At 47.4% G+C, this 107,847-nt stretch overlaps 1 protein-coding gene across 3 annotated transcripts; it reads left to right on the top strand.

Moving 5' to 3' along the window:
- Positions 1-5,223: 5,223 nt before the first annotated feature.
- On the top strand, positions 5,224-95,694 carry TTL (tubulin tyrosine ligase). Of its 3 annotated transcripts, none has more exons than XM_038751327.1 (7): positions 5,224-5,400; positions 29,420-29,498; positions 35,363-35,595; positions 43,409-43,520; positions 64,446-64,715; positions 84,196-84,339; positions 93,559-95,694. In XM_038751327.1, exons 1-7 carry the CDS (start codon positions 5,244-5,246, stop codon positions 93,671-93,673), a joined length of 1,110 nt encoding a protein of 369 aa, XP_038607255.1. In that variant the 5' UTR covers positions 5,224-5,243; the 3' UTR covers positions 93,674-95,694. The 3 variants fall into 3 exon arrangements, with proteins under 3 accessions (XP_038607255.1, XP_038607254.1, XP_038607256.1); XM_038751326.1 differs by having other exon boundaries at positions 43,385-43,520; XM_038751328.1 differs by lacking the exon at positions 64,446-64,715 and having other exon boundaries at positions 43,385-43,520.
- Positions 95,695-107,847: the final 12,153 nt, after the last annotated feature.

Genomic DNA, 107,847 nt, shown 5'->3' with positions numbered 1-107,847 from the left:
TTCCCAAGCGCTTAGAACAGCGCTCTACGCGTTCAGCTTTGCTCTCCCCAGAGGAAATGCTTCCTCACATCCAGAGACTCTTGCAGGCTGAAGACTCTGTAACCAGGAAAAGGGCCCCAGGAGGAGCTCGTGGTTGTAAAATTCCATCAGAATCAATCAATCATATTTATTGAGCACTTACTGTGTGCAGAGCACTGTACTAAGCGCTTGGGAAGTACAAGTTGGCAACATATAGTGGCCAATATATAGAATAGTTCGGGGGAAATCCCCCCATGGTGTACAAGTAAGGATGACCCCAGGACCACCACTAACCCCTCCTCCCTATCAGTCTCTTGGCTCCAATCCTCCGGTCCCCAAGGTGGCCGCTTTCCCAGCTCCAGGCTCTCTATCGACCGGATCTCAGGAGCCGGGCCAGACAGCCACTCCACCAAAGCTAAACTTGAATCCTGGGCCACGGGAGGGCAACTGAATTCCAGAAAATCCATCAGGCCTGCCTGGGGCTTCAACTGCCCTTGGTCGGAGAGCAGAGCGGCCTACTGGAGACGGCACAGGCCTGGGTGTCAGAAGGCCCTGGGTTCTAATTCCTACTTTTCCACTTGTCTGCTGTGTGACCCTAGGCAAGTCACTTAACTTCCCTGGGCCTCAGTTACCTCATCTTTACTAGGTAACTATCAGTTACTATGATAATAATAATAATGATGATGATCAATCAATCAATCAATCAATCGTATTTATTGAGCGCTTACTGTGTGCAGAGCACTGTACTAAGCACTTGGGAAGTACAAGTTGGCAACATATAGAGACAGTCCCTACCCAACAGTGGGCTCACAGTCTAAAAGGGGGAGACAGAGAACAAAACCAAACATACTAACAAAATAAAATAAATAGAATAGATATGTACAAGTAAAATAAATAAATAGAGTAATAAATATGTACCAACATATATGCAGGTGCTGTGGGGAAGGGAAGGAGGTAAGATGGGGGGGATGGAGAGGGGGACGAGGGGGAGAGGAAGGAAGGGGCTCAGTCTGGGAAGGCCTCCTGGAGGAGGTGAGCTCTCAGTAGGGCCTTGAAGGGAGGAAGAGAGCTAGCTTGGCGGATGGGCAGAGGGAGGGCATTCCAGGCCCGGGGGATGACGTGGATTGGGGTCGATGGCGGGACAGGCGAGAGCGAGGTACGGTGAGGAGATTAGTGGCAGAGGAGCAGAGGGTGAGGGGTGGGCTGTAGAAGGAGAGAAGGGAGGTGAGGTAGGAGGGGGCGAGGTGATGGAGAGCCTTGAAGCCCAGGGTGAGGAGTTTCTGCCTGATGCGCAGATTGATTGGTAGCCACTGGAGATTTTTGAGGAGGGGAGTAACATGCCCAGAGCGTTTCTGGACAAAGACAATCCGGGCAGCAGCATGAAGTATGGATTGAAGTGGGGAGAGACAAGAGGATGGGAGATCAGAGAGAAGGCTGGTGCAGTAGTCCAGATGGGATATGATGAGAGATTGAACGAGCAGGGTAGCGGTGTGGATGGAGAGGAAAGGGCGGATCTTGGCAATGTTGCGGAGCTGAGACCGGCAGGTTTTGGTGACGGCTAGGATGTGAGGGGTGAACGAGAGAGCGGAGTCGAGGATGACACCAAGGTTGCGGGCTTGTGAGACAGGAAGGATGGTAGTGCCGTCAACAGAGATGGGAAAGTCAGGGAGAGGGCAGGGTTTGGGAGGGAAGACAAGGAGTTCAGTCTTGGATATGTTGAGTTTTAGGTGGCGGGCAGACATCCAGATGGAGATGTCCTGAAGGCAGGAGGAGATGCGAGCCTGGAGAGAGGGGGAGAGAGCAGGGGCAGAGATGGAGATCTGGGTGTCATCAGCGTAGAGATGATAGTGGAAGCCGTGGGAGCGAATGAGGTCACCAAGGGAGTGCGTGTAGATCGAGAACAGAAGGGGACCAAGCACTGAACCTTGGGGAACCCCCACAGTAAGATGATGGGAGGGGGAGGAGGAGCCTGCAAAAGAGACTGAGAATGAACGACCGGAGAGATAAGAGGAGAACCAGGAGAGGATGGAGTCTGTGAAGCCAAGGTCGGATACTGTGTTGAGGAGAAGGGGGTGGTCCACAGTGTCGAAGGCAGCTGAGAGGTTGAGGAGGCTTAGGACAGAGTATGAGCCGTTGGATTTGGCAAGTAGGAGGTCATTGGTGACCTTTGAGAGGGCAGTTTCCATGGAATGTAGGGGACGGAAGCCAGACTGGACTGGGTCGAGGAGAGAGTTGGTGCTGAGGAATTCGAGGCAGCGCGTGTAGACAACTCGTTCAAGGAGTTTGGAAAGGAATGGTAGGAGAGATATGGGGCGATAACTAGAAGGTGAGGTGGGGTCAAGAGAGGGTTTTTTTAGGATGGGAGAGACATGGGCATGTTTGAAGGCAGAGGGGAAGGAGCGCTTACTATGTGTAAGGCACTGTTCCAAGCGCTGGGGGGGTTACAAGGTGATCAGGCTGTTCCACGGTGGGGCTCAGAGTCTTCATCCCCATTTTACAGATGAGGGAACTGAGGCCCAGAGAAGTGAAGTGACTTGCCCAAAGTCACACAGCTGACAAGTGCCGAGGCCAGGATTTGAACCCAGGACCTCTGACTCCTAAGTCCGGGCTCTTTTCCACTCAGCCACGCTGCTTCTGACAATTACACCAGGGATATAACCTTTACTCCATCTATAATGCCACCACACTGGGGATAGAACTTAATTGATTGATTGATTGATTGATTCATTCAATCGTATTTATTGAGCGCTTACTGTGTGCAGAGCACTGTACTAAGCGCTTGGGAAGTACAAGTCGGCGACATATAGAGATGGTCCTTACCCAACAACGGGCTCACCGTCTAGAAGGGGGAGACAGACGACAAATCAAAACGTGCGGACAGGCGTCAAGTCGTCAGAACAAATAGAATTAAAGCTAAATAATAATAATGATGGCATTTGTTAAGCGCTTACTATGTGCAAAACACTGTTCTAAGCGCTGGATAATGTTGGTATTTGTTAGGTGCTTACTATGCGCAAAGCACTTTTCTAAGAACTGGGGAGGATACAAGGTGATCACGTTGTCCCACTTGGGGCTCACAGTCTTAATCCCCATTGTACAGATGAGGTAACTGAGGCACAGAGAAGTTAAGTGACTTGCACATCATTAACAAAATTGATAGAATAGTAAATATGTACAAGTAAAATAGAGTAATAAATATTCCCTCCACCCACAACCAGGACAACAGATAGACAGGTCCCACCCTGCCCCCGTCTCCCCGAGAATAATACGCGGCAATCAGAAAGAAATGGATCTCAGAGACACCTCCGTCCCCAGTCTGTGTCCGATTTTCAAGAAGTCGAAAAACAACAAGGCTTAGTGGTTAGAGCCCGGAACTGGGAGTCAGAGGGACCCCAGTTCTGCTCCCGGTTCCGCCACGTTTCTGCTGTGTGACCTTGGACGAGTCACTTAACTTCCTTGGGCCTCCGCTGCGGAAAATGGGGATTCATTCATTCGATGGTATTTATTGAGCACTTTCCGAGTGCAAAACACAAACAGCGTGAGCCCAAGGACCCCAGGGACCGTGTCCAAACTGATTAACCCGATTGCCGTCTGTCTCCCTCCCCCAGACCGTGAGCCTGTTGTGGGCAGGGATTGTCTCTCTTTACTGATGTATCGTACTTTCCAAGCGCTTGGCACAGTGAGAACTCAATAAATGACTGAATGAATGAATGACCTTGTACCTACTTCAGAGCTCAGAACAGTGCTTGGCACATAGTAAGCACTTAACAAATACCACAATTATCATGAAGAGAGCCCTGGGCAGTGAGCCACGTGGCTTATTGGAAAGAGCCCGGGCTTGGGGGGCAGAGGTCGTGGGTTCTAATCTCGGCTCCGCCGCTCATCAGCAGTGTGATGCAGGGGCAAGTCATTTAACTTCTCTGTGCCTCAGTCACCTACTCTATAAAATGGGGATTAAGACCGTGAGCCCCATGTGGGAGAAGAAAGAGGAGGAGAAGCAGGAGGAAGAGGAGAAGGAGGAGGAGGAATAAGCGGAGAAGGGAGAGAAGGAGGAATAGGAGGAGGAGAAGGAAGAGGAGAAGGCAGAGGAGGAGGAGGAGAAGCAGGAAGAATAGGAGGAGGAGGAGGAGAAGAAAGAGGAGAAGGAGGAGGAAAAGGAAGAGGAGGAGGAGGGGGAAGAGGAGGAGAAGCAGGAGGAAGAGGAATAGGAAGAGGAGAAGGAGGAAGAGGATTAAGAGAAGGAAGAGGAGGAGAAGCAGGAGGAAAAGGAAGAGAAGAAGGAGGAGGAGGAATAAGAGAAGGAAGAGGAGAAGGAAGAGGAGGAGGAATAAGAGAAGGAAGAGGAGAAGGAAGAGGAGAAGGAAGAGGAGGAGGAATAAGAGAAGGAAGAGGAGAAGGAAGAGGAGGAGGAATAAGAGAAGGAAGAGGAGAGGAAGAGGAGGAGGAATAGGAGGAGGAGAAGAAGCAGGAGGAATAGGAGAAGGAGGAGAAGAAGAAAGAGGAGAAGGAAGAGGAGGAGAAGCAGGAGGAATAGGAGGGGGAGGAGGAGAAGGAAGAAGAGGAGGAGGGGGAATAGGTAGAGGAGGAGAAGGAAGAGGAGAAGGAGGAGGAGAAGGAAGAAAATGAGGAGGGGGAATAGGTAGAGGAGGAGGAGGAGGGGGAATAGGAGGAGGAGGAGGAGAAGGAAGAGGAGGAGGAGGAATGAATAGGAGGAGGAAGAGGAGAAGGAAGAGAAGGAGGAGGAAGAGGGGGAGGAGGAGGGGAAATAGGACGAGGAGGAGGAAGAAGAATGAATAGGAAGAGGAGAAGGAGGAGGGGGAAGAGAAGGAGGAATGAATAGGAGCAGGAGAAGGAAGAGGAGGAGGAGGAGAGGGAGAGGAGGAGGAGAGGGAGAGGAGGAGGGGGAACAGTAAGAGGAGGAATGGAGAGGAGAGGGAGGAGGAATGAGTAGGACGAGGGGATGTCGGGGTGGGGCTGGGGGGCGGTGATGTCAGCGTGACGGCGGGGGAGGGGAAAGAGGAGGAGAAGGAGGGGCCGGGGGAGGAAGAGGAAGGGGAGGAGAAGGAAGAGGAGGGGAAGGAGGAGGAGGAGGAGGGGGAGGAGGGGAAGGAGGAGGAGGAGGAGGAGGGGGAGGAGGAGGAGGGGTGCTGCCGGGCGGTGCGGTGCGGTGCGGTGCGGTGCGGTGCGGTTGGTTTTGTGTGGGGCGCCGGGCGCCGCCCGTGGCCATGTACACGTTCGTGGTCCGGGACGCGAGCAGCAGCGTGTACGCCGAGGTGTCCCGCCTGCTCCTCGCCACCGGCCAGTGGAAGCGGCTGAAGAGGGACAACCCCCGCTTCAACCTCATGCTCGGAGAGAGGAACCGCCTCCCCTTCGGAAGGCTCGGTAGGTAACCCCGGGGCGGGGCGGGGCGGGGCGGGGCGGGGCGGACCGGGGGACCCCCCCCGCCCCCATCCTGCCCCCATCCTGCCCCCCGGCTCTGGCCCCGCTGTCCCCTCCACCCCCTGCCCCTGCCCACCTTCCCGCCCTCCACCCCTAGTCCTGCCCCTGCCCTCCCCTCCACCCCCTTATCCTGCCCCCGCTCTCCCCTCCACCCCCCTTATCCTGCCCCCGCTCTCCCCTCCATCCTCTGATCCTGCCCCCGCTCTCCCCTCCACCCCCTTATCCTGCCCCCGCTCTCCCCTCCACCCCCTTATCCTGCCCCCGCTCTCCCCTCCACCCCCTTATCCTGCCCCCGCTCTCCCCTCCACCCCCTTATCCTGCCCCCGCTCTCCCCTCCATCCTCTGATCCTGCCCCCGCTCTCCCCTCCACCCCCCGGTCCTGCCCACCTTCCCTCTCTGACCCCTGTGATCCTGCCCCCTTCCCTCCCCTTCATCCCCTGCCCCCGCCCCCGCCCTGCCCCCCGCTCTCCCTTCCATCCCCTGCTCCTGACCCCCTTCCCTCCTTCCGCCCCCAGTCCTGCCCCCACTCTCCTCTCCACCCCCTAGTCCTGCCCCTGTTCTCCCCTCCACCCCCTAGTCCTGCCCCCACCCTCCCCTCCACCCTCTGATCCTGCTCCCACTCTCCCCTTCACCCCCTGCTCCTACCCTCACTTTCTTTTCCATCTCCTGTTCTCCCCTCCACTCCCTGCGCCTGCCCCCACTTTCCTCCCTGCACCCCTAGTCCTGCCCCTGTTCTCTTCTCCATCCCCTTATCCTGCCCCTGCTCCTCCCCACCACCCACTGATCCTGCCCCCACTCTCCCCTCCACCCTCTGATCCTGCTCCCACTCTCCCCTTCACTCCCTGCTCCTATCCCACTTTTTTCTCCATCCCCTGCTCCTGCCCCCCCTTCCCTCCCTGCACCCCTAGTCCTGCCCCCTCCCGCCATCCCTGGTCCTGCCCCTGTTCTCTTCTCCATTTCCTTATCCTGCCCCCCCCATCCCTCACTCCACCCCTTGGTCCCACCCCTGACCCCTCACTCCCTGCTCCCGCCCCCACTCTCCCCTCCACCCTCTGACCCTGCTCCCACTCTCTCCTCCACCCCCTGGGCCTGTCCCCCCTTCCCTCCCTGCACCCCTAGCCTGACACCCCCCCCCCCCCCCCAATCCCCTGGTCCTGCCCTTGTTCTCTTCTCCATCCCCTTATCCTGCCCCTGCTCTCCCACCTCTGGGCACTGGACTGCAGAGGAGGGGCCACGCCCTGCTGGGCACAGAGCAGGCCGACGCTGCCCGCCTACCCCCTTCCCCGCTGCCCACCTCCCCCTTCCCCACTCCCCTCTCTCCCCTGTCCCTATTCCAGAATGATTATCTCAGGGTCCCGCTTCACCCTCCCCAGGATCGTCTGACCACCGGCTGAGCGCAGAGCATTGCGCTGGTCACTTGTAAAAAGTAAAAGATGCTTGACGTCCTTGCAGCTCCTTGATGCTTGATGCTCAAGCTCCTTGATGCTTGAGCACCGAGTCTGTCGAACTCTCCCAAGGGCCTAGCACGCAGTAAGCCCCTGCTAATTGATACCGTCCCCTCCAGAACCTGAAAATCTGACGGAGGGGGCCAGACGAATATCTCATAGTTAAAAGATCGTGAGAATGGATCTGAGCAACTAGGCAGTGATGTATTTGTCCCTTTCTCCAAGAAGTTTTCCCCTTCTATGGACCCAAACTTGCTCGTGTTGATTTATCCCATTTTTTTTTCCATTTTGAAAAATCTCCCCCTGGACCTTTATTACCGTCAGGAGGTCAGTGAGGTCAGGTCAGATTAGAGAGAGCGTTAGCAATGTAGAGAGGAGTGCGAGATGGTTTAAGGAAGATGAAAATAATTCATTTGGGTGACTAAAGGAAACGGGTGGAGAGGAAAAAGTTAGGAATGCTGAGTGGCCCAGCCCTGACCGTGGTTTCTCTGCATGTCTTAGTGTCTAGTCTCAGAGACCGAGGCCTGGCCTTGATAGACGGTGGATTTAGCGCAGGATGCTATGACCTGTAAACATTTATACAGTCTTGGATGCAGTCATATCAATTTAAAATTTGATCCCGTCCCCGGAGTTTAATTTTGCTCGAAACAGTTTATGATTCCTTTCGAGAGGAATTAACTAAGGGCAGTGGAACTGCGGCAGAGCACACAATGACAGCAGATAAAATGATGATGTTCTTAACGTGAGCCATATTTGATGGAAGCGAAATTGGAGTTTCCCTACCGAAGCTTTTGACTTTTGCAAAAACCAAATACGAATCAGAAGACCTTCCCGTTATTCAGTATGGAACCAAACTGCTGCATGAATAGCGTTGGTTTGCCCTGTCCGGATGTGGCTTGCATTTGCTGGGCTCAGCCTTTAGTGAGCGGAATTAAGACTCATTGTGGATCGGCGAGATTTTCAGGGATGATGGAGAGGAGTGAGTCAGCAAGGCCACCGAATTGGGCAGAATGTCTTTGTTAGCGTAAAAGAATTGGAAGCGAATGGTGTCTTCTGCGGGGCTCTCTGAGCTGGGAAGAGAGTCACCGTAATGCATCATCTGTGCCAGGTTGGCTCTTCCAGAAGACTGCGTAGTGACTGGCTGACGCTGATCTATGTCCCGACTGGGAATGAGAGCCAGAATTATCCTAGCATCTTCATTTGGGAGAACCCTCCCTCCTGTACACGTGAGTTTTCGTGAGGCCGAACAGGCGTGAAGTTGCAAGTCGGCACCGAGGCCCGGGGAAGTAAGGAAATTCCTCTGCCTGGTCCGATTCAACTTTTTACTCAAAGCCCGAGCCAGGCCATTAGACAGTTTTGCTTCCAGTGGTATTTATTGAATTCATCCATTCAGTCGTATTTATTGAGCGCTTACTGTGTGCTGAGCGTGTGTCTACCAACTCCGTTTTCTCGTTCCCTCCCGAGCACTTAGTGCGGTGCTCTGCACGTAGCAAGCGCTCGATAAATATGATTGCTTATTGAGCACTGAGGTGCAGACCGCTGTATTTAGCGCTTGTGAGTGCAGCAGATTTGGCGGACATTTTCTCTGCCCACAGTGAGCTGACAGTCTAGAGGGAGAGATGGATTTAAATAAATCATTTATAGTATAATTTCGAGATCTGTATTGCGAGCACGGCAGATTCGGCGGGCATTTTCTCTGCCCACGGCAGTCTGACAGTCTAGAGGGAGAGATGGATTTAAATCAATCATTTATAGTATATAATTTCAAGATCTGTATTGCGAGCACGGCAGATTCGGCGGGCATTTTCTCTGTCCACAGTCTAGAGGGAGAGATGGATTTAAATAAATCATTTATAGTATATCATTTCAAGATCCGTATTGTGAGCTCGGCAGATTCGGCGGGCATTTTCTGTGCCCACAGCGAGCTGACAGTCTAGAGGGAGAGATGGATTTAAATCAATCAATCAATCAATCGTATTTATTGAGCGCTTACTGTGTGCAGAGGACTGTACTAAGCGCTTGGGAAGTACAAGTTGGCAACATATAGAGACGGTCCCTACCCAACAGTGGGCTCACGGTCTAGAAGATCTAGATTTGGGGACTGTATCGTTCATTCATTCGTATTTATTTCTTGAGTGCTTACAATCAATCAATCAATCAATCAATTGTATTTATTGAGTGCTTACTGTGTGCAGAGTACTGTACTAAGCGCTTGGGAAGTACAAGTTAGCAACATATACAGTCCCTACCCAACAGTGGGCTCACAGTCTAGAAGATATAAATCATTTATAGTATATAATTTCGAGATCTGTATTGGGAGCACGGTAGATTCGGTGGACATTTTCTCTGCCCACAGCAAGCTGCCAGTCTAGAGGGAGAGATGGATTTAAATAAATCATTTTTAATATATAATTTTAAGATCTGTATTGCGAACATGGCAGATTTGGCGGGGATTTTCTCTGCCCACAGTGAGCTGACAGTCTAGAGGGAGAGATGGATTTAAATAAGTCATTTATAGTATATAATTTTGAGATCTGTATTGCGAGCACGGCAGATTTGGCGGGCATTTTCTCTGCCCACAGTGAGCTGACAGTCAAGAGGGAGAGATGGATTTAAATAAATCAGTTATAGTCTATAATTTCGAGATCCGTATTGCGATTACGGCAGATTTAGATATGGAGAGGGAGGGGGTTCCAGGATGGGGGATGATATGGGGAAGGGGTTGGTGGAGGAGGAGACAAAATCAGCGTGCCGTGAGTTCAACCGATGCTAGAGGAGCAAAGCGTGGAGTCTACGGTATCAAAGGAGATCAGTGAGTTAAGATAGGACAGTGCTTTAGAGCCGACGGGAAGGAGTTTCTGTTTGACGTGGAGGTGGATGGGAAACCACTGGAGGTTCTCGAGGAGTGGGGAGATGTGGATTGATTTTATTTTTATTTTTTAGAAAAATGATACCTGCAGTAGAACGAAGGGACTGAAGTGGGGAGAGACAGGAGGCAGGGAGGTCAGCAAAGAGGCCGATGCAGGAATCGAGGTGGGACGGGATGAGTGCTAGGATCAGCGCGGTAGCAGTTGGGATGGAGAAGAAAGGGAGGATTTTCAGCAAAGGTGTGGAAATCGAAGCGATGGGATTTGGTCCCAGATTAAATATTTGGGTTGAGTGGGAGAGATGAGGTGGGGACACCAAGATTACGGTCTTGTGAGATGAGGTGGGGACACCAAGATTACGGTTTTGTGAGCTAAGGTGATGGGAAAGACGGCATTGCCGGGATTTGGATGGGAAGATAAGGAGTTCTGTTTTGAGCATCTTAAGTTTGAGGTGTCAGCTGGATGTCCAGGTAGAGAAGTCATTCATTCAGTCGTATCTGTTGAGCGCTTACTGTGTGCAGAGCACTTGGAAAGTACAATTTGGCAACAAATAGAGACAGTCCCTACCTGCAAAGGGCTCACAGACAGGAGGAACTGTGAGACAGCAGGAAAGGAGATAGGAATGAGGAGAGAGGGCTGGGGATGTAGATTTGGGAATCATCTGCGTAGAGGTGGTCATCGGAGCCATTGGGAGCAAACGAATTGTTCAAGGGAGTGGGTGTAGATGGAGAATGGAAGGGAACCTACAACTAAGCCTCCCGAGATCTCCACTGTCAGAGGGTGGGAGGCAGAGGAGGAGCCAGCTCAAGAAACCGAGAAGGAGTGGTCAGAGAGATAAGAGGAGAAAGCCAGAGAACAATGTCAGTAAATCCAAGGTTGGAGAAAGTTTCAAGGAGAAGGGAGTATTCTACAGTGTCAAAGGCAGCTGAGAGATCTAGGAAGATTAAGATAGAGTAATAATAATAATTATGGTATATAAGTGCTTACTAGGTGCCAGGCACTAAGCGCTGGAGTAGATACAGGATAATCGGGGTGGACATAATCTCTGTCCCATCTGGGGCTCACGGTCTCCATCCCCGTTGTACAGATGAGGGAACTTGAAGCCCAGAGAGGTGAAGTGACTTGCCCAAGATCACACAGCAGACAGGTGGCAGAGCCGGGATTGGAACCCATGACCTTCTGACTCCCACTGCTGTATAATAATAATAATGGTATTTAAGTGCTTACTGTGTGCCAAACACTGTTCCAAACGCTGGGATAGATACAAGGTAATCAGGTTGTCTCACGTGGGGCTCACAGTCTTCATCCCCATTTTACAGATGAGGGAACTGAGGCCCAGAGAAGTGAAGTGACTTGCCCAAAGTCACACAGCTAAGTGACGGAGCCAGGATTAGAACCCACGACCTCTGACTCCCAAGCCCGGGCTCTTTCCACTGAGCCACACCCAAGCCCGGGCTCTTTCCACTGAGCCACACTGCTTCCCAGATTGGAGTGGATGGTAGAGGTGGATGATATTCATTCATTCATTCATTCAATCGTATTTACTGAGCACTTACTGTGTGCAGAGCACTGTACTAAGCGCTTGGGAAGTACAAGTTGCCTTCAAAGGAGGGGAAAGAATATAGGGAATCGAGGGAAAGTTGGGGAGGGATTGGAGAGGAGCAGGAGAGATTTTAGGGATAGCACGTCTGAGGGTGTCAGTTGTGTTGATGGAGGTCATTATGGGTGGGGTTACCGGAGGTTTGAGGTTTTAGAACAGGTGTTGGGAGCAGTGGGTAGGGGAGTGAATTAGGAAAGAGAAGTATTGTCCTCGGGCTGTGGAGAAGACTTAATTGAAACAGATAAAAATGAATTTAACCCGGACAGGTTCAGAGAGATGTCTGGATTCCCGCCAACAGCCTCTTTCATTCATCCATTCATTCAGTCATATTTATTGAGCGCTTACGTGTGCAGAGCACTGTACTAAGCGCTTGGAAAGTACAGTTCGGCCAGAGATAGAGACTATCCCTACAACACCGGGCTCAGAGTCTAGAAGGGGGAGACAGACAATAAAGCAAAACAATTTGGCAGGCGCCAATAGCATCAAAATAGATAAATCGAATTATAAGGTATATACAGGTCATTGATGAAATAAATAGAATAATAAGTATGTACAGATATACACAAGTGCTGTGGGGCGGAGAAGGGAGTTTAGGAGCGGAAGAAGCATACTGTGGAGATAATCCGGGGTTATGGGTTAGTGTTGTGAGATCAGGGGAGGGACAGGGAGCGAAAAGAGTTGAATTCAGTGGAGAGGGTGGTTTTGAGGGCATCGATCTTTGCATCAAGAGGAGGTAACTTGGGAGCGGAAACCCAATGGGGCAAAACAGCTGCGGAATATTAGAGGGGGACGAAAGAACAGGCGTCTCCGTCTTGGAGCCGGACAGATTTGCGGGGAGTGGGTGTATGGGAAAGAGAGCAGGTGATAGGTTCTGGTCTGATAGAGGAATTGCCGAATTGTGAGTTTAGAAATGGTACAGGGACTAGAGTGTAGGAGATCAAATGTGTGCCCAGATTGGTGAGCGTGTAAAGGTGGGGTGGAGCAGAAATTCATTAGAGTAATAATGATTGTATTTATTAGCACTTACTCTGTGCAAAGCACCGTTCTAAGCGCTGGGAGGATACACGGTGATCAGGTTATCCCATACGGGGCTCACAGTCTTAATCCCCATTTTACAGCTGAGGTAACTGAGGCCCAGAGAAGTTGTGACTTGCCCAAAGTCACAAAGCTGACAATTGGCAGAGCTGGGTTTTGAACCCATGACCACTGACTCCAAATAATATAATAATAATAATGGCATTTATTAAGCATTTACTCTGTGAAAGCACTGTTCTAAGCGCTGGGCGGTTACACGGTGAGCAGGTTGTCCCACACACGGGGCTTACAGTCTTTATCCCCATTTTCCAGATGAGGTAACTGAGGCCCAGAGAAATTAAGTGACTTGCCCAAAGTCACACAGCTGACAACTGATGGAGTCGGGTTTTGTACCCATGACCTCTGACTCCAAAGCTTGGGCTCTTTCCACTGAGCCACGCTGCTTCTCTAGAGTAATAATAATAATACTAATGGTATTTGTTGAGTGCTTACTATGTGCAAAGCACTGTTCTAAGCACTGGGAGATTACATGGTGAGCAGGTTGTCCCATACGGGGCGCACAGTCTTAATCCCCATTTTACAGGTGAGGTAACTGAGGCCCAGAGAAGTTGTGACTTGCCCAGAGTCACAAAGCTTACAATTGGCAGAGCCGGGATTTGAACCCATGACCTCTGACTCCAAAGTCCGGGCTCTTTCCACTGAGCCACACTGCTTCTCGTATTTAATCACTCAATAATACGATTGAATGGATGAATTGGAGTGGATGGTAGAGGTGGATGATATGGTTTTCAAAGCTCTGCACATAGTAAGCGCTTAATAAATGCCATCATTATTATTATTATTAAAGGAAAGGCAGGGATGGGACTGGTGGGATGGAGCGAAAGAGGCATTTGGAAGTGAGAAGAAAGCCCACTCTTCCCCCTTTCCCCATGATTCTTGGGGAGTGGGATGCCCCCTCCGCCACTGCCCCTTGGAGAGAGGAGCAGAGGAGACAGGGAATTTTTCTGATAAAGGGTTGCAATCTCCATGTCGCCAATACCCTGCTGAAAGTAAGATGGTCTATGGTCAGCATGAGTTCGGCCCAGAGCAGAAAAAATATATATATATTCTCAGCTGGAGTCACGTAGCCCCCTCAGTGATTTCTGGAGGGTGGAAAAGTATGACAGGCCAGCTGGCAAAAATATTTCCCCTGAATAACTTCCTGGGGAGGAGCCAGGAACCCATTCTTTCCGGTCTGTTGGAATCAGCAGGGAATGTATCTGTTCATTGTTGGCGTGCAGCCTCCCAAGCGCTTAGTACAGTGCTCTGCACACAGTAAGCGCTCAGTAAATAGAACTGAATGAATCGCAGGATGAGGGTTGGTTAGCCTTGCCCAGGAATAAAGAGGTCCCGGGACTCCGGGTGAAACCATGGAACGGTTCTCGGAGAGACTCTCTGCTCTGTCTTACGGGTAGTTTTCAAGGTGAAAGTTGGGAGTGATTATTTTCTGTCATCCGTCTTCCCGGCTCTCATCATCATCAGTCGTATTTATTGAGCTGCCATCCTTCCTCCCTCTCCCCAACCAGGGAAGGCGGACCGGAGGGTTGACGTCTGCTTCGGTGAACTCTCGGCCGACGTGTGGCTTGGCGGGCAAGGAACTAAAAACCATGATGCAGCAGTAGGGAAAGGGTTTAATCATGGTGGAATCCGAAAGCCCATCCTGATGGTTGCCGGTTGGGCTTTTAAGCCATCGGGAAGTGCTTCTAAATTACTTTGCTCTCCGGTCCCGCCGGCACTTTACCTGGGAGTGAAACGGATGGAAACTCGGGAGTTTCCACTGTCATCTCTTTCTCCTCCCTCTCTGGGGTTAGGATTTCTTCCCCCCGCTGGGGAACTGCAGACACACAGATTATACAGTTGGCTCATTATATGATGCAGGAAAGGATTTGGCGTCTGAAGGGAAAGAAATTTAGGGGCTTAGCGAAATGATGGGTTTTCGTCTCGGTCGCAAACTCCGCAAGTGTCCGAAGCCTGAGATGAGGGCACTGGGGAAGGGAAATGCCGGTACTCAGAGATTTGCTACCTGCTGTAAATAATAATAATAATAATAATGATGGCATTTATTATTCATTCATTCATTCATTCGATCGTATTTATTGAGCCCTTACTGTGTGCAGAGCACTGTACTAAGCACTTGGGAAGTACAAATTGGCAACATATAGAGACGACGGTCCCTACCCAACAGTGAGCTCACAGTCTAGAAGCACTTACTATTAAGCCTATTAAGTCTATTAAGCACTTACTATGTGCAAATAAAAATAATAATAATAATGATAGTATTTGTTAAGCGCTTACTATGTGCAAAGTACTGTTCTAAGCGCTGGGGAGGTTACAGAGTGATCAGGTTGTCCCACAGGGGGCTCACAGTCTTAACCCCCGTTTTCCAGATGAGGGAACTGAGGCCCAGAGAAGTGAAGTGACTTGCCCGGAGTCACACAGCTGACAGTTGGCAGAGCCGGGCTTTGAGCCCATGACCTCTGACTCCAAAGCCCGGGCTCTTTCCGCTGAGCCACACTGCCAGCGTGTTCTCTGGCCCCGGGGTAATTTTAGAAATGTGATTTGTTCAATTGGTCAATCAGTGGTACGTATTGAAATGCTTACTAAGTGCAGAGCACTGTACTAAGCGCTTATGAGAAGCAGCGTGGCTCAGTGGAAAGAGCCCGGGCTTTGGAGTCAGAGGTCAGTGGTTCAAATTCCAGCTCCGCCAGTTGTCAGCTGTGTGACTTTGGCCAAGTCACTTAACTTCTCCGTGCCTCAGTTCCCTCATCTGTAAAATGGGGATTAAGATTGTGAGCCTCACATGGGACAACCTGATCACCTTGCATCCCCCACTGCTTAGAACAGTGCTTTGCACATAGTAAGTGCTTAAGAAATACCATCATTATTATGAGAAGCAGCGTGGCTCAGTGGCAAGAGCCCGGGCTTTGGAGTCAGAGGTCACGGGTTCAAATCCCAGCTCCGCCAATTGTCAGCTGTGTGACTTTGGGCAAGTCACCTCACTTCTCTGGGCCTCAGTGACCTCATCTGTAAAATGGGGATAAAGACTGTGAGCCCCATGAGGGACAACCTGGTCACCTTGCAACCTCCCCAGTGCTTAGAACAATGCTTTGCACATAGTAAGCGCTTAATAAATGCCATCATTATTATTATTGGGAAGGTACACAGGATTAGAAGACACGTTCCCTGCCCATAATGAGCTTAGAGTCTAGGGGAGAGACACACATGCGATAAATAATTTATAATATATAATTTAAATATATACTATAGCGTGGCTTAGTGGAAAGAACCTGGGCTTGGGAGTCCGAGATCGTGGGTTCTAATCTCTGCTCCGCCACTTATCAGCCGGGTGACTTTGGGCAAGTCACTTCTCTGTGCCTCAGTGACCTCCTCTGTAAAATGGGGATGAAGACCGTGAGCCCCACGTGGGACAACCTTATCACCTTGTATCTACCCCAGTGCTTGGAACAGTGCTTGGCCCAGAGTAAGCGCTTAACAAATGCCATCTTTATTATTACTGGCGCACAGCGAGTAGGCTGGCATTAGAGATGTGGAGTGTGTGGGATGGGCTGGGGGAGATCAGTGAAGTGGGAGAGGGTGAACGGATTATTAAGTGCTTTCATGCCGACGTTAAGAAGTGTCTGTTGGATGTGCTCGTAGGTGGGCAGCCACTGGAGGTTCTTGATATACGGACTGGGTTTTTTCGTTAAAAATGATCCGCATAGCAGAGTGAAGTATGGACTGGAGTGGGGAGAGACAGGAGGCGGGGACAGTGAGGAGGCAGAAACAGTAGTCAAGGTGGGTAGGATAATAATAATAATGATGTCATTTGTTAAGCACTTATTCATTCATTCATTCAACCGCATTTATTGAGCGGTTACTGTGTGCAGAGCACTGTACTAAGCGCTTGGGAAGTACAAGTTGGCAACATATAGAGACGGTACCTACCCAACAGCGGGCTCACATTCTAGAAGGGGGAGACACAGCAAAACAAAACATGTAGACGTGTGTTTAGATGTTTGAAAACATCATCATCACTGGGTTTTTGTTCAGCTCTTCCCATGGACCAAGCACTGTATTACGTTCTGGGACAGACACGGGATAATAATAATAATAATGATGGCATTTCTTAAGCGCTTACTATGTGCCAAGCACTGTTCCAAGCGCTGCGGGGGGGATACCAGGTGATCAGGTTGTCCCACGTGGGGCTCACAGTCTTCATCCCCGTTTTACAGATGAGGTAACTGAGGCACAGAGGAGTGAAGTGACTGGCCCCAAATCACACAGCTGACAAGTGGCGGAGCCGGGACCTCTGACTCCCAAGCCCGGGCTCTTTCCACTGAGCCACGCTGCTTCTCTGGCTCATAGTGCATTGCAGCAGAAACACAGGTTTAGACTCCTTCCCTGTTAGTTTTTTTTCCCCTCCTCATGCTAACCATTTTGTTGTTGGCCCCACACTGGGAGAAGTTGTTATAAACACTTTGCCGCTGTTTTGAAGTTGGGTCCCAGCTTCTTTCTGTCTCCAAACATGACCCGAGCTGTTACATACACTCCGTTCTTTCCCCCAGTGATCTCCGTGTATTTCAGAGCTTGCCTAGTCTTTCGTATCTTGTTGTTCTAAATACATTTTGAGTAGACATTTTAGTTAAAGCGGTTTGACTTTTTCTGGTTCCCTGATCTAGGCTTCTTTAGTTCACCTCTTTGTCCCATGCACATGAAAGATCCACTTAAGAATAGCATCATCACAGTCTTCAGGAAGCTTTCTGGAAACATCAGCGATTATCTGGATTCTGCGGAGCGTGGGCCTGAAAACAATTTGCTTCACCGTCAGGGCAGACTAAATTATTTCTACAGTCCTATTCTTCCTTCCCCCACCAGTTTCCTATTGAATGTTCTGTTCTCTTGAGGAAATATCTGCTGTGCGTTTGAGAGAAAGAGCCGAGTGGATGCAGGCGGAGAACTGCCCAAGTAAGAAAGGGCAAGCCAGGGTGAATTTAATTTGACGGAGAAGTTGGCCTTGTGTCTGGATTTCCTCCAACGAAGTGGAGTGTTAGGAGTAAGGGAAGCGTATTGTGGGGGTGTCGCAGGGTGAATTGTGATTTATTGGGGAGAGATGGAGGAGAAGTTTGAATTTGTTGTAGAGAGCGGTGTTGGAGGCTACCTCGGTTACCTCATCTGTAAAATGGGGATTAAGGCTGCGAGCCCCATGTTAGACGTGGATTTTGTCCAACCTGATTAGTTTGTGGGTACCCCATTGTAGTTGTGATATTACCGTACTCTCCCAAGCGCTTAGTAAAGTGTTCTGCACACAGTAAAAGCGCTCAGTAAATACGATTGAATGAATGAGTGAACAAATTCAATTACTATCCCCCATGTGGGACAGGAACTGTAGCCAACCTGATTGGCATGTATCTACCCCAGCGCTTTGAACAGTGCTTGACACATAGTAATCACTTTACAAACGCCATCGTCGTCATTAATTTGGAAGGCGTTGGGAGGTAGTTAGTCCAGAAAGGAAATGCTAGCCAGGAGTTCATGGATCAGAGGGCTTTAGAGACAGAGAACCGTTTTGTGGCGAGGGGGAACGTGGGAGAGGGGACAGGTCAGTTAATAATAATAATGATGATGATGGTATTTGTTAAGCGCTTACTATGTGCAAAGCACTGTTCTAAGCACTGGGGGGAAACAAGGTGATCAGGTTGTCCCGTGTGGGGCTCACAGTCTTCATCCCCATTTTCCAGATGAGGTAACTGAGGCACAGAGAAGTGAAGTGACTTGCCCAAAGTCACGCAGCTGACAATTGGCAGAGCCAGGATTTGAATCCGTGACCTCTGACTCCAAAGCCTGGGCTCTTTCCACTGAGCCGCGCTGCTCCTCTAGTAATAATAATAATAATTTTCTAGTTAATAATAATTGTAGTATTTTTAAGGACTTTTATGTGCCAAGCACATTATTCATTCATTCATTCAATCGTATTTATTGAGCGCTTACTGCGTGCAGAGCACTGTACTAAGCTCTTAGGAAGCACAAGTCGGCAACATATAGAGACGGTCCGTACCCAGCCACCGGCTCACGGTCTAGAAGGGGGAGACAGACAACAAAACAAAACATGAAGACGGGTGTCAAAACCCTCAGAACAAATAGAAATAAAGCTATGTGAACATCATTAACAAAATAAATAGAATAGTAAATATGTACAAGTAAAATAGAGTAATAAATCTGTACAAACGTATATACAAGTGCTGTGGGAGGGGAAGGAGGTAGGGCCGGGGCGATGGGGAGGAGGAGAGGAAAAAGGGGGCTCAGTCTGGGAAGGCCTCCTGGAGGAGGTGAGCTCTCGTAGGGCTTTGAAGGGAGGAAGAGAGCTATTTCTTTTACTTGTAAATATTTACTATTCTATTTATTTTCTTAATGACATGCATCTAGCTTTATTTCTGTTTATTCTGATGACTTGACACCCGTCTCTATGTTTTGTTTTGTTGTCTGTCTCCCCCTTCTAGACTGCGAGCCTGTCGTTGGGTAGGGACCGTCTCTATCTGTTGCCGACTTGTACTTCCTAAGCGCTTAGTACAGTGCTCTGCACACAGTAAGCACTCAATAAATACGATTGAATGAATGAATGGGGTCGACACAAGTAAATCGGGTTGGACACAGTCCCAGTCCCAAATGGGGCTCACAGTGTCCATCCCCATTTTACAGATGCGGTAAGTAGAGCCCAGAGGATTTAAGCGACGTGCCCACCATCACACAGCAGACGAGTGGCGGGGTCGGGATTTAAACCCGTGACCTTCCGAATCCCAGGCCCGGGCTCTCTCCGCTACGCCGTGCTGCTAAACTTAGTGGAAATTCATTATGATTTATTATATTCCCGTTCTGACAGAGAAGCAGCGTGGCTTCGCGGAGAGAGCGCGGGCTTGGGGGTCATAGGTCGTTGGTTCTAATCCCGACTCCGCCACTGTGGGACTTTGGGCAAGTCACTTCACTTCTCTGGGCCTCAGTTACCTCATCTGGAAAATGGGGCTTAAATCTGTGAGCCACACGTGGGACAACCTGATAGCCCTGTATCTACCCCCGCACTTAGAACAGTGCTTGGCACATAGTAAGCGCTTAACAGATACCGTCATTATTATTATTATTTTATTTTTGAGGTACTCCAAACAACCCATAAAAATTAACTCAGGGGTCTCCAGTCTGCAAAATTAAAAAAAAAAATGTCTTCACCCTGAAACAGCACACCGTCTCAGGTACGAGTGAAACTATACTAGTTGGACATGTGAAGAATAATAATTATAGCATTTATTAAGCACTTACTATGTGCAAAGCACTGTTCTAAGCGCTGGGGAGGTTACAAGGTGATCAGGATGCCCCACCAGGGGCTCACAGTCTTCATCCCCATTTTGCATTTTACATTTTAGGTAACTGAGGCCTAGAGAAGTTAAGTAGCCCTGTATCTACCCCAGTGCTTAGAACAGTGCTTGGCACATAGTAAGCGCTTAACAAACACCATCATAATTATTATTATTATTTTATTTTTGAGATACTCCAAAGAACCCATAAAAATTAACTTAGGGGTGTCCAGTCAAAAAAAAAAAAAAAAGGCTTCACCCTGAAACAGCACACCAGCTCAGCTATGAGTGAAACAATACTAGTTGGACATGTGAAGAATAATAATGATAGCATTTATTAAGTGCTTACTGTGTGCAAAGCACTATTCTAAGCGCTGGGGAGGTTACAAGGTGATCAGGATGTCCCACCGGGAGTTCACGGTCTTCATCCCCATTTTACTGGTGAGGTAACTGAGGCACAGAGAAGTTAAGTGACTTGCCCAAAGTCACACAGCTGACAGTTGGCGGAGCCAGGATTTGAACCCATGGTCTCTGACTCCAGAGCCCACGCTCTTTCCAATGAGCCACACTGCTTCTCTGCAAGAAGTGTTTGCTTTTTAGCAAAACTCCTTTATATTGATAATTCCGTAGGGTGTGATAGTAAAATATTTAATTCCTTCTGTGCTCAGTTCTTCAGCCCGGGGTTTTTTTTTCCCTTTTCTTTTTTCTACTTCTTTCTTTTCTTCCTTTGTGCCTTATTTCGCATTCCCATCTACCCATCTGCTTCCTCTCCCTCATTCATTCATTCATTCATTCAATCGTATTTATTGAGCGCTTACTGTGTGCAGAGCACTGTACTAAGTTCTTGGGAAGTACAAGTGGGCAACATATAGAGATGGTCCCTCTCTCTCTCTCTAAGCAGCGTGGCTCAGTAGAAAGAGGTCCGCGCTTTGGAGTCAGAGGTCAGGGGTTCAAATCCCGGCTCCGCCAACTGTCAGCTGTGTGACTTTGGGCAAGTCGCTTCACTTCTCTGGGCCTCAGTTACCTCATCTGGAAAATGGGCATTAAGACTGTGAGCCCCCTGTGGGACAACCTGATCACCTTGTAGCCTCCCCAGCACTTAGAACAGTGCTTTGCACATAGTAAGCACTTTATAAATGCCATCGTTATCATTATTATATATATATATGTGTATACGTACATACGTATATATATTCATTCATTCATTCAATCGTATTTATTGAGCGCTTACTATGTGCAGAGCACTGTACTAAGCGCTTGGGAAGTACAAGTTGGCAACGTGTAGAGGCGGTCCCTACCCAACAGCGGGCTCACAGTCTAGAAGGGGGAGACAGACAACAAAACAAAACATATTAACAAAATAAAATAAATAGAATAAATATGTACAAGTAAAATAGAGTAATAAATATGTACAAACATATATACATATATACAGGTGCGGTGGGGAGGGGAAGGAGGTAAGGCGAGGGGGATGAGGAGGGGGAGAGGAAGGAAGGGGCTCAGTCTGGGATAAAGAGGTGAGAGAGGTGAAAGATGAGAGAAGACAGATGAGAGATAGAGAGCAGAGAGATGGAGAGAGACAGAGGGAAGAGAGAGATGAAACAGAAGAGAGAAGAGATACAGAGAGAGGAAAGATGGAGGGGGAAGAGATGGAGGTGAGAGAGAGCATGACTTTTGTATTTGATTTACTTTTACCTTTTACTAATATAGCGAAATTTAAGGTAGCATTTCAGAAATAATGATTAAATCACCAGCCCTTCAGTTGTTCCTAGACTGGGCGAACATATATGTGTGTATATATATATATATATATACACACATATATATCTGTGTGTATATATATATGTATATATATATGTGTATACACACACACACACACACACACACACACACACACACAGCCAAGCAGAGGGCTAGAAATGTTGAATCCCAAATAGAGGGTCACATTCAGAAACAAATGTGTCCCATCAGCTGCTCCTAGAGACCAGGCGGTTCCCCGGAGCCCTTCAGGGTGAATAGCTTTCAGAGCCTCTTGGCAGTTGCTTCATTTATCCCTCATTAGCAGCTGTTGGGAAGAAGAGCTTTGTGTTCTGTCCGGAACCTTTTCCTCGTAGTCTGCTGCTCTTAACATGTTGGTGGGAAGAGTCAGAATCTTGTGTAAGTGTCCTTATGTGGTCTTTTCCCTAATGGGGTATTCATCTCACTGTAAATTTAAAAACAATCTATCATGTTTACTGAGCGCTTGCTGTGTGCAGAGCACTGAACTTAATGCTTGGGAGACTACAATATAACAGAGTTTATTCATTCAATCGTATTTATTGAGCACTTACTGTGAGCAGAGCACTGTACCAAGCGCTTGGAAAATACAGTTCAGCTGTAGAGACAATCTTACAGTCTAGCGGGGGGAGACAGATGTCAAAATAAGTAAACTGGCATCGATATAAATAAATAGAATTATACATATATACGCAAGTGCTGTGGGGTGGGAAGAGCAAAGAGAATGATTTGGGGTGACACAGAAGGGAGAATAGTCAGGGAAGGCTTCTTGGAGGAGATGTGATTTTAATAGGGCTTTGAAGATGGGAAGTGTGGTGGGCTGATGGATATGAAGGAAGGGGTGACATGGAGGGATTGATGTTAGAGAGACACCGTTAAGTATACTGGGGTTAGAGAAGCAAAACGGGTGGACTGGGTTGTAGCGGGAGAGGAGTTAGGATAATAGGTAATAGAGAGTTAGCTGACTCAGTCCCGTGAAAATGATGGTGAGGAACGTCAAGTCGATGCAGAGACGGACGGGCAATCGTCGGAGTTTGGTTGAGGAGCGGGGAGACTTCTGTGGAACTGTTTTTCCCAAAAATGATCCTGGTAGTAGAGTGAAGTGTGAACTGAAGAGGCTGGAGGCGGGGAGGTCAGTGGAGAAGCAGCCAGGAGAGAGAGGAGAAGAACCAGGAGAGGACTGTGTCAGCGGAAGGTTAGATAATGTTTCCAGGAGAAGGGGGAGGTCAACAGTGTTTTGGTTTTTTGGGGGGGGTTTTTGATGGCATTTATTAAGCGCTTATTATGTGCAAAGCACTGCTCAAAGTGCTGGAGTTGAATGCAGCTGAGAGGTTGAGGAGGATTAGGACGGCATAGAATAATAATAACAATAATAATGATTGCATTTATAAAGCACTTACTGTGTGCAAAACACTGTTCTAAGCGCTGGAGAGGTTACAAGGTGATCAGGTTGTCCCACAGGGGGCTCACAGTCTTAATCCCCATTTTCCAGATGAGGGAGCTGAGGCCCAGAGAAGTGAAGTGACTTGCCCAAAGTCACATGAACCCCTGACCTCTAACTCCAAAGCCTGGGCTCTTTCCAGATTTGGCAGGAAGGAGGTCATTGGCGACCTTTGAGAGGGCAGTTTCGGTGGAGTGAAGGGGATGGAAGCCAGATTGGAGGGGAGTCAAGGAGACAATTGGAGGAAAGGAAGTAAAGGCAGTCAGTACAGTAGACAGTTCATTCAATTGTATTAGTTGAGCGCTTACTGTGTGCAGAGCACTGGACTAAGCGCTTGGGAAGTACAAGTTGGCAACATATAGAGACGGTCCCCACCCAACAACGGGCTCACGGTCTAGAAGGGGGAGACAGCCAACAAAACCAAACCTGTGGACAGGTGTCAAGTCATCAGAACAAAACACCTGCTAACCTCCCTCCCTCCTGTCTTCCCCACTCCAGTCCGTACTTCACCCTGCTGCTTGGATCATTTTCGAACAGAATCGTTCAGCCCATGTTTCTCCCCACCTCCAGTGGTTACCCATCCACGTCCACATCACAGACCTTGTTAAGGCAGTTGGCCCCCTCAAACATCAGCCGGGCTCTAGCTATTGCTAAGCAAATTCACGTGTCCTGAGAAAATCACCAAGATCCACAGATTTCTCCCCAGCGGTCTGGTTATTGAAGCCCGTATTGTGACGCTTTTCCCGTCACGGGGTTGAAATGTGGGATGGGCCTGGTTCCGTTCGACGTATTCCGAGCTGCCCTGCTTGAGGATTAGGGAGCTGAAGCCTGAATATGCTTTCTGGGCTCCTGGCTGAGCCCACTGTTGGGTAGGGACTGTCTCTCTATGTTGCCAACTTGTGCTTCCCAAGCGCTTAGTACAGTGCTGTGCACACAGTAAACGCTCAATAAATACGATTGATTGATTATGAACATCATCAAAAATCGATGAGAAGCAGGGTAGCCTAGTGGAGAGAGCACCGGCCTTTGAGCCGAAAGGACCTGGGTTCCGATTCCGATTCCACCACTTGTCTGCCGGGTGGCCTGGGGCAAGTTACTTCACTTCTGGGTTTCCTCATCAGTAACATGGAGAACCCATGTAGGACATGGGTTCGAATCCTGGCTCCGCCACTTAGCTGTGTGACTTTGGACAAGTCACTTCTCTTCTCTGGGCCTCAGTTACCTCATCTGTAAAATGGGGATGGAGACTGTGAGCCCCCCGTGGGACAACCTGATCACCTTGTAACCTGCCCAGCGCTTAGAACAGTGCTTTGCACATAGTAAGCGCTTAATAAATGCCATTAATAAAGCAGTGTTCTAAGCGCTGGCGTAGATGCAAGGTCGTCAGGTTGCCCCCCATGAGGCTCATAGTTGTAATCCTCATTTTGCAGATGAGGGAACTGAGGCCCAGAGAAGTTAAGTGGCTTGCCCGAGGTCACACAGCAGACAAGTGGCGGAGCCGGGATCAGAACCCACGTCCTCTGACTCCCAAATCCGTGCTCCTTCCACTAAACCACACTGCTTGAGTGTCTTCCTCATTGTTACCTATGAACCACACTTGACTTTCAAGGACGGAACCGAATATTACAATAGAGTTCTGGAAAGCAGCGAACCAGTATATACGATATTTCAGTGCAAGACGTGTGTGGAAAATGGGACGACCGCAGTATGCCCAAGAAACCGCCGCGTGGAGAACTGAAAGGCCATATAAGCACGACACGGGAGCAGAATACATGATTTAAAGACGTAGTGATTTCCTAATTTGAGTTATGGGGTAGCAGCAGACGGATCTGTAGTCTGGAGAGGGCTTGCTCTACTCGAGCAGATACTTCACGATGGTCAGGACACCAATTGACAGGCTCAAAAACACAGACCGGCCTTATGTGGGACAAACCGGGATCTATCTTTACGGGCAAGTGAGGTGGAGGGGAGTGTCTGCCTCGCCTTGGTCTCTTCAGCATCCCTGGCATAAATGATCTCACAGCGTTTTTGAAAGTGATAGCTATTTGAAGGTGACACTTCTTGATAGTACACAATTATCCTTGTGTCTACCCCAGTGCTTAGAACAGTGCTTGGCACATAGTAAGCGCTTAACAAATACAATTATTATTATCCAGGTGTGAAAATGCTGCTGAAAAGGCCAATGCCTGGATAGCCCTCCAACCCCTACTGTGTGTAAGTAGAGACAGATTCTTATGCTAAGGAGTTCACCCGCCATGGGGCCTTGTCTCTGTTTTATAACCTGATTCGTGGTATCGCCATATGCCCAGTACAGTCTTCTGCAGCCAGTAGCAGCATGGCTCAGTGGAAAGAGCCCGGGCTTTGGAGTCAGAGGTCGTGGGTTCAAATCCCGGCTCTGCCAATTGTCAGCTGTGTGACTTTGGGGAAGTCACTTCACTTCTCTGCGCCTCAGTTAATTACCTCGTCTGTAAAATGGGGATTAAGACTGTGAGCCCCCCGTGGGACAACCTGATCACCTTGTAACCTCCCCAGAGCTTAGAACAGTGCTTTGCACATAGTAAGTGCTTAATAAATGCCATTATTATTATTACTAATGAACCAGGGTGACTTTCTGCAAACTCTAACCATGGGTGCTCGCTACGGTTCTTGGTCAAAGCTGGGGATGTGGTCCCTGATTTTCAAGGACCCACAGGCTCAAGGGGAAGGAGAGGAGACAGAAAACGTTTAATGAACAAAAGCTTATGAAAAAACTTCCTTTTTTCTTTTCCCTCCTCCCCTTTAGAGATTGCAGAGGGCCACTACCGACCCAGAAAACCATTCAGTGATCAGTAGGATCCAGTGAATGAATAATAATAATAATAATAATGGCATTTATTAAGCGCTTAGTATGTGCAAAGCACTGTTCTAAGCGCTGTGGAGGTTACAAGGTGATCAGGTTGTCCCACGGGGGGCTCACAGTCTTAATCCCCATTTTCCAGATGAGGTAACTGAGGCCCAGAGGAGGGAAGTGACTTGCCCAAAGTCACACAGCTGACATTTCTCGAAATGTGTTTTGTCTGAGGAAGAGCGAGTGGCAGAGCAATACCGAGGACCCTTTGGGGACAGACATTCCTTGATCCGCTCCTTCTTTTCCTTATCCAGCCTCCGATCTCCCTCAGCAGAACCCAAGTTGCCAACTTGCACTTCCCAAGTGCTTAGTACAGTGCTCTGCACACAGAAACACTCAATAAAAATGATTGAATGAATGAGTGAATGAACCCAAATAAAGGGAAGAAAAGAGGTATTGATTAAATCATGATCATCCTGGACACCTCACATGTTTCTACCCTTGGTTTTTTTTTTAATGGATTTGCTAAGCCTGTACTATGTGGCAGGCACTGTGCTAAGCGCTAGGTTAGATACAACTTAATCAGGTTGGACACAGTCCCTGTCCCTCATTTTACAGATGAGGGAACCGAGGCGTGAAGATTCATTGATTCATTGTCAGTCGTATCTATTGAGTGCTTACTGTGTGCAGAGCACTGTACGGAGCACTTGGAAAGTACAATTGGGCAAGAGATAGAGACAGTCCCTACCCAACAACGGGCTCACAGTCTAGAAGGGGGAGACAGACAACAAAACAAGTAGACAGGCGTCAGTAACGTCAAAATAGATAAATAGACTTATAGGTGTGTACACATTATTAGTGAAATAGAGTACAAATAGAGTACAAACATCTATACAGGTGCTGTGGGGAGGGGAAGGAGGTAGGGCGGGGGGGATGGGGAGGGGGAGAGGAAAAAGGGGGCTCGGACTGGGAAGGCCTCCTGGAGGAGGTGAGCTCTCAGTAGGGCTTTGAAGGGAGGAAGAGAGCTAGCTTGGCGGATGGGCAGAGGGAGGGCAGGACTTGGGCTGGGGGTCGATGGCGGGACGGGTGAGAACGAGGCTTGGTGAGGAGATTAACGGCGGCAGAGGAGCGGAGGGTGCGGGATGGGCTGGAGAAGGAGAGAAGATGTTAACTGACTTCCCCAAGGTCACTCAGCAGACTAGTGGCAGAGGCGGCATTAGAACCCAGGTCCTTTGACTCCCGGGACCATGTTCTTCCTACTGCGCTATGTTGCTTCGACTTAATAATAGTAGTAATAATAATGATGGCATTTATTAAGTGCTCACTATGTGCAAAGCACTGTTCTAAGCATTGGGGAGGTTACAAAGTGATCAGGTTACCCTCAGGGGGCTCACAGTCTTAATCCCCATTTTACAGATGAGGGAATTGAGGCCCAGAGAAGTGAAGTGACTTGCCCAAAGTCACACAGCTGACAGTTGGTGGAGCCGGGGTTTGAACCCATAATCTCTGACTCCAAAGCCCGGGCTCTTTCCACAGAGCCACGCGGCATCCCCTTCTCCAGGCTTCCCAGAGCCCCTGGAAGCCATCCACCTAGGCTCCTCGCCTTTCTCTATCCTCCTGCACCCTCAAGGATGTAGAAAGGTGTTGGATTGGGAGTAGAGTGCTCTGCACATAGTAAGCGCTTAATAAATAGGATTGAATAAATGAATCGGGAGCCACGGGGGTTTGTGGGGGAAACGTAAGCTCGGCAGATATGAGAGGGTGAAGGCGAGGTGCCCTTCCTGTATTCTGCTCCCCTGCGCTCGTGGCTGGCCTTGAGATGAGCGGAGGAGGTTGTCTTCAACAGTTTACAAAACCTGAAATGCAAATCCATACACACAGCCCTGCTGCAGTTGAGGTGGACCTGATGCTCCTAAAATCCTTTATGCGGGAGTTTTTGTGTGTCTTCATCTCTGTCTCTCCCTTTCTAGACTGTGAGCTTGTTGTGGGCAGGGAATGTGTCTGTTGTCATACTCTTCCAAGTGCTTAGTACAGTTCTCTGCGCACAGATGAATGTGATAATAATAATAATAATAATAATGGCATTTATTAAGCGCTTACTATGTGCAAAGCACATAGGATACAAGGTGATCAGGTTGTCCCACTTGGGGCTCAGAGTCTTCATCCCCATTTTTCAGATGAGGGAACTGAGGCCCAGGGAAGTGAAGTGACTTGCCCAAAGTCACCCAGCTGACAGGTGGTGGAGTCGGAATTCGAACCCATGACCTCTGATTCCAAAGCCCGGGCTCTTTCCACTGAGCCACGCTGCTTCTCTGTGCTATGTGCAAAGCACTGTTCTAAGCATTGGGGAGGTTACAAGGTGATCAGGTTGTCCCTCGGGGGGCTCACAGTCTTAATCCCCATTTTACAGATGAGGGAGCTGAGGCCCAGAGAAGTGAAGTGACTTGCCCGAAGTCACCCAGTCAGCCAGCCAGCTATGTGCTGGGCAAGGTGGGAAAATGGGGGCGTGGAAACATCACCATATTTAGGGGAAAGAGGGGATGGACTTGGTGATGCCAAAGAGAAAGTCATCTGCCCCGTATCAGTGTTCTAGCCTGTGGGCGAATTGATTGGACCAAGAAATAATTGTGTCTCTTTCATTCATTCATTCAGTCGTATTTACTGAGCACTTACTGTGTGCGGAGCACTGTACTAAGCGCTTGGGAAGTACAGTTTCTTGCCTCCTGCAGCGTGGCTCAGTGGAAAGAGCGCGAGCTTGGGCGTCAGAGGTCGTGGGTTCATTCATTCATTCAATTGTATTTATTGAGCACTTACTGTGTGCAGAGCACTGTACTAAGCACTTGGGAAGTACAAGTTGGCAACATATTCTAATATTCTAATCCTGGCTCCGCCGCTTGTCAGCTATGCGACTTTGGGCAAGTCACTTCACATCTGTGGGCCTCAGTTCCCTCATCTGTAAAATGGGGATGAAGACCGTGAGTCCCCCATGGGACAGCCTGATCACCTTGTATCCTCCCCAGTGCTTAGATCAATGCTTGGCACAGAGTAAGCGCTTAACAAATGCCATCATCATCATCATCATCTCATCCGGAAGCTCCTGCTAGGCAGGGAATGAGTCTACCATTCATTCATTCATTCATTCATTCATTCATTCAATCGTATTTATTGAGCACTTACTGTGTCAGAGCACTGTACTAAGCGCTTATAATGATGGTATTTGTTAAGCGCTTACTATGTGCAAAGCACTGTTCTAAGCTCTGGGGGGATACAAGGTGATCAGGTTGTCCCATGGGGGGCTCACAGTGTTAATCCACATTTTACAGATGAGGGAACAGGCCCAGAGAAGTGAAGTGACTTGCCCAACGTCACACAGCTGACTGTTGGCGGAGTCGGGATTTGAACCCATGACCTCTGACTCCAAAGCCCGGGCTCTTTCCACTGAGCCACACTGCTTCTCTACTGTGTCCTGTTGTAGTCTCCCAAGTGTGGCAATTAAGTGCTCTGCACAAAGTAAGCGCTCAATAAATACCATGGATTGATTGCTCTTGCCCCTGTTAAGAAGTCTTACATGCTTTGTTTTTTTTCCTAGGTCATGAACCAGGTTTGGTTCAATTGGTGAATTACTACCGAGGTGCCGATAAACTTTGCCGCAAAGCGTCTTTGGTGAAGTAAGATGTGCTCCAGTCCTGCTTGAAAAAATGCTCATGAATACATTGCTTTCATATTGCAGACCTTTTAAGAGGAGAAGACCCCAAACGGTGGCTTCTTCCATCATTTTGTACTCTCCCAAGCTCTTACCACAGTGCTCTGCACACAGTAAGCGCTTGGTTCATTCAGTCATATTTATTAAGGGGAGAAAACCCCAAACGGTGGCTTCTTCCATCATTTTGTACTCTCCCAAGCTCTTACCACAGTGCTCTGCACACAGTAAGCGCTTGGTTCATTCAGTCGTATTTATTAAGAGGAGGAAACCCCAAATGGTGGCTTCTTCCATCATTCTGTACTCTCCCAAGCTCTTAGCACAGTGCTCTGCACACAGTAAGCACTTGGTTCATTCAATCGTATTTACTAAGAGGAAACCCCAAACAGTGGCTTCTTCCATCATTCTGTACTCTCCCAAGCTCTTACCACAGTGCTGTGCACACAGTAAGTGCTTGGTTCATTGTCGTATTTATTGAGGAGAAAACCCCAAACCGTGGCTTCTTCCATCATTTTGTACTCTCCCAAGCTCTTACCACAGTGCTCTGCACACAGTAAGCGCTTGGTTCATTCAGTCGTATTTATTAAGAGGAGGAAACCCCAAACGGTGGCTTCTTCCATCATTCTGTACTCTCCCAAGCTCTTACCACAGTGCTCTGCACACAGTAAGCGCTTGGTTCATTCAATCGTATTTATTAAGAGGAGAAAACCCCAAATGGTGGCTTCTTCCATCATTCTGTACTCTCCCAAGCTCTTACCACAGTGTTCTGCACATATTTATTAAGAGGAGGAAACCCCAAACGGTGGTTTCTTCCATCATTCTGTACTTTCCCAAGCTTTTACCACAGTGCTCTGCACACAGTAAGCGCTTGATTCATTCATTCATTCAATTGTATTTATTAAGAGGAGAAAACCCCAAACTGTGGCTTCTTCCATCATTCTGTACTCTCCCAAGCTCTTACCACAGTGCTCTGCACACCGTAAGCGCTTGGTTCATTCAATCATGTTTATTAAGAGGCGAAAACCCCAAATGGTGGCTTCTTCCATCATTCTGTACTCTCCCAAGCTCTTACCACAGTGTTCTGCACACTTGCACACAGTAAGTGCTTGATTCATTCGTTCATTCAGTCATATTTATTAAGAGGAGAAAACCCCAAACGGTGGCTTCTTCCATCATTCTGTACTCTCCGAAGCTCTTAGCACAGTGCTCTGCACACAGTAAGCGCTTGATTCATTCATTGTTGTATTTATTGCGCTCTTACTGTGTGCAGAACACTGTACAAAGCACTTGAGAATAATGCTAGTATTTGTAAAGCACTTACTATGTGCAAAGCACTGTTCTAAGCACTGGGGAGGATACAAGGTGATCAGGTTGTCCCACGGGGGACTCACAGTCTTAATCCCCAATTTACAGATGAGGTAACTGAGGCCCAGAGAAGTGAAGTGGCTTGCCCAAAGTCACACAGCCGACAAGTGGCAGACAAAGCCCGTGCCCGTTCCACTGAGCCACGCTGCTTGATAAATACGACTGAGTGATTGATAAAATACGATCGAGTGATTCCACTGAGAATCACGAATGAGCCTCAGTCCTGAAACTTCGGGATGGAAAATCTGCATGGAGGAATAGATTCCAATGATCGCAGTTTGCTCTCTGCTAGTGGTACGTGCCCCGTGGTCCACAAAGTGAGGTGAAAGTAAACCAGAACCGTGTTGCCAATTTGTACTTCCCAAGCGCTTAGTACAGTGCTCTGCACATAGTAAGCGCTCAATAAATACGATTGATGATGATGATGATGATGATGATGATGATGATGATGGAAAGCCACGGCGTTGCGACCACTCCCAGCTGTGCTCTTCCCAAGTCTCTAACAAGACTTGAAGGTTTCCGGTCAGCGCTGAGAAGGCTCCAAATGGTGGCTGTCTGGCCCATCAGCCATCCCGGTCCTCCTTCCAAACTGAAACCCTTGCTCCCTTTCCCCCGCTTAAATTCACGAGAAAAGTGTGCATTCCGGTATGAATTATTTCAAAGTAGAGGCCAAACCTCCCCCACCTGGAGGGGGGCCGGCACGTCAGATCCAAGAGTTGTTGGAATGAGGTCTCTGGGATGGAGTCTGTGCCGCAGGGGTCCGGGGTTGGAGAGCCGCTCCCGGGTATTTGTTAAGCACTTATTATGTGCCAAGCACTGTTCATTCAGTTGTATTTACTGGGCGCTTACTGTGGGCAGAGCACTGTATTAAGCGCTGGGAAAATACAATTCACCGTTATAAGCGACGGGGTAGATACAAAGTTTGGGGGTTCCGGTGGTTCTGGGTGCCAAGGAGTGAACTTGCCCCCCACCTGACTTGTCCAATTGGGAGTCTTGGCGTGCCCAGAGTCCGTGCCAGCCAGCCAGGGGGTCAGCAAAGGTAACTTCTGCTGGCAGGGCAAGTCAGCCGGGGGCCTGGTGGCCCACAGTGGCCCCAGCCGAAGGGCAGGGAGAAGAATGAGGCCCGCCTCTCCTGCTGATCCGGCCTTTTCGGCTACCACGGTTTCCGGCCGTACCCAGGGATCCTCGGGGTTCCCATCCGCTCCCGTGTGTCCCCCTCGCCCCCTTCACCCAGCACAGTATCTCTTTGCCCCCTCAGGGGCAGCCGTGGGGTCATTTCCATATGAACGGCGTTATACTTTCAATCCTGGTCATAACCAAGTGGGGTCCAGTCCATAGAGAAGCAACGCGGCTCAGTGGAAAGAGCCCGGGCCTTGGAGTCGGAGGTCGTGGGTTCAAATCCCGGCTCTACCACGTCTGCTGTGTGACACTGGGCAAGTCACTAAACTTCTCTGACCCTCAATTACCCTATCTGTAAAATGGGGATTAAGACTGTGAGCCCCACGTGGGCCAACCTGATCACCTTGTATTCCCCCAGCGCTTAGAACAGTGCTTTGCACATAGTAAGCGCTTAACAAATGCCATTCTTCTTCTTCTTCTTCTTATTATTATTCTCTGGGCTTCAGTTCCCTCATCTGCAAAATGGGGATGAAGACTGTGAGCTCCCCCGTGGGACAACCTTATCACCTTGTAACCTCTCCAGCGCTTAGAACAGTGCTTTGCACATAGTAAACGCTTAACAAATGCCATCACTATTATTATTATTATTATTGTTCTCTGGGCTTCAGTTCCCTCATCTGCAAAATGGGGATGAAGACTGTGAGCATCCCCGTGGGACAACCTCATCACCTTGTAACCTCTCCAGCGCTTCGAACAGTGCTTTGCACATAGTAAGCGCTTAATAAATGCTATCATTACTATTATTATTATTGCCGAATGCACACAAAGATTTTTTATTTTTATTTGCAGAAACCACTGTAGCTATAGTGTTTTAAGGACAGTGCCGAGGCTCTTCTGTAGTGGCAGAAGAAGCAGACGGCTGTCTGGGAGCCCCTCTGGTCCTTGCTGCCCATATCGAGCAGCTATATTTTGTAATTCCTTGTGATGATGATGATGATGGCATTTATTAAGCGCTTACTATGTGCAAAGCACTGTTCTAAGCGCTGGGGGGATACGAGGTGATCGGGTTGTCCCACAGGGGGGCTCACGGTCAATCCCCATTTTACAGATGAGGTAACTGAGGCCCGGAGAAGTGAAATGACTTGCCCAAAGTCACCCAGCTGACAGTTGGCGGAGCCGGGATTTGAACCCGCGACCACCGACTCCAAAGCCCGGGCTCTTTCCACTGAGCCATCGCAGCTTCTCGTGGGCCCGGCCACCTCAAGGAATCCTCTAAGTGGTTCTTTAGTCATAAATCTTCACCACCAAGCAGACGGTCCCCTTCTTGCAGAGCCCGGGACCCAGAACCTCAGCTCATCGTTTAGAATGGCGCTCGGCACAGAGTAAGCACTCAGCAAACGCCATCATTATCATTATTTCCAGAGCCGTGCTATTTCCGCTGCACCCCCGGCAGAGTTGAAATAAATCTCTTTCGAGTCTGAAAAGGACTTTCAGTGACGTACAGAAAAATCTGAGACTATCCACCCTGCCTCCTTATCCTGCCTGAAGGGCCGATTATGCTTTGTAGTGCTATTTGCGTGACTACATTTCAAGAGATGACAGGATCTGCATTCTTCTCCTCTCCCTTTGGGCTTAGCCACGGTAGGGATGCACCCCCAACCAGGATTGTTCCCAAATTGGGCTGTCCACCAGTAGAAATTGACGTGTCTGAAAGACCTGGGCCAGGATAAAAGCCTTTATTGGGCGGGGAGAGCCCGGGCCGTAAGGTGAATTGTGAAAGTCTGGGCATCCTGATCCACAGGGCTCAGGATGAGGAGCGATTCCCTGCTGGAAGCTTCACTAAGCTTTTCCTATCTTGCCTAGTGCTGTTTGGGTCCCGTCCCCCCCCGTCTTGGGTGAGGTGACTGGAAGCTCGATTTTCCCCCACAGCTCCCTGCTCCGGATGAGGGGGCACGGAGATAGGGCACGCAACCCAGAGAAGGAGAAATTTAGATCATTAGCTGGACAGAAATTCAGATCAACATCCCACTCTGCTTGATCTGATCAGGTACTTGAGACAAAACTCTTTTGGGGTTTGTTTGTGTTTTGGCTTCTCTGGGTAATTCCCTGGTTGCTGTACTTACCTGGGTTACTGTAGTAATGAGCAGGAACTTTCATGCCCATCGTATGTCTAATAATAATAGTAATAATGGCGGAGTTTAAGTGCTTATTGTGTGCCAAGTTCTGTAGGCTAAGCACTGGAGTGGATACAAGATAATCAGATCGAACACAGACCCTGTCGCTCATTGGAATCGCAGTCTAAGAAGGAGGAGAACAGGTATTGAATCCCCATTTTACAGATGAGGAAACCGAGGCCCAGAGAAGTAAAGTGAATTCCCAAGGTCACACGGGGGCAGAACTAGGATTAGAACCAAGATCCTCTGAATAATAATAATAATAATAATAATAATAATAATAATAATAATAGTATTTGTTAAGCGCTTACTATGTGCAAAGCACTGTTCTAAGCACTGGGGAGGTTACAAGGTGATCAGGTCCCCGGCCTGTGCTCCTATAATAATAATGATGGCATTTATTAAGCACTTACTCTGTGCAAAGCACTATTCTAAGCGCAGGGGAAGTTACAAGGTGATCAGGTTGTCCCACGGGGGGCCCACAGTCTTCATCCCCATTTTACAGATGAGGTAACTGAGGCCCAGAGAAGTGAAGTGACTTGCCCAAAGTCACACATCTTACAGTTGGCAGAGCCGGGATTTGAACCCATGACCTCCGACTCCAAAGCCCGGGCTCTTTCCACTGAGCCACGCTGCTCTTTCCACTAGCACATACTGGCTACCATGAAGCAGGACTTGTACTTCCCAAGCGCTTAGTACAGTGCTCTGCCCACAGTAAGCGCTCAATAAATACGATTGAATGAACGAAGGGATGAGCTAAATTATATTAAATTACACTTTTTCCTATTTTCTACTGCCTCCAAGCCATATTTTACCAATCAGACTGTTCTTTAGCTCTCTGCTTTACTGATGTTCATGGGCCGAAGGAGGTCCTGGGATTCCTCTGCTCTACGTGAGCGCCCAGGGGTTTGTGTGCAGAGGAGATCTGGAGCACAAACTGTAGTGCAGGTGAATAAGTCGACTTAGTTCCGCAGTGGGGGAAACCAGGGCGCGTTCAGCAGGTGATATCGATTCATCCGTTCACTCGTATGTATCGAACGCTTACTTTGTGCAGAGCACTGTACTAAGCGTATGGGAGAGTACACTCTAACGTCAGTTTCCAGCCACTGCTCCTGAACACAGAACGTATTTTGGAATTTTCCAAGACATTCAGCCATCTGCTCTTATCTTTCAGGTTAATCAAAACCAGTCCCGAACTGACGGAGTCGTGCACGTGGTTCCCAGAGTCCTATGTGATCTATCCAACCGATCTGAAGACCCCTGTGGCTCCCGCAGAAAACGGCATTCGCCATTTGATAAACAACTCCAGGACGGATGAACGGGAAGTCTTCCTGGTTTCCTATAACCGCAGGAAGGAGAGCAGGGAAGGCAACGTGTGGATCGCCAAATCCTCAGCTGGAGCCAAAGGTTGGTTTGGTCGGCGAACGCCGTCTTCTTGGTTTTGGTTTTGCCCGTCACCGCGTTTGGTTTCCTCTCCGACTCTAAACAATTGGGTTAAATCTCTCTTCCTGAGGCCAGTCGTTGACTGAAGAAGAGTGTTCTTGGACAAGTAAACTAGCTTGAGATTTACAGTTAAAGATGTTTGGAAATTCTTTTCCTTGAGGTGAATGTCTCTGGCTCTTATAGACCTAGTTGGGTGAGAGCCCTTTGGAACAGGGCAATATATGTACTACATATATGTGTTCGTACTATAGATTTATTTCCATATATATAAGGAAACAGACAGTTGGAGGGGAAAACCAGTGGATAAAGATGTTGTTTCCTACCTATAGAATCGTATTTAGGGACCAAAATCTCCTTACCCCACTGCTTACACTCTCTGCAGTTATACTTTGAGGAAGAGAAAGGGAATAATGTAAGTAAAAATAGTTTTAATAATAAGGATATAATAATAATAAGGTTTAATAATAACTCCTCACTCTGGGCTTCAAGGCTCTCCATCACCTCGCCCCCTCCTACCTCACCTCTCTTCTCTCCTTCTCCAGCCCAGCCCGCACCCTCCGCTCCTCTGCCGCTTAACTCCTCACTGAACCTCGTTCTCGCCCGTCCCGCCGTCGACCCCCGGCCCACGTCCTTCCCCTGGCCTGGAATGCCCTCCCTCCGCACATCCGCCAAGCTAGCTCTCTTCTTCCCTCCAAAGCCCTACTGAGAGCTCACCTCCTCCAGGAGGCCTTCCCAGACTGAGCCCCCTTTTTCCTCTCCTCCTCCCCATCGCCCCGCCCTTCCTCCTTCCCCTCCCCACAGCACCTGTATATATGTTTGTAGAGATTTATGACTCTATTTATTTTACTTGTCCGTATTTACTGTTCTATTTATTTTGTTAATGATGTGCATCTAGCTTTAATTCTATCTGTTCTGACGACTTGACACCCGTCCACATGTTTTGTTTTGTCGTCTGTCTCCCCCTTCGAGACTGTGAGCCCGTTGTTGGGTAGGGACCGCCTCTACATGTTGCTGACTTGTACTTCCCAAGCGCTTAGTCCAGTTGCTCTGCACACAGTAAGCGCTCAACAAATACAACTGAATGAATGAATCAGGAATGTTATTATTTGGGCTGTACCTTGGAATCTCAGCGTAATTGCCCCTCTGTCACCTGTCCTGAGTGCCTTCTTGCCGATTCTCCCTGATTCTTCCACCACTCACTCTCTCATGGCTCTGTTCCCTCTGCTTTCAAACATATCCGTGTAACTCCCACCCTAAAAATCTCCCTGAATCCCATTGCAGCATCCCACTATCACCTCTCTCCTTTACACATCATTCCTGTCCTATCTCCTCAAATTTTTTTAATGACACTTGAGTGCTTATTATGTGCCGGGCACTGTACTAAGCCCTGGGGTAGAGTCAAGATAATCAGGTTGAACCCAGTCCCTGTCCCACGTAGGCCTCAGAGTCTTAATCCCCATTTTACAGATGAGGTAACGGAGGCACAGAGAAAGTAAATGACTTGACCAAGGTCTCCCCGCAGACAAGTATTGGAAGTGGCATCAGAACCCAGTTCTTTTCATTCATTCATTCATTCAATCATATTTATTGAGCGCTTACTGTGTGCAGAGCACTGTACTAAGCACTTGGGAAGTACAAGTTGGCAACATATAGAGATAGTCCCTACCCAACAGCGGGCTCACAGTCTAGAAGGGGGAGACAGACTGGGCCACACTGCTTCTCATGGTCACATCTCCTCGCCTCCGACTCCTTCCTTGACCCCGAAAATCCTGTTCCCTACCCCCACCTACTCCAATTCACTGAAATTTCTCTCTCAAAGATCTTCAATTTTCTCCTCCTTTCCAAATCGAATGGATCTGACTCCATTGTAATCCACTTGGATCTCTCAGCAGGCTCTTCCTCCATGGATCACCCTCTCCTCCTGCAAACACTAGCTATCCCTTTGATTTCTCTGACAAAATCCTTTCCTGGTATTTCTCCTACCTTGCTGGCTGTTCCCTCCCCAGTCTTTTCACCGGTTCTTCCTCTGCCTCCCACTCCCAAACTGGGTGTGTTCCCCCCCGACTCAATTCTGGATCACCTTCTAATCTCAGTCCCCTGGGAAACTCACGTGCTTTCTTAATTTCAACTACCGCTCTACAAGGATGGCTCCCAAATCTGCCTCACCAGCTCCTTACTTTCTCTTTCTCTTCCAACCTTCATGGTCTCTCTACGTGAATGTCCTCATGGCACTTCAAGCGTAACAGTCCCAAACTGACTGCGTCCGTCCTCCCAAATCTGCTACTTTTCCCCATCACTTTTGATGACTCATTTTCGTATCTCAGCCTCACTACTCTGGGATTATCCCTACCTTCTCTTTCTTTGAGCTCCAGAGTCAGTCATCCACCAAACCCTGCCAGTTCTTTCCTCACACTGGTCCAAGCACTTATCGTATTCCATCTTGATTACTTCATCGGCCTTCTTGCAGATGCTTCCTTGCTTCCAGTCTCTCCCTTTTTCCTTCTTTGCGGCACTCTACCGCCCAGATCATTTTGCTAAAACAAAGCTTTGCACTCATTTCCCCACTCCTCAAAATCCTCCGGTGGTTGCCCGTTCCTCACCTCATAGAACATCGAGCGGAAACTCCTTGCTGTCGGATTTACAGTGATCTGTAATCGGATCTCTTTCCCACCCATTTATCCTTGCTTTTCTCCCGCTGCACTCCTCTAAGGCTAATGTACTCATCAATCCTCACTTCGGTCACTTTTGCCAGAAACCTCTTGCTCACTCCGCTACGTCATCCTGGAACTCCCTTTTCCATTCAGATCAAATTCTCAACTTTAAACATCCTCCCTCTACCAAACAGTCAATTGATGGTATTTATTGAGCGCTTACCGTGTGCAGGACACTGTGCTAAGTACACAGGAGAGTACAGTACGACAGAGTCGGTACATTCCCTGCCCACGAGGAGCTTACAGTCTAGAAGGGGAAGACAGACATCGATACAAATAAGTAAATTGTGGATAGGTGCTTATGCGCTCTTGGGGCTGAGGATGGGGAGACTAGCAAGCACTGATTCGAGTGCTTAGGGAATAAAGGTGAGAGAAGAATTAGGGGAAATGAGGGCTTATTTGGGGCAGGCTGAGTGAAAGAGATGTGATTTTATTAATAAGTCTTCCAAGGTAGGGAGAGTGGTGATCTGCTCATTGAGGAGGAGGGAGTCCGGGTATGTGGGTATGGGGATGGTGGTTGGTTTTAGAGGAGCGAAGAGTGTGGATTGGATTGTCGGAAATCAAAGAAGTAAGGTAGGTAATATGAACTGAGTGGGGAGGAACGAGAGGCAGGGGGCTCAGTGAAGAGCTGATAGAGTAATCAAGTCAGGAGGACAGGGTGTGGGTGGGAAGATAAGGAGTTCCGTTTGGACATGTAAAACTTGAGATGACGCGAGGACATCGAAGTAGAGATGTCTTGAAGGCAGGAGGAAATGCGATACTGCAGAGTGGGAGAGAGATCAGGGCTGAAGATGTAGATTTGTGTATAATAATAATAATAATAATAGCATTTATTCAGCGCTTACTACATACAAAGCACTGTTCTAAGCACTGGGAAGGTTACAAGGTGATCAGGTTGTCCCACGAGGGGCTCCCAGTCTTAATCCCCATTTTACAGATGAGTTAACTGAGGCTCGGAGAAGTGAAGCTTCTAGACTGTGAGCCCACTATTGGGTAGGGACTGTCTCTATATGTTGCCAACTTGCACTTCCCAAGCGCTTAGTACAGTGCTCTGCACACAGTAAGCGCTCAATAAATACGATTGATTGATTGAAGTGACTTCCCCAAAGTCACGCAGCTGACAATTGGCGGAGCCGGGATTTGAACCCATGACCTCTGACTCCAAAGCCTGGGCTCTTTCCACTGAGCCACGCTGCTTCTCATCTCCATAGAGATGGAAGTTGAAGCCAAGAGAGCAGGTGAATTCTCCGGAGGGATTTGGGAGTGGATGGAGACTAGAAGGGGAGCCAGAACCTCGACGGACTCCCGCTGTTAGAGGGTGGGAGAGAGAGGAGAAGCCTGCGAAAGAGACTGAGAAGGAGCGGTCAGAAAAACAGGAGGAAAACCAGGAGAGGACAGTGTCAGTGCAGCCAAGGTTGAACTTTCCAGGAGAAAGGTCCCGTGCGCAGGAATTAGATCTACCAAATCTGTTATATTGTATGCTCCCTAGCACTTAGTGTTCAATAAATACTATGATTGGAGAAATTTTGGGGTGTGTTTGAGAAAATCAGTTCTGACACTACAAGAAAGGCATTGATAAAGGTAAAGGGTGGTGTGTTTGGACTCACACCCATTTAAAGAGTTTAGAGCTCACTTTAGAGGCGGGCTTGAGGTGACAAGTATGAGACAGCGGTTCAGACCTGAAACAGACGCCCCTGGAATGGAAAGATCTTTTTACAAACAAATAACTCAAAAGCACCCGACTTTGACGTGTCATGGACCGTTTTCCCACTTGCTGGGCCGTTGCGGCCGGGTGAGCGGTGCCAGTGACTGAAAATTCCTTAGGGATCTGTGACCCACTGGGTGGATCAAGGGTTGGAAGGTTGGGGGGAGCAAATTCTCCTTTCCCCACCCTCTGTTCTTTGTGAAGAATAGAAGTTCCATATTCCTTCCTCCCGTAGTCTTGGTCCTCCTTTTAAATAAAATTGTATTTGCTATGTGCATTCATCCATTCATTAAAAATGGTATTGTTAAACACTATGTTCATTCATTCACTCATTCAATCATATTTATTGAGCGCTTACTGTGTGCAGAGCACCGTACTAAGCACTTGGGAGGTACAGGTGGGCAACATATAGAGACGGTCCCTACCCAGTGACGGGCTCACAGTCTGTAAGGGGAAGACAGACAGTGAAACAAAACAAGTAGACAGGTGTCAGTACCATCAGAATAAATAGAATTTATATTTATATCTATAGAGTTTATATATATTTATATATATACTTATCCATATATCTATATATATAATTTATATTCATATTTATATATAGATATATATTATAACTATGTGCATGTCATTAATAAAACAGTAAAAAATCTATAGAGCTTATATATATTTATCTATATATTTATATATATAATTCATATCTATAGTTATATATATATATTATATCTATGTGCACATCATTAATACAGTGCTCTGCACATAGTAAGCGCTCAATAAATACGATTGATGATTAATAAAAGAGTAAAAATATCTATAGAGTTTATATATATTTATCTGTATATCCATATATTTATATATAGAATTCATATCTATAGTTATATATAGATATATATTATATCTATGCACATGTCATTAATATGATAGAGTAATAAATCTGTAGAAACATATATACAGGTGCTATGGGGAGGGGAAGGAGGAAGGGCAGGGGGAATGGGGAGGAGAAGAGGAAAAAGGGGGCTCAGTCTGGGAAGGCCTCCTGGAGAGGGTGAGCTCTCAGTAGGGCTTTGAAGGGAGGAAGAGAGCTACTGTGTGCCAGACACTGTACTGAGCACTTGAGTAGACACAAGATTATCACAATCCCTGCTCCACGGGGGGTTCACAGTCTTAATCCCCATTTTACAGATGAGGGAACCGAGGCACAGAGAAGTTGAGTGACTTACCCAAGGACCCACAGCCGGCACGTGGTGGAAGTGGGATTAGAACCCAGGTCCACATCCCAGGCCCGAGCTCTTTCCACTAGGCCACGCTCTTTCTCTGGTCTTGGCCAGAAGAGCATCAGTGGCTCAGTGAAGAAGCAGCGTGGCTCAGTGGAAAGAGCCCGGGCTTTGGAGTCAGAGGTCCTGGGTTCAAATCCTGGCTCCGCCAACTGTCAGCTGGGTGACTTTGGGCAAGACACTTCACTTCTTTGTGCCTCAGTTACCTCATCTGGAAAACGGGGATTAACACTGTGAACCCCCCGTGGGACAACCTGATCACCTCGTAACCTCCCCAGCGCTTAGAATAGCGCTTTGCACGTAGTAAGCGCTTAACAAATGCCATCGTTATTATTATTATTATCATGGCCCAGAACCAGGCATCTCTCCTGCAGTGACTCAAATGAGGCGTTGTTGGAGACGGGCAATTCTGCCCATAAGCATGCCCCATCAGCAGACAAATCTTCCAGGGTCCGTTGGGAGGGGAAGCAGGGAATTGGGATGCCAACTTTTCATTTACAGCCTGATGATGAAGCTTTTGAAGGAGGAGTTCACTGAGGGCGGGGCTCTGAGGGATCGGGGGTGGAAGAAGCGGAAAGGAGAAAAGGAGGGAGGGCATGAAAGAGGGAGAAAAAAGGGAAAGAGGGAAAGGAAGAGGAATCAAAAGGTACCTTCACCCTGGCTTCCTGGGGTGACGGGAAGAGAACTGGCTCCGTTGTTTTGTCTCACCTAATCCTGAAAGGTTCCATTAATCCCATTCCTAACATCGATCAACTTGTATCCCCCCAGCGCTTAGAACAGTGCTTTGCACATGGTAAGCGCTTAACAAATACCATTATTATTATTATCGATACTCTTCGGAGGGAGGGCATGAAAGAGGGAGAGAAAAGGGAAAGAGGGAAAGGAAGAGGAATCAAAAGGCACCTTCACCCTGGCTTCCTGGGGTGACAGGAAGAGAACTGGCTCTCTTGTTTTGTCCCCCCAATCCTGAAAGGCTCCATTAATCCCATTCCTAGCATCGATCAACTTGTATCCCCCCAGCGCTTAGAACAGTGCTTTGTACATGCTAAGCGCTTAACAAATACCATTATTATTATTATTATTATTATTGGTACTCTGCAGTCTTCTCAGTAGCAGGGCCAGCAACCCAGGACAGGGCAAGAGATTCAGTCCTCTAGACTGTAAGCTCGTTGTAGGGAGGAATAGGTCCATTTATTGTTGTATTGTACTCTCCTGAGTGTAATTGTAATTATAATTGTAATCTCCTAAGCACACAGTAAATGCCCAATAAATACGATTGAATGAAAGTGCATCCGTCATACATGACACATATTTGGTGCTTAATAGCAGAGAAGCAGCGTGGTTCAGTGGAAAGAGCACAGGCTTTGGAGTCAGGGGTTATGGGTTCAAATCCTGGCCCCGCCACTTGTCAGCTGTGTGACTTTGGGCAAGTCACTTCACTTCTCTGGGCCTCAGTGACCTCATTTGGAAAATGGGGATGAAGACTGTGAGCCCCAGGTGGGACAACCTGATCACCTTGTATCCTCCCCAGCGCTTACAACAGTACTTGGCACATAGTAAGCACTTAACAAATGCCATTATTAGTAGTAGTAGTAGCAAATACTATAATGATTCATTCTGGGATTTTTTTTTTTTTTGCTTTTCACTTCTGTCTCTGTTTTTCATGTTCCTTTCGTTTTGTCCGTCTTTTCCCCTTTAGATTGTAAGCTCCTTGAATACAGTGATTGTGTGGTCTTCTGCCTTAGTTTTCTACATAATTAGACCAAGGTTTTCAGTACATTGTTTTCAGCAAACGCTAAGCGATCCGGTTGAGCTTGATTAAAAAAAAAAAAACCCTTAGGAATCCTTTCAGGTCGAAACAGAGTCAGAAATTTTAATTTGGAGTGGGGAAGAAGAAAGGGGGGATAAAGGAGGTAAAGAATGAGATGGGGAGGAGAATGAGAGACTAAGATAAATCAGTGGGAATTCATACTTGTTCGAGTCAGATCTCTGATCACTCACTTTGGGTTTGTGGGGAGTCTCTCCTTTTTCTTTGAATTATAATTTGATTTCTTTTCTGTCAGGTGAAGGTATTCTTATTTCTTCAGAGGCTACAGAACTTCTGGACTTCATAGATAAACAAGGGCAGGTGCACGTGATTCAGAAATACCTTGAAACGCCAATGCTTCTGGAGCCAGGTCACCGCAAGTTTGATATTAGGTAATGCGTTTTGTTAATATTTCTTTTTTCTTCAATACTTAGCCAAAAAAAAGTTATGGAAATTAAGGGTAACGAATTAATTGATCAGGTGGCTATTATTAAATGAGTTTATATAATTTTCTCCATATATCAGTCCTCTAGCAAAAAAGCCTGTTCTTTGCAAAGGTGAAACACCTGTGACACACACGCACATGTGGATATACACGTAGCCACAGTCAACCTTTTAAAAATTGTAACTTTCATCCAAGTGAGAACAGAAAAATCCCCCCAAAAGGGGACAGGAATCAGGAACAGACAGAATTTTCAGCCGACCAAAAAGGAAAAAAGCAGCGTGGCCCTTTCGTCACTGTGGCCTTATAGGAAGACCACTGGACTGGAAATCAGGAGACCTGGGTTCTAATTCTGGCTCCATAGTTTGTCTGCTGTGAGACCGTGGATAAGTCACTTAGCTTCTCGGGGTTTCAGTCTCCTCATTGGTAAAATGAGAATTAAATGCCTGTTCTTCCTCCCCTTTAGACTCAGTCCCATATGAGGCAGAGGTTGTGTATGATCTGATTTACCTGCTCCAGCGCCTATCACGTTGCTTGCCGCATAGTAAGTGCTTAACAAATGCCCCTATTATTATTATTATGTACACTTAATAAGGAATGCCATAGGTTTTTCAAATTTATCAAAAGAAGGAAACTGCCCAGGATTTCAGTGAATTTTTTTGACCAGTGCTATAAGCGCCTTATGGGCAGAGATCGTGTCTACCGACTCTGTTGTGTTAATAATCGTGGTATGTGTTGAGCAGCTTACTATGTGCCAGGCACTGTACGAAGCGCTGGGGTAGAGACAAGCAAATCGGGTTGATCACAGTCTCTGTCTCGCATGATGCTCGCAGTCTTAATCCCCGTTTTACGGATGAGGAAATGAGGCGCAGAGGAAGTGAAGTGACTTAACCAAGGTCACCCAGCAGAGAAGTGGCAGAGCTGGGATTAGAACCCAGGACTCTTGTCCAATATCCGCTACGCCATGCTGCTTCCCCAAGCGTGGACGCTGTATCGTACCCTCCCGAGCACTTAATCCAGTTCTCTGTACAGAGCTCAATAAATGCCACTGATTGTTAAAAAGGTGCACTCAGGGATGAGAAGAAGAGAGCCAAAAGGCTCAATGGGTTGTTTAGCCTCGTCTTTGCCGAGCAAGATGTTAGAGAGATTCCCTCTTCTAAATTGTTTTTTCGTAGAAGACAGGTCAGAAGAACTGGCCCAAAGCGGGACTGCCTCGTAGGAAGTCTTATGAAATAAACAAGTCTCGGGGACCCAAATGGCGTTACCGAAAAATGACGGAGAGGAAATCGTAGCACTCCTGGTCAAAGTGGGTAACATAACCACTATTCCCGAGGACTGTTGGACTGCCATTGTGCCTCTCACCTATACAAAGAGCTCTTCGATGTGTGACACACACTTCTGTACAGAGTGAGAGCACGTATAGTGGTTAGATCAGTTGGTACTTACAAAACTTGCCTGTTGAGGGAAAGCCAACGTGTTTTCTGTAAGGCACAATCAGAGCCACGCTAATCAGCTAGAATTCCTCAAATAAGTCAGTCGGCATTTGAGTAAATGGAAACAGGGAACCGAATCCTATTCAGATGTTTCCAAAGGCCTTTAGCAAAGTCCTTCATCGCAGACTTTGGAAAAAGCTGACTTAAGAACTAACTGGTTTGTGAAAACTGTGTTCTGAATTCAAAAGTTGTAAATTGGAGTCCGTTTTCCCACAAAGAGCGCTGTCTGAAATGGGGGATCTCATCTACGTCGCCACCGATCTTTTGCCCATCCATGTCTTCCCTCTAGCTTGGATCTCTCTTCCCCCTTCACGACAGAACGTCACTCTCCCCCCCTTCAAAGCCTTATTAAAATCACATCTCCTCCAAGAGGCCTTTCCTGACCAGCTCCTTATTTTCCCATCTCCCTCTCCCTTCTGCATTGCCTACGCACTTGGATGATGATGATGATGATGGCATTTATTAAGCGCTCAATATGTGCAAAGCACTGTTCTAAGCGCTGGGGAGATTACAAGGTGATCAGGTTGTCCCCTGGGGGGCTCACAGTCTTCATCCCCATTTTCCAGATGAGGTAACTGAGGCCCAGAGAAGTGAAGTGACTTGCTCAAAGTCACACAGCTGACAATATTGGCGGAGCCGGGATTTGAACCCATGACCTCTGGCTCCAAAGCCTGTGCTCTTTCCACTGAGCCACACTGCTTCTCTACCTGTGCCCTTTAAGCACTTGATGTTCGCCCATCCCAGTTGCCCGCAATTACATACCGATTCGTAATTTATTTTAATGTCCGTCTTCCTGTCAACTCAGTTGTCTTGTACTCTCCCAAGTGCTTATTACAGTGCCCTGCGCACAGTAAGTGCCCTCTAAATGCCATTGATTGCTTGATTCATATTGGTTTCTGAACCATGGCTAGATCCTCTAATTTTTAACAAAATTACCCAGATTTGTGTATTCTGTCAACTGAAGCGGAATAATCTAGTTACATTATTTATATTGCAAATAGCAATAATATTGACATAATTGTCCTGAAATTCAAAAACATAGAGAAATTTAGTTCATACAGCACTGTAAAGCGTACATCACCTTTCTCTTCAAATTGATTGAGAAGCAGCGTGGCTCAGTGGAAAAGAGCCTGGGCTTTGGAGTCAGAGGTCATGGGTTCAAATCCTGGCTCCGCCACTTGTCAGCTGTGTGACTTTGGGCAAGTCACTTAACTTCTCTGGGCCTCAGTTCCCTCATCTGTAAAATGGGGATGAAGACTGTGAGCCCCTGTGGGACAACCCGATCACCTTCTAACCTCCCCAGCGCTTAGAACAGTGCTTTGCACATAGTAAGTGCTTAATAAATGTCATTATTATTATTATTATTATTATTATTATTATCTAAAACAGAGAAATTTAAGACTTTTTTTCCCACAAAAAATGGGCTCCTGGGGTGGGATTGATTGGTTGATCGGGTAGAGACCGTCTCTGTATGTTTCCAACTTGTACTTCCCAAACGCTTAGTACAGTGCTGTGCACACAGTAAGCACTCAATAAATACGATTGAACGAATGATCATGAGAGAGAGAGAGAAGCAGCATGGCTTAGTGGCAAGAGCCCGGGCTTGGAGTCAGAGGACATGGATTCTAATCCCAGCTCCGCCACTTTTCTGCTGTGTGACCTTGGGCAAGTCATTTAACTTCTCTGTGCCTCAGTTCCCTCATCTGGAAAATGGGGATGAAGACTGTGAGCCCCCCGTGGGACAACCTGATCACCTTGTACCCTCCCCAGCATTTAGAATAGTGCTTTGCACATAGTAAGCGCTTAATAAATGCCATCATCATTATTATTATTATCATTCTCTGTGCCTCAGTTATTAATTCATTCAGTCGTATTTATTGAGCGCTTACTGTGTGCAGAACACTGTACTAAGCGCTTGGGAAGTACAAGTTGGCAACGTATAGAGACGGTCCCTACCCAACAATGGGCTTATCGCATCTGTAAAATGGGGATCAAGACCGTGAGCCCCTCGTGGGACAACCTGATTACCTTGTATCTACCAGTGCTTAGACAAGCGCTTGGCACATAGTAAGCGCTTAATAAATACCCTGATTATTATTAGTATGGTATTTGTTAAGCGCTTACTATGCGTCAAACATTGTTCTAAGAACTTTATAATTATTATTATCATTGCAGGGCTTTGCACATAGGAAGTGCTTAATAAATGCCGTTATTATTATTATTGTATTATAAAGATAGGAGAGCAAGAGAAAGGAGAGAGAGGCAAAGGGAGAACAAGTGTGTTCCTGGTCTTTATTTAGGAAGACTTTAAGGTGCGCTAGAGTTTCAAAGCCTCATTTTTTCCCTATTAAACGGACTTGTTAAAAGCATTGTTATTTAGGTGTTACTACTCTAACATGAATTAAGACTCTTCTCTTGATTCCTCTGCGCTGGAGAAGAAGGGATTCTGCAGGCATGGGTGTTCCCGAGTGGAAGAACCCAGTCACGGGGTGGGTTTCGGCGAGGGACTGCGTAGGTAGGGAGCGGGAAGGAGCCGCCGAAGATGTAAGACATCAAAGCGGCCATCTGTAAATGGGTGGCTGAGTGGGGGAGTGTGAGAAACGACTGCTCTGAATCTCCGGCGTCCTCCCAGGAAGAGAACTGCCTTCCTCTCTCCCTCCCACCCCCAGGTCTCGGGTTGAGCTAGAAGAGGGCAAGGCGATTGAGTGCTTTAACGGTAAGGAGTTTCTGATTGATGTGGAGGTGGATGGGCAAGCTCCGAAGGCTCCTGAAGCGTGGGGAAACGTGGACTGAACGTTTTCCTAGAAAAATGACCCGGGCGGCGGCGTGAAGTCGAGTGGGGAGAGACAGGAGGCAGGGAGGTCAGCAAGGAGGCTGATGCAGTCATCAAGGTGGGATGGGATAAGTGGATTCACGTGAAAGCGGTTCGGATCAAGTGCCAGCTTGTACTTCCCAAGCGCTTAGTACAGTGCTGTGCACACAGTAAGCACTCAGTAAATACGACTGAATGCATGGATGAATGAAGAGGAAAGGGTGGATTTTAGTGATGTCGTGAAGGTTGAACTGACAGGATGTAGTGATTGGCGATATAGGTGGAGTGAGAGGGGAGTTGATATCACCATGGTTACGGGCGTGTGAGACAGGAATAATAATAATAATGATGGCATTTATTAAGCGCTTACTATGTGCAAAGCACTGTTCTAAGCGCTGGGGAGGTGACAAGGTGATCAGGTTGTCTCACGGGGGGCTCACAGTCTTCATCTCCATTTTCCAGAGGAGGGAACTGAGGCCCAGAGAAGTGAAGTGACTTGCCCAAAGCCACCCAGCTGACAAGTGGCGGAGCCGGGATTTGAACCCATGACCTCTGACTCCAAAGCCCGGGCTCTTCCCACCGAGCCACGCTGTGGTGCCGTCCGCGGTGATGGGGAAAGTCATGGGGAGGACGGGCTTTGGGTGGGAAGATGAGGAGTTCTGTTTTGGACGTCTTATATTTGAGTTCCTGGCAGGATATCCAAGGAGAGATGTCCTGAAGGCAGGAGGAAATGATAGACTTCCGAGGAGAAAGGTCAGGGCTGGAGATGGAGATGTAATTAACAAAATTATCCAGAATTGTAAATTCTGTCTACTGAAGATGAATAATCTAGCTACAATATTTTATATGGCAAAGAGCAATGGTATGGACATTGTATATTCCATCTACTGAAGATGAACAATCTAGCTACAATATTTTATAGGGCAAATAGCAATAATATGGACATAATTTCCCAGAAATTCAAGAACACAACACACAGAGAAATTTACAGAGAAATTTACACACCACACTATACAGTATACATTACCTCTATCTTCAGATTGCACTTGTGTATATATGTACGTATTTATCATTCTATTTATTGCATTAATGGTGTGTATATATCTATAAAAATTCAAAAACACAACACAAAGAAAAATTTAGTACAGTACCGCACTATACATTGTACATCTATCTCCAGATTGCACTTGTGTATATATGTACGTATTTATCATTCTATTTATTGCATTAATGATGTGTATATATCTATAAAAATTCGAAAACACAACACAAAGAAAAATTTAGTACAGTACCGCACTATACATCGTACATTACCTCTATCTTCAGATTGCACTTGTGTATATATGTGCGTATTTATTATTCTATTTATTGCATTAATGATGTATATATCTGTAATTCTATTTATTTATATTGATGCCTTTCTACTTGTTTTGTTCCGATGTCTGTCTCCCCGCTTCTAGACTGTGTTGGGTAGGGATTGTCTCTGTTGCTGAATTGTACTTCCAAGCGCTTAGTACAGAGAAGCAGTGTGGCTCAGAGGAAAGAGCCCAGGCTTGGGAGTCAGGGGTCGTGGATTCAAATCCCGGGTCCGCCACTTGTCAGCTGTGTGACTTTGGGCAAGTCACTTCACTTCTCTGGGCCTCAGTTCCCTCATCTGTAAAATGGGGATGAAGACTGTGAGCCCCATGTGGGACAACCTGATCACCTTGTATCCTCCCCAGTGCTTAAGAACAGTGCTTTGCACACAGTAAGCGCTTAATAAATGCCATCGTTATTATTATTACAGTGCTCTGCACACAATAAGCGCTCAGTAAATACGATTGAATGAGTGAATCTAAAACAAATACAGAAATTTTAAACTCATTTTTTTTATTTTTTACAAAAATTTGGCTCTTGGGGTGGGATTAATTGGATGATCGTGAGAAAAAGAGGAGATGAATCATCCGCATCGAGGTGGTAATTGAAGCTCTGTGAGCAAATGAGTTCTCCAAGGGAATGGATGGAGATGGAGAATAGACGGCGACCCAGAACTGAATCTCGAAGGATCCCCACAATTAGCGGGTGGGAGGCAGAGGAGGAGGCTGCAGAAGAGACTGAGAAATGAGTGGTCAGGGAGATTAGGAGGAGAACCAGGAGAGGGAAATGTCAGTGAAGCCGAGGTTGGATAATGTTTCCGGGAGAAGGGGATGGTCAGCAGTGTCGAAGGCAGCTTCGACGAGCGGTCCAGGAGGATTATGGTGGAGTAGAGGCCTTTGGATTTGGCAAGAAGGAGATCATTGGTGACATTTGAGAGGGCGGTTTCTATGGAACGAAGGGGACAGAAGCCAGAGGGGAGGAGGTCAGAGGGAGGAACTAGAGACAGTGGATGTAAACTACTTGCTCAAAGGGTTCATTCATTCAGTTCATTCAATCGCATTTATTGAGCGTTTACTGTGTGCAGAGCACTGTACTAAGCACTTGGGAAGTACAAGTTGGCAACATATAGAGTTGGTCCCTACCTGGCGACAGGCTCACAGTCTAGAAGGGGAAGACGGACAACAAGACAAAATATAGTAACAAAGTAAAATAAATAGAATAGTAAGTATGTACAAGAATCTGATAATCTTAAGTAAGTGGATGTAATATTATTAGTAATAATAATGATGGCATTTATTAAGTGCTTACTATGTGCCAAGCACTGTTCTAAGCGCTGGAGTAGATACAAGGTAACCAGGTTGTCCCACGTGGGGCTCACAGACGTAATCCCCACTTTCCAGATGAGGTAACTGAGGCCCAGAGAAGTGAAGTGACTTGCCCGAAGTCACACAGCTGACAAGTGGCGGAGCCGGGATCGGAACCCATGACCTCCGACTCCAAAGCCCGCGCTCTTTCCACTGAGCCACGCTGCTTTTCTGTCTAAGTCTTCAGAAGGCTGTAGACACGGGAGCTTTTCTGCTGAAAATGGGAATGGGTTTTCAACCGTATCGAAGAATTTCTTCAATTTCTTATTTGTCCAATTTAGCATACTTCTTTTCTTCATAAAGCTCCCTGTAGCAGGTGGCCTCTTACGCACACCTTTGTACTCGTCACTCTGTGAAGATCAACTTCACTTGGTTTTATTAATTCAGCCATCTGAAGAGTTTTACCGGACTTGACTTTTTAATCCTATGGTTTTAGCTGGAGGTGGAAAACGCAGAGTCAATCGGTGGTACTTATTGAGCACTTATGGCTTGTGGAACACTGTACTAAGCACTTGGAAGAGTGTAGTGCAACAGAGTTTGTAGACCTGTTCCCTGCCCACAAGGAGCTGATAGTCTAGAGGGGGAATCGTAACATTTTTTCCACCTGTTTTGGCAGCTTGCAGTTGTCCAAGGTCTTCAGCTCATTGCATATCGAGCTCACCCATATCTAAATTAAGCGATCTCACAATTCGACAGGTTTCTTTCGGTATCTGTTGATGGGTCTCTTCAGCACTTTGGAAATCGGACACAAACTGTGGTCTGAGCGTCCTCCAAGACCCATTCTTTGTTAGTTGTTTCATCTCAGTCCGGGAGCATGGAGGAAGCTGACGGTGGATGGACAGATCCTGTGAGTCAAGGCATCTCATCAATCAATCGTATTTATTGAGTGCTTACTGTGTGCAGAGCACTGTACTAAGCGCTTAGCACTGTACTAATATTATAGGTCCCATCCCCGGCGTAGCTACTGTCATTGATAGCTACTGTATGATACTCGAATGGCTCAGTAAGGGTCTGGAAGGTGTTTTCCTTGTGAAAGTCCACAGAAAAACCAAAATCATGAAGTGAAAAGTAATAATTGTGATATTTAAGTAGTTGCTCTCTGCCGAGCCCTGTACTAAGCACTGGGATAAATACATGAGAAGCAGCATTCATTCATTCATTCATTCGTATTTATTGAGCGCTTACTGTGTGCAGAGCACTGTACTAAGCGCTTGGAAAGTACAAATTGGTAAGATATTAGAGACGATCCTTACCCAACAATGGACTCACAGTCTACAAGGGGGGGACAGACAACAAAACAACATATATTAACAAAATGCAATAAATAGAATAGTAAATATGTACAAGTAAAATAAATAGAGTAATAAATCTGTACATGGCTCAGTGGAAAGAGCCCGGGCTTGGGAGTCAGAGATCATGGGTTCAAATCCCAGCTCTGCCCGGTTCCTTTCTTGAGGAACTCAAGAAAAGTTCAGTCTTATTAAATAGCGACATTCTCATTGACTTGATCGGAATTGAACATTGGCTAGCCCGTAACGTGTTACCGTCCATATTTATAATCATAAAGTCGATTAAAGTGTTTTTAAACATCTTTATTAGAGCCCCAAATTCCCTACTTTGGAATAGTTAGCTATTGTCAAAGCAGAAGCAGCACTGGGAGTCAGATGGACCTGGGTTCTAATCCTGACTCCGCCACTCTTCTGCTCTGCGACCTTCATTCATTCAATCGTATTTATTGAGCGCTTACTGTGTGCAGAGCACTGTACTAAGTGCTTGGGAAGTACAAGTTGGCAACATATAGAGATGGTCCCTACCCAACAGCGGGCTCACAGTCTAGAAGATAACTATGTAAAGTAAAATAAATAAATGGAGTAATTCAGTCATTCATTCATTCAATCATATTTATTGAAATATGATTTATTTATTCAGGCAAGTGACTTAACTTCTCTGGACCCCAGTTACTTCATCTATAAAATGGGGATTAAGATCGTGAGCCCCATGTGAGCCCGTTGTTGGGTCTCTATATGTTGCCAACTTGTGCTTCCCAAGCGCTTAGTACAGTGCTCTGCACACAGTAAGCGCTCAATAAATACAATTGAAGGAATGAATGAATGTGGGACATGAATGGCGTCCAACCTGATTAGCTGATCTCTACCCCAGCACTTTTCTGACCAATTCATTCATTAAGTTGTACTTATTGAGGGCTTACTGTGTGCACAGCACTGTACTAAGCGCTTGGGAGAGAACAGTACAACAACAGACACATTCCTAGCCACAGCGAGCTCACAAGTAAGCCCATAGTGAGCACTTAACAAATACCGTTCAAACAAAACAAAAAGGCTCATACTTGAGTTCGTGCTCATGGTGATGATGATGATGATGGCATTTAGTAAGCGCTTACTAAGCTCATGTGGCTCAGTTCTGAAAAATCATGGATATCCTGCTTTAAATCCACTCTTCCTTGTAATTTTACTGTCTCAGTGGATTACATTTCCTTCCACCCTCCGTATCCCAGAAAACGGCATTCTTGGTGTTGTCCTTGCCTCTCACCGTCTTTTAATTCTCAAACTCAATCTATGGTCAGATCCTGCCGGTAATAATAATAACAATAATAACAATAATTATAACAATAATGGCATTTGTTAAGCGCTTACTATGTGCAAAGCACTGTTCTAAGCGCTGGTACATCCCAGACCACATCTCTGAGATCTACCAGAAGATCTTGGGAGAAGCAGCGTGGCTCAGTGGAAAGAGCCCGGGCTTTGGAGTCAGAGGTCATGGGTTCAAATCCCGGCTCCGCCACTTGTCAGCTGTGTGACTTCGGGCAAGTCACTTCATTTCTCTGGGCCTCAGTTACCTCGCCTGTAAAATGGGGATGAAGACTGTGAGCCCCCCCGGGACAACCTGATCACCTTGTAACGTCCCCAGCGCTTAAAACAGTGCTTTGGACGTAGTAAGCGCTTAATACATGCCATTACTATTATTATTATTATTATTACCACTTCTTCTCTTTGCAAACAGTTACCATCTTGTCCCAAGCTCTGGTCACATTGCAGCTTTTTTCAGTTTCCTCCTTGTCCTCTCTGCTTCCAATCTCTCCCCTTTGTAGTCTGTACTACACATTGCTGCACAGATCATCTTCTTGAAGCCTCGTGGAGAAGCAGCATGGTGTATTGGGTAGAGCACAGGCCTGAGAGCAGGAGATTATGGGTTCTAATCCCGGCGGCTGTGTGACCTTGGGCAGGTCACTTCACTTCTCTGGGCCTCAGTTCCCTCATCTGGAAAATGGGGATTGAGACTGTAAGCCCCATGTGGGACTCAGCTTGTACTTCCCAAGTGCTTAGTACAGTGCTCTGCACACAGTAAGCGCTCAGTAAATATGATTGAGTTGAATTGACAGGGACTGTGTCCAACCTGATTACCTTATATCTGCCCCAGCGCTTAGAACGGTGCTTGGCACATAGTAAGCGCATAACAAATACCATAATAATAATAATAATTATTATTATACATTTCTTCTCTCCTCTCATCCCTCCACTGGCTTCCCTTAACTCTCTGCGTCAAGTAAAAACCCCTCACGGTCAACTTGCAATGCTCTCCACCTTCATGCCCCATTTTACCTATCTGTTCTCCTCGCCTGTTATTCTCCAACACTCTTGCTTCATTCCTCAAAAATCTCCAGTGGCTACCAATCAATCTGCGCATCAGGCAGAAACTCCTCACCCTGGGCTTCAAGGCTCTCCATCCCCTCGCCCCCCTCCTACCTCACCTCCCTTCTCTCCTTCTCCAGCCCAGCCCGCACCCTCCGCTCCTCCGCCGCTAATCTCCTCACCGTACCTCGTTCTCGCCTGTCCCGCCATCGACCCCCGGCCCACGTCCTCCCCCGGGCCTGGAATGCCCTCCCTCTGCCCCTCCGCCAAGCTAGCTCTCTTCCTCCCTTCAAGGCCCTGCTGAGAGCTCACCTCCTCCAGGAGGCCTTCCCAGACTGAGCCCCTTCCTTCCTCTCCCCCTCGTCCCCCTCTCCATCCCCCCCATCTTACCTCCTTCCCTTCCCCACAGCACCTGTATATATGTATATATGTTTGTACATATTTTTTACTCTATTTATTTATTTATTTTATTTGTACATATCTATTCTATTTATTTTATTTTGTTAGTATGTTTGGTTTTGTTCTCTGTCTCCCCTTTTTAGACTGTGAACCCACTGTTGGGTAGGGACTGTCTCTATATGTTGCCAATTTGTACTTCCCAAGTGCTTAGTACAGTGCTCTGCACATAGTAAGCGCTCAATAAATACGATTGATGATAACGATGATTTCTCCCCAGCTAAACTAAGTGTATCTCACTCTCAACTCTCTTCCTTCTCTTCATTTTCTCCAAATTGTAACGCTCTACGTCCCCAAATCTTGCAGACCTCAACTTTCCCCGTGTTCAAAGTTCTTCTCTGGCTAGTTTCCAGAAGCTTAGGTCATAATAATAATAATAATAATGTGTGGTATTTATTAAACTCTTAATATGTGCCAAGCACTCTTCTAAGCACTGGGGAAGATAAAAAATAGTCGGGTTAGTCAATCAGTAGTGTTTATTGAGTTCTTAGTCTGTGCAGAACACTCTACTAATTGCTTGGTGGATAATACAGTAGGATTAGTATTCCTTCCCCTCCCCACAGCATCTGTATATATGTTTATACAGATTTGTTACTGTATTTGTTTTACTCGTACATATTTACTATTCTATTTATTTTGTTAATGATGTGCATCCAGCTTTGTTCAGACGACTTAACACCTGTCCACATGCTTTGTTTTGTTGTCTGTCTCCCACTTCTAGACTGTGAGCCCATTGTTGGGGAAGGACCATCTCTATATGTTGCCAACTTGTACTTCCCAGGCGCTTAGTACAGTGCTCTGCACACAGTAAGCGCTCAATAAATACGATTGAATGAATGAATGAATGAGCAGCTGCTCTGCCTGCCTTCAAGGAGCTTTTAATCTAATCTGTGAGGCAGATACTAAAATAAGTTACAGAAAGGGGAAGCAACAGAGCTGAAAGATGTGTACAGAAATGGTATTGGGGGCCTGGTTAACAGGTGAGGACTCGAGGTGATGCCGAATTGTTGAAATGGCATTGGGGAGGATAGGGAAGGGAAACGAGAGGCTAATCAGAGAAGGCCTTGTAGAGGAAGGATGGTTTTAGAAAGGGGTTGAAGATGGAGAGAGCAGTGATCTGCTGGTTGTAAACTGCTGGGGGGAGGAAGGATAATAATAATAATGATGGCATTTATTAAGCGCTCACTATGTGCAAAGCACTATTCTAAGCGCTGGGGAGGTTACAAGGTGATCCGGTTGCCCCACGGGGGGCTCACGGTCTTCATCCCCATTTTCCAGATGAGGTCACTGAGGCCCAGAGAAGTGAAGCGACTTGCCCACAGTCACACAGCTGACAAGTGGCGGAGCCGGGATTTGAACCCATGACCCCTGACTCCCAAGCCCGGGCTCTTTCCACTGAGCCACGCAGGATGGGGTCAGTGGTGCGGCAGTGAAAGTGAGGCATAATGAATAGGTTGGTTTTAGAGGAGTAAAGTGAGCAGGCTGGGTTGTAGTGGAAGAGGAGCAAAGAGAGGAAGGAGAGAGAGAGCGCTGTTGGAATGCCTCACACCCAGTGGTGAGGAGTTTCTGCCTGATGCGGAGATAGATGGACAATCACTGGAGGTTTTTGAACAGTGGAAACACATGCAGAGAACGATGCTGTAGAAAAATGACCTGGGCAAGAGAGAGAAATGTGGACCAGAGAGGAGACTCTGGAGCTAGAGAGGTCAGTGAGAAGGCAGGTGCAGTAGTGGAGTTGAAATATGACAAATGCTTGGATCTGTGTGGTAGCATTTTGGATAATAATAATAATGATGATGGCATTTATTAAGCGCTTACTATGTGCAAAGCACTGTTCTAAGCCCCGGGGAGGTTACAAGGTGATCAGGTTGTCCCTCGGGGGGCTCACAGTCTTCATCCCCATTTTACAGAGGAGGTCACTGAGGCCCAGAGAAGTGAAGCGACTTGCCCAAAGTCACACAGCTGACAGTTGGCGGAGCCGGCATTTGAACCCTTGACCTCTGACTCCAAAGCCCGGGCTCTTTCCACTGAGCCACGCTGCTTCTCAGCGTGGATGGACAGGATGGACAGGAAGGAGCAGATTCTGGTGATGCTGTGGACAAAGAACTGGCCAGATTCGGTGACTGAACATGTGGACTAAAAGAGAGAGGAGTCAAGGATGTTATGTTGCCAACTTGTACTTCCCAAGCACTTAGTACAGTGCTCTGCACACAGTAAGCGCTCAATAAATATGATTTAATGAATGAACTGAATGAAAAGGATAGTGCCAAGGATGCAGACTTGTGAAGTGGGACGCGTGGGGATACTTACCATCCCTCTCCCCCATATCACTTAGGCACGTACCTTTGAACTCTTTGCGATCGATCAACGCGTCGATAGTATTTATTGAGTGCTTACTGTGTGCTGAACATTGCATTAAGTGCTTGGGAAAGTGCAATAACGTAAGTAGGTATGTCCCTGTCCCACAAAGACAGGCATTAAAATAAATTGCAGGTAGCGAAAGTAACAAAGTATAAGGATCTGTACATAGGTGCGTGAAGGTTGGGATTGGGGGAATACTTAAGTGCCTGGGGGTACAGAATTAAATACATGTGATGCAGTGGAGTTTGAAAATAGGGAGATGAGAGATTAGTCAGGGATGGCTTCTTGGAGAAGATGTGATTTACGTAGGGTTTTGAAGAAGCGAAGAGAAGTGGTCGGTCGGATATAAAGAGGGAGGGAATTCCCAGCAGGAAGAAGGATGTGAGCAAGTGATTGATGGTGAAAGAGATGAAAGCGAGGCTCAATAATTAGATTGGCTTTGAAGGAGTGCAGTGTTTGAGTTGAGTTGAAGTAGGAGAGGAGCGAGGATAGGTCAAGGGGAAGAGAGGAGTTTCTGCTGGCTGGATGGACAACCATCGAAGGCACTTGGGGAGTGGAGAGATGGGTACGGAATGAGGTTTTAGTCAAATACGGTCATCAGTGTGAACTGTGGACTGCAGAAGGGAGAGCTCGGAAGTAAGGTGGTCTGCAAGAAGACTGATGCAATCATTGGACAACCATCAAAGGCACTTGAGGAGTGGAGAGATGGATACGTTATGAGATTTTAGTAAAATATTGGCATCAGTGTGAACTGTGTCCTGCAGAAGGGAACGCTCGGAAGTAAGGCGGTCTGCAAGAAGGCTGATGCAATAATTGGATAACCACTGAAGGCACATGAGGAGTGGAGAGATGGGTCGGAATGAGATTTTAGTAAAATACGGGCATCAGTGTGAACTGTGGACTGCAGAAGGGAGAGCTCGGAAGTAAGGCGGTCTGCAAGAAGGCTGATGCAGTCATTGAGTTAAGGTATGGCAAGTACTTTGCCAGACTTTGCCAGTACTTTTCTAGACTGTGAGCCCACTGTTGGGTAGGGACCGTCTCTATATGTTGCCAACTTGTACTTCCCAAGCACTTAGTACAGTGCTCTGCACACAGTAAGCGCTCAATAAATATGTTTGAATGAATGAATGAATGAGTACTTGAATCAGTGAGGTGATATTTTGGATGGAAATGAAGGGGTGGATTCTGCAGATGTGAAGAAAATTTGGTGACTGAATGTGAGGGTTGAAAGAGAGAGAGAGGAGTCATGGGTTTTGCCAAGTTTACAGGCTTGCTAAGGTGGGGAGGATGGTAGTGTTGTCAGCAGCGATGGGAGAGTTGCTGGGGAAAAGAGGGTTTGAGCGGCAAAATGAGTTCGGTTTTGGAGATGTAGACTTTGAGATGTTGGCGGGACATCCGAGAAAAGATGTCCTTGAAGGTGGGAGAAATTGTGAGACTGCGGGGAAGGAGAGAGGTCGGGGCTTTAGGGGTAGATTAGGGATTCCTCCGTGTAGATATAATAGTAATAATAATAATGATTATGGTATTTGTTAAGCGCTTACTATGTGCAAAGCACTGTTGAAGTTGTGGTAGCGGATGAGTTTCCCAAGGAAGTGAGTGTAAATGAAGAATAAGAGGACCCAGTCTTGAGAGACTCGTAGTCAGGGGTTGGGAGGCAGAGGGGGAGCTGATGAAAGAGACTTAAAGGAAGCGGCCAGAGAGATAGAGGGAGAACCAGGAGACATTCAGTGTCAGCGAAGCCATGCTGAGATAATATTTCCAGGAGAAAGGGGTGGTCCTCAGTGTCTAGTGAGAGAAGCAGCCTGGCGTAGCGGATACAACACAGGCGTGGGAGTCCTAAGGTCCTGAGTTCTAATCCCAGCTCTGCCACTTGTCTGCTGTGTGACCTTGGGGAAGTCACTTCTCTTCTCTGTGCCTCAGTGACCTCATCTGTAAAATGGGGATGAAGACTGGGAGCCCCACGTGGGACAGGGATTGTGTCCGATCCAACTGTGTCCATTTAGTTCGGTGCCTGGAACAAAGTAAGCACTTAACAAATGCAGGAATGATAGCCGTAATAAATCAGCGAGGATTAGGATAACGTTGAGTTCATTGGACTTGATAAGGAAGAGATCATTGATGACCTCTGTTGTTTCTCCTTCCATTATTTTGTTTTAGTTTCTTTGTCTCCCACTCGATTGAAGCTCATTGAGGGCAGGGATCATGTCCACTAACTATTGTACTGCATGTAGTATAATGCTTTGCAAAGAATAAGTACTGATGGATTTTATTGATTTGAATGGTTGATTTTATCTGTATTTTTCTTCTTAGCCTTGCTCCCATATTCTATTAATAATAATAATAATAATGATGGTATTTGTTAAGCGCTTACTATGTGCCAGACACTGTACTAAGCACTGGGTAGTATGTGTCCATTCAGTTGGAACTTTAACATAATTTGCTAGAAAGCTCTTAGAGCTGTGCAGATATGTATTCTTGGCAAGAGGCTGTCAACCTGTCTCCTGTTATCAACCAACTGTTGTTTGAGGTTACAGTTTGGGAGACTTTGGAGACTGCAGGCTTATTTAGATACCATACTCTTCTGCTGACCTGCTTAATTTCAACAGTTTGCCATCCTAGTTATCATCATCGTGTATTCTTAACTTTCTCCTAACCCATTTTGGCCTTCTTCTCCATGAATTTATCTGAACTCCTCTTTAACCTGTGGAAATGAATTCTACCCACTGGAAAAATGATAAAAATCATAATGAAAATATCTGTTAGGCACATACTACGTACAAAGCTCTGGGATAAATACAGACGGATCAGACAGAGTCCCTGGTCCACACGGGACTCATGTCCAAGATGTTGGGATAACTGGTATTTACTTCCAGTTTTACAGATGAGGAGACAGGCGTGGAGAAAATAAAAGACTTCCTTAAGGTCACAGGGCAAACAAGTAGTGGATTAGAACTTGTCGCTTAACTTCCAAGGCTGTGCTTTTTCCACTAGGCCGTGTGGTTTCACATGAGTGACGAACCGATCCATTCCTAGATCAGTTAGATAGTACCACTCATTCATTCAATCTTGTTTATTGAGCACTTTCTGTGTGCAGAGCACTGTACTAAGCGCTTGGAAAGTTCAATTTGGCAACAAATCCCTACCCAACAACAGGCTCACAGTCTAGAACAGGGTGGGGAGATAAGACAACAAAACAAAAGAAGTAGACAGGCATCTATAGCATCAATGTAAATAAATAGGATTATAGATATATGCACATCATTAATAAAATAAATAGAATAAAATGTGTACAAGTTCTGTGGGGCGGGGAGATGGTAGAGCAGGGGGAGGGAGTCGGTGAGGGGGAGGGGAGAAGGAGCAGAGGAAAGGGGGGCTCAGTCTGGGAAGGCCTCCTGGAGGAGGTGAGCTCTCAGTAGTGCTCTGAAGGGGGGAAGAGAGCTAGTTTGGTGGATTTGAGGAGGGAGGGCATTCCAGGCCAGAGGTAGGACGTGGGCCAGGGGTTGATGGTGGGAACATCGCAAGATCCGCCCTTTCCTCTCCATCCAAACCGCTGCCTTGTTGGTTCAGTCTCTCATCCTATCCCGACTGGACTACTGCATCAGCCTCCTTTCTGATCTCCCATCCTCCTGTCTCTTCCCACTTCAGTCTATATTTCACGCTGCTGCCCTGATCATCTTTGTGCAGAAAGGCTCTGGGCATATCACTTCTCTCCTCAAAAATCTCCAGTGGCTGCCTGTCAATCTACGAATCCAGCAAAAACTCCTCACCCTCGGCTTCAAGGCTGTCCATCCCCTCGCCCTCTCCTACCTCACCTCCCTTCTCTCCTTCTCCAGCCCAGCCCGCACCCTCCCCTCCTCTGACGCCGCTAACCTCCTCACCGTGCCTCGTTCTCGCCTGTCCCGCTGTCGACCCCCGGCCCACGTCCTCCCCCTGGCCCGGAATGCCCTCCCTCCGCACATCCACCAAGCTGGCTCCCTTCCTCCCTTCAAAGCCCTACTGAGAACTCACCTTCTCCAGGATGCCTTCCCAGACTGATCCCCCTTTTTCCTCTCCTCCTCCCCATCCCCCCTGCCCTACTTCCTTCCCCTCTCCACAGCACTTGTATATATTTGTACATATTTACCACTCTATTTATTTTACTTATTACTACTCTATTTTATTAATGCTGTGCATGTAGCTACAATTCTATTTATTTGGATGGTTCTGACACCTGTCTACATGTTTTGTCTTGTTGTCTGTCTCCCCCATCTAGACTGTGACCCCATTGTTGGGTAGGGACCATCTCTCTGTGTTACCGACTTCTACTTCCCAAGCGCTTAGTACAGGGCTCTGCTCACAGTAAACGCTCAATAAATGCAATTGAATGAATGAATGACAAGCGAGAATGAGGCCCAGTGGGGCGGTTAGCACCAGAGGAGCGGAGGATGCGGGCTGGGCTGTAGAAGGAGAGAAGGGAGGTGAGGTAAGAGAGGGTGAGGTGATGGAGAGTTTTGAAGCCAATAATGAGTTTTTCCAGGGTGTCATTCCACCGAAAAGCACTCTGCCTGAATCAATCAATCAATTAATGGTATTTATTGAGTACCGCCTCTGTGCAGAACACTGTACTAAGCGTTTGGGAGAGTACAGTACAACAGAGTAGCTAGACATGTCCTCTGCCCAGGAGGAGCTTACAGTCTAGAAGGGGAGACAGACTTTTAAATAGATTCTGGACATTTACCTATGTGCTGTTGAGCCGAGGAACTTGCACTTCCCAAGCAACTTGTACTTCCCAAGCGCTTAGTACAGCGCTCTGCACACAGTAAGCGCTCAATAAATATGATGGAATGAATGACTCAGGGTGAGGTGAATATCAAGTGATTAAAAAGTACGGCTCCAAGGGCCTGGGTGACACAGAAGGGAGGGGGATTGTCAGGGAAGGCTTCTTAGGGGCAACGTGATTTTAATAAGGCTCTGAGGGTGAGGAGAATGGTGGTCTGGGGCCAGGGTTCATTGGCGAGATAGGTGACGTTGAGGTACAGTGAGTAGTTTGGCATTAGAGGATCACACATTTAGGGCGCAACGTCACAGTTCCTGACCCAGAGCTCCCATCAGCCCTGCTCCTCCAGCTGGGCTCCATCTCCAAAGAGCACCAGCGGGCTTGCCCTCGAACCCAGACCTCCAAAAATGGAGACTGGAACGAGAACCTGTGAAAAGGGAAAAGGCCTCAGAGTGATTGGAGGATCCCTTGGAGGCCATGTTGTTACCCAGGTGGATGACTAGACCCAATCTGGAGCAGTTGCCCAACTCCCCCGGGTCAGCCTGCAGGCCGACGATTTGAAAGCCAATTCTCATGGCGTGCGGAAAGAGATGTCGTGGCGATAATGGCAGAGTAGCCGTGGTTAAGGATTCAGAGAAAATTCTGGCCCAGGAACCAGAATATAATTGAGGTTGGGAGGCTGGAGGGGAGCGCTTCAGTGGGGGGCAAGATGGAGAGGAAAGAAGTGCGGGCTTTCCAACCATTGGGGAGAGCCCTAGAACGAGTTCGTTTATTCATTCAATCATATTTATTGAGTGCTTACTGTGTGCAGAGCACTGTACTAAGCATCTGGGAGAGTACAGTCAAGCAATAAACGATAAACACATTCCTTGCCACAGTGAACTTACAGTCTAGAGACAAGCTTACAGTGAGAAAGAAGGTGGAAAATCATTCATTTCATTCAATCGTATTTATTGAGCGCTTACTGTATGCAGAGCACTGTACTAAGTGCTTGGGAAGTACAAGTTGGCAACTTATAGAGACAGTCCCTACCCAACAGTGGGCTCACAGTCTAGAAGGGGGAGACAGACAACAAAACAAAACATATTAACAAAATAAAATAAATAGAATAAATATGTACAAATAAAATAAATAGAGTAATAAATACATACAAACATATATACATATATACAGGTGCTGTGGGGAGGGGAAGGAGGTAAGGCGGGGGAATGGAGAGGGGGAGGAGGGGGAGAGGAAGGAGGGGGTTCAGTCTGGGAAGGCCTCCTGGAGGAGGTGAGCTCTCAGTAGGGCCTTGAAGGGAGGAAGAGAACCATCTTGGCGGATGTGCAGAGGGAGGGCATTCCAGGCCAGGGGGATGACGTGGGCCTGGGGTCGACGGCGGGACAGGCGAGAACGAGGCCCGGTGAGATTAGCAGTAGAGGAGCAGAGGGTGCGGGGTGGGCTGTAGGAGGAGAGAAGGGAGGTGAGGTAGGAGGGGACGATGTGATGGACAGCCTTGAAGCCGAGTATGAGGAGTTTCTGCCTGATGCCTAGGTTGATTGGTAGTCACTGGAGATTTTTGAGGAGGGGAGTAACATGCCCAGAGCGTTTCTGGACAAAGACAATCCGGGCAGCGGCGTGAAGTATGGATTGAAGAGGGGAGAGACAGGAGGATGGGAGATTGGAGATGAGGCTGATACAGTAGTCCAGATGGGATAGGATGAGAGCTTGAACGAGCAGGGTAGCGGTTTGGATGGAGAGGAAAGGGCGGAACTTGGCAATGTTGCGGAGGTGAGACCGGCAGGTTTTGGTGACGGTTTGGATGTGAGGGGTGAACGAGAGAGCGAGTTGAGGATGACACCTAGGTTGCAGGCTTGTGAGACGGGAAGGATGGTAGTGCTGTCAACAGTGATGGGAAAGTCAGGGAGAGGGCAGTGTTTGGGAGGGAAGACAAGGAGTTCAGTCTCGGACATGTTGAGTTTTAGGTGGCGGGCAGACATCCAGATGGAGATGTCCTGAAGGCAGGAGGAGATGAGAGCCTGGAGGGAGGGAGAGCAGGGGCAGAGATGTAGATTTGGGTGCCATCAGCATAGAGATGATAGTTGAAGCCGTGGGAGCGAATGAGGTCACCAAGGGAGTGAGTGTAGAGTCACTGATGGTTCCCATTGAAGTTAACAAACTGACACCAAATACAGTCCCCAAATATTCTCAAAGGGGTCCCTCCTCAGTCGGCTCAGTTATCAGGGTGTCCTTCTAGGGCCTTCACTTTTTGCTCAGTTCAGTTTGGTTCCCTGCCTCTGAGTCAGAGTCTAGATTATTTTTTTCCCCCGCCATGGCTGAAGGTTTAGTTGATTTTGCAGATTGTAGATCGGTGGCTCAGCCTCAGAAACCATCCCCCCTTTTAAAAACTCTTCTCCAGTATTCCAGCTATGTCTCTCTCTGATCTGGCAAACCTTAAAATGGCCAGGCTTATTGTACATCCCTCATTCGTATGTTAGAATCTGGTTCGGCCGGTATGGGAAGTGTGGGCTGTTCAAACGATTGCAAACATATATAAATATATATATGGCTAAAAGCAAGAGCGGGGGAAATAGGTCTCCCAGATTTACTGGTGGGCCGGAGATGGACTGATTTTCTTTGCTTTGCAGGAGCTGGGTTCTAGTCGATCATCAATATAATATCTACCTCTACAGAGAAGGCGTGCTGCGAACCTCTTCAGAACCGTACAGTATCGCCAATTTTCAGGATCAGACCTGCCATTTGACTAATCACTGCATTCAGAAAGAACATTCGAAAAACTACGGAAAGTATGAAGAGGGGAATGAGATGTTCTTTGAGGAGTTCAATCAGTATCTAACAAGTGCTCTGAACATTACCTTGGAAAATAGTATCTTGTTGCAAATCAAACACATAATAAGGTAATTTTATGTCTTTCCAATGACCAGTTTCCGCAGTGGTGAGGTCAGAGATGTTTCGAGAGCCGGGACAATCTTTTGCAGGTAGCTGACCTAACTTAAAGGTCAGAAGCCATGAGTATGAGTCACGATAACCACTCGCCGCCATTGGCGTTCTTTTCGGCCGATAATTTGGTGAAATTCCGAATTCACCCATCTAACAAGTATTATGAATACATATGCTTCTTAAATGTCCTGTCCCCCTAATTTTTTCCACCTACTTTGTGTTTTCCTGGGAGAAGTGAGCAGGAATCCCAACAAGGATGTCAGGGGTGACAGGCTGCGTTCGGTCAAAGCCGAGAAAAACACCCTGGAATGCCCTGTGTTTTTTTCTTGCAGACCACCATTCTCCTCACCCTCAGAGCCTTATTAAAATCACGTTGCCTCTAAGAAGCCTTCCCTGACAATCCCTCTCCCTTGGGATTTAAATTGCTCTGGAGCGAAACTCCCCCAGTCAAGAAATGTTAAATTTGGCTAAAATCCCGAAGCACTCATAGACCGGTGGTGCATGCAGTGTGGTTCGTTCTGAAGCTACAGCAAATTGCAGTTGCTCTAATCTAGTGTATTCCTTTGTAGCCTCCTTCCTAACAGAGAGAGGCAAATCCAGACTGATTAATAAAGATATAAGCATCAGCTTCAACAGTATTGACCGGATACTGGCTTTGTGCAAAGCACTAAACTAAGAAAAATCAATACAGTCCTGACCTTTAGGACTTTGCAGTCTGAAGGAGGAGGTTATCTCCTGGGGAGAAACAGCATGATTTAGTGGAAAGAGCACAAGTCGCAGAGTCCGAGGACCTGGGTTCCAATCCGGCTCACCACTGTGTGACCTTGGGAGAGTCAGTTCTCCGTGCCTCAGTCACCTCATCTGTAAAATGGGGATTAAGACTGCGTGCCCCACGTGGGAAAAGGACTGTGTGTAACCTGATTATGTTGTATCTGCCCAGGGCTTAGTACAAAGTGTGGCACATAGTAAGCATTAACAAATAGAGAGAAAAAGAGACAGTAGACTAAGTTGATGAATGCACCATTGGCCAACGTGTGAGAATGCGTGTTTTCCCATCTTCTTTATTGACTGATTGATTCAAACCCTCCTAAAAAGCCAGCTCCTCCATCTTCCTAGTTTGGCCCACCTTATGCATTATGTATGTATTCACTTTTGTTGGGGTCCTTTCTTTAAATGTTCTCCGTCTTCTGTCCATCCTGTGTGGCAATGTGCGGCCACATTCCTGGTGTTTCTGGAAGGAGGTTACTTTGGGAGGATCAAAGCACTTAAGCTGGGCGTTGCTATGGGAGAAGACATAATAATAAAAATAATAATGGTATTTGTTAAGCGCTTACTATGTGCAAAGCACTGTTCTAAGCACTGGGGAGGTTACAGGGTGATCAGGTTGTCTCACGGGGGGCTCACAGTCTTAATCTCCATTTTGCAGATGAGGGAACTGAGGCCCAGAGAAGTGAAGTGACTTGCCCAAAATCACACAGCTGACAGTTGACGGAGCCGGGATTTGAACCTGTGACCTCCGACTCCAAAGCCCGGGCTCTTTCCACTGAGCCACGCTGCTTCCGGAGAGTCCTGAAGCCAGGAGTTTTTGTTTAATGTAAGCAGCAGTGGGTAGCCATTGGAAGTTCTTTAGGAGATAAATGTTATATTCCGGATGGCATTTTAGAAAGATGAAATATGCAACCATTTGTAAGAGACTCAAGAGGGGAATGACTTAAAGGCATGCGATGAAAGTTGTATCAAGCAGATAGTAATAAAGGTGGAGAGCACCGAGAGGATGCGTGAAACATTTAGGGGGAAAGACCAGCCGGACTTAGACTGAATTCGAGTGGTAAAAGACAGTGAGGGGGGAAAGATACAAGCGGAACCGTCACGACATATAAAATCCCGAGATAAGCCGTTCGCTAAATGCTGGCACAGCCCAAGATCTTTAGGCCCTGCCCAACGCTGTGACATCTGCATTTAGTTTCCAGGATTTTGAATGATGCTCGAAATCTGCTGAGGCGGAAAAGTTTCCCTGAGGCAAAAGTGTATTCTAACACCTGAATCCAGCATTCTTGTTCCATCCTCCAGCGTGACACCGTATGGAATAAATCGAACGGGATCAGGGCCGCTACCCGGCCCTGATTTTTCCCACTGGTGAAGGGGCATGATCTTTGGATTCCCTCTTTGTCGGTGATGAGACTGAAGCTCTCGTCATCCTTCAGAGGCATCATGAGAAGAGAAGCAGCGTGGCTCAGTGGAAAGAGCACGGGCTTGGGAGGTAGAGGTCATGGGTTCAAATGCCGGCTCCACCAATTATCAGCTGTGTGACTTTGGGCAAGTCACTTAACTTCTCTGGGCCTCAGTTCCCTCATCTGGAAAATGGGGATGAAGACTGTGAGCCCCCCGTGGGACAACCTGATCACCTTGTAACCTCCCCAGCGCTTAGAACAGTGCTTTGCACATAGTAAACGCTTAATAAATGCCATTATTAGTATTATTATTATCATGGTGGAAAGTCCTGGGCCACATAATGTAGAAGTGTATGGCTTTCTGACTGTCTGAATACCATGACTCCCTATTGCTTTCTCCATCCTCTTCCTCATGTTTAATTTGGTTTGCAAAGCCAAGGCTCGGGTTTTTGAAAGTGTTTTCGTTTTGTTTTTGGTATTTGTTAAGCATTTACTGTGGGCCAGGCACTGAACTGAGTGCTGCGTTGAGAACAACCTAATCAGGTTGGACGCAGTCCATGTCCCGTATGGGACTCGGTCTTCATCCCCATTTCACAGATAAGGTAACTGTGTCACAGAGAAGCGAAGTGACTTATCCAAGGTCACGCAGCAGACAGGTGGCAGAATGGCGATTAGAACCCAGGTCCTTCCGACTCCCATGTTCCATGGCTCAGTGGAAAGAGCCCAGGCTTTGGAGTCAGAGGTCATGGGTTCCAATCCCGGCTCCACCAACTGTCAGCAGTGTGACTTTGGGCAAGTCACTTCTCTTCTCTGTGCCTCAGTTACCTCATCTGGAAAATGGGGATTAAGACTGTGAGCCCCCCGTGGTATAACCTGATTACCTTGTACTTAACCCAGCACTTGGAGTGGTGCTTGGCACCTAGTAAGCGCTTAATAAATACTACCATTATTATTATTAAATCATTTTTCTCTCAAAATAATTTTCACAGACTTCACTCAGGCATTTGGCCCAGCCCACCACCAGCAGAGCTCTAGAGGAGTTACTCTTTTTACCCTGTTTTTAGATTGTAAACTCCTCGTAGGGGAACACGCCTACCGACTCTGCTGCACTTTCCCAAGCACTTTGCACAGCGTTCTGCACGCAATTTGGCACTCAGTAAATACCATTGATCGATCAATTGCCACAAGATGCTGCTAGTGTAGTAGACTTTTGATTTCCGAGTCATTTGCATTGAACCCATTTTGGGGTTTTCTCTTGGCGAGACCCACTGTACCTCTGTGTATAATAATGATGGCATTTATTAAGCGCCTACTATGTGCAAAGCACAGTTCTAAGCGCTGGGGAGGTTACAAGGAGATCAGGTCGTCCCCCCGGGGGGCTCCCAGTCTTCATCCCCATTTTACAGATGAGGGAACTGAGGCCCAGAGAAGTGAAGTGACTTGCCCAAAGTCACACAGCTGACCCTTGACCTCTGACTCCAAAGCCTGGGCTCTTTCCACTGAGCCACACTGTGTACGTTGGCGATTGCCGTTTGATTATCTATTGTAGGAGGGCTACTGTGATAATGCTTCAGAGTTGCTTGTGGCTGTCTCCCTCTTCCAGGAGCCAATTATTTGGGTGGTTTAATGGTTTGGCGGCCAGTTAATTTGTGTCGCCGTAGTTCTAAGGACGTTTTGATCGGGGGGCGTATGAGACGATGGGCCATGCAACATTCTGCCCCGTGCATGGCTGCTGTGATCTGAACGTCTTCGAGGTGAGGTCTTTCTGCTGCAGAAGGGTGTAATCAATAAGATGCCACTGGCTAGACTGGAGATGCACCCGGGATCTTTTCCTTCGCTTGGTAGGTGGGCTTGTAACTGTGAGGTGGCAGCAAATGAAGACCACTGTGTGTGGACATCACTTCAAACTCTGGCGTTGAAATTGACCACCATGCTTAATTTCCCTGGCCTTGGCATGCCTGCAATGTTTGTCTAAATCTCCCTAGAAGCTTTCTTTCCTTTTCGTTGCAGTTAGTCGTTTTGGAGGCAGAAGTGCTTTTATTTCAGGGGAAGGAAAAGTGCCAACATTTATACCCCTGGCCAGATCAGGGAGGCTGGATATAGTGACTGATATCTAACTCCTGAGCAGCATCATCATTATTATTATTATTATTATTTATTGAGCATTTGCTATGTACAGAGCACTGTACTAAGCACTTGAGAGAGTAAACGAGAGAAAAGTTTGTGTTTTGGGGTTCAGGAGGAGGGATCCCCTCATGTGTCCTCTTTGGAAGCCAGGCCAGTGCCCTGGCAGGGGGGGAAAATCCCGTGGCTCCCAGGGGGTTATTTATTTTATTTGTACATATTTATTCTATTTATTTTCTTTTGTTAATATGTTTTGTTTTGTTGTCTGTCTCCCCCTTCTAGACTGTGAGCCCGCTGCTGGGTAGGGAACGTCTCTATATGTTGCCAACTTGTACTTCCCAAGCGCATAGTAAGCGCTCAATAAATACGATTGAATGAATGAATGAATTCTGAAGGAGGAAGATCTCTCCAAGAGAAAGTGTCCCCAGATCCTACTTCTGGGAGCTGCCCTTCGTCGGATAGGCTAGTCTTACTCAGTGCTGCTTTATCGACTCCATATCTGGTCGGTTCTCGCTCTTATGGAGCTGTTCTTCTAATAATAACAATAATAATAATAATAATAATAATAATAACATTTATTAAGCGCTTACTATGTGCAAAGCGCCGTTCTTCTTGTAGGCCGATGCCTGCTTCTGTCATCATGGAGCATCCTGACGTTCCACAATAGTGGTTTTCTTAGTTTGAGCCTTTGTTTCCCCGCTGGTTTTGGCACCCCAGATATATACGGCTCGCCAGTTGCAGTTTCCCGGTGGGCTGGGTTTGGTTAAGACAGGCGTTTTTCAAGGTGCTTTTTCTATTCAGAGTGAGCCACGCACTCCTAAATAGAGTTAGGGAAAGCAGCGCGGCTTAGTAGAAAGGGCTTGGGAGTCAGAGGACGTGGGTTCGGATCCCGCCTCCGCCACCTGTCTGCCGTGTGACCTTGGGCAAGCCACTCAACTTCTCTGTGCCTCAGTTACCTCATCTCTAAATTAGGGGTTAAGGCCGTGAGCCCCACGCGGGACAGCCTGCTTACCTTGTATCTACCCCAGTGCGTAGATACAGAGTAAGCGCTTAACAAATATCATCATTATTATTAGGGTTGCTGAGACAACCAATATCCTGGACCACCTAGGACTTATTTGAGCGCGAGTTTGAGGCATCCTGCTGTCAGTGTGATATGGCACTTGAGTAGTCTTCATACATGGGTGATGGTTGAAAAAAAAAATCTTCAGCCTCCACATCTCTCCGTTAGCCCAGGAAATGAAGGCTTCTGGAAAGACATGATCCTTGCCTCCCTGTTTTAGCTTTCTGGCTTAAATCGAGTAAGTAGAGTGAGGAGATTTTGCTCTTTTCCATTCCGTTATAAAACCGGCTCTTTCATAGCCAATCACCTTTGATCTCCAGTACTTTTTACAGACCAGCGGGGTCTGTATCGAAGAGAGGACAGTTTCCTGGTACAGATCCCGATGATTGGTTCGGTGAATGTGGGTTTCTCACTCGATAACTGTGGATAAACTGGATGAGAACACAGCAGGGTCAGCCGCCATGATTTCCCAGCAAAGATCGCAACGATCGATAGCTATGGATACAGCAGATGTGAGTCTGTCGCTTAGCAGTGATGTGCAGTCCTTATCTCCTGTTGATATGCTGTTCCATGTCCATATTGCACCCATGCCCTAATCAACATTTCAAAATGCATGCCATTGGTTATGAAGCAAGAGAACGTGACTTACTCCATTACTGAAAGCTCCTTGTGGGCAGGGAACGTGTCTGCCAACTCTTTGGTAATATACTCTCCCAAATGCTCTCTTAGGTACTCTGCACACGGTTAGTGCTCAAAAAATAACTCTGATTACTGAAAAGGAACTCAAGGGCATGTTCTACTGCTGGTAATAATAATAATAATGGCATTTATTAAGTGCTATTAAGCGCTTACTACGTGCAAAGCACTGTTCTAAGCACAGTAGAGGTTACAAGATGATCAGGTTGTCCCCCGGGGAGCTCACAGTCTTAATCCCCATTTTGCAGATGAGGTAACTGAGGCACAGAGAAGTGAAGTGACTTGCCCAAAGTCACACAGCTGACAGTCGGCGGAGCCGGGATTTGAACCTATAATAATAGCAATGATGGCATTTATTAAGCACTTACTGTGTGCAAAGCACTGTTCTAAGTCCTGGAAAAGTTACAAGGTGATCAGGTTGTCCCCCGGGGGGCTCATAGTCTTAATCCCCATTTTCCAGATGAGGTAACTGAGGCCCAGAGAAGTGAAATGACTTGCCCAAAGTCACACAGCTGACAATCGGCGGAGCTGGGATTTGAACCTATAATAATAATAATAATGGCATTTATTAAGGGCTTACTGTGTGCAAAGCACTGTTCTAAGCGCTGGAAAGGTTACAGGGTGATCAGGTTGTCCCCCAGAGGCTCACAGTCTTAATCCCCATTTTCCAGATGAGGTAACTGAGGCCCAGAGAAGTGAATTGACTTGCCCAAAGTCACACAGCTGACAATCGGCGGAGCGGGGATTTGAACCCATGACCTCTGACACCACAGCCCGGGCTCTTTCCATGGAGCCACGCTGCTTCTCTTGGGAAATCTCACGTCTTAGAGTCGGCAACAGTAACAGTTCAGCGTCGCCCCATCCTCACTCTCTAACCCTTGTTCAGGGACTTTTCCCCGTGCTTCCCCGGTGTAGATGGATCTTCGGTTAGTCAGTCGTATTTATTGAGTGCTTACCGTGTGCAGAGCACTGTACTAAGTGATCGGGGGAGTCCACTATGACAGTAAACAGCCCCATTCCCTGCCCACAACGAGTCCTAACCAATGGGCCGATCACCGTGAATCTTGGAGTGTGGAGGCCAGGGCAGCTTCTGTTGAGCATTAAGGGGGAATGCGGATGGCAGAGGATCGCGGGAATTAGGAGAGGGTAAGTCGAGGCAGCAGATGTATTCAGGGTATTTGAGTGTGGACAAGAATGGAAGCAGCAGGATTGGGAAATAGCTGCACTGTGTGATGGAATCAAAGTCTGTTTTGTTACATTTGGCTTTTCAATAAGGAGACTTGGGTAACAGTAAGAACTGTGGTATTTATTGAGCACCTATTAAGTGCTTAGTACATAGCTGAGGTAGATTCATTTCAATCGTATCGGACACGGTCGCTGTCCCACATGAGGCTCACAGTCTAAGGGGGAGGGAGAGCAGGCATTTCATCCCCATTTTATTGGTGAGGAAACTGAGGGCCGCACAAGTTGTGGCTTTCCCCAGATCATACTACAGGCAAGTGGCGGAGCCAAGAGCTGAACCCATTTCTCACCTCCCGGTCCTGGATGGGGATTCTGGAGATTCCTCTTCCCCCCAGAATCCCTGCTCCAAACTAGCTGGCTTGGCGGAAAGAATGCGGACTTGGGAGTCAGCGGTCATGGGTTCGAATCCCGGCTCCGCCACTTGTCAGCTGTGTGACCTGGGGCAAGCCACTTAACTTCTCTGGGCCTCAGTGACCTCATCTGTAAAATGGGGATGAAGACTGTGAGCCCCCCGTGGGACAACCTGATCACCTTGTATCCCCCCAGCGCATAGAACAGTGCTTCGCACATAGTAAGCGCTTAACAAATACCATCGTTATTATTATTACTCCCAGGAGCCTATTTTGTGACCAAGAGTTAACTCCCTGCCTCCTAATGAGGACTTGCCTGTGGGATCACCTGGGCGATTCTTGATACCTCTGGCCAGTCATGGGTAGGGACCGTCTCTATATGCTGCCAACTTGTACTTCCCAAGCGCTTAGTACAGTGCTCTGCACACAGTAAGCACCCAATAAATACGATTGAATGACTGAATGAATGAAATTCTGATCCCTGGACTTTAAATATCATTTCTAAGGCTACCCACTGGATTTCGCTAGTGTCCCCTCAGCGGAACTTCGCAGGTTGGTTCCCCTCACACATCCCAGCCCCAGCGTTGTGCGGATCAGTAGCACGGTACCTATCCATCAATCAATTGTATTTATTGAACACTTACAGTACACTGTATTAAGCATCCGGGAGAGTACAATAGAACAGAGTTGGCAGACACGTTCCCTGCCCAGAATGAACCTACAGTGTAGATGGGGAGATAGATACCAATAGAAATGACTAAATTATGGATGGGTACATAAGTATTGTGGGGCTGAACGTGCAAATAAAGGGGACAAATCCAAGTTTGAGGATGATGCCGAAGGAAGAAAAGGAAATGAGGAGTTGGGGAAGGCCTCTTGAAGGGGATGAGATTTTAATCAGGCTTTCTGGCCGTGGGGAGAGTGAATGTCTGTAGTGGAAGAACAGGGAGGGAGTTTCAGGCCAGAGGCGGGACGTGGGAGAGAGGTCAGCAGCAAGATAGATGGGATCAAGGTGAAGTCTAGAGTGAAGCAGTGGGCTGGGATGTAATAGGTGATAAAAAAGGTAAGTTAGGAGAGGAGACACATATGTATCTTTCATTAGGCATGGGTATGTTTGGAATTTCCCATGCACTTAGTGAATTCTACCAAATGGGAGCTCAATAAATACTACTACTACTAATAATAATAATAATGAGGGCATTTGTTACGTGCTTAGTATGTGCAAAGCACTGTTCTAAGCACCGGGGAGGTTACAAGGTGATCAGGTTGTCCCACAGGGGGCTCACAGTCTTCATCCCCATTTTCCAGATGAGGTAACAGAGGCCCATAGAAGTGAAGTGACTTGCCCAGAGTCACACAGCTGACAATTGGCGGAGCCGAGATTTGAACCCACGGCCTCTGACTCCAAAGCCCGGGCTCTTTCCACTGAGCCGTGCTGCTTCTCTAATAATAGTGGCATTTATTAAGCGCTTACTCTGTGCAAAGCACTGTTCTAAGCGCTGGAGAGGTTACAAGGTGATCAGGTTGTCCCATGGGGGGCTCACAGTCTTCATCCCCATTTTACAGATGAGGGAACTGAGGCCCAGAGAAGTGAAGTGACTTGCCGAAAGTCACACAGCTGACACTTGGCGGAGCCGAGATTTGAACCCATGACCTGTGACTCCAAAGCCTGGGCTCTTTCCATTGAGCCATGCTGGGCATGGGTATGTTTGGAATTTCCCATGCACTTAGTGAATTCTACCAAATGGGAGCTCAATAAATACTACTACTACTACTACTACTACTACTAATAATAATAATAATGAGGGCATTTATTAAGCGCTTACTATGTGCAAAACACTGTTCTAAGCGCTGGGGAGGCTACAAGGTGATCAGGTTGTCCCCCGTGGGGCTTCCAGTCAATCCCCATTTTACAGATGAGGTAACTGAGGCACAGAGAAGTGAAGTGACTTGCCCAAAGTCACACAGCTGACAAGTGGCGGAGCTGGGATTTGAACCCACGGCCTCTGACTCCAAAGCCCGGGCCCTTTCCACTGAGCCACGCTGCTTCTCTAATAATAATGGCATTTATTAAGCGCTTACTCTGTGCAAAGCACTGTTCTAAGCGCTGGGGAGGCTACAAGGTGATCAGGTTGTCCCATGGGGGCTCCCAGTCAATCCCCGTTTTACAGATGAGGTAACTGAGGCGCAGAGAAGTGAAGTGACTCGCCCAAAGTCACACAGCTTACAATTGGCAGAGCCGGGATTTGAACCCATGGCCCCTGTTTCCAAAGCCCGGGCTCTTTCCACTGAGCCACTACTACTAATGCTATGACGTAATTATTATGGATTTGGATTTATCCCCTTTTCACCCCCACCCTCAGTCCCACAGCCCCCGTGAGCTCACAGAGAATGAGTTGGGGCGCTCAATTCCCATTTCCTCCTGATCCCCAGAGAGGCAGGGCTGAAGCCAATCCCAGACTCAGGAATCTGAACCTTAGTCTAGTAAAAGGGAAATTCAAGTTGGAGGCTCAGAGGAATCTCTGCAACACACCCCCTAGGAGATCTCTAAGCCGCCCTTTCCCCCCTCATGATGATTCTTGTCGACTCCTCCAGCACTAGATTGGACAGTCTCATTTCCGCACCCACTCCCCATCCCTCAGACTGTCACGGGCACCCAGGATTTTCACAAAGCTTGGCTGCCTGTGGACCAGACTCCGGAGACCCGTGTGGCTCCTCCAGAGATCCTCCACGCTACTACCACCAGTCCTGGCAGAGCTAGGGGCCTACTTAGACATCCGGGCTTCAATCAATCAATCAATCAATTGTATTTATTGAGCGCTTACTGTGTGCAGAGCACTGTACTAAGCGCTTGGGAAGTACAAGTTGGCAACATATAGAGACAGTCCCTACCCAACAGTGGGCTCACAGTCAGACAAAAGCCGCTGACCTCCGGGATGGATCCCTTCTGGTCTCGGTTTTCATCCTGGGCAGCGGGACAAAGAGCCCATCCTCCTGCCCAGTAGCAGATTTCGGGCATCCCAGCTCAGAAGCAAGTCTTGTCCTTTGAACTATTTTGTTACCTCAGACTTCCAACCATCCGAACTTTCTCAAGTCTTCCCCGTGCGTTTACTCATCCCAGTTAGCGGAGATGGAGACAGGTTTCCAAGTCTTTCTCCCAAGAACAAGGAGCTCCGATAGCCCCACCAGAAAACTTCCCAAGGAGATCCTTGAAATCCTCCTCGGGGATGCAAAGGCTTGACGGGGTGGAAAGTCACCCAGGAGCTACATCGATCAGTCAATTAATCGTATTTATTGAGCGCTTACTGTGTGCAGACCACTGTACCTGGACAGTGGGAAAATGGGGATTAATGTGAGGCCCCCGTGGGACAACCTGATCACCCTGTAACCTCCCCAGCGCTTAGAACAGTGCTTTGCACATAGTAAGTGCTTAACAAATACCATCATTATTAGTATAATTATTACTGTGGGCAGGGAATGTGTCTGTTATATCGTTGTATTGTCCTCTCCCAAGCACTTAGACACTTAGGAAAGTGCAGTATAAGAGAGTGAGTAGACATGTTCCCTGCTCACAGCGAGCTTACAGTTCAGAGGCGGAGACAGACGTGAATATAAAAGCACAAAAGCAATTCAAAGCACCTTTCCCCCTTCAACTTCACCTCGCTACTCTCCGACTATGACCCAGCCTGCATACTTCGCTCCTCCGGTGCAAACCTTCTTACTTTACTACGATCTCATCTATCTCGCAGCCGACCTCTCTCTCCCGCGTCCTGCCTCTGGCCCGGAATGCCCTCCCTCCTCGTATCTGATGGACAATTATTCTCTCCCTCACTCAGAGTCTTCTTGAGAGGACATCATCATCATCATCAATCGTATTTATTGAGCGCTTACTATGTGCAGAGCACTGTACTAAGTGCTTGGGAAGTACAAATTGGCAACATATAGAGACAGTCCCTACCCAACAGTGGGCTGAGGCCTTCCCTGCCTAAGCCCTCTTTTCTTCTCCCATTCCCTTCTGCATCGCCCTGACTTGCTCCCTTTATTCATCGCCCATCCCAGCCCCGTAGCACTTATGCATATCTGTAAATCATTTATTTATATCAGTGCCTGTCTCCCCCTCTAGACTGTAAACAGAAGCAGCGTGGCTCAGCGGAAAGAGCCCGGGCTTTGGAGTCAGAGGTCATGGGTTCAAATGCCGGCTCCGCCACGTGTCAGCTATGTGACTCTGGGCAAGTCACTTCACTTCTCTGGGCCTCAGTTACCTCATCTGTAAAATGGTGATTAAAACTGTGAGCCCCCTGTGGGACAGCCTGATCACCTTGTAACCCCCCGTCGCTTAGAACAGTGCTTTGCACATAGTAAGCACTTAATAAATGCCATCATTATTATTGTTATTATTCTCTGGGCCTCAGTTACCTCATCTGTAAAATGGCGATTAAAACTGTGAGCCCCCAGTGAGACAGCCTGATCACCTTGTAAGCTCCCTGGTGCTTAGAACAGTGCTTTGCACATAGTAAGTGCTTAACAAATACCATCATTATTGGTATTATTATTATTGTGGGCAGGGAATCTGTCTGTTATATCGTTGTATTGTCCTCTCCCAAGCACTTAATAAAGGGCTCTGTAAGCCCTCAATGAATACGACTGACTGGCTAATATAATTCTGAATATAAAGCACTGGCCCCGTCAGGTAAATGAGTTGGAGACCAGGGCACTGTAGGAGATACTGCTGACCTACCAAGGTACACTCCAGAGCATGTCCATTTGCGTCCAAATAATAATAATAATAATGGCATTTATTAAGTGCTTACTATGTGCAAAGCACTGTTCTAAGCGCCAGGGAGGTTACAAGGTGATCAGATTGTCCCCCGGGGGGCTCCCAGTCTTAATCCCCATTTTCCAGATGAGGGAACTGAGGCCCAGAGAAGTGAAGTGACTTGCCCAAAGTCACACAGCTGACAACTGGCGGACCCGGGATTTGAACCCACGACCTCTGACTCCAAAGCCCGGGCTCCTTCCACAGAGCCGCGCTGCTTCTCTAATTGTCCGTTGGTGATGATGAACTTTCTGACCAGGCAGGGAAACTTGAGAGACTCCTCCCCGGGCCCCTCTCCAGACCGGAAGTGGGCAGTGAGGAGAGGGGACATATCCGGCTGGAAAAGAGAGCAGGCCAGGGGACAACCGGAGGTGGGAACCCCTGGATCTTGAGGATGGTTGCCAACTTTTACTTCCCAAGCACTTAGTACAGTGCTCTGTACACAGTAAGCGCTCAATAAATACGATTGATTGATTGATTGGCCCTTGACCCCGTCATTCACGATCATCTGCCTAAGGAGGATTGCCAAAACGAAGCCCCTTGGCCTCTCTGGAAAACAGCAAGCCCATGTGCAGAATAGCGACGAAGGACGTGTTACGCTAACAGAAGCGATTCACCGATGCGTTCTCTCCCTCTGTCAAGAAGTCACAAAACAGAGGTGGAAGAGGATGATTCTGGTGGTCTCTGATCCCGAGTGCTGCCAGCCTGCACCATGCTTGGAAATGCTGCATCAGAGCCCAAATCCCAACCTCTGTGGCCTGGAGACTCATCTTTCTACTGCTTCCTATCTCAAGAGGAAGCCTCTTGTCCACTCTCTAAATCCACATCCTCTACCTGAACCACTGACCCGCTCCTTGCTCAACTCCTTAAAGTGCTTGCCCTCATTCTTTTTCCTTTTTTTGGTATTTAAGCACTTCCTATGTGCCGGGCACCGTACTAAGCACTGGGGTAAGTACAGAGTAATCAAGTTGGACACAATCCATGTCCATATGGGGCTCAGAGTCTTAGTCCCCGTTTTATTAGCTGAAGTAACTGAGGCGCAGAAAAGTGAAGTGACTTGTCCAAAGTCACACGGCAGACAAAGGACAGAGCTGGGTCTAGAACTCAGATCCCTTACTCCCAGGCCCGTGCTTGATCCACTAGGCCATGCTGTTTCTTTCCTGCCTCATTTCATCTTCTCACTGTCAGCTCTTTCCCTTCTGCCTTCGAACGTGACCAAGTCTCCTATAAAAAGCCCTCTTCTCTCCTTAGTTACATTCCAATTCAGACTCCTCAAAAACATCCTTTACATTACCTGTCTTCGCTTCTTCTTCACCATCTCTCTTCTTGACACAAAACAATCGGGCTTACGACCCACCAAGATTGATCTCTCTAATGTCACCCGTGGGCTCTACTCTGTCTTAATCCTATTTGAGCTTTCAGCTGTTTTTGGCACTGTGGACCATCCCCTTCTCCGTGAAACACTTTCGGGCCCCAGGTTTGCTGAGATGGTACTTGCCTGGTTCACTTACCTTCCTTACCTCTCCTGGTTTTGTTTACTGGCTCCTATTTGGCCTTTCGTGCCTAACTGTCAGTATAAGACAAGGCTCCTTTCTGGGCCTGTTACTCTTCATGCCTATTACGCACTTTCTCTGGGAGTTTATCCACTCTTACCACTTCAGCTAACGCCACTATGCAGAGATGACTTCGACATTCCCCTCTCATCTAACAATCCCGTTTTTCCTCTGGTCTCCAGGATATCTTCACTTGGCTGTCCCACCTGCATCTCAAACTTAAGATGTCTGAAACCAAACTGCTCATCTTCCCTCCCAAGTCTACTCCTCTTAACTTCCCTCTCTCAATCAATACAACTCTAGCGTCCGTGTCCCAAAAAACCTGCCAACTCAGAATCATCCTGGGCTCCTCGTCGTCTTTCGGTTCCCTCATTCGAACTACTGCCGAGTTGTGTCTACACAACGTCTCCGGAATCCACCCCTTCCTCTCTACTTAAGGAGTTTTTATTTCGTTACAAACTCTGATCATATTAGGACTAGACTGTTGTATCTGCCTCCTTGCTGGTCTCAGTCTTCTCTCTATCGTCTCTTCTACCCACGCTTCTGCAAGGATCATCTTCCTGAAGCGGTACTTGGCACACATCTCTCTCAATCCACAAGCGTCCCTTGTCCCTCCTCATCAATCAAAACTCCTCACAACTCACCCCATACCACACTTCACTTCCCAACCCACTTCATTCATTCCTCCCCAGCTAACTTGAGAGCTTTCAACTCATCCTCCATCCCCTTTCTTGTGCTCTTCCCCCCGCTTGGACCCTCTAATAATAATAATTAGAATTATGGAACTCGTTAAATGCGCTGCGGTAGATACAACTTAAATCAGGTTGGACACAGTCCCTGTCCCACGTGGGGCTCACACTCGTAATCCCCATTTTACAGATGAGGAAGCTCAGGTGGAGAGAAGTTAAGTGACTTAACCAAGCAGACATGCATTCATTCACTCAGTCGTATTTATTGGGCGCTTACTGTGTGCAGAGCACTGTACTAAGTGCTTGGGAAGTACAAGTCGGCAACGTATAGACGGTCCCTGCCAAACAACAGGCTCACAGTCTAGAAGCAGCATGGCTCAGTGGAAAGAGCCTGGGCTTTGGAGTCAGAGGTCAGGAGTTCAAATCCCGGCTCCGCCAAATGTCACCTGTGTGACTTTGGGCAAGTCGCTTCACCTCTCTGGGCCTCGGTTCCCTCATCTGTAAAATGGGGATTAAGACTGAGCCCCACGTGAGACAACGTGATCACCATGTATCCCCCCAGCGCTTAGAACAGTGCTTTGCACATAATAAGCGCTTAACAAATACCGTCATTATTATTATTATTATTATTATAAGATAATCAGATCAGATGACAGTCACTGTCTCACATGGGGTTGACATGGGAACGGATGCTAGTATCTTACCCCGTTTTGATAGAAAAGAAAAGTCTTCTGACTTTGGGCTCCGTGCTCTCTCTGCAAGAGCATTGTGTCTCCTTTTTTTCAACTTAGTGGTATTAATTCAGTATCCAAATATTTCAATATCCCAGAGAGCCTGACACTTTGGGATATGTGGCAATTCCAGTGGCAATTCAGTCTATTTTGATTTAAAATTGATTAGTATCGTTGGAAAAACGTGTAGTGAATTGCTGAGCTCATCTCGGTCAACGGAGCTGTGCGTTAGAACTCACATTTCCTGTTAATATTTGTGCTCTTTCTTTTACGCCAAACTGCTTCTAATGAGGCCTGTTTATTGACATGGGGCCTGGAGTACCTCAAATCTCAGACTGCAGGAGACCTTCTTTCTAAAACAAATATTCAGACCCTCAGCCAAGTGCTCTGATTTAAAAAATCTCAAAATATGGTGCAGTTAAACTATATAAAATCAATCTGTGACATTTATTGAGTGCTATATGCACAGCCCTGTACCGAGAAGCAGCGTGGCTCAGTGGAAAGAGCCGGGGCTTTGGAGTCAGAGGTCATGGGTTCAAATCCCGGCTCTGCCACTTGTCAGCCGTGTGGCTTTCGGCAAGTCACTTCACTTCTCTGGGCCTCAGTTCCCTCATCTGTAAAATGAGGATTAAGGCTGTGAGCCCCCGTGGGACAATCTGATCACCTTGTAACCTCCCCAGTGCCTGCAGCGCTTAGAACAGTGCTTGCACATAGTAAGCGCTTAATAAATGTCATTATAATTATAGAGCAGTGCTTTGCACATAGCACTTAATAAATGCCATCATTATTATTATTATTATTATTATTATTATTATTACTAAGTGTTTGGGAGGGTAAAACAAAGTTAACAGACACAGTTCCTGACTTTGTGGTGCTTATAGTCTAGCAGGGGAGACAGACACTAAAATAAACTACAGATAGGGGAAGAAACCAAGTATGACATACTTAAATACTGGGATGCGGTGGCGAGGTGTGAATATCTAGTGCTTAGGGGGCGTGAACTCAAGTGCCTCGGTAATAATACATTAAAGGGGGAAAATAGAGTAGGGAAATGAGATTAGTCAGGGAAGGCTTTCTGGAGGAGGTGTGATTCTAGCAGGGCTTTGAAGATGGCAAAAATGATAGACTGTTGAATATGAAGGGGATGATGATGATGGCATTTGTTAAGCGCTTACTATGTGCAAAGCACTGTTCTAAGCGCTGGGGAGGATACAAGGTGATCAGGTTGTCCCATGGGGCACTCACAGTCTTCATCCCTATTTTACAGATGAGGGAACTGAGGCACAGAGAGGAACATTTTATTGTTATTCGTTAGGTGCTTAGGAGAAGCAGTGTGGCTTTTGGACAGAGCATGTTCCTGGGAGTCAGGAGGACTTGGGTTCTAATTCTGGCTCCACCACTTGTCTTCTTGTGACCGTGGGCAAGTCACTTCACTTCTTTAGCCCTTAGTACCTCATTTATAAAATGGGGATTAAGAGCCCTATATGGGACAGGGACTAACATGGTTGAACCAAGGATGGAACCGAGGTCCTTCTTACTCCCAGGCCTGTGCTCTAGCCACTAGACCGCACTGCTTCTACCCACAAATATCCAGCAACCCACAGCCTTCCCCCTACACAAAGCCCTCTTGAGAGCTCATCTCCCCCCAAATGCCTTCCTGATTGATTTGTGGTATCCCAAGTCATAATTCATCAGCCATACGTAGCACTTACGGACTTAAACTCATCCTCAACGCCTGCGTTTATTTAATTGTCCATTCAATTAATCAGGCTCTAAGAGCTTTGTGGGCAGGGAGTGACACCTGCCATTCTTGTATTTCCCAAGTATTAGTACAGTACAGTGCACCCAGGGGGTATTAACTAAATATTGTATTTAATTGAATAATTGCCTCACTTTTTTCATTCAACGTAATGATTGAGCGCTTACTGTGCGCAGAGCACTGTACTAAGCGCTTGGGAAGTACAAGTCAGCAACATACAGAGACGCGGTCCCTACCCAACGATGGGCTCATGGTCTAGAGGTGGGAGACAGACAACGAGACAAAACAAGCAGACAGGTGTCAAAACCGTAAGAATAAATAGAACTATAGCTATTTGCACATCATCAATAAAATAGAGTAGTAAATATGTACAAGTAAAATAAATAAAGTAATATGTACAAATATATACAAGTGCTATGGGGAGGAGAAGGAGGTAGGGCCGGGGGGCGATGGGGAGGAGGAGAGGAAAAAGGGGGTTCGGTCTGGGAAGGCCTTCTGGAGGAGGTTTTGCTCTCAGTAGGGCTTTGAAGGGAGGAAGAGAGCTAGTTTTTTCACATAAGTATTGCAATCCAAAAACAGAGGAGTGGCTATTACATAGAGAATTAAATCTAGCAATAAGGGGAGCGGGAGAAGAAAGAGAAAAAGAAAAAATAAAGGATGGGAGAAGGAAGAGGAAGGTAAAAGGACACTTGAGACTGCTTTGCTTACACCCCTAAGTGCTGCATATGATAGGCGCTTGATAAATTTACTCCCCCTATCCCTGGTGCATTTTCTGTTGTTCCCGCCCTCCTGCTCTTCGTCTTAATGAATAACTGTGTTCCTGGTACTTTTCTCGGGAACAACTATAATAATAATAATAATAATAATGGTATTATTTAAGCTCTTATTATGTGCAAAGCTGTAAGATTCTGGGTTCCTGAAGCAGAGGGGTGCCGGGAAAGCACTTAGTACAGTGCTCTGGCCACAGTAAGTGCTCAATAAATATGATTGAATAAATGAAAAGCTGCTGCTTGTTTTTAATGGTCTTTGTTAAGTGCTTACTACGTGCCAAACACTGTCCTAAGCACTGGGATAGATACAAGATAATCCGGTTTGACAAAGTCCGCGTCCCACGTGACGCTCACAGTCTTAATCCAAGTGAAGTGACTTGCCCAGAACCGTATTTATTGAGCGCTTCCTGTGTGCAGAGCACTGTACTAAGCGCTTGGGAAGTCCAAGCCGGCAACACCTAGAGACAGTCCCTACCCAACAACGGGCTCACAGTCTAGAAGGGGGAGACAGACGTCGAAAGAGAACGAGCAGACGTGTCAAAACCGTCCGAATAAATAGAATTATTGCCCAGGATCACCCAGCTGATGAGCGGCGGAGCAGAGATTAGAACCCAGGTCCTCTGATTCCCTCCCAAGCCTTTTAGGCCACATTTAGTGTTGAATGGTTGTTTTTCTTGATGATCCTGTTATTCTTTGACTGCTCCTCTCTCCTCACCTCCCATCCCCTGGAATCTGAGCCCCCTGAGGACCACTGACTGACCAAATCATTATTCTTGCATGACTCCCCAGGAATCAGTATTGTGTTGGGTAGGGATTGTCTCTTTGTGCCCGCATTGTCCTTTCCAAGCACTTAGTACAGTGTTCTGTGCGCAGTAAGCGCTCAATAAATACGATTGAATGAATGAATGAATGTGTGTCATCCATTGCTCTTATTTATTGAATGATTACCACAACTACTTCAAACTACTCATAACTTGCCGGCTGGGGAAGGAAACAGGTGTCATTCACTGAGGCAGAAGGATTTTTTTTTAATTTTTATCTAAAATCATTTCCCCACTGTGAGACTGTGAGAAAAAATAGCTAGTACAACCAAAGACTTGGCTTTGTAATGGTTGAAAGAGCTACTTTGAGCAGTGAATATCTGACCTAGAGTACGATGATGCAACCTTTTTGGTACTTTTCTCCATAAAGGCACTGGAACGACGTTGCGTGGCGTTCTTTGTTTATGGCGTGAACCAATTCTGCGTTTTAAAACGTGTGGTTATCTAATGATTTGAGGAGGTAATAATTCTAGAAGGGGGAATAAATAAGCAAACCCATTAGTTTCTGTTCGCCTTAGTAAAATCAGACTGCTTAAATAGAAAATAAAAATTTTAATCACTAATATACCGCGAGAAATTTATATACCTCCTGACGAGGCTTTGGGTTTTTTTTTAAGCTATCACCTTTTTTTGTTCGTTTCCACTTCCACAGAAGCTGCCTTACGTGTATAGAGCCTGCAATCAGCACTAAGCATCTTCACTACCAGAGTTTCCAGCTCTTTGGCTTTGACTTTATGGTTGATGCGGAACTGAAGGTCTGGCTTATTGAAGTCAACGGAGCCCCCGCGTGTGCCCAGTAAGCATTGGAAGCCGTAAATCTATGATACGTACCCTGATGCAGTTGGGATGGTGGCGGCTGGGACCGTAAAGCAGGCCCTTATCTCCCGAGCAATAGGGCCGCGTATGAGAGATACCGTGGCGTATAGGCAGAGCAGGAGGCTGAACTGTGCCGTTAACTAGTCGGAGGAGTTAAGGAAAATCCTTCTTTCTGAAAGCAGAAACAGTCCAGAGAATCCAAGGCTCCGATTCTAAAAATCCGACGAAAAATGAGGATGAGATCCCTTCGTGTTTCAAACCCACTGGCCCTTAGGTAGGTCCTCTCTTGGATTTCAGAGGACGGGCGAGGATGGTGTCCTCCTCCCTCGGATATAGCATTGATTGGAGCCTGTGACTTGCCATATTAAGGTAGAATAATTATGATAGGAGTGGTATCTGTTCGGTGCTCACTACCGGCAGATCAGATATAGTCCAAGAGGAAGGGAGAAGAGGTATTGAATCCCCATTCTGCAGGTGAGGAAACTGAAGTACAGAGAAGTTAAGTGACCTGCCTAAGGTCACCCAACAGGCAAGTGGCAGATTCATGCTCTTTCCATTGGGACACACGGCTTCTCAATTAAAACTAATTGGCCATTCAGTTGGGAAGCAACGTGGACTGGTGGGAAAATTTCGGACCTGGGAATCGGAGGACCTGAGTTCTAATCCTGCCTCTGCCGCTTGCCTGTTGGGTGACGTCGGGTAAGTCACTGAACTTCTCTTTGCTTCAGTTTCCTCAGCTGTAAAATGGGGATTCTTCTAGGCTGTGAGCCCGTTGTTGGGTCGGGACCGTCTCTATATATTGCCAATTTGTACTTTCCAAGCGCTCAGTCCAGTGCTCTGCACGCAGTAAGCGCTCAATAAATACGATTGAATGAATGAATGAATTCCATACCCGTTCTCCCTCGTATTTAGGCTGTGAGCCGCTGTGGGCGAAGGGATTGGGTTCAATCTGATTCCAGTTCTCTCCTTGACCCCTTCCAATCTGGCTCCCGTCCCCTTGGCTCCATGGAAGCCGTCCTCTCAGGTGTCACGGATGATCTCTTTTTTGCCAAATCCGACGGCCTCTGATCCTGATCCTCCTCGACTTCTCTGCTGTCTCCGACCCTGTTCTTCTGGAAACATTATCCGTACTTGGCTTCGCTGACACTGTCCGGTTCTCCTCCTATTTCCCTGACCATTCATTCTCGGTCTCTTCTGCAGCCTCCTCCTCTGCCTCCTTCCTCCTAACTGTGGGGGGTCCCTCAAATTTCACTTCTATTCTCCATCTATTCTCCCACTCCTGGACAACACATTCTCTCCCGTGACTTCAACTCCCACCTCTATGAGACCCAAATCTACATCTCCAGCCCTGATCTCTCTCCCTCTCTGCAGTCTTGCAGTTCCTCCCGCCTTCAAGACATCTCTACCTAATAATAATAATAATAAGATGGCATTTATTAAGCGCTTACTATGTGCAAAGCACCGTTCTAAGCGCTGGGGAGGTTACAGAGTGATCAGGTTGTCCCACGGGGGCTCACAGTCTTAATCCCCATTTTACAGATGAGGGAACTGAGACCCAGAGAAGTGGTGACTTGCCCAGAGTCACACAGCTGACAAGTGGCGGAGCCGGGATTTGAACCCATGACCTCTGACTCCAAAGCCCGGGCTCTTTCCACTGAGCCACGTTGCTTCTCTCCTTGGATGTCTTGGAGGCGGGAAGAATGAGAGGAGCTTAGTACAGTGCCCTGCTTCTTGGATAAGAAGCAGCGTGGCTCAGTGGAAAAGAGCCCGGGCTTTGGAGTCGGGGTCATGGGTTCAAATCCCGGCTCTGCCAATTGTCAGCTGTGTAACAGTTGAGACAATGAAGTCTCAACTTCTCGGGCCTCAGTTACCTCATCTGGAAAATGGGGATGAAGACTGTGAGCCCCCCGTGGGACACCCTGATCACCTTGTAACCTCCCCAGCGCTTAGAACAGTGCTTTGCACATAGTAAGCGCTTAATAAATGCCATCATTATTATTATTATTATTATTATTATGTCTTCCCGTCACCTTTAGCTAAATATGTCCAAAACAGAGCTTCTTATCTTCTCATCCAAACCCTGTCCTCCCCATGACTTTCCCATCACTGTAGTAATAATAATAAAATAATAATAATAATAATAGTATTTGTTGAGTGCTTACTATGTGCCAGGAACTGCACTAAGCACTGCGGTGGATCAATCAATCAATCGTATTTATTGAGCGCTTACTGTGTGCAGAGCACTGTACTAAGCACTTGGGAAGTACAAGCTGGCAACATATAGAGACAGTCCCTACCCAACAGTGGGCTCACAGTCTAGAAGGGGGAGACAGAGAACAAAACCAAACATACTAACAAAATAAAATAAATAGAATAGATAGGTACAAGTAAAATAAATAAATAAATAGAGTAATAAATATGCACAAACATATATACATATATACAGGTGCTGTGGGGAAGGGAAGGAGGTAAGATGCAAGCAAATCAGGTTGGACATAGTCCCCGTCCCGCATGGGGCTCACAGTCTCAATCCCCATTTTACAGATGAGGTAACTGAGGCCCATAGAAGTGAAGTGACTTGCCCAAAGTCACCCGGCAGACAGGTGGTGGAGAACCCGCGGGGTTAGAACCCGCGACCTTAGGACTCTTAGGCCTGTGTTCTATCCACTGCGCCTTGCTGCTGTACTATAGACAACGCTACCATTCTTCCTTGCCTCACAAGCCCATAATCTTGGTGGTTTCCTTGACCCCTCTCTCTTATTCAACCCACATAGTCAATCCATCCCTAAATCCTCTTGGTTCCACCTTCACAACATTGCTAGAATTTGCCGTTTTCTCTCCATCCAAACTGCTTCCGCGTTAATATAATTCTCTTATCCTATCATCATCATCATCAGTCGTATTCATTGAGCGCTTACTGTGTGCAGAGCACTGTACTAAGCGCTTGGGAAGTACAAATTGGCAACATATAGAGACAGTCCCTACCCAACAGTGGGCTCACAGTCTAAAAGGGGGGAGACACCTTGATTACCGCATCAGCCTTCTCTCTGACCTCCCACCCTGTCTCTCTCCACCCTAGTCCACAAAAACATTCAAGATGTATCCTCACTCCTCAACAAACTCCTGGGGTTGCCCTTCCATCTCCACATCAATCAATCAATCAATCAATCGTATTTATTGAGTGCTTACTGTGTGCAGAGCACTGTACTAAGCACTTGGGAAGTACAAATTGGCAACATCTAGAGACAGTCCCTACCCAACAGTGGGCTCACAGTCTAAAAGGGGGAGACAGAGAACAAAACCAAACATACTAACAAAATAAATAGAATAGATATGTACAAGTAAAATAAATAAATAAATAAATAAATAAATAGAGTAATAAATATGCACAAACATATATACATATATACAGGTGCTGTGGGGAAGGGAAAGAGGTAAGATGGGGGGGATGGAGAGGGGGACAAGGGGGAGAGGAAGGAAGGGGACAAAAACCTTCAGTGTCAGTTTTTGTCTGACACATTAGAAAAAAACTCCTAATCAACGGCTAGACTATAAGTGCCATAAAGTCAGGGATTGTGTGTGTTTACTTTGTTTTACCCTCCCAAGCACTTCGTACGGTGCTGTGCACATAGCACTCAATAAATGTCATAGATTGAGTTCATGTAGTTTAACTGCATGATATTTTGAGATTTTTTTTTAAGCAGAGCACTTGGTCGAGGGTCTGAATACTTGTTTTAGAAAGAAGGTCTCCTTCAGTCTAAGATACGAGGTACTCCAGGCCCCGTGTCAATAAACAAGTCTCATCAGAAGCAGTTTGGCGTCAAAGGAAAGACAGATCTAAGAGTTAGGAAACCTGAGTTCTGGTCCCAGTTCTGCTGCTGACTTCCTGTGTGACTTCTGGAAAATCACTTAATCTCTGTTTCTTCATCTGTAAGTCGTGGCAATAATACCTCCCTTTCTCTACTTCCCAGGGATGCTGTAAGGAATAACTGGGCTAAGTTATTTAAAAACACTTTGGAAAAGTGAAAACACTATACAGATTCCCAGTAATAATAATAACAAGGATGGTATTCGTTAAGCGCTTACTATGTGCCAAGCACCGTTCTAAGCGCTGGGGGGATACAAGGTAATCAGGTTGTCCCACATGGGGCTCGCAACCTTAATCCCCATTTTACAGATGAGGTAATTGAGGCCCAGAGAAGTGAAGTGACTTGCCCAAGGTCACACAGCCGACAGGTGGCAGAGCAGGGATTAGAACTCATGACCTCTGACTCCCAAGCCCCTGTGCTCTTTCCACTGATTTACCTTGCCATGGTGCCTGAGAAAATAATGCCATTTAATTCTGCTCCCGCTGGCACTCTTTATAATAATAGCATTTGTTAAGCACTTACTATGTGCCAAGCACTGTTCTAAGCCCTAGGGGGATGCAAGGTAATGAGGTTGTCCCACATGGGGCTCACAGTCTTCATCCCCATTTTCCAGATGAGGGAACTGAGGCCCAGAGAAGTGAAGTGACTTGCCCAAAGTCACACAGCAGACAGGTGGCAGAGTCGGGATTAGAACTCATGACCTCTGACTTCCAAGCCCGGGTTAATTCCACTGAGCTGAGCTGCTTCTCTAAGCCCAAATCCTTCTTTTTATGTCCCAAGCGCTTAGTACAGTGCTCTGCACACAGTAAGCGCTCAATAAATACGATTGAATGAATGAATGAATGAATGTTTGCTTCTGAGGTACAATTACAGATTCTTGGGACTCTTCACACAATAAGCACTCAATAAATAGGCACTCGAGAAGCAGCGTGGCTCAGTGGAAAGAGCCCAGGCTTTGGAGTCAGAGGTCATGGGTTCAAACTCCGGCTCCGCCAACTGTCAGCTGTGTGCCTTTGGGCAAGTCACCTAACTTCTCTGTGCCTCAGTTACCTCATCTGGAAAATGGTGATTAAGACTGTGAGCCCCCTGTGGGACAACCTGATCACCTTGTAATCTCTCCAGTGCTTAGAACAGTGCTCTGCACATAGTAAGCGCTTAACAAATGCCATCATTATTATTATTATTATTTTTATTCTCTGGGCCTCAGTTCCCTCATCTGGAAAATGGGGATGAAGACTGTGAGCACCCCATGGGACAACCTGATCACCTTGTAACCTCTCCAGTGCTTAGAACAGTGCTCTGCACATAGTAAGCACTTAAAAAATGCCATTATTATTATTATTATAACAGTGCTTTGCACATAGTAAGCACTTAATGCCATTAAATTATCATTATTATTATTTTTAATAAATACGATTGAATGAATTCTTGGGAATGTATCTGTTTACTGTTATATTGCACTCTCCCAAGCGCTTAATACAGTGCTCTGTACACAGTAAGTGCTCAATAAATAGGATTGACTGACTGACTCCCCCATAATCCATGACAGACTCCTATTCTCCCAACTTCAAAACCCCAGATGAGATGACTGCATCTAGCCCCTTAAATGGTCCCAGCAATAATACAGTCTTTTGGGGGGTATCCTTTCACGCTGGCTCTTCCCACTCCATTCCCTGTGAGAAATCAGCCTTTAGCTGGTCTTGTTAGTAGATTTTCTGAATACTGAGGAAATATTGAGCACTCCTCAGGCACCTCCAATGATGCCTTCCCATCCCCGTCTATATTAAACAGAAGCTTCTCATCACTGGCTTTAAAGCACTCATTCATTCAATCGTACTTATTGAGCACTTACCGTGTGCAGAGCACTGTACTAAGTGCTTGGGAAGTACAAATTGGCAACATATAGAGACGGTCCCTACCCAACAACGGGCTCACAGTCTCGAAGGGGGAGACAGACAATGAAACAAAACATGTAGACAGGTATCAAAATCGTCAGAGCAAATAGAATTAAAGCTATAAGCACATCATTAACAAAATAAATAGACTAATAAATATGTACAAGTAAAATAGAGTAATAAATCTGTACAAATACATATACAGGTGCTCTGGGGAGGTGAAGGAGGTAGGGCGGGGGGATGGAGAGGAGGAGAGGGAAAAGGGGGCTCAGTGTGGGAAGGCCTCCTGGAGGAGGTGAGCTCTCAGTAGGGCTTTGAAGGGAGGAAGAGAGCTAGCTTGACGGATATGTGGAGGAAGGGCATTCCGGGCCAGGGGAAGGACGTGGGCCAGGGGTCGACGGTGGGACGGGCGAGAACGAGGCCCAGTGAGGAGGTTAGCGGCGTCAGAGGAGCGGAGGGTGCGGGCTGGGCTGGAGAAGGACAAAAGGGAGGTGAGGTAGGAGGGGGTGAGGGGATGAAGAGCCTTGAAGCCCAGGGTGAGGAGTTTTTGCTTGATTCGTAGATTGACAGGCAGCCCCTGGAGATTTTTGAGGAGGGGAGTAACATGCCCAGAGCGTTTGTGCACTCAGTCAGCTCTGTCCCTGCTACCCAGTCCATTCACCTTGATCCTCTAGCGCCAGCTTACTCTCTGTACCTCAGTTATCATCGATCGTCATCGATCATCTCTCCCTTCTAGACTGTGAGCCCGCTGTTGGGTAGGGACCGTCTCTATATGTTGCCAACTTGGACTTCCCGAACGCTAAGTACAGTTGTCTGCACACAGTAAGGGCTCAATAAATACGATGATTCATTCATTCATTCAATTGTACTTACTGAGCACTTACTGTGTGCAGAGCACTGTACTAAGCGTTCGGGAGAGTTCAGCGTAACAGGTGTTCCTGCCTCTGACCTGAAACTCCCTTCCTCCCCATATATAACAGACCATCAGTCTCACCACCTTCAAAGCCGTAGTAAAATTGCGTTTCCTCCAAGAGACCTACCAACTAAACCCTCTTTTCTCCTACTTCCCCCTCTCTTCTGCATACCTACTCCCTTGGATGTGTACTCTTTAAGCGCTTGATAATCATCCGACCCCCATACTGCACAGTTTGCTTCTCTAGTTCCAACCTCACTGTACCTCAGTTTCAACTATCTAGCCACCGGCCTCCTGCCCGTGTCCGGCCCCTGGCCTGGGGCTCCCTTTCCGTTCATATAATAATAATAATGGCACTTATTAAGCACTTACTATGTGCTAAGCACTGGGGATGTTACAAGGGGATCAGGTTGTCCCACGGGGGGCTCACAATCTTAATCCCAATTTACAGATGAGGTAACTGAGGCGCAGAGAAGTTAAGTGACTTGCCCAAAGTCACACAGCTGACAGTTGGTGGAGCCGGAATTCGAACCCATGAACCCTGATCCCAAAGCCCGGGCTCTTTCCACTGAGCCACGCTGCTTCCTTTATCCGTTATCCCATATCCGATCGTCATGTCCGACTGACGATCACTCTCCGCACCTTCAAAGCCTCATTAAAAGCGCATCTCTTCCAAGAGGCCTTCCCCACCTAAATCCGTATTTGTTCTCCTCCCACCCCCTTCAGCATCACCTTTGCCCCTTAGATCTGTTCCCTTTCTTCACCCCTCTTACAGCACCGCAACAGTTATAATAATAATTAGTATGATATTTGTTAAGCACTTACTATGTGCCAGTCATTGTTAATAATGTGCATCTAGCTCTACTCGACACTGAGAACAGTGCCAGCGCTTCGAACAGTGCTTTGAACATAGTAAGCACTTAATAAATGCCATTATTATTATTATTTACTTCCATTTCTACTGATATGGGTGTAGGGAAAAGGGAGACATTTGATCTTTTCTAGACACCAGAAGCAAAGGACTATATTGTTTTCCTTAAATCTATTTGAGAATTTCCTTATGTTGATAGAGCACCGACTCAGAAGGAGGGTTATTATTTACTTCTGTTTATTCTGATGACTTGACACCTGTCTCCATGCTTTGTTTTGTTGTCTGTCTCCCCCTTCTAGCCTGTGAACCCGTTGTTGGGTAGGGACCATCTCTATATGTACTAAGAGCGCTTAGTACAGTACCCTGCACACTGTGGGCGCTCAATAAATACGATTGAATGAATGAATGAATGAATGAACGCTCTAAGTGCTGGGTCGATACGGGGTCATCAGGTTGGACCCAATCCCGGTCCCAACTGGGGCTCACGGTCTTAATGCCCATTTTCCAGATGAGGGAATGGAGGGCCAGAGAAGTGAAGTGACTTGCCCAAGGTCACACAGCAGAGAAGCAGCGTGGCTCAGTGGAAAGAGCCCGGGCTTTGGAGTCAGAGGTCATGGGTTCAAATCCCGGCTCTGCCAATTTTCAGCTGTGTGACTTTGGGCAAGTCACTTCACTTCTCTGGGCCTCAGTTACCTCATCTGTAAAATGGGGATGAATACTGTGAGACCCCCGTGGGACAACCTGATCACCTTGTAACCTCCCTAGCACTTAGAACAGTGCTTTGCACACAGTAAGCGCTTAATAAATGCTATTATTATTATTATTATTGTTCTCTGTGCCTCAGTTCCCTCATCTGTAAAATGGGGATGAAGACTGTGAGCCCCCCGGGGGACAACCTGATCACCTTGTAACCTCCCCAGTGCTTAGAACAGTGCTTTGCACATAGTAAGCGCTTAATAAATGCTATCATTAAGTCATTAAGACAAGTGGCGGAGCCGGGATTAGAACCCACGCCTTCTGACTCTCCAGCCCTGGCGGCTTCTCAACTACCACCACCGCCGCTACCGTAATTAGGGTATTATTATACGTTACTCCGGCATACTATAGCTAGATTATAACTACTACTACTTCCAACCAGAATTACAACAAAGAAGCCATCGGTTTAATCCTGCCCGGTTCTGTGGACACAAGGAGTGGGGTAAAGGGGTCTCCGTCAGCGGAGTCCTGGCTAGACACCGTTCTCTGCTCGGGTCCGAGGACCCCCTCCGCTTGTCATGGTTGGGGGGAGACCAGTGCGGGAGAGCAGGAAGGAGGATGGGAGGGAGGGGGGAGAGTCCAGCCGGAGAAAAGACATCAGCGATATGTCAGCTGCGTACGTAACCGTAATCTGTTCATACTAATGTCTAGACTGTAAGCCTGTTGTGGGCAGGGAACGGGACTACCAACTCTGCCGCGTCGTACGACCCACGTGCTTAGCGTCACGCTCTTCGCGCTCAGTAAATCAATCAATCACTCGTATTGAGCGCTTACTGTGTGGAGAGCACTGTACTAAGCGCTTGGGAAGTACAAGTCGGCGACAAATCCGACTGATCGATCGGCTTCGGCCCCCGGGTAGGCCGGCTCTAATAACGCCGCCCCTTTTCTCTTCCAGGAAATTGTACGGAGAACTTTGCCAAGGAATAGTGGATATAGCCATATCCAGCGTCTTCCCCCTCTCTGAACCCAGGCCAAAGCCGAGCCAGCCGTCGGTATTTATCAAGCTGTGACAACGCGACGGCCCCGGGCATCCTGGGAATGGAGAACGGCCAACTCGAAGGGAGGGAGATGGCGCCAGGGGGTAAAGTGAATTCACGCCGCAAACGGGGAAAGAAGAAGTTCTTCGAAATGCATGAGGGTGGAAGGAAACGCACGGAGACTCCCAAAGAGGACACTAGAGAAACCCAGGGGTGCTGCACCCCCAGCCTGGGCAGCTGGGAAAACGTCTTTAAAAAACAACAACAAACCGCCGGGGCAGTTTTCTAAGTAGCATCTGCCTTCCGTGGTCCCTTATCCTGGAAATCTGTCCCTTTGTTGATATGCAACGGTTTTCCACTCGCTGCAGGTTTAGTGCCTTAGCCCATTCCTAGCGGCTAGCTCTCTCGCTCCAGGAGGTCTGAACTCCTCGGAGCATCCAAGTTAGCCGTCGGGAAGAAGACAGTAACTTAACTCAGCAGCCGCAGGTCTGACCCGTTCTCAGAGCCACAAAGTCCGCTCCGGGATAAGGAGATCAACGATTTATCACCCTCCTTCCGAGTCAGTGCTCTATCGGAAAAAGGAAATTCTCAAATAGATGTAAGGAAAACCATATAGTCCTTTGCTTCTGGTGTCTAGAAAAGATAAAATGTCTCCCTTTTCCCTACACGCGTATCAGTAGCTAGCAAACGATGATGCTCGGAACTCTCTCTCCAGGTTGAGGATTCGTTTTGTTTTTCTTTTCGTCTCCTTTGACTAAATCAAAGAAAATTTCCCTTTCGGTTGCGTTTTCCACTGCTGCCGTTTTTCAAGCCTCTAGGAGGAAAACCTGCCGTTTTTTCATTTCCTGTCTTCCCGATCGGGGCCGTTGGCTTTTCTTTCACCCAGGGAGTCAGCAGAGTGTTAATCCCGTGAGGCTGCAGAGCACTGTCAGTCATGAAGTCGATTACAAATCGATCAGGAAGAGAGAAAAAAGGTCTGGTGATTTTTAAAGGTAACCTTCTCCCGAAGGGCCTAGTTTTTGTGTTTTGGGGTTTTTTTTGACACGAAGGAGACAACTGTATTTGGGTCGGACCAAATCAGTGGTGTCTCTTTGTCCTGTCTCTTTGAAAGACTAGAAAGGAGGCCGGAACGGAAGCGGAGGAAATGTTACAGGTCTCATCTGTGTTCTGCGTTTCATCTGTTATTGTAACAAGGAATAAAAGTGATTGAATGTACCCTGTTAATAATGTTCAAAACCTCACCATTGGCCCTCCGGTCTAATCCGAGAAAGATCTCTTTAGGAAAACGTCCTGTTTCTTTTTGCTGCGGTGCATTTCAGTTCTGAGGCTCACCCACCTAACTGAAACATTTAAGCTTTTTCAGTCAGCGGGATTTTTTTTTTAAATTATGAATGGAATGAAACACGGCAACTGGCAAGAAGAAGCAGAGTGATTTGTCAGAACTGATTTTCACTTTGGATTGCTTGGACAGCGGACTACCCGGACAAGTTCCCAAAGTGATCTTGGATTCAGAATGACAGCAGAACCTTCCTTTCGGGAAAGACAGCGATGCCTCATCTTCAGGATTCCGTAAGCGTCGGTACTGTTTGGGTGAATCGAAAACTCACCTTTTTGTCACTTTTTCCACCGCTGTTTTCCGAGTCTCTAGAGGACTTTTGGTTTTTGTCGCAGGAAGGTGTCTGAGGCCTATCCCTGGGTCCTGAAAATTGCCAAATTGCAATTTTGGCTCATCTGGGAGCTCTTCCTGTTCCCTCTTGGAAAAGTGAGAGTGTTAAGGCCGTACGGGCGGCCCCTGATTTCTTTACCCCTTTTTCACTGGGCAGTTTGCAAGGATCTTGTGTCCCGGGTATGTATTTCCACCTATGCAGGAACTCCGACCCAGCCTTTCTTATGTCCTCCCCATAATTGTTGGACGGCGGGGGCGGGGGGGCTCTCAAATTCAACCCTAACAACCAAAGCCGGTTGCTCCCGTGAGTGAGGGCGGAGCGTAATGGAAAGAACGCAGGCCCGGGAGTCGGGAGACCTGGATTCTAATTCCAACTCTGCCACTTTCCTGCCGGGTGACCTTGGGAAACTCACTTAACTTCTCTGTGCCTCAGTTTCCCCATCTGTAAAATAGGAGTGGAATACCTGTTCTCCCTCCCCTTTAGACTCTGAGCCCCATGTGGGACAGGGACTGTTTGATTTGCTATTATTGTTATCTTCCCCAGCACTTATAGTGCCTGGCACGTAGAAAGTACAAAGCAAGCGATATTATTACTATTATTATAGTTGCTGTTGTATGGATTGGAGCAAGTCTGCAAGTCGGTGCGTTTCCCCAAATGTACATCTCCAGCCCTGATCTCTCTCCTTCTCTGCACTCTTGCATTTCCTCCTGCCCTTAGGACATCTCTATTTCCGTGTCCCGCTGACTCCTCAAAGTTAACATGTCCAAAACATGTCCAAATTTAACCTGTTCAATCTTAACATGCCCTCATCTTCCCACCCCGGTCCTCCCCCTGACTTACTCCTTACTCCTTACTCTGCACTCCTCCTGCCCTTGGGACATCTGTATTTCGATGTCCTGCTGACCCCTCAAAGTTAACATGTCCAAAGCGTGTCCAAATATAACCCGTTCAATCTTAACATGCCCTCATCTTCCCACCCTGGTCCTCCCCCTGACTTACTCCTTACTCTGCACTCCTCCTGCCCTTTGGACATCTCTATTTCGTTGTCCCGCTGACCCCTCAAATTTACCATGTCCAAAACATGTCCAAATTTAACCCGTTCAATCTTAACATGCCCTCATCTTCCCACCCCGGTCCTCCCCCTGACTTACTCCTTAGTCTGCACTCCTCCTGCCCTTGGGACATCTGTATTTCGATGTCCCGCTGACCCCTCAAAGTTAACATGTCCAAACCGTGTCCAAATATAACCCGTTCAATCTTAACATGCCCTCCTCTTCCCACCCTGGTCCTCCCCCTGACTTACTCCTTACTCTGCACTCCTCCTGCCCTTAGGACATCTGTATTTCGATGTCCCACTGACCCCTCAAAGTTAACATGTCCAAAACGTGTCCAAATATAACCCGTTCCATCTTAACATGCCTTCATCTTCCCACTCCGGTCCTCCCCCTGACTTTCCCATTGTTGTAGACAGCATCGCCCTCCTTCCTGTCCCTCAAATCCATAACCTTGGCATTATCCTCCACTCATCTCTCATTCGATCCACATATTCAGTCCGTCTCTAAATTCCGTCAGTTCAGCCTCTGCAACTTAGCTACAGTCTGACCTCTTCTCTCCATCCAAACTGCTATCGCATGAATCCAGTCACTCATTCCGCCCCGCCTCGATGGCCACGTCGGCCTACTTGCTGACCTCCCCGCCTCCTGTCTCTCCCCACTCCGGTCCAGACTCCGCTCCACCGCCCGATGGTTTTTCTCCAGAAACATTCAGGCCGTGTTTCCTCATGCCTCGGATCCTCCCGTGGTTGCCCGCCTGCCTCTGCGTCAAACAGTAACTCCTGACTATTGGCTTTAAAGCATTCGATCCCCCTCCTACAACCCAGCCCGCACAATTCTCCCCTTTAATGCCAATCTACTTCCTGTATCTCGCTCTCGTCTATCTCACCGCCGACCTCTTGCTCACATCCTGCCTCTGGCCTGGCAATCCTCCCTTCGTGTCGACAGACGATCGCTCTCCCCACCTTCACAGCCTTATTGAAAACACATCTAATCCAAGAAGCCTTCCCTGACATAAAGCCTCATTTCCTCTTTTCCCACTTTCTTCTGCCTTGCCTTATCACTTGAATTTGCCCCCTTCTATTCACCCGTCTCTCAGTCCCACAGCCCTTGTGAACATATCTGTGATTTATTTATATTTATTTCCATATCCCCCTCTAGACAAGAAGCTTGCTTTGAGTAGGGAACGTGCCTACCAATTCTGTTATATTGTACTTTCCCAAGCGCTTCAAACAGTGCTCTCCACGCGGTAAGCACTCAATAAATACGATTAGGTGATTGAGTCACTTTTTAAAATCATTTAAGTGCTTACTACGTGCCAGACAGTGTACAAAGTGTATCCAAGATGATCAGGTTGGACACAGTCTGTGTCCCACATGGCGCTTACAGTCTCAATCCCCATTTTACAGATGAGGCAACTGAGACTGAGACGTTAAGTGACTTGGCCGAGGTCAAACAGTACAGATGAGTGACGGAACCGAGATAAGAATCCAAGTCCTTTCAGGTCTTAGCTCCTTTATGTCAGACCCCCACTTGTAAATTAGAAGTCATTCTTAAACCGAGTTACCTCAAGTTATCTGGGGAGGGGCAAAAATGAAAATAAATGTGAAGCCCTTAAATGGAAGGTACTCCATTTAAGGTGCAAAGTATTTGGTTTGAAGAAAAGGGGATGGATGCTGTGATTGTCCATCCAAGTGTCTCATTCCCGGCACACGATATAAGCATCTTTTAGGCCCCAGCTCTTCGCTGCTAGCGCGACGGACGCATATCTGACAACCTTGAAGATGGGTCGTGATCAACACCCCTGACAATACAGGTAGCAGTGGAAGAGTTGAAAGGATTTCACGTTACCGGTTGGACTGTTTCGGCCCAAAAAAGATTTGGTCATTTTGGAGACCTAGTGTTTTCTCCATTCGTGGAGTTGTCGCAGTGAAGAATCCAACTTCTGCCTTGAGTAGGGAGTCTTGAGCTGTCTGGAGACGTGCAGAGAGATTACCTTGAATAAAATCTTAATAGCTAGAATGGTCACTGGTGGGTATAAAAGACGTCTTGTGAATGAAAGAGACTGTAATAAAGGGAATCCCCAAATTATGATGCTTTGAGCAGGTAGTGAAAAAAGCTCCGTCGCTTAGAGAACCACCGTGTATCAAGTGTTCCAACTTTTACTTCCATCTCTCTGTGACGTGGAAGTAATATGTCCTGGAACATCAGTGTTGCTAAGCGCAAAGGCCTTTGGGTAATAATGATGGCTTTTTTTAAGCGCTTACTATGTGCCAAGCACTGTTCTAAGCGCTGGGGGGGATACAAGGTAATCAGGTTGTCCCACGTGGGACTCACAGTCTTATTCCCCATTTTACAGATGAGGTAAATGGGGCACAGAGGAGTGAAGTGACTTGCCCACAGTCACGCAGCAGACAAGCAGCGGAGCCAGGATTCGAACCCACGACCTCTGACTCCCAAGCCCGGGCTCTTTCCACTGAGCCACGCTGCTTCTTTGGATGGTCCCCTTGACTGAAGAAATAGGTTATTGTACCTTCGGTAGAAATGGGGAAATGAATCTAGCTACCGAATGTTGTATATATGTCTACTTGGCATTTAAACCAAGTGAAATATAATCTAAAATGTCAAGTACCTTATTAAATTTTGAAAACTGTGAGACCCAAGGATGGGAGGGGAGGAGATCTGGTGGTGTTTAAAAACAACCGTAATAATGATAGTGATTGTTAAGCACTTACTATGTGCAAAGCACTGTTCTAAGCGCTAGGGAGGATACAAGGTGATCGGGTTGTCCCACGGGGGGCTCACAGTCTTCATCCCCTTTTTCCAGATGAGGTCCAGAGAAGTGAAGTGACTTGCCCCAAGTCACACAGCTGACAAGTGGCGGAGCTGGGATTTGAACCCACGACCTCTGACTCCCAAGCCTGGGCTCTTTCCGCTGAGCCACGCTGCTTCTCTGGGCCCATGTGGGTCTCGTTTTGCCACGGTGGGTGGGATGCCTCAATAAAGAAATTCAACCGTTAGTCATGATTGGAATTGAAAAGGTCTGAGGTTATTGTCACGTTCACAGGCGGAAGGTCCTAGAACTTTCTTTCCCCTTGCCTAGCCTTCATCCAGTCATTCCGTCGTATTTATTGAGCGCTTACTGTGTGCAGAGCTCTGTATTGAGCGCTTGGCTTGAGTCTCCTGCAGTTGCTTCTTCCCGCGCTGATTTGCTTTCTGTGGCCCTGTCTTGGGTAGGGACCATCTCTATAAGTTACCAATTTGTACTTCCCAAGCTCTCAGTACAGTGCTCTGCACACAGTAAGTGCTCAATAAATATGATGGAATTAATGAATGGGTGGACCTAGACTGTGAGCCCGTTGTTGGGTAGGGACCGTCTCTATAAGTTACCAATTTCTACTTCCCAAGAGCTCAGTACAGTGCTCTGCACACAGTAAGTGCTCAATAAATACGATGGAATTAATGAATGGGTGGATCTAGACTGTGAGCCCGTTGTTGGGTAGGGACCGTCTCTATAAGTTGCCAATTTATACTTCCCAAGCGCTCAGTACAGTGCTGTGCACACAGTAAGCGCTCAATAAATACGATATGAATGAATGAACTCCACTTGCAGAGCGTGTGTTCTAACTTCACTGGGCTGACAAGGTTTCAGCGCATTTGAAGATTGACAAAGTAGCATCCAACACTTACAGTGCTTTGCACATAGTAAGCGCTTAATAAATACCATCACTATTATTATTATCCCCACGCTTTCCCGACCCCAGTTCTGCCCAGCGGGCTTCTAGAAGACTTGGTGGTCCCAATAATAATAATAATAATCATGGTATTAAGTGCTTTACTATGTGCCACGCACTGTTCGAAGCGCTGGGGTAGATGCGGGGTAATCGGGTTGGCCCACATGGGGCTCACCACTTTTAATCCCCATTTTCCAGACGAGGTAACTGAGGCACGGAGAAGTTAAGTGACTTGCCCGAAGTCACACAGCAGACAAGTGGCGGAGGCGGGATTAGAACCCACGTCCTCTGGTCCCAAGCGCATGCTCTTTTCCACTAAGCCACGCTGTTTCTCTAGTGCCCAATCCCAAGGACACTCTCTCTAGTAATAATGATGGTATTTGTTAAGCGCTTACTATGTGCCAAGCACTGTTCTAAGCTCTGGGGGTGATACAAGGTCATCCGGTTGTCCCACGTGGGGCTCACAGTCTGCAAAATCCCCATTTTGCAGGTGCAGTAACTGAGGCCCAGAGAAGTGAAGCGACTTGCCCAGAGTCACCCAGCTGCCAAGTGGCAGAGCTGGGATTTGAACCCGTGACCTCTGACTCCAAAGCCCGGGCTCTTTCCACTGAGCCACGCTGCTTCATCAACCCTGACTGAGCTCATGTGGGGATAAGCGTAGAGAAGCAGCGTGGCTCAGTGGAAAGAGCCCGGGCTTTGGAGTCAGAGGTCACGGGTTCAAATCCCAGCTCCGCCAACTGTCAGCTGTGTGACTTTGGGAAAATAATAATAATGGCATTTATTAAGCGCTTACTATGTGCAAAGCACTGTTCTAAGCCCCGGGGAGGTTACAAGGTGATCAGGTTGTCCTACGGGGGGCTCACAGTCTTAATCCCCATTTTCCAGGTGAGGGAACTGAGGCCCAGAGAAGTGAAGTGACTTGCCCAAAGTCACACAGCTGACAATTGGCGGAGCCGGGATTTGAACCCGTGACCTCTGACTCCGAAGCCTGTGCTCTTTCCACTGAGCCATGCTGAAATCACTTCTCTGGGCCTCAGTTCCCACATCTGGAAAATGGGGATAAAGACTGTGAGCCCCCCATGGGACAACCTCATCACCTTGTAACCTCCCCAGCGCTTAGAACGGTGCTTTGCACATAGTAAGCACTTAATAAATGCCATTATTATTATTATAATGGATATTTTTCCATCGTCCTCCAGCCCCCAGGCTGGAGACGCTCGAAAATAGCCGCGCGGCTGGACACTTTCAAGCAGAGCCTTAAGCTCTTGTTTGGGGGAGAACTCTTTTCTAGGGGCAACTCAGAACTATCCGATCTGAGAGAGATTTCCCGAGCCAAAACCAGTTAATAAGCCCGTTGTTTTCTCGAGAGGGAATGAGCACGTAGCGGTTCGGGAGAACCCACAGGCCCCAGGATCTCTTTCAACTGTAAGTCACCCGAGATTTTATTTTCAATCTGTCCCATTTCTCCGCAGAAACCTTCCATCTTTCGACCCCCTCCAGTTTTCTAAAGTCTTCACGTCCCCTTTGGCTTCGGTACGCAATCCACCCCCTCTTGACACGCCAGTCGACGGTCTTACCGCCCACCCTCGCCACCGAACTCAACTCCCTCGTTCCTTTACCGCTCAGGCACCCAGAACAGTGCTTTGCACATAGTAAGCGCCTAATAAATGCCATCATTATTATTATTTTTCTCGTATCTCCCGACCCCGCGGCCTTCCATCGTCTCTCCAGTATGTTCTCCGCTCTTGTGCGCGACCTCTGGAACACTACCGGCGGAAATCCACACTTCAGACTAATCTTCGCCCGCTTAGCTCTGCCCGGAAACAACACAACTCCATCCTTATCGAGTTTTATGCCCTTTGTATTCACCAGGTGTTTCAGGCTTTTAACTCCCTCCTCCAACCCCCTGCCCCCTCACGTCTTTGCCCCAATAACCAGGAAGCAGTGCGGCCTAGTGGGAAGAGCGGGGGCCTGGGAAGTCAGAGGACCTGGGTTCCAATTCCGCTTCCGTCGGTTGCCTGTGGGTGACCTTGGGCTAGTCACTTGACTTCTCTGCCTCAGTTTCCTCAACTGTAAAATGGGGATTCGATCTGCATTCTCCCCCCCATGTGGGACAGGGGCCGTGAGCATCCTGGTTTATTTGTAGTTACCCCGATACTTAGGGTTTGATAACATGGTAAACGCTCAACAAATGCAAAGATAATAATGATAACGACCTAGTGACGTACTTCGTTGACAGAATCGAAGCCGTCAGGTGGGGTCTCCCTAAAATCTCCCCTGCGTCTCTTCCATTCCACTCTCCTCCCATCCCCTCTTCACCTCCCCGGAATCTTTCCAAGCGGCATCTCGAGATGAACAACCGTCTGTTCTCGAAAAATCCACCCGCTACAACTTGCCTCTCCAACTCCATCCCTCCGGCACCTGACGAAAACAATTGCCACCGAACGGTACGCAAACAAATCCCTTCGTCCTTCCGTGACCACAGTCGGCAACCGCTCACTTTCCAACGGCTCCTTCCCCACTGCTCGGAAACATTCCCCAGTAAGCGCTCAATAAATACGATTGAATGAATGAATGAATGAATTCCCAAGTCTACCCCGTTCAAAAAAAGACCCTCCCTTCAACCCACCAGTTATCCCTCCAACCCATCTCCCTCCTACCTTTCCTCTCCAGACTTTTCATTCATTCAATCGTATTTATTGAGCACTTACTGTGTGCAGAGCACTGTACTAAGCGCTTAGACTTCTTGAGCGCATTGTCGACATTCGCCCCCTCCACTTCCTCTCCTCCAGTTCTCTCTCACACTCCACAGTGACCTCCCTAAGGTCACCAATAACTTGGCCAAATCCAACAGCATCCAACTTGTACTTCCCAAGCGCTTAGTACAGGGCTCTGCCACACAGTAAGCACTCAATAATGATTGAATGAATGAATTCCCAAGTCTTCCCCGTTCAAAAAAAGACCCTCCCTTCAACCCACCAGTTATCCCTCCAACCCATCTCCCTCCTACCTCTCCTCTCCAGACTTCTTGAGCGCGTTGTCTACATTCGCCCCCTCTACTTCCTCTCCTCCAGTTCTCTCTCACACTCCACAGTGACCGCTCTAAGGTCACCAATAACTTGGCCAAATCCAACAGCGTCCAACTTGTACTTCCCAAGCGCTTAGTACGGTGCTCTGCACACAGTAAGCACTCAATAAATACGATTGAATGAATGAATTAATTTCCAGGTCTTCCCTGTTCTTAAAAAACCCCCTCCTTTCAACTCACCAACCCATCTCCATCCTACATTTCCTCTCCAGACTTCTTGAGCGAGTTGTCTACATTCGCCCCTTCCACTTCCTCTCCTCCAGTTCTCTCTCACACTCCACAGTGACCGCTCCAAGGTCACTAATGTCTTGGCCAAATCCAACAGCGTCCCTTCCATTCTTAATCCTCCTCGACCTCTCAGCTGCCCTCATCCCTGTGGACCGCCCTTTTCTCTCGGAAACATCGTCTAATCGTGGGTTCACTGACTCTCCTGGTTCTCCTCTTATCTCTGTGGTGGCTCCTTCTCACGTTCTTTCCCACTCCTCCTCTTCTGCTCCTCCGTCCTCTAACCGCGGGCCCCTCCAGGCTCAGTTTTGGATCCCCTTCTATTCTTCATGTCCATTCTCTCCCACTGATGATTTCCAAATCTCCCTCTCCGGCCCTGCCCTCTCTCCTTCTCTTCAGTCTTGCATTTCCTCCCGCCGTCTTGGTTGTCCCGTTGACACCTCAAATTCCACACGTCTGAAGCCGAACTCCTCATCTTGGTCCCCAAACCCTGTCCTCGCTGTCTTGGGCCTCATGAAAAGACCGTGGGCCTGAGAGTCCGAGGACCTGAGTTCTATTCCTGGCTCTGCTGCGTGACCTTGGGCAAGTCACTGAACTTCTCTGTGCCTCAGTTACCTCTTCTGTAAAATGGGGATTGAAACTCTGAGCCCCAGGTGGGACGAGGATTGCGTCCAACTTTGGCTTAGTACTGGCTCTGCCACAGGTCTGCTGCGTGACCTAGGGCAAGTCACTGAACTTCTTTGTGCCTCAGTTACCTCATCTGTAAAATGGGGATTAAAACAGTGAATCCCAGGTGGGATGAGGATTGTGTCCAACTTTGGATCTCCCTGGGCACTTAGTACGGTGCCTGGCATGTAGTAAGCACTTAGCAAATACCATTAAAAAAGCCCACCACCATCCTCCTTGTCTTACAAGCCCATTCATTCATTCATTCATTCAGTCTATTTATTGAGCACTTACTGTGTGCGGAGCACTGTACTAAGTGCTTGGGAAGAACAAGTTGGCAACATATAGAGACGGTCCCTACCCAATAGTGGGCTCATAGTCTTGAAGGGGGAGACAGAGAACAAAACAAACCATATTAACAGAATAAAATAAATAGAATAAATATGTACAAGTAAAATAAATAGAGTAATAAATACATACGAACATATATATACATATATACAGGTCTCTCTCCATCAACCCACACACCCAATCCGTCACAAAATCCTGTCAGGTCTACCTTTATAGCATCTCTAAAAGCTGTCCTTTCATCTCCATCTGAACAGTTGCCCCCCGATTAAAACACTTATCTCCTGCCCTGACAATTACATCGGCCTGTTCACTAACCTCCCCGTCCCGTGTCTCCCAACCCTAGGCCATATGTTATTTGGTTGGCTGGATCGTTTTTCTAAAAAAAAAATCAGTTTCACATCTCCCCGCTCCTCAGAAACCTCCGTCCGGTGCCCATCCACCCCTCCGTCAAACAGAAGCCGCTTAACATCACCTTTAAAGCACTTAATCGCTCTTCCCTTCTTACCCTACCTTGCTGATTTTCTCCTACACTTCAACTTATTCATTCATTCAAACGTATTTATTGAGCGCTTACTGTGTGCAGAGCACTGTACTAAGCACTAGGGAAGTACAAGTTGAACTTGGTCTGCGCACTTTGCTCCTCTGTTGCCAAGCCACTCACTGGACTTCGATCTCCTCTTGCTCAGCCCTGTCTCCTTCCCCACGTCCTCCCTCCGGCCTGGAATTTCCCCTTCAAGTCGGACGGACCACCGCTCGGACCTATCCTAAAATCGCATCTCCTCCAAGAAGTCTTCCCTGATTAAACTCTCGTGACCCCTACTCACTCTCCATTCTGTATAATAATAATAATGATGGTATTTGTTAAGGGCTCACCATGTGCAAAGCACTGTTCTAAGCGCTGGAGAGGTTACAAGATGATCAGGTTGTCCCACGGGGGGCTCACAGTCTTCATCCCCATTTTACAGATGAGGGGACTGAGGCACGGAGAAGTGAAGTGACCTGCTCAAAGTCACTCAGCTGACAGTTGCAGCGTGGCTCGGTGGAAAGAGCCCGGGCTTTGGAGTCAGAGGTCATGGGTTCAAATCCCGGCTCCACCAATTGCCAGCTGTGTGACTTTGGGCGAGTCGCTTAACTTCTCTGGGCCTCAGCGACCTCATCTGTAAAATGGGGATTAAGACTGTGAGCCCCCCGTGGGACAACCTGATCACCTTGTAACCTCCCCAGCGCTTAGAACAGTGCTTTGCATGTAGTAAGCACTTAATAAATGCCATCATTATTATTATTATTATTAATTGGCGGAGCCAAGATTTGAACCCATGACCTCTGACTTAGGCTCTCAGATCTGTACCCTTTAAACACTGGATACTCGCCCCACTGCATAGTCTTCCCCACAGGTCTTACGTATATATTCTTATACTCTGTCATTCCCCCTCCCTGAAATTATTTTAATCTATTTTCCCCTCTAACCTGTAAGCTCCTTGTGAGTAGGGACTGTGTCTACCAACCGCATTGTGTTGCACTTTCCCCGGCGCTCAATACAGTGCACTGCACACAGTAAGCACCCAATAAACACCACTGACCGATCGATTATGGGGCAGGAATTATCCGTGGCAATCTGAGGCCCTCTTTGCAGAATGCAAGGAATGGTTGGGAATGGCGTGATTCCCCAAGGCCAGGGGCAGCTGCCTAAGGATTAGGAATGAGGTACAAATAAGATTGCTCTCATCCATCCTTCGTCACGCTGAAGCCGTGAAGTCTGCCGCATGGAACGCGGACTTGGAAATTGGCCTCAACCCCAGCTTTCCTATTAAATCGGAATCTAGGAAACTAGATGATTAGCGTGTGTGGATTCGCGCCTTTTTTATTTTCCCCTTCCTCAGCCCCGCAGCACCGACATACGTATCCGTAATCTGTTTATTTGTATCGACGACTGTCTCCCCCTCCAGATCGGAAGCTCGGGTGGGCATGGGTTGTATCTATCAGCTCTATTCTACTGTACTCTCCCAAGTGCTTAGTGAAGTGCTTTGCACATAATAAGCGCTCAATAAATATGATTGATTGACAGCCGCCTTAGCTTTCAGGACCTTTTTTCTCAACTCTAAAGCAGTGATCAAAAATTGCCCGCCGCGTGTGGATGTAGCGCGAACTCGTTTGACCGCAGTCTCCGTTAAATTTAGGATGAAGGGAATGTCCAGGACAGGTTGGTCACCCAGGCAGCCTCAAAGAGTTCTGTGCTATCAGGAGCATGGCTTTTCTGCTGCCAACCATGGCAGAGAATAATAATAATGGCATATATTAAGTGCTTACTATGTGCCAAGCACTGTTCTAAGCACTGGGGAGGTGACAAGGTGATCAGGTTGTCCCACGGGGGGCTCACAGTCTTAATCCTCATTTTACAGATGAGGTAACTGAGGCACAGAGAAGTTAATAATAATGATGATGGTATTTGTTAGATGCTTACTATGTGCAGAGCACTGTTCCGAGCACTGGGGAGGTTACAAGGTGATCAGACTGTGAGCCCACTGTTGGGTAGGGACTGTCTCTATATGTTGCCAACTTGTACTTCCCAAGCGCTTAGTACAGTGCTCTGCACACAGTAAGCGCTTAATAAATACAATTGATGATGATGATGATGATCAGGTTGTCCCACAGGGGGCTCACAGTTTTAATCCCCATTTTACAGATGAGGTAACTGAGGCCCAGAGAAGGGAAGTGACTTGCCCAAAGTCACACAGCTGACAGCTGGTGGAGCCGGGATTTGAACCCATGACCTCTGACTCCAAAGCCCAGGCTCTTTCCACTGAGCCACGCCACTTCTCCAGTGAAGCGCTTAGTACAGTGCTCTGCACACAGTAGGCGCTCAATAAATGCGATTGAATGAATGAATCTAAACACGTCTATGTATTTTGTTTTGTTGTCTGTCTCCCCCTTCTAGACTGTGAGCCGGTTGTTGGGTAGGGACCGTCTCTATATGTTGCCAACTTGTACTTCCCAAGCTCTTAGTACAGTGCTCTGCTCACAGTAAGTGCTCAATAAATACGATTGAATGAATGAATGAATGAATGAATGAAGCGACTTGCCCAAAGTCACACAGCTGACAATTGGTGGAGCCGGGATTTGAACCCATGCCCTCTGACTCCAAAGGCCGGGCTCTTTCCACTGAGCCACGCTGCTTCTGGGCCCCTTCACCGCTTCTCCTGAAGCTGAGCTTCTCGCTCCTGTTCTCGGTCTGGGGGGACTGGTGTAGTCTCCCCCACCCTCTGCGGCCCGGAAAGCGTCCGTGGCCACCGGACAGCTCATCAGCCCCACATCTCTCTCCTGCTACTGGCCCCTTCCCGCTATTCAGCGCTTAGTACAGTGCTTTGCACATAGCGCTGAACCAATACTGTCATTATTATCATTATCCAAGGAAAGGATCATCTAA

Source organism: Tachyglossus aculeatus, chromosome 9 (assembly GCF_015852505.1).
Source record: "Tachyglossus aculeatus isolate mTacAcu1 chromosome 9, mTacAcu1.pri, whole genome shotgun sequence".
NCBI classification, from domain to species: Eukaryota; Metazoa; Chordata; class Mammalia; order Monotremata; family Tachyglossidae; genus Tachyglossus; species Tachyglossus aculeatus.
The sequence above is the reverse complement of the archived record's forward strand: the minus strand, read 5'-3'. Positions and strand labels throughout refer to the sequence as shown.

What these genes read in the sequence shown, in the direction of transcription:
- TTL (XM_038751326.1), top strand. Translation starts at nt 5,244, where the DNA reads ATGTACACGTTCGTGGTCCGGGACGCGAGCAGCAGCGTGTACGCCGAG. An exon ending in CACCGCAAGTTTGATATTAG is followed by an intron (nt 43,521 to 64,445) that starts GTAATGCGTTTT and finishes TTTGCTTTGCAG; the next exon opens with GAGCTGGGTTCTAGTCGATC. An exon ending in GGAGCCCCCGCGTGTGCCCA is followed by an intron (nt 84,340 to 93,558) that starts GTAAGCATTGGA and finishes TTTCTCTTCCAG; the next exon opens with GAAATTGTACGGAGAACTTT.